Source organism: Python bivittatus, unplaced genomic scaffold (assembly GCF_059951505.1).
Source record: "Python bivittatus isolate LINGU-HERP-01145 unplaced genomic scaffold, Pbiv_v1 ctg000790_np1212, whole genome shotgun sequence".
In the NCBI taxonomy this organism is placed as follows: domain Eukaryota; kingdom Metazoa; phylum Chordata; class Lepidosauria; order Squamata; family Pythonidae; genus Python; species Python bivittatus.
In genome coordinates this window covers 4,617,111-4,761,289 of record NW_028277110.1, presented here as the reverse complement: position 1 = coordinate 4,761,289, position 144,179 = coordinate 4,617,111, and the positions used below count along the sequence as shown (strand labels likewise).

At 42.0% G+C, this 144,179-nt stretch overlaps 3 protein-coding genes across 8 annotated transcripts in view; 2 read left to right on the top strand and 1 right to left on the bottom strand.

The window, feature by feature from the left end:
• The window catches only part of LOC103053074 (ras-like protein family member 11A-like), a 23,927-nt gene extending 19,914 nt beyond the window's left edge, over positions 1 to 4,013 (top strand). The window contains exon 4 of the mRNA XM_088129209.1: positions 2,526 to 4,013. Within this exon, the coding sequence (XP_087985335.1) occupies positions 2,526 to 2,993 (468 nt within the window). The 3' untranslated portion in view covers positions 2,994 to 4,013. The remainder of the gene's footprint in view (positions 1 to 2,525) is intronic.
• A 55,429-nt stretch (positions 4,014 to 59,442) lies between these two features.
• Positions 59,443 to 107,417, top strand: LOC103052616 (ligand of Numb protein X 2-like). Of its 2 annotated transcripts, none has more exons than XM_088129268.1 (10): positions 59,443 to 59,672; positions 82,947 to 83,408; positions 88,741 to 88,967; positions 91,520 to 91,716; positions 92,297 to 92,665; positions 96,388 to 96,564; positions 98,754 to 98,928; positions 99,092 to 99,320; positions 103,741 to 103,899; positions 104,635 to 107,417. In XM_088129268.1, exons 2-10 carry the CDS (start codon positions 83,008 to 83,010, stop codon positions 104,768 to 104,770), a joined length of 2,070 nt encoding a protein of 689 aa, XP_087985394.1. In that variant the 5' UTR covers positions 59,443 to 59,672; positions 82,947 to 83,007; the 3' UTR covers positions 104,771 to 107,417. The 2 variants fall into 2 exon arrangements, with proteins under 2 accessions (XP_087985394.1, XP_087985395.1); XM_088129269.1 differs by lacking the exon at positions 59,443 to 59,672 and adding an exon at positions 61,033 to 61,052.
• A 970-nt stretch (positions 107,418 to 108,387) lies between these two features.
• On the bottom strand, positions 108,388 to 142,475 carry LOC103052848 (pre-mRNA 3'-end-processing factor FIP1-like). 5 transcript variants are annotated; one of them, XM_088129270.1, is made up of 18 exons: positions 142,119 to 142,475; positions 141,122 to 141,465; positions 140,377 to 140,444; positions 135,475 to 135,511; positions 134,862 to 134,943; positions 131,448 to 131,548; positions 130,824 to 130,882; positions 130,283 to 130,393; positions 126,212 to 126,342; positions 125,208 to 125,332; positions 123,832 to 123,937; positions 122,578 to 122,743; positions 119,327 to 119,353; positions 118,087 to 118,144; positions 116,895 to 116,950; positions 111,526 to 111,694; positions 110,542 to 110,700; positions 108,388 to 109,608 (listed from the first exon to the last, which is right to left on the bottom strand). In XM_088129270.1, the coding sequence occupies exons 2-18, from the start codon at positions 141,205 to 141,207 to the stop codon at positions 109,476 to 109,478; spliced, it is 1,674 nt and encodes a 557-aa protein (XP_087985396.1). In that variant the 5' UTR covers positions 141,208 to 141,465; positions 142,119 to 142,475; the 3' UTR covers positions 108,388 to 109,475. The 5 variants fall into 5 exon arrangements, with proteins under 5 accessions (XP_087985396.1, XP_087985397.1, XP_087985400.1 ...); XM_088129271.1 differs by lacking the exon at positions 119,327 to 119,353; XM_088129274.1 differs by lacking the exon at positions 140,377 to 140,444.
• Positions 142,476 to 144,179: the final 1,704 nt, after the last annotated feature.

Genomic DNA, 144,179 nt, shown 5'->3' with positions numbered 1-144,179 from the left:
CCATTTGCAGATGAGACCCTGGTAGGTAAGCTCGCCTGTCATGCTGCTTTCAGTTCTATTCAAAACAATAATTTCCAGGCAAGTGTTTTGTAGGCAGGCAGTTGCATGTCACAGGCAAACCCACTTTCAAGAGTAGCTTGCTGGGAACAGAGATGTGGAAGGGAAACCAATGCCTTAGCACTCTCTCTATCCCACCACTTTAAAAATCTGTAGTCTGGGAAATGGTTTAAGTGGTCCAAAGGGGGTGTAATATGGGCCCAGGCTGAGTTTTCCCTGGCATTGATGAGATCTGAGCAGGGGTGTCTGGGTCACACATAAAAGCCAGGCAGAGCTTTGACCACCCCATTATGGCTACGATCTCAACTTTGTTTACCACACCGTGTGGATACCTCTGGATCCAAGGAATCAAAATGGGCATAATTTTGCCTCAGGTGTTACTCTTTGAAAGAGGAAGGCCAAAGAAAGAACCAGCAAAGTCTGGAGTGGGTGAATTGCTGTCCTAAATATCATCAACAGTTGTTCTAGGCCAGTGTTTTTCAACCTCAGCAACTTTAAGATGTGTGGACTTCAACTCCCAGGATTCCCCAGCCAGCCAGCCAGCTGGGGAATCCTGGGAGTTGAAGTCCACACATCTTAAAGTTGCTGAGGTTGAGAAACACTGGCCTAGGCATGTGTGTGATTAAAATGATTAAAGGGAGATTTCCTTGCTAAAAACCCAAAGAACTTTCCATTCCTTTATCTAACTTTATGCCACATTCCATTTGGATGATTGCGTTCAATCTATTATTGGCTGAAATCAGATACGGTGAAGGAAATTTTCTGATCACTGCAGGGGCCTGTGAACAACATCATTTAGCTTCCTTCTGCATTTTTTAAAACATTGATATTTCACATGATTTCCTTCTTCCACCCCCATCTTCTTAGTGGGTCAAATCTTGTAGTCATGGAGGGAAATCAGATGCTCCTCTGACAGGAGTCTATCAACCACAGAAACTGTTTGAACTGGGGCTGGAGACAGCCCTTGGCCTGGTGATGTTGTGAATCATTGTCAAGCTCATCACATCCCCATTTGAGCTTCCATGTGCCACCATTGATTTAACCTCCTCACCGTAGACTTGTTGATTCAGCAGGAGAACTTTCATAGGACTACAGTTGGCCTGGTTTCATTCTGAAGTCTTTGCGGTGAACTCACACACTGCTTTGGGAGCATGGTGGCCACCACTGTGGGACACCCATAGTCAATACTGTGGCAAAGCTGATGGGTAAATAGATCTGTCAGAAAGGGTGAGCCGAAATCAACACGTTGCATTTGTTGTAGCAACACGACTCCTCTTCCTGATGTCTGACGATTGCAACATGGATAACAAACCCTGGACTAGGCTTGGTTTTTTGGAAGGCCAGTTCTTGGAGCTGGGCTTGCTCTGGGCAGTCAAGACTTCATGCTATGAACACAGAACTTTAGATGTAGCTTGTGTTTTATTTTAGGGCAGGGATGGGCTACCTATAGCACATGGAGCTGAGACATTAGGGCTGCCTCCCAAGAGCTCCACTTGTTTGCCACTGGAATACAGCAGCCAGCTGTGCCCCTGAATTCTAGTAGCAAGACACTTGGAAACCATCTCTAGTAAATCTGTTAGGATTAAGGTTAGAATTAGGTAAAGAGTCCCTCTGGTCGTATGTATGCATGTAATGTTTTTTACAGCCAAAAGACCCAAATGCCCTTAAGTTGAACTTGGTACTGGTGATTCCATGGACATGTCCGTGCTGTTTTATTAATTTATTTGGAAAACTTATATGGCCACCTAAGTTATACATGTTAATCCTTGGTGGCCCACAACAGCAATTCATACCATCAGAATAAATATAACCCACCCAAACCCCACAACAACATCACATATTCCATCACGGGACCACAGCATCCCACCAACTCTACGTTTATATTTGCTGGGTTTACTTCTATCCTATTCCAATGCCTGATTTTCTTGTTTTCCTGGCAACAGTATAGAATGTGCTTAATTACTGCCTTCTTCTGAGAGTGACTGATGTTTTTTACTCCCCAGTCTACAGTCCTAGGATCTCATGGTGTTCCAAGGATTCACCTGATCTGACCCTGCTTAGCTTTTTCAAGATCAACAAAAGTCAACTAGGGGTTGCCATCTGCTGTTGGGTTACAAACATTGACATTTAAAAAAAAAAATCAACGGAAATATGTGGCTACAATGCTGAACTTAATGGGAATACAATAAACTCCCAGGGCAAAGGTGCTCACATCTGTCAGAGGGAACATACTTGGGCTGGTTTCATGCCTTATGCTATGCTACACTGTGATTTGTTTGGTCTGGGCTAAGTTTGTTCTGTGAGTACAGCCATTGTGGTTGTCAACCATAGTTTGTGGCTTATTGTGTGATGCTAACTCAGCAATTGGTGGTTTCTTTAACCAACTCTGGCCTAGCCCAATGTGTGAATCCCACTTTGGTGTTTGGTCAACTGGAACTTAACTCTTTTCTCCTGGGTTTTGATGACAGGACGAGAATGACACCATCTGTTGCCAGGAGCAGATAAATCGGTCCATTTATTGGGCAGACGGCTTCGTGTTTGTCTACTCCATCACGGACTATGACAGTTACCGTGTCATCCGCCCGTTACACCAGCACATCCGGAAGATTCACCCCAATGCCAACATCCCGTTGCTGCTGATGGCCAACAAGGGAGACCTGCTGCGAGCCAGGCAGGTGTCCACGAAGGAAGGCCACCAACTAGCTAACGAGCTGAGTTGCCCTTACTCGGAGGTCTCTGCCCGAGAGAACTGTGAAGGGGTTCATGAGGCTTTTAAGCAGCTGTGCCAAGAGCTGAGTAGGATCATTGGGAATTGCAATGGGGAGAAACGAAGGGGCCTCCATCTTGTCCGGCCCAAATCACCCAACATGCAAGAACTGAAAAGGAGGCTCAAACAAGCCTTGTCTTCAAAAGGCAAAGCCACCACGATGCTCTGATGAGCTTCAGAGTAACTGTGTTGGCTGGGCTGTGGCAGGCAGAGAATAGATATGTATGCCTTTTTATGGTAGGTCCATAAAACGTTTAAGTCTTAACTATCTTTGGGGTGAAAGAATCCCTTTCCAGAAATGAGACTATGATGGCTGGTAAAGTTAAGCCCTTTCATTAGACGATCACCAAGAGCGTCCAAAGCAAAGTCTTAGAGGTGCCTTTATTCTCAGTATTAATTTCAGCTTCTTCACTTGCATGAGACAGACAGGTTGATATCTGCACCTGTTCAATCAAACTTTGCTTCAGCCATAACCTTGGTTCTCCCCCATATTTCAGGCAAGCAGCCTACTTTCTTCCCTAACGTTTAGGTCCCAAATGTATGCTTATTCATTTATGCGGTTGCCCCTGGCCTTTAAAGAAAAAATACACACACATATAAATGTCTTAAACACTGCTATGAAATGGGCAGGAGAGATGGTTGTTGATCTCTCCATCTGGCTACCAGCTCCTGTGAGAGGTGAGCCTTCTCCCTTCCAGTTCCACCACACCAACCACCAGCACAACTTTTTTAGAGTAGAAGAGGAAAATCCTATTCTTTTCTTTTCCTTATTTCTCAATGGGTTATTTCAGAGGAATAATCCATAGTTTATCTGTGGCCATCCAAATGCTTGAAATGAATGATTGCTTTATCATTACAGTTGACCTCATAAATGTTATAAATGATCTGGAACTTTGTAATTCATACATGGAATGGATGAATCCAATGTGGAGTTAATCCGGCTTGAGCCCATGGAAACTATTGGAACTAATGTATGCTTTTCTGAACTGGATTGTGGGCATGAAGTGGGCCCTTAGTCCTAATTTCAGGATTGCTTACCAATAGCCACTACTGTGTGGTAGCTTGGATATCTGAAATAGCTACAATTGAGCCATTATTGTAAGCAGGTTTCTCCAACCTGGTGTCCTTGGACTAAAGCAATATATTCTTTATGTGAGAATAATTAAATAAGACAATATGTCTGAAACCATGAATGAACCAAGATGATGGGAAAGTAGATTCTTGTTACCAGGGAACTGGCTTGTTTTAAAAAGGAGGCTGGGAAATTGAGGCAGAGTAAGTTCATCAGGAGCAGTGATGAAGTCCTGTAGACACAGGAGGAACGAAGTGGTGTGGCTCGAGAGAGCTTAACAGAGACCTAGCCATCCACGTTGAATTTCAATTATTGGAGACTGAGTAGCAGGAGACGTCATTTGGAAGTATGCCTGATTTATAAATTTCAGAGTGATAATTGCTCCTGCCATTACTGGAGACAGAGAACTGAACCAGATCAACTGCCAGCCTGAGCAACTGATCCCTTCTTATTCTGAATCAGCACGCTTACAAAAACAACAGGATTAGAAGTGTCAACAGATCTGAGATGGCATTTCCATGGGTGGAGTTGTTCCTACAATCAAGTAGAAACAGATTGTCTCTGCTTTCTTTCCAGCTGTACAAACGGGGCCCAATAATTCAGAAACACCAAAGTAGCAAGAGCAGAGATGTGGGACTGTAAAATATCTAGAGCTTCAGTATGGAGTCTGCTTTCCTGGAAACAAGTATGATGACAAGGTTGTCAATGTTTTATCTAATCCAGTTTTCTCCTTTCACATGACATACTAACCATAAACCCATTGTTTAGACAATGCAGGACACTAAAAATGGTTGGTTGGTTCAGTGTCCTGTGCAAATGGAGACATGGAACCAGACTCTCACGTGCAATTGCCAAGCCTGACTGTCAAAACAACCCTATGCACATTTATGTGGTCCGCATTTCTGTATTGTAGAGTAACCAACTGCCAAGCCCAGCACAGAGCTAGAGGGAAATGCTTACAAATCTGGAGTCGGTTCCTGACATATTGCACGGATATGATTGGAGCTGCAAGTCAAGTTTTGAAAGTCATGCAAGATGTCTTGGTTAAACAAATGAGATTGCATATTGCTGAGTAAACAACACTTGGCTATCTGGTCTCTAATGGGACAGAGTTAGCAACAATCATCTTCATCAACTCAAGCATTGAATGGGTGGCTTAGTTTTCAACAATCACTCTTTTGTGCCCTTCTCAGAGTGACTCTGACTCTGATGAAGCCTGAGAATGTCAAGTACCTGGAAGTCCAGAATATGAATTCCTCTCTTGACCATGCCAAAACAGAAAGTCTTGTTTCTGTTATATTAGCTTTTCCAATCTGGTGTCCTCCAGATGTATTAGGACTACAAGTTACAGAACTCTTAGCTGTTGTTGCCAGGAATTGTCCTAAATCCTGTAATGATGTCCCAGCCCATCTGGGGCCCACTAGCTTGAAGATGTAGATGTATGTGGCAAAGCAGGTGTCTGTGATGCATAATCCTCACCAAAGTATCCATAGACACCTTCTTTGCAACTTACACACCAGGCCCCCTCTTTTTCTTGATTATTCTTTTAATTAAAAAAAAAATCAACAGAGGAAACCAGCATATTGCAAAGCAAAGCACCAGCCTTTAGTGACATCTTCAATGATAAGAATGCATTTGGGTCCCACTTTGACTCCATCAACATTGGTAAAAAATAAAAAGGGTGGGTGGGTCTTGCCCAGTGCTTTTTTGAGAAACATTTTCACTGGAAGGGTGAGCTTGGAGTGGTAGGAAGCAACTTGGCAGTGGGGAGGCTAGAGGGGATGGGGAGAGAGCAATCTAACTTTCAGACCGATGGATATTTGGTGACTGGTCACGCCCACTATGGATGCCTTTCTGTGAGAAGACCCAAAACATTCTCTCAAACTTCCCATGGGTCTACTTGCTTCCTCTTCCCTGAAAGGTTGCAGAGCTCTGTGTACAGTCTTCTTTCTATCCACAGTCAAGTGGATTTCCAGGCTAGGTCTTTGTCAGACTTCTCTAAGTCACATCTCAAGGGTTTCTGCAAGCCATGGAGAAGTCTACTGGAAACAATACTTTTAAAATTATTTCAGTGCCTTTTTATGCTGGGGAGTCAGGTCAAATGAACACGATCAACCCTGCACTGGAAAATCTTGCGTAAATATATCCCAGTTGCTTCCAAACTGTTTCAGTGAGCTTGGCTACACCACACATTTGCATTTTAAAAATGATACACGCAGTTTTGCCGGGAGCAAGGCAGACCCAAGGCCGCTTCCTGCCCAGACCTGCAGCAGGGGTTAATAATTTGAAGAAAATTGTTATGAGTTTATGCAAGAGCACGAGTGAGTCATCGGCAATTAAGCTTTGCTTATATCAACCTCCTGATTTTAAGGGTCACCCAGCTAAGCAGAAAGGTGCTTGTCTTGCTTTTTTATTGTTTTGTTAAGGATCCTAATGAAACCATAAAAGCCTTGGAAACTTTACCCCACTGTAGCAAGAGATGACTTCACTATGCAAACTGTTGCCTGTAGTTTATCTACTTTGCTGGATGTCTAGAGGTCCACAGGAAGCTCCTTTGCTCAGATTTGGTACATGTGTTTAGAATAAACCTCTTCCACATGTTTACTTTTTAAAAAATTTCAGACTCTTTGCAAAGCTTCTCCTTCAGCTGCTCAGCCAATGTTTGGCTCATGGAGATAATAGAAACTGTGGCATTATGTTCCACAGGCAGAATGAGAAACAACCATGTTGAAGTACCCATGATGTAAGATGTAATTGTTTTTTAGAGATTCGATTTTAAGGAGAAACTATGGTTTGGCAAGTTTCAGCAAAGCAACAGAACAAAGACAGGATTCCACAGAATCACTACACTGTACCAAAGCAGAAGAAGGCCCATTCCTTCAAGTGCAGAGAGAAGTTGTGGAGAAGTTCCTCCATAAAGTCCAGTGAAAAGAAGTTCCCTTCTTCCTTTCTTCCAGATGTACCACAACACAGTCCATCTTCTGCAATGAGGAGTTTCTCCTGCCTAGAACATCTGGCCTTTTTCCTCTAGTTACCCATCAATCAACTCTTGGTAGTCTATGGCCTAATTCACCTAACATGCCAATCCATGGTTTGCTTAACCACAATTTCTTAAATAAATCACAGATAGCTGGGTTTGTAGAACACACCAGACAACAAGCAATGGTTTCCACACAACACTAAGCCATACTGTGCAAACCAGTATGGTTTGGTAGGCTGACTGAACCAGACCCCAGTCAACAGAATAGTTACCTTGGACAAAAGTAGGACCATCTAGCTAAGGACAGCTATACTAGCTTTTCCCAACCTGGTGCCCTCCAGATGTGTTTGGATGACAACTTCCATCATCCCCAAATACTCTGAAGCCCCTGAAGAGCACCAGATTGGGCAAGGCTGCTCTATAACCAACAACAGAAGATCCCCAAAGTATCAGAGAGAGAAATTATTTCCAGATCTAACTCAAAATGCTGGGGCTCCATTGGGGGAGACTTTGCATACAAAACCTCCACTCTGTTACTGAGTTATGGGTCCTCATCAGGAACAGGAGGAGTGTCATAATGTAATTATGCTTCATGAAAAAAATATTTCATGTAGACATTCCAGTCTCAACTGCCAGTCAAACTGTTTTAGAGTAGTCCCAAGTAATTATATTATAACTTTGTTTTGCAACATACTTAGAGTTACTTTCACCATGGTTTACCCAATTAACTCAAATTTCTAACTTCACACTACATCTTGAACCACCCTTATGGACTGGTTCATCCAAAGTGTCAGGCTAAAATGGGATTGGCTAGTTTCTGGCTCAATGTGTTGTGTGAATGTAGCCCAAGAGAGAAAGGTTCATAGCAAAACAAGGCAGGATCCATAAGCAACGTGCGTGGATGGCATATGAGGGGACAGCAATGGGGTCCCAGAGCAGGTTTATGGTTCCAGAACTAGCCTCTAAGGTTCTAAACAAATTACTATCCAAATTACTGCCAAAATACCTTCTCTCTAGATCTAGACAGTGATCAGCAATCACATCCTCTATAATTCCTAAGTTACCACTAGGGGGCAGCAAGATGTTTTCTGTATCTTTCTTCTGCCCCCTAGTGCTCGCCCAGGTTTTTTTCACCCAATTTGGTAGTCCTACTTCAGCTGTTTCTTGTAGCACATTCACTATTCTCTCCTAGTAATTGCGCAATTTGGGAATTATTTGTCAAAGTGAATATATTTTTCCCCATTTAAGGACATCAGCCTCTTTACATATAATTGAATGAGCACAGCAGTGCAGCTGTAGAGAAGAAAAAGGTAATTAGACACTGAGAGGACAAAAGAAAGAGATGAAAATAGGGGAACAATTACATGCCTTTCCAGGCATGGCATATGTTAAACTTTTCAACTGTTGAGCAATTGAGCTATCAAGTTCCTTTTATTTGATGACTGAGGAAGAGACCAATCCATAACAGGACAGAGATGGGCCTTTGGACATGGGCCAAGAGATGCTGTTTGCAGAAAACAACTGAGAGGACCGTTCTTACTTGCAGTGTGCATTCAAGCACAGAGGATGAATCTCTAGGGAGACTGGCAGTCAAAAGAAGTGGAACATGGGAGCAAAGGCAACTCCAACAGTTTTCCCACCCAGTCAGGTCCAACAGTGTTGGGACTGCAACTCCCAGCTGGGAGTGACCCCAGGATTCTTGTACAAGGCAATGGGTGAAACTTCTCCCTCTTATTCTCCTTGTTATAATTTATGGTTAGGCACTTGGAGGTTCCAGGGGGGCTGGTCCTCCTTTCTGGTGGCTCCACAATATCACCATTGATGCAACTGCTGAAAATTGAGTGTGTGATTCTCCACTATTTGGAGGACAGAAGCCAGCCAAAGCTATCATGAGAGGCCTCAGATAGTCAAAATAAGGAAGCAAAATCTCCTCAATTCTTGGTGACTTTAATACAGGGTTTTAAGAACTTGATAAGGGTCCATGAAAGACCAAGGGAGAAGAAAGGTTTACCTGAAACAATCATGGACACATGGAAACATAGCAATTTTTCTAAGGTGGATCAGAAAGGGTGGGGCTTGTGAGGTAATATTCGGAAGCCCCACCACCCTGGGGGTATTTCGGCTCATGAGCAGCGTTTCTCAACCTTGGCAGCTTTAAGATGTGTGGACTTCAACTCCCAAAAGTCCCCAACGAGTTAGGGAATTCTGGGAATTGAAGTCCACATAGCTTGAAGTTGCCAAGGTTGAGAAATGCTGCTCATGATGATTCATTTACTCGATATGGGTCTGAGAGGCTCTGAGTTAGATTCCATGGCCCGAAAAAGTTTGAAAGTTCCTGACTTAATGGACATGCCCATGTTGTTTTCCTAGCAACAAGAGCTATCATTTATGGATTTGTTTATTTATATGGAAATGCTTTGCCATTATGTCTTTCTGCCATGTTTTATGATTTCCCAGTCTTGTTTACAGCCCTCATCCAGTACTAGCGTGGTCTGGACTGAACATCCATTTGAGATCAGCCAGAGTCCATGAAGTGCTGCCACTTGACTGAGCAATAGTCAAATAAATAATTTTTTAAAACCCTCTTTTGTAAAGTCCCCAAAGGATTGATCTCATTCCTGATGCGTAACATTTTCCCACTCGCCTTGCACCCTGGGCCCCAGTTTTAAGTGGAGGGGCGCCCCCATATGAATTGTTTATCCCTGTTTATCCCTGTTTATCTAGTTTGACCCTAAGAAGCCATCCTTCACAATAAAGGAACCAACACTGCAGAGAGATTTCCTCCATAGCCCGGCATCTCTATGCACAGCTTGGAATACCAGCTTCAGAGCAAAAATGAACCTGTTGGACATCTCTTTGGAGTCCTTGGGGTTCTCTGAGCGTGGTTGTTTTCTTGCAAATGTTTTGTTAAGGTCTACAAGAAACCAACCAAGCTCAGAGAACCCCAAGGACTCCACAGTTCAACCCTGAGCTACATATATTCTCTTCTGTTGCAGTGTTCCTCAACCTTGGCAGCTTTCAGATGTGTGGACTCCAACTCCCAGAATTCCCCAGCCAGCAGAATTCTGGGAGTTGGAGTCCACACATCTGAAAGCTGCCAAGGTTGAGGAACACTGCTCTATTGGATATCTCTTTGCCAGTGCAGGTGGCCCTAGATTTTGGCAAATCTCTATCAAGCAAGCATACAATATCAGGACTGCAAAGGTCCAAATAACAACTAGATGGCAGCAAAGAGATACAGAAAATGTTGACCCTTTACTGCCATCTAGAAATTTTCTGGATTTCTTTAGCTCAGCTGTGCCTTACATATAGTACATCAACAGGATGCACCAACTTTTGACAGGAAACTTTAATCTACATGCCCCAAAACTGGAGTCTGGGGGCATGTACAGTATATTAAATGCAACCATCTTTACCGTGGCTCATTTTGATGTCTTTCCAGCAGCTCTCATCAGATTAAGGCTGCAATTTCTCACAGGTGGCTGGGTTTGAACAATGTTGTTGGATAGCCTGAGTTATGGTTGCTATGTTATGGCTAATGGTGCTGTGGGCCCTGGCAGTGCAGTTAGTTTATGGTTCCCTGTGTTGTCCCTTCTTAGTGTGTTGTGAAATGTGGTATTTGAATTCAACGAATTAATTCAGTGGCACAGAGCATGTGAATTTTTTTCAGCCTCTGGAAGTAAAGTTTCTACAAAACTGGGTAAAGCAGGTAATTATATCAATCAAGCCCTTGTCTTCACAGGGTGTCTGAACCAGACTGTCACATAAGTCACCATATGTCTTTCTGGAGTATAGATTTGCTGTTTGGAAAGCATGTTTGGAGAACACAGCAATTCGGTTGTGAAAACCCAGGCAATAAAATATAAGAAGTAGCCCCTAAAAATTATTAGGTTTTGAAAAATGATATTATTCATGAAGGACTGAAGCTCTTGTGGTTGTATTCCTAGAAAACGGAAGTTTGAAAGAACATAGGACCTTCAAGGAGAGAATGGACTTGCTCCGATTCTGATGCTGTCAGCAAAAGTGTGCTCGCTTTGGGTGAGCCAAGTTTTCCAAACTTTTTTCAACCGTATCTCTCTGTAAAAGGCACCACAGATATTGCTAGGAGGTTATGAAAACTTGACGGGAATGACATTTATAGGCCTCCGTGGCAGGGCAGGCTGCCATGACAAACCCTCTGTCTTAAAAGTGTCTTCTTCTTGGTAGTCTGCCAAGGGCAGGGTCAAAGTCATGTAGGCTTCTAGAAAAGTCTGAGCTGGTTTGAAAGAACATCTGCGAGTAGGGCGACCAGGTAGCCAAACAGGCAGAGGAGGACACGGACAATTGGAAAGGAGGACAAATGGAGGGAAAAGACACACCGTGAAAAACTGCCTCCCCCCAAAAGAAAGTTGTTGTTGTTGTTGTTGTTTAGTCGTTAAGTCGTGTCCGACTCTTCGTGACCCCATGAACCATATTGCGCCAGGCCTTCCGGTCCTTCACTGCCTCCCTGAGTTTGCTCAGTTTCATGCTCACAAAAGAAAGTACTTAGGTCTAAATGTATATGAAATTACTTTTTCCAGCATCAGAAAGACTGGTGTTTCAACGGCAATATTTTTCCAACAAATCTTTCTTTTCAAGAACATTTGCAAGTGACAATATAGAATCGATGATGACATGCTTTCGAATTCCACCGTAGAAGCATATGACAACCCATGCGACTTAGGAGCTCCAGCAATCATAAATTTGGAGGGGCTGGATTGAAGCTGATGGCTGGAATCAGGAAATCAATTAAATAAAACATAAATCTAGGCTGTTGAGCCTGTCGATGGACGAGGGAAAGAAAAAGCAGACAATGTGCAATGTCACATTATGCAAATGTTTGAATGACTACAGGTAGTCCTTGACTTGTTAAATACGTGCTGTGTTTTCAACATATTTAATATGTAACCTATGTTAAATGCACGCTGGTTGCCAGGTGCCCAAATTCTGATCACATGACTGCAGGGACACTACGACAGTTGTAAGTGCAAGGACTGGTCATAAGTCACTTTTTCAGCACTTTTGTAACTTTGAACGGTTGTTAAACAAATGGTTGTAAGTCGAGGACTACCTGTACTGTTGTGAAAACATCCAAAAAAAAAAGCCCACAACAACCCAACACTCAAAAATCTGTTGACAATATTTGATTTTAAGGCTATGCCTGAGGGACAGAAGACAGGAGGACAAAAAGGAGGACATGTCCTCCTTTTGCTTGATGTCTGGTAGCCCTACCTGTGAGAAGACAAGTCTGGCTTCTTGTCAATATTTATAAGAGGCAAGGTTTATTGGGTCAGATGTGGAAATTTGGGTGGGAAGCCAAGGAAAGGAGAGATACACTGGGGAATAAGGAGGGCAGTGGGGCCAAACAATCTGTTCCTCCATCCTAATACAAAATCCAAAGAAGAAAGTTTGAGAATGTTGAAATTTGCCTTGGTTTTGAAGTTAGTTTGAACAAGTCTCTGAAGTTTGTTCAGAAGAGTGAAAAGTCCAAAACTGTTTCAGAGGAACATATGTTTGGATCTATGGGGTCTTCCAGTTGAAGGGGCAAACCCAGTATTCCTGTGCTTCTGGTGTAGCATCTACAGAGAGGTAGCAAACACTGCTTGAGACGTGGGATCTATCCCTGCCTTGTGTTTGAAGGAGCCACCAGCCAGGCTTTCATTCAAGAGACTGTGTGGTCTGCTCTGCCTCCTGTCTCCTAGGATCCCATCATAGCATCATGCAGGCAAAATTAGGAAAAAGAGCTTAAGCACTGGTGTTAGGAGTTGGGAGGCAATGGAAGTTCGCAAGAAACGCTGATAATTATTCTCTTTTATTTAGTGAAGAGGAGGAAGAAATCTGTGTTTAGACTTGGAATTTAAGGGGCAGAATGAAGCACTTTGGGGCTGTGAGCAGTGATGCTCAGTTATGGTTGAGAAAGGGTGAGGATGAATTGGCTGGTGGTCCCCCTAAACTCTAAATCTGCAAATGAGTAACTATGCCTGCACTCATCAGGTTCTGATTTCTGAATAGATTTGATAACAGACCAAACCATTTGGATCATTCGGTGCATTGTAAGCAAGATTCAGAAAGCTCGGCAGGCTGAAAGGATGGTTGTGTGGAAGGGGCCTTTTCAGCTCTGAGTGACTCTGCAATCTGGAGCTTGACCATCTTAGAAATCAGTCTGGCTTCTAAGAAGCCTAAAAAGATGTATCTTGCTTGCCAACATCACCAGCCTAGAGGCCAATGCCAGTCAAAAAATTAACTCTTATCTAGCTAAGAGCAACATCTCATTTTTCACTGGCCCACCTAACCTAACAGCTGTCACCACATTATGTGGCTTTTGGTCTAGATGTTCCTTCAAACATGCTGGTCTTATTTACAGAGGTGCTGCCAGACCAAACCTTCCTCTTCAAAAACCATTTAAAAACATTTTCCATTTTAGACAAAATGCTTTTAAGACCCGCTTTCTGGAAAGTGTCTTGGGGAATCTCACTTTATTCTCCTGCAAAGAAATAGTAAAAGAGACCATGGTTCTTTCTCAGTCTGCTGGCTGAAAGATCTACTACCCTGGGGTTGTTATGGTAGAGGATGGCCCCGGGTTTGCTTTTTCAAAGGGCGGCTTGTAAGCTTAGCAAGCTGTCACAGGTCCTTTTGTCAAGTAGGTTTTCTTTGGTTTGCTGAATCGAGGGGACAGACTGTGCTCTCTTATGACTGGCCAGAAACTGCTTCCGAGAGGGGAGTATTGAAAGTTCCACAGCTGTCCAAGGCTGAGAAGCACAATTAAATTGCCTTTATCTTGAATACAACCCAAAGACCTCTTGTTGTTCACAGCAAGCTTCCAGTCCAGTGTTTCTCAGCCTTGGCAACTTTAAGATGTGTGGACTTCAGCTCCCAGAATTCCCCAGCTCAATTCCCTAGACAGTTAAGTGCAGTTAAGTCCCTTCCTTCCTTCCTTCCTTCCTTCCTTCCTTCCTTCCTTCCTTCCTTCCTTCCTTCCTTCCTTCCTTCCTTCCTTCCTTCCTTCCTTCCTTCCTTCCTTCCAGAATGTAGCATTCTTGAAGGCAATGATTAAGAACTGAATGACTTAATGATATGGCTAGAATCATAGTAGGGCTGCCCAATTTTCAGCTGGACTCCCCAACCCTGGATTTAAGAGCAGCAAGGAGGAGTTGTCAACTGCTCATACAGAATGTAGCCTACCCTGCTCCAATGCCTTGAATAGGAATCAGCCAGTGAAATTCTAGAGAGAAGATTCTTCTGATATAACTCTGCTCTGGGAAAAGGCATAGGAGTAGAGCATAGAATAAAGTATTGGTGGCTGTAGTATAAGGTCTTTATTTTCATCCTTCAAAAAGTCCCTCCGGCTAATACAGGTCATCCTCATTTAGCGACCACAGTCAAGACTGGCAACTTGGTTGTTGGTTGCTCAGTAAACTGCACCTCGCTTATGATCTTCCTTCAGTTTCCTTTGCTTTACAGACCTGCGAAGCTTGACAATGAGAGGATTGGTCGCAAAGTTTGTTTGTTGTTTATTTATTTATTTATTTTTAAATTTATATTTATAAAAAGTTCCTTTTTCACCCCTGTTGTAACTTTGAACAGTCGCTAAATGATGCAGTCACTAAGTGAGGACTACCTGCACTTGCATGTCATGCTTCCTTCAATTACTGGTAGGGCTGCAGGAGATGGGTGAAAAGTTGCCAACACGCTCAGCAGCCATCCTGTCTGCTTCTTCCAATAGGATGGAACTTGCAATAGACTCACGCCGGGCTCTAAACTAGAACACAGAACCAGCATCATTTACTATTTCTGGTCATTGGGACAGCTTTTGTGTCTCTGTGATGTGATGGAATACAATTTCCATAATTCCCATCTAACATGGCCAAAGGTTCTGCTGATGGGGGAAAGCTGGAGCTCTGTTCCCTGACATCTTGAAGGATCAGGCTGACAAAAATGGATTACTATTCATATTATCGTTATTGTTCTCTATTGGTTATAAAACTCTCCCACAAATGCCAGATATAAGAGTCATCTACCTCGTAATGTGATGGCAATCTCTGGTGGAATAATAAAGGATTGAAACTTTTTCAGCACAAAGATGGATCTCCTTCCAAAAGCTGGAATGGGAACAGAGTGGCCTTTGATCCACAGATCACACATTACTGGATAGGAAGGGGAGCTAAGTTTCCATAAATAAATCATTCCTCTTATCATTCTGGGGTGTTGCATTAATTCTGCAGCTCAGGCTACTTTCCAATTTTTTGTTTTTTTAAAGAGAGAGAGAGAGAGAGGAGAGTAACCGGATGTAAAAGCCTCGAAATGGGAATTTCAGCCTGTCTCTCAAACGACCTCCTTCTGCAGAGTTCGAAGTCTGGCATCCGAAGAAGACAAACGTCATTGATAATAGACATCTCCGGCCCATGTCCCTCAGATTCTGAGGCTTCATTCAGCTGTGGAAGTCATTCTTATATGAGGTGGTTAGTTCTGTACTCTGAGCTGGGCCCCAAGGGTCTGGCCCCTGTGCTGAAATAGGAAAAAAAATGCGAAAACGCCCTGAAGAGAACTGGAACTTGAATCCTTCTCCTTCTTGCTGAACTGTTGTAACATGACAGCTTGGAGACCAGAGGGGTCCACAGGATACGTTGAAGGAAGTCAAGATGTGATGCACATAAAAAACCACCAGAGCTTCAGTGTCATCACGGCAGCCATCTTAACCCTTTTACCATACTCTTCCAAGGCTCCTGTCTGAGACTGGTCTGTGAAAAGGGAAGACCCAGATCTGAGTCTAGTCCTGCTTTTGGGGAACCTTCTTCCATCTCTGCGGTATGCTGGATAATAATACTGACATAATAACATGCGGGGCTGTTACAAGATCCCCGGATCAAATCTGCTGCCTTTTAGCCAATTCCAATCCTGCCTCTATTCTGACCCACTGCTGATGGTGCTGTCCTGATTATGTGTGCGCAACATGTGATAGGCAAAGTGGTAGGTTGAGTATTCAGGCGTTGCTATCCTCCCTCTTCACCAGCCAGCAGGAGAACCATCTATCAATTGTGGCATGGCTGCAGGAAGATGGTGGGTCTGACCCTCTCATTCTGGCCTCCACCTTCTTCCTTCACATGTCAAAATCCACACAGCCACTAGAGGGCAGCAAAGCAATACAAACTAGATGCTGATATGGTAGCCTGACTCCTGCGCCCCATTTTGTCCTAACCCAATAAAGCTCTTTTTTAAAAAATGGGACCAGCCAGTCAGACTCCCAAAGCAGCTGAGCCACAGGCAATATTTTATTTAACACTTCTCTCCCCTTCCTTCCAATGTCCAGACCAGTGGTTCTTCAACTGGGAGTTATTACCCCAAAGAGGTAATTGGGGCATGTCCTTGGGGAAATGGAACAACTTTTAATGACTTGTTTATGAGTTGAGGATGCAGTTTGGGACTGGCACTGCTGCTGAGACTGGCCTGTAAAACAAGAGAGTCTGGTTTTTTTTGTGGGGATAATAGCATTATTCAAGAATGGGCAAAGGTATAATTGAGTCAAACACTTTAAGAACCACTGGTCCAGATTCTCTGCATTCTTGTTCCTGGAGCAATGTTTTGCTACTTTACCCTTGCATTAAACCAGCAAGGGACATAGAGTTAACATATTTACTATGTGCTGGTCTAGCCATCTGGCACCATTGCACCATTTTGCTCAGCCACCAGCATAGCACTGCTGTGTCCTGTTCTTGAGGAAGAGGGCAGCAGAACAGAGGCAGATGAAGCTAACCAAATTCCTAACAGGAGGGGATGTGTCACAGCAGCGTGAAATGGCCAATAAGTGCACCTCCCCCTAATCCCACCTCATGACTGCAATTGAATAATCTTGGCTTAAGGAAGAACATGCTGCTTTTCAACCAGTACAGTTAAGAACAACTTAAGCCTGTCTCACTCACAGGTTGGGCAAGAGGAAGGCAAGGGGAGAGGGCAGAAAAAGAGATGTTGCCAGGACATGCTTGAGTATGGTTGGGTGCAAGTGGGGACATGGCCCGTGTCTCTAACATGCTTAGAATGCTTGCAAATGCTGCATAAATGTCAAGGAGGAGGAGGAGGAGGAGGAGGAGGAAGAAGAAGAAGAAGAAGAAGAAGAAGAAGAAGAAGAAGAAGAAGAAGAAGAAGAAGAAGAAGAAGAAGAAGAAGAAGAAGGAGCAGGAGCAGGAGCAGGAGCAGGAGCAGGAGCAGGAGCAGGAGCAGGAGCAGGAGCAGGAGCAGGAGCAGGAGCAGGAGCAGAATCCTTTAGGCTCCTTAATCTGGAGCAGCAAAGCATGGAATAAAAAAAAGCTTTAAGGAAAGATGCTGGTAGATCGTCTAAGTGCCAACTGGGGAAGCAGCCAGAAGAAAATCCAAACAAAGGCAGACAGAAGGAAATGTGTACAAAATTAGTAAGGCAGCTTTCCAGAAAACAGTTTTGCTCTTCTGGAAGAGTAAGTCTAACTTTAAGCATTTTCTGCTCAGGCTGGGAGCGTGCCTTTTGCCTGTTAGATGGTTCCCACGCTAGTTTGCAACATGTTCCTTGCTGATCTCTCCCTTCTCCCCCTCCCCACCCACCCCTACTTGAGAGTTATTTCTGTTTCAACACAAACTGATCTTTTGAAGGCATAAAAAGCACGTTCTGCTTTTTCTTGGAAAATAAAGGATAGGCATAATTGAAGAGGAACGTGGTTCCTTGGTAGCTCCAGGCTTCAAGCCTAAAAGGGCTGGGAAGGGAGGGAAGATCTTCTTTTTCTTCCTCTCATCCCTCAGTGAGCCTCTCCCAATCCAGAAGTTGGATTTGGGGGGCAGAAAAATGCTACTTCTCAGCAGCACCTTCTTTTCTCCTCTGAGAAATCCAGTGCCTGTGTTTTTGGGTGGGTATTGTGTATATTGTATGCAGTATACGATCCACCCTTACACAGAGTGTTGCTTCTCTGCTTCTCCCATCCAGTGGTGGCTGCTTTTTGGGTAGGGATGGTAGGAATCCTCAACTGCAAAAATCCCCCTCCCATAAGAATGGTACAACCCTCCTAAACTTATTTAGGAAAAAAAATGAACTCTTGCCCTCAGTGAGTTCATATGTTGTGCTACTCCTTGGTTTGTTCTAACCCCAGTTTGTTGAATAAGTCAAAATGACTAGGTTCCACAGATTGGGCAAAAGACTAATAACCCAAAGATAATAAATTAATGGGTGCTTTCTCCTGCTGAGTTTCTGCATGATGACATCACGTTGAGCCAAGCAAGGTTGTGTATCTGGGTCAAGAAGATGGTGGAAAAAGTCAACATCATCTTTTTCTATTGATACTGAAGAAGTGGATGAAAAGGAATCAACAGCGGTTAAACATTGATGGCCCAGCTTGGCATGTCCTCTGCCTTGATCTTTTTGCCTTGGAAATTAATTCTTGAGGAGAAGTGCCAAGTAAGCCAGCATCTGGCAGGAAACCTCTGCATGAGGTCACTTTGTGACCTGGAGACTGACATCAAAAACTGAACGCTCCCTTTGCTCACACAGGGGCTGAAACAGTTTGTCTCAGCCATCAACTACTTAAAGGATGGTTTATAAGCTTCCCCAACTTCAGGTCCTCTGGAACGAATTGGGGACAGACTCATAATTCCAAACCTTACTTTGGTTAAAAATTCAGAATTATTGTCCATCACCTCTAGAGGACACGAGACTAGATAATTCACTATGAATGGATAATTTTGTTCTATGGTTAAATGAAACCGGACCCATTGTTCAGAAGTAATATTTCTTTGAGTACAAGATAGGAAATAATTAAGGGAGGAGGGTTGTAGACTTCTCTTATGATCTACCCAGAAACTCCTTTTCTGAGTGATACATGATGATGGCGTGCTGGTATTCGAAAGTGCATACATCTCAGTATCAGATGTATTTTCAGTGAGTATCAATCACAAAGCACACACTTGCAACTGTAGAAGAAGCAGGAATTTCTTGAAAACCCTTGTGTTTTCTGGGACCAATAGCATTCATTTGCAGCCTTCAGCTGCTGCTGCATAAGTTCATTGGTTCTTCGGCCAATTTTCTCTCTGCAAATGTGGTTCCTTCATTCATACCAGAATATTAGGTTTGAGATGTATGTATTTTATATTATGTCCTACCAATAGAAGAGAAGATCTGTAGCTCGGGTTTGAACTGTGGAGTCCTTGGTGCTCTCCAAGCTTGATGGATGGCTTGCAGACGTTTCGTTACCTGACTAGGTAACGTCCCAACAAACTAATAAACAGTCCTTCGAGGAGTTAATGCTGAGACAAACCTAGTCGGGTAATGAAATGTCTGCAAGCCAGCCACCAAGCTCAGAGAGCACCAAGGGCTCCACAATGTTATGTCCTGCTCACCAATCCCTTGGGAGTAACAGATCAGAGTTCGTTCTTCTCCTGTTTCCCCTTGGTGTTTTGCCTGCTCTCTAGTAAATTTCACAAGCCAATTTTATCAACCCTCTGATCTTAATCCCACATAGTCAAGTTTCAATCCCTTGCAATCAATTTCACATTAAAGACCCTCTAGAGAAAACTCTGGGCTTCGGTCTGATTTTTTTTGTGGCTCATATAAGTAATATGCTTTTTCCACCCACCATGGTCCACAGATGAAACTCATTGTACTCAGTACAATGACACTTGCTCAAAATCACTGTTATAAGGCAATTAAGGGGAAAAAAAACCCTTCATATTTTAAGCAAAAATAGGTATGTATTATGTGTTTTGCAAGTGAGCCAGCTGACACATTGGTGGGACATAATGCTGGTTAGGGTTAGGGTTAGTATCATCCCAATAACCTGTAATGAAAGCTGCATATTGGCTTGATATTGGGCCCAATCCAGCGACCTCCTCTGATACTCTGTATCACAGCTGGAGCTCCCTTAATAGTTGTTCCTTTGAAAAAAATATGGCCAATTAACATTTCATTTTAAGGTTTTGCTTACATTATTTTAGATGTACACTAAACAATGTAAAATGTGACAGTGACCAAACCAAGTGAAACGGGGATGATTCATGTGGCATGAGTTAATGATCTCTGATTACAGTTCTCTATTAATGTCACACATGGAAAACCTAAGTATTTAATGTGTGAAATGGGTCCAACTTAATAACCTGACAATCAGACCCAAAGCTTTTCAGTCTAGTATTCTGCTCTGACATTGGCCATCTGGATGCTAGTTGGAAGCCCACAAGCGGGATATTAGTACAATAGCTCTCTCATACCTCCATTCTCCAACAGCTGGGGCTGATAGGAATCCTGTTTCTGATCTTAGAGATAATGTTCTTGCTATTTGAAGGGGTAGCCCCCATTTATGGCTTCTTCACTTTGGAATTGCTTCATCTCCTTTTAAACCTAGATTAGTTGGTGTCTCATGGAACACCTGCTCTTTTTCACTTTCAAACTCTCGCCAATCAGCTTTATGGGTTAGAACTATTAGGCATTTATTTATTAAAACTGTAAGGTTGCCTAACTCCATAAGAGAGCCAGTGTGGTGTAGTGGTGAAGGCACCAGGCTTGAAACCGGGAGACCGTGAGTTCTAGTCCCGCCTTAGGCACAAAGCCAGCTGGGTGACTTTGGGTGAGTCTCTCTCTCAGCCCTAGGAAGGAGAAGGCAAGGGCAAACCACTTCCAAAATCTTGCCAAGAAAACTGCAGGGACCAATCCAGGAAGCTGCCAGGAGTCAGCATGGACTCGAAGACGCACACAACTCCCTAATAAATGTGGGCAGTATATAATGTCAAATCAAGTCCAGTCAAACTTTATTACAGGTCACTGACTCAGACTTCATTAAAAAAAAGTATACGATACAAAGTACAATGTGAGATACATGATTAGAAAGGCATGATAAAAAGATTTTGTATAGCCTACTTTGCTGTCAACAATGCGCAAATCCTACAGGCTGCAGATTTCATCTTTGCAACAGCAAGAGCTCTCTTGGGTCTTTACCAGCCCAACAAAGCTGCACAGAGAATTCTACTGTCCCATCGGGACAGGGCCAAGCAGAGGTATCACTACCCCATTGCAGGGGCCTCAGTAGGATATGATTTCATGACCCAGCGCCCCCCTCTTTGCAAGGGCAAAGCCTTTCCGTGTAGGGATTTTGCAGTATTTGTTCTCCAGGGTAGCTGATGGTAAGATATTAAACTGTAATAGTGTAAAAGTCCTCCAAAGTTTGTTATTTGTAGGTTGGGCCAAATATAATGTTGATTTACAAAGAAATTTACCGTGCAACCAATTGAGCTCTAAATGACATCTAGAGAGAGAGAGAGAGAGAGAGAGAGAGAGAGAGAGAGAGAGAGAGATAAATAATTGTAAACCGACCAGAGTCACTTCCTAGTGAGATGGGCGGTGACCACATTTGAAATATAAATAAATAAATAAATAAATATTCTGTTTGTAATTCTATGTCAACAATTCCTTGCTAAAGAGCTACCATTGCCTGATCTTGTCCGAAGCATCTCACGTGAGAACCCAATTTATGTAATTTGTCATTTATTTGGCATGTACGATATTAAAACAAAGATCCATAACAATATACAAGTACAAAGAACAAGAAATGTCTGGAAAGAGCAATAAACCACACAACCTGAACACAAAATATTCCCAAGAGAAAAGGACTGCCACACACCCAAGCCCAGGGCCTTTGAGCAGGAGCTGTGAACCCATGAAAACTCTCAGTTCATGCATCCTTTCCAAGTAGGTCTAAAGACTAGAGAAGGAGAATCCCCTGGACCAGGTGGTCCAAATGCCCACAGCTACTTTGTTTTGCTAGGGTTGAATTTGAGTCTGTTCCTCCCCATCTAGATCCCTCAGAATCTCTACACCCTGGACAAGACCTCAGCAGCATCCCTTGATCAATCCAGGGTTGAGATATATAACTAGTTGATGGATGACCTCACTTAGTGGCCTCATGTAGATGTTAAACAGAGGGGACCATGGCCTTGAGCTCTGCAACATCCCAAATGTCATGGTCTTTAGGTTTAATTTTTCCCCTTCACGACACCAACTGGAACTGGCTACAGGGAAAGGAGGAGAACCACTGCGACTCTGTGCTTCTCACTCCTAACCCCCATTGCCAGTCCAGAAGAATACCATAACTGAAAGCTGCTGAGAGATCAAGGAGAATCGGGATGGTACAGAATACTGGTCCCTGCTCTGTCAGAGGTCATCAATAAGCATGATCAGTGTTGTCTCAGTTCTATGCCCCAGTGTGAAATTTGACTGAAAAGGGTCTAGATCAATGTTTCTCAACCTCAGCAACTTTAAGATGTGTAGACTTCAACTCCCAGAATTCCCCAGCCAGCCTTGCTGGCTGGGGAATTATGAGACTTGAAGTCCATGCATCTTAATGTTGTTGAGGTTGAGAAACATATTCTATTTCCTCCACCTGAAGTCTGGGTGAAAATTGTCTAGGACAGTTGGGTCCAACAGTTGGTTCCTTTCAACTTTCTTGAAAAGGGGACTTACCAATTGTACGTAGAGGAGTATCGAGATGGGTTTGAATAAAATACGTTGCAATTGTTGGAAAAATATGAACTTAGCCCAGGAAAACAGGAAGTCATGGGAAAGAAATTCAAGGTTACCCTGCCCTTACTCTCTTTGGCATAAGATGGAGAGCTGTCAGGCTTTCAAGATTCATCCATTATAGCCTATTTCAATAAAGTACAGTGGTACCTCGGTTCACGAACTTAATTCGTTCTGCGACTCTGGTCACAACCCGAATTGGTCGCGACCCGAATCAAATTTTCCCGTAAGGTTCAATGTAAATACGGTTAATCCGTTCTGACCCCTCCGAATTTGGTCGCCAACCGATTTTGGTTGCAACCCGAATCAAATTTTCCCATAAGGTTCAATGTAATTACGGTTAATCCGTTCTGAACCATATGTGTTTTTTTTTTTTAGACCACAAAAATATGACACAACGTATAGTACGAAGAGAGAGAACGCTAACCTTGCTCAATGCGACTTCTGGCGTGGAGGACAGGAAGGCGGGTGGGGAGGCGGTTATTGCTTGGAGGGAGAGTCTCCCTCCCTACAGGAAGCCACGACCACGTGTCACGGGAGGGAAAATGGCCGCGGATCCTGTTCGTCACCTGATCCGGTGTTCGCGAACGGAAGCAAAATTTTGCGAACGGAGCTGTTTGTGACCTGAATTGGTCGTGAACAGAAGCGTTCGTGACCCGAGGTACCACTGTATGTCCTAGTAGTTCTTGTGGTCTACCTTGATGCGTTGATATCACTGCCTTTGTCAAACTTAGTGGAACCACATGCCCCCTCAAAGAGGTTGACACTATCGCCTGGAACCAATCACATGTCACCTCCTGGATGGCCTTCACCATCCACGAGGGGGATGGATTGGATGGTTGAGTGAGAGATCTTGAGGACCCTCTCCACTTCCTCAGGAATTACAGGGTCAAATTCATCACAGATAACCACTCAAGACACCTTCAGTCACCTTGACAGGACCTGCCCAGAGTTCAGTACCAAATGAATCTGAGCAACTTTATCCACCAGACACCTAGGATATTCTTTGCAGGCACAGAAGTTCTTGCAGCTTATTCCTCCCCAGTAAGGAAAGGTCACCTTAAAGAGGGCTGCTGTACGGCTATCTACAGATGCAATAAGAGTGGAAAAATAATTGCATTTTGCTGCTGTTATCCATGACATAATCCCTAAAATGGGCTCTTACTATTCATTCTTCATCGCTAGCTATCTCTTTCTGATGCTTCATCCCTCGGAGCTCCTTGGAGAATCAGTCCTCAGGACTGACACATAGAGAGGCCACAGAGGAGCAATTCAATCCAAGGCCTTTGTCACATGGTGTGACAAGAGGAGGGAACAAACTTCTACCTACTTTTTCACATTCTGCACAATGTTAAATATTATGATTTCCCATTTAGAAAGTTTAGGGCAGCAAGCAAAACTTCATCAACATTCTCTCTCTTTCTCTCTTACACACACACACACACACACACACACACACTATATGAATCAGGCCAAAATATTAAATGAATTAAACTTTAGATTTTTATTTTGCCCCTTTACCAGCTCAAATAATAAACAAATGTCATAACCTTTGGGGAAAAATAACTTTGCATTTCAGCCTTGTTATGCCAGCGCCCTCAAATGCCACTAAATTTCAACTGTGAAATAGGAAGTAGAGTAAGAAAGCAAATGCTGTTCTCAAATATCCTGAAATTGTTTACAGAATAATTAAACATAAACTTAGCTGAAATCCAGCCTAAGAGAAACATTTTTTAAAAGCTTCCTAGGGTATGCAGCTATATGCAAACCAGCCTAAATTTTAGGTCTGCTTTGCACCTCTGTTTCCAAATATTTCTGCCTCCAGAGGTAAATTTAGTGGTGAATAGGGAGCAAGCCTTTTCAGTGGTGATACCCCAGTTATGGAATAACATCTCAGTAGGTTGGTTAGGGCCTCACTGATAATTTATTGGCACTAACTTTAAGACACTGATTTTGCAGAGCTTGAAACAAATGAGGGACGGCTGCTGCTTTTATTAGTCTATGCTTTTTTTGATACTGGTCAATTCCTCCTATGCTTCTGTTTAAATATGTCTACCTGAATTCAGTGACATCGGTGTCCTCAGGTTAAGTATGTAAGAGCCAAGGTGAACAGAAGAACACAAAAAATTCACTGCTGGATCCGGCCAACTGCCGACTTGGTCCAGCATCCCAGCAGCAGCAAATTCAGGTCACTTGTAGACATGGCCTGGAGGACAGTCACCGATTTCCACTCGTGCTGTCCAACAGCTGGAATTCTCCAGGGATGTGCCTTCCATTGAAAACCTGACTCTTCATGAATTCGCAAGCTGTGCTGGTTGCCAGGTTGCTTCTGGGTGCACTTTAAGGTGCTGGTTATCATCTATAAAGCCCTACATAGCATAGGGACCAGTTATCTAAGGGACCACCTAACTCCTATGGTGTGTCTGCCCAGCTGATATGAGCCGACAAGATTGGTGCACTCTGGGCCCCTTAAATTAAGCAGGGTCTTCTTTGTGGACCCAGGAAGTGTGCCTTCTCTATCACAGCCCCTGCCTACTGGGATGAGGTCCCCCTTGAGATCTGGGTAGCTCCCACCCTAATGGCATTCCAGAGGTCCTTAAAGACCTGGCTGTTCTCCCAGACCTTGAGGTAGGGTGCATCTTCTTGTTAGAGATGATTGATTTTTTTTTTTTAAATTGTGTTGATGCTGTTGTCCAGACTCCTATTGTATTACTTCTCTTCTTGCATTCTTTAATGTATATTATTGTAGGTGTATTCTCTTTTATATCATGAGCTACCCAGAGTCGCTCTGGAGTCAGGTGGCACCAAAATGAATGAATGAATGAATGAATAAATAAATGAAATAAATTTCTCCATTCCCCTTTAAGACTGTGAATGATCATTTCAGCTCATGTTTATTTGTATCCAAATGACAGAGAGTTATTTTACTTGTCCTCCACAACTAAAGATTAAGGATAAAGTCCATGTCCACTTATCTATAGCCACACTTAGGGGCTGTGTTCACACATTGTGTTAGTTGTGTTGTTTGTTGTATGATTTTGGTTGTTTTATGTGTGTGTGTGTTTTAACTTTGTGAGCTGCTCAGAGTCACATATGTGAGATGGGTGGCTATATAAATGAACAAGCAAACAATCTATAGTTTATTTCTTGTGGCTTGGCGCATTTTATGAACTCCAAATAAACAGCCAAATGTTTATTCAATAAACAGGGAATAAACAAATGATGGTTTGGGGCAATGCACGGAACCACTCATATTATTAATGAAGCTCGATTCTAAATTAGAAAAAAATAATGTTAGGGCTGCATTCCCCCACCCAGCATTCTAGATATGACCATAACTCTGAGAAATGTAGGTTTTGCAGTCCAAACCATGGAGTACTCGATTGAGAAGGCCCCTTTCTACTGTAAGTTGAGTTATTGCAACTATTCCTTAAGATCCTGCAAGAGGACTTGACTGTTTCATTGCTCCTCTGATCTTTCCTTCTCTCTGTTAGTCATTCTTTCCCACACCACTTTTCACAATGTTGGCAAGGATTCCTCCATTTTATTTTGCTTTGCTTTGCTCAATTTCGTTTTTGTTTAATGGGTCATGAAGTAAATGTTATCAGTTTTCAAATCACCACTTTGGAGCGACAAATTCCAACTCCCAAAAGATAAAGATATATTAAGGTTTCCGGAGAGCTGGTGAGTTTTTTTGAAGAAAGTGATTTGGGGGAAGAGAAATACAGGCTGACAAAGCCCAGAGATTTAGGTATCCATCTGTTTGGTCTAACCCTAACCCTGTACCTTGTCTTTGGACACTTTTGTCATGGAGCTTTGTGGCTTTGAGGGGTGAAAAGCAAGAGAGTGCTTTTTCTTTGCTTAAAAACCTTCTCCCTCTGCTTTATTGTCCTGACCAAAAAAACTTCCTCCTCCTCCTCCTCCTTTCAAATAGATGCAGTCCAAATTGCATGACCAAGTGCAGAATTTTAACTCAGAATGCCCATTTTGAATCTTGATTGATTTGAATCTCAATCAAGTATTAGCTGTCATAGCTTATTAATGATCAAATCTGGTCCCATCTGAAGTGAGAAACATCATAAGATCAACCATAATAAGAACCACAGAATATTATTCATGTATACAGAAAATATCTGGAGAACATTGACAACCAACATTTACAGAAAGAATCTGAGGAGATCTGCTTTAGCTCTAACTCTGGGTGATTGGATAATAGCAAGATAATCCTTGCTATTATCTGTTAAGAGTGGTGGTGCTGGAAAACTGCCTTAATGTTGTTGAGTCATGGCCATTCCCCTTTTTGCTCTTGCATGATCCAGGATGAGCGCCTAGTGTTAGGAACTGGGTCTGTGGCCTGTTAGAACGTGCTTAAGTTCTAACAGATCAACATGGGCCAGATGCTTTGGCCACCTCAAAGGCACCTGAGATGCTTATTTGATGAAATCCATGACATGAGTAAAATCTATAGCATATCTCTATCAAAAACTCAGGAATATTTTTAAAGTGGGTATTTCTGGGATATTCCAAACATGGAGTAAAGAACTAGAATCTCCAATGCCCCGTCATTCGATTCATGTCCCTAAAAATATTAAAATGGTATCTATGGATCTGAGATTAAAGTTGACTCATCCAAAAATTGCATTTAGGGTATATTGGACTTCCCGAAGAATGTATTTGAAAGGATTATCTACGCTGGAGATGTAACACATTTGAGGGTTCACTGATCCATATGATATGGTCATGTGATCATTTGTTATGTTTTTAGAATAGTGTGTTAATGTATATAAGTAGATTTATGGGAGAATCTCTAAACGTTAAAGATGTTAATGTGATGTTGAATTATATACCGAACTTTGGAATCTGACTGTTTATCAGGAATAAGGTTGTATTGAGCATGGGGGAATCATAAAAAAATCATACTGAGAAATTGGAAAAGTGATATTATTCCAGATGTTATGGAATGGCTGTTGGAAATGTGTGATTTATCTGTTTTGGAAAAGGCAGTATTTTCTACTAATCAAAGAATGCGGCAATACGTGTTACTATGGCAGAGATGTTGTAATCTTTTACAATAATATTTTGTATTATTACTGTATTATATTACAGGTAGTCCTTGGTTAACAATCACTTGCTCAGTGACCATTCAAAGTTACAACGGGGCTGAACGAGTGGTACTTACAATCGGTCCTTGAAGTTCTGGCCATCTCAGCACCAGAGTCATGCAACTGTGATCTGGGCACTTGGCAACTGGCTTGTACTTTCAACGATTGCAGCATACCGGCAGTCACGTGATCACCCTTTGCGACCTTCCCTGCCGGCTTCCCGCAAGCAAAGTCAATAGGGAAGCGTGCAGGGAAAGTTACAAGTTGCTCAGGTAAGTCTCTCCCACCTGAGCACCTCTATGCTTGCTTGTGCCGCGCCACACTTCACTGGCCACCCACACATGTTTGCGTACCCTCCCCCACTGGGTAGCAGCCCCCCCGCCGTGCTTGTGTCATGCCTCCCTGGCCATTCACGCACCCTCCCTGCACCCTTTCTGAGCCTCATGGCCACTTGTGCACCCTCCCCAAGCCCTGCTGCCCTTGCGCTATGCCTCCCTCGCACCCTCACTCACCTTCCCAAGCCTCACCATGCACCCCCTGCACCCCTGCGCACCGTCCACACACCCTTGCTGTGCCTCCTTCACACCCTTGCGTACCCCCACGCACCCTCCCCGAGCCTTGCCACGCCTCCCTTGCACCCACTCATGCCCTCCTCCACCCAGCAGCAGCCGCTTACCTGCCTGCCGGCCTGCTTGCGAGACACCCGGGACTTGCAACTTCCTGCCGGCTTCCCCACTGACTTGGTTGTTCGAAGCTGGCAGGAAGTTGTGAGGAGGTCCTCACTTAATGACCCACAAACCTCTTTTAACGACAGCAACAGGGACTGCCAGGATTGCTGTCATGAAGCGATGTGGTCATGTGACTATGCACTTTATGACTGTATCATTTAGCGACAGAAATTCCGGTCCCAATTACCATCATTAATCAAGGACTACCTGTACAGTGATGCATTTATTAGTAAACCAGTGACAATTGATGAGTACTAATATCTATCTATCTATCTATCTATCTATCTATCTATCTATCTATCTATCTATCTGTCTATCTATCTCTGGGTCTGTAGACTGGTTCACATATGGATGAACCATTTATTTATTTGTTTGTTTGTTTGTTTATTTATTTATTTCAATGTATTGGCTGCCCAACTCCAATGGACTGCAGGATCCCTGTGGTGGCATATTGTGCAAAAGCCAGCCGGTTGGGCTTCATTCGATATGGACCACGGTTAAAGAATCCTGCAAATGCGAACCCAGCCTTTCAGTAAAAGGGACAAGCCAGCACTAGCTGGGAGCTTCAGTTCGTTTTCTCTTTTCATCTGTGCTTCAAAGTGAACTTGAACGGAGGCCAGAATCAATGACGGCCGGGTTTATCCTTCCAGCTGAATCACTTTGCACTCTGAAAATCCACAAGGACACCTGCCGGCAAGCTTGAATAACTGGAAGGAAAGGCATTTCCGTGTCCTAGATAAGGAACAAGTACTAAGGAATTTCCTCTCTCTCTTCAGCTTTAATTTTTGCTACATCAGACTTGGTCCCTTGTACTCCAGTGTTTCTCAACCTGGGCGACTTGAAGACGTGTGGACTTCAACTCCCAGAATTCCCCAGCCACCCAGGCTGGCTGGGGAATTCTGGGAGTTGAAGTCCACACGTCTTCAAGTCGCCCAGGTTGAGAAAGCCGTAATCAGGCCTGGCCATGTCACATATGACAACCTGCAGACTGGAAACTGCACCCAACCCTCTGGCTTGGGAATCCCACATACCCTTGATGTCTGGGTAGATGACTGCAAAAGACCCTCTTCATTGGCACTGCGGTTCTAACCACGGCTAGCAAAGTGGCTGTGACGTTAAGGGGGGGCTGTCGCGCAGAGAGGCTCAACGGCAATCTCTTTCTTGACGTGGTGCCTCTCCCTTCCGAAGAGAAGGCTGAAGTACGTTGGCGTCTACAGCAGAGAGCTCAAAAAAAAGGCAGAGGCGGAGAATACCTCCGTGCACCAATGTGCACATTTGAAAGGGGAAGGTGGGCGTGCTGTCTGCACACTCCTGAATTGTATGAAATTGAGATTCTGTTAAAAGCTTCGGCTACGTTTATTGTATGGCATTTCTCAAGGGTTTCAGGCAAGGGTCCCATCCTGCAGTTAAAGGTGCTATTTCCCAATAAAAGATACCGACAGCATCAAAATGCATGCTGTCTTTCCCCTCTTAATTGGTTTTTCCCCCCTAACGAAAACATCAAAGCGACAGAAGGGGAGGCAATAATCAGATGACAAGATGGGGGAACGTGGACAACATTATCCATGAGTAAGACAGAGAAATTGCACTGTTCAGAGCCTCATATCTAAACACCCTAAACTACAGCAAGTTGGTCTCTGGCTTTCAGAAGCATAGGCTAACCTTTGCGGTGCACACATGCCTGCCCAAGAATGAACATGCAGAGTTTGACTTCTCGCTCTCCCATCCCATCTACAGCTGTTACTTTTTTAGACATGTGGCTTAATTTAGCGTGAGGAGTAATCCTCAAATCCTTCTTTAGAAAAACAAGAGCAACAGCTAGACTGCCCCTGTGGAGGAAACAGTGTGGGGTATGCAAGTCAATTCCATCTTGGAGAATTGTGTGGGTCAGTGATGGCAACTCCTTGCACGTATGATAGACCAGGTACATCTGGATCCCTCGTCTGGGTGCACCACCAATATCGCAATGGTTTCTTTAACCCAGTGTTGTCCAAACTTGGTCACTTTAAGATGAGTGGACTTCTGGCTGGCTGGGGAATTCTGGGAGTTGAAGTCCACTCATATTAAAGTGGCCAAGTTTGGACAACACTGCTTTAACCCATCTGTCTGCCTGTTCAGGCTTCTTTCTACTCGTTAGATTAAATAAAATCCCATCTGGAATGAGAGAAATGGCACTTCTATTTTCTGCCTCTGCTGTTTTTGAGACATTCTGGCCCCACTGTTGTTATCACCAAACATTCATCATATTTTCCATTCAACATTTTTGCCTCCCTCCCCAGATTTTTGTACAGAGCAGCCACAGATTTTAGTAACACATGTGAAGGGCGACTTGGGTCAACTAAACCTCTTTGCAATGGCCATCAGAACACAATATATGCACAGCCAGTGGTAACAAGGCAACAGGGCTCTGGTTGCTCCCCCCCCCCCCCCGTTTGCTTCCAAGGGCGCTGATGGAATGAAAAGGCAGTGGGAGCTTTTGCCAAAGGTCTCCAAGGACTCACAAATCCCAAACTTAGAGAGAAGCATTTCCAGAAGAGCAAAGCTTTTCACAACCAACATGAGCATTTTTCCCCCAGCAGGAAAACTGCATTAAGCTGGATGGAGAAGGCAGAAAGCCCATAAACAGAGTTGCAGTAACAATTATCATTAATTTCACATTTTGTTCTTCAGGATTTTTAGCTATTTAATTTAATTAATGCATTAAACATTTTAAGCATTTCAGTAGACCAAAGTGGGGGTTCTTGGGCAAGGTGTTTTATGGAGGCCCCTAATCTTTATGATGTTGGATGTGCAAATTGAGAATTCTCTTTAGGGTGTACCTACTTGGGCAAAGTGGGGATGGTAGCAATCTTAGGTCATGAGACCCTTGTTGGTCTCAGGGCTTCATTACACACTCTCTGAATTCAGCCTTGAAATATGGGCCTCCAGTCTTGGTGTCATGAACTGGACTTAAGATTTGCTTCTAGTGTTTTTCTCAAATTTTGTAGACAACGGTATGGAACTGGGCTAATTTTTCAACCTGTCATCATCGGATTCTCTGTGCAGGATGACGTGGGGAGCTCTTGTTCTCCATCTCACCGTGCACTTCACTAGCTACTGCTGCTTTCTGCCACTGGTACAGATACTCTGTTCATGAGCAGATAGACCCCATCTGTCTTCTTCCTCAGTTGGAGATTTGTGTTAACAACTCCTGGAAAGATTTGTCTATCATCCACTTTGCCTGAAGGGGAAAAGTGACAAGCAGACAGACCAACTGAAGTGACCTTGCGCTGATGGGAAGGCAACACACAGCAGGCGTAGCTCAGCTCTACTTGCAAATGCGCCAGCTGGAAATCTAGTAAGACCCATGACTTGTACATATTCATCTCAGGGAGAGTCCAGTGCAGCTGGGAAAAAAATGATTCTGGATGTGCTTTTATCTGTTCTGGGACAAACACGGTTCCGTCCAAAAAGTACTGGTGGCAGCAATTTTATGCTTTATTGGACAGAAAGCCAACGTACTATCAACAATCTTATCTTGAAGAAAGCTGTTGTAATTAGAATGTAGGAGATTCTAACTGAATCTAACCAAGAGACTTTCTCGGGTCCAGCATTCTTTTCTCTTGCCCTTGCTGTAATGAAAAATATTCCTACGTTCCTTGCAAAAGGGACGATAATTTCACACATATTTAAAAGGGTAAGAGCCACAAGCTAAGAGCTCCATTTTCAACTAGGCCAGCTTGTAACCACATCACATCAGGTTTCTGTACCTCATGGCAGCCTTCATTTGGCATCCTCAAGATGTAAAACTTTGAATCTCTTCAAGGACAGGCTTAGGGATAGGCTATAGTTGGTGGTATTGGGTCTTATCCTTTCATCCCATCTCCTTCTTTTCTGAACATTAAATACAAATAACTGTTTAAACCTGGAAAAAATGGAGTGGCTTCTCATGCACTTTCCTTCCTCCAATCCGTTTACAAAGCAGCTTCCTGCATCGTATCACTTCTCATATCAGTACCCAAGAGATGTCTATTCACATTTGCCATTTCCATTCTCTGTTTCTGCTTCAACCAGTTGCAAAGCAAAAGGTTCATCTCCTGATCGTGGCACGAAGATACCCTGGTAACCATTTTGGACACGTCTTCACAATGCAGTGTCCATCTCATCCCAAGCCAACTGCATGGGCACATTGATGTATCGCTGTTCTTGCCTAAAGTGGTGATTTCCCTTTTATCCCAATGCAAATCTTGCCGTATAATCATTCTACAATGCCTTGTTGATATTGTTGGCAATGGCAACATGGCCCAGTAACCACTGACCACTTTCAGCTGCTGTAGGCATGCTCTTTCCCCTCTGGTTGCTGGGCATTGCCATTCATGCCCATTTTGGGCTACAGGACCCACTGAAAAGCTCCCTTCGGCACGGGCATGGCGTCACTATCCTCCTGGAAGGCGGACATGTTTTTAGCATGTTTAATGATCATTTGAAAGAATAGCATGCCTATGTTTTTTTAAGGAAAGGACCAGCATCCTGCTCAGAACACACATATTATGTTTATGTAAATGTGCATATATGTATGTTATGTATGTTATGTAATGTATGTTAGGTAAATATGCACATATATTTTTTAAAAACTTATTTTTATTTTTATTTATTTATTTATCTATCAAATGTCTACGCCGCCCATCTCACTATACAAGTGACTCTAGGCGGCTTATGCATACAAATAAAAAAAACAATCAAAAATCTTTACCAAAATATATAAATGCAGAGTTCAAAGAGAAGGGAAGCCACATCAAATCGCCAACTACCCCCAGGGCTGCGAGCCCCCATTGGATCCCCATGCTAGGTGGCAGAGCCGGGTCTTAACGCTCTTCTGGACAGCCAGGAGAGCGGGGGCCAGCCTCACCTCAGGGGGCAAGATGTTCCACGGGATGGGGGCAACAGCAGAGAAGGCTCTCCTCCTGGGCCCCGCCAGTCGGGCTTCTGCGTATTTATTTGTATCGCATAGTATGTGAACGCAGGAATTGAGTTTTGTTCATCAGTATTTAGATCTAACGTATTGTGTGAACCAAGCAATGAATGAAGTTTTGGGAAAGTTCACCCAGGAACTTGTTCTCAAGTGAATTCAGTTCCACTGATTTCCACATTTGCTTGTTTAGAAGTCAGTTGATCTCTGTATTTCGTGGGACTTGCTACAGATGCCATCAACCTCATTAAACGTACCCAATTTCCTATTCACCGATAAAATTCTCAGCAGATTATCTCAGGACTTCAACTGACGATGGCCTCTTCCATCTATCCCCCCTCCCCTTTTTAAAATTAGATCGGCCTCTGCCCAACGGGATTCATTTTCTCAGCTAAAAAAGGATTGCAACCAAAAGACTGGCTGGCATGGCAAACTAAATGACGCTTCTATTACACGGATTTACTAGGTTCTCATTCCAACCAAGGTTGGAACTCTAACAAGAATGACGCAAGGGAATCCCCAAAAGGGAGCATGATATGCATGTCACGTATCGTGGCTTTTAAAAATTTGGGTAAAGTTTATTATTGCAGTACGTGCAATAAGGAACTGGGAACAAGGCACAACCTGAAATTCCTCAAAACAAGTGCTTTTGGAAGGTTACAGAAATAGTGGTTTAATAGTAAAAACTAAATAAAGCAAATGCTTTAGCCCAGAGTTTCTCAGCCTTATGAACTTTAAGATGTGCGGACTTCAACTCCCAGAATTCCCCAGCCAGCATAGCTGGCTGGGGAATTCTGGGAGTTGAAGTCCGCACATCTTAAAGTTCATAAGGCTGAGAAACTCTGCTTTAGCCAGAGAGAGAGAACCTCAGTTTTCACTGCACCTGAAAGTCTGCAGCTTAAATTGTCAGCACTGGTTCATTTCTGTTCTTTATTCCTTAAGGCTGTTTTTCCATCCCAGTGAAATATGTTTATCAGAGAGAGACTATTGAGCAATAATTCTTTTTCTGATGACTGAGGCTGTAATTCCCCAGAAAGGGAAAATGCTCCTTCTCCCTCCCCACAGCCTTGGGCAGATGGTTCTTTCCAAGGTTGGGAAATTCATTTAGCAGAAGCTCTCAACAGGGCAGATGCAGGCTAAAATGCAGCAAAAACTCAAATAACACAAAGCCATCTTCAACACCCTCCGCTTTGAGAATACTTTAGCCTGGCTGTTTAGGTTGCCATGGCAGATGAAATTTAAGTCGTATTTTCTATTGTCTTTTGCACCTGTTCCCATGTGAGCAAGATGTATGGGGAGCGTTGAATATGAGTTGGGGCAGATGGTATAAGCTCCCCTCCATGTCACAGAACATATCTCACAACTCATGTGCACACAGATCTACCAACAGTGGACTCAATTCTACAAGTGGCATATTTGAATGCGCCCGTGAAGACCAAAAACAGCCTGCAAAGTAGGTTTCTCGTTGAGTTTATGCTTAAAAACATTTACTTTTTTCCTGCAAGAAAGAACAAGTGAGGCAACAGAGCAACCCAAAATCCGTTGGGTCTCATGAATGGCCTTAATTACTGACCTTGGCAGAAGGAGGCTTATTTTAAATAACAAATCACAAGACCCATAAGAATTGTACAAAATTCTTACCAGGAAGAAGACTAGGAAGAGGGCCAGAGGGAACTCTTGCTACATTCATGAGTTACTCATAGTCTTCCAAGTGTTGCTTGATAACCACTCCCATTATCCTTGACCATTGGCCATGTGATTAGGGCTGATGGCAACTGGAGTTGCTGCCGTGGTTCCCCTTGTCACTTCTACAGCCCCAAAATCTTAGCACTATTTCTGTCCCGTGGGTGCCGTGCTGGTAAAAGCAAAGAGTTTCTCTCAGGCCAAGTCAGAGATGCCTTAGAAATCCTGAACTGGTGCTTGCTTGCTTGCTCGCTCATTCATTCATTCATTCAATTTGTAGAGCAGCCGATCTCACTTATGTGATTCTGAATGGCTCACAGCAATTAAAAACAACAGCAAGAACAAAAGAAATGTAAATAAAAACAGCAAACATACAACTATATTAAACCACTGTTAAAAACTCAATTAAACAGAAAACATGATCGCAATCAGCAGATAAATACAATCAATATATCGGATTCAGGATAACCATTGAAGAGGCTCCTCACTCCCACCAAACCCCCAAGCAGGGTGGTACAGCCACATCTTCAGACCCTTGCTAAAGGCCAGAAGGATCGGAGCCAATCTAAGCTCTGGAGGAATGATGTTCCAAAGGTGGGTGCCATGGCAGAAAAGGTTCTCTTCCTGGGTCCTGTCAGATGACATTCCTTAGTAGACAGGACCTGTAGCATGCCCCTCCTACTAGATCTGATGGGACGGGTAGATGCAACCGGGGAGAGGCAATCCCTCAAATATCTTGGCCCCATGCCATGTAAGGCTTTATAGGTCATTACCAGCACCTTGAATGCACTCAGAAGCACACTGGTAGCCAACGCAGCTCACAGAGCAGAGGTGTAGCCTATGCTGCTCCAGGACTACATATCACTGGCCGTGCTGCCGCGTTTTCCACCTACTTCAGCTCCAAATGCTTCCATGTGGGAGATGACCAGGGCACGAATGACTGAGAGCAGAGCCTCCTAGTCCAGGGATGGGTGCAACTGGTGCAAACACGAGGCTGCCCAAAGGCCTTCCTGGTCATGGCTGCCACCTGCTGTTTGAGCAGGAGTTGTGAGCCCAGGAAGACCCCCAGATTGCGCACAGGCTCTTTTGGGGGCAGACTTTTGGCTATATCCCTGGAACCAGAAGGCCCCAAAAGCTAAAACAACTCAGTCTTGCAAGGGTTGAACTGAAGCCTCGTGTTTTGCGCCAGTTGCACCCATTCAAGGACTGGGAGGCTCTGCTCTCAGTCATTTGTGCCCTGGTCATCTCCCACATGGAAGCATTTGGAGCTGAAGCAGGTGGAAAACGCGGCAGCATGGCCAGTGATATGTACTCCTGGAGCAGCATCGGCTACACCTCTGCTCCGTGAGCTGTGTTGGCTACCAGTGTGCTTCTGAGTGCAGTTCAGGTCCACCAAAGTAAAAATAAAATGAAAAGGCACGTTCCACAAAGAGGAGAAACAGCATCACTGCTATTCCTTTTGGAAACACATACCTTTCCTCCCAATAAGAAATCAGTTATGGAGTCCTTGATGCTCTCTGAGCCTGGTTGTTTGATTGCAGATGTTTCATTACCTGACTTGGTAACATCATCAGTGCTAGTGAGTGTGGGGTTTGCTCCCTGTTTATATACAGTGGCTTCCCCTGCCAGTGTTGATGGGGGTGTGGTTTTCTCCTTGGTAGTTCCTTGATTAGGGTATTGTTTTCTGCTTGATCGTTTGTCTGGTGTTAATCTCTGCTTATCTGGGTGTTGCTGGACAGGATGTGTTCTGGTCTTTTGTTTCCATTTTATTGTCTCTTTTGAATGGTGTGTAAATGTGGTTTATCTCTATGTGCCTGTTGATGGCTGACTTGTCTGAATGCCAAGCTTCCAGGAATTCTCTAGCATTTTTGGATTTAGCTTGGCCTAGGATGCTCACAGTTACCCAGCTGAAACTATGGTTGAGTTTGTCCATGTGTTGTGAGATTAAAGAGTTTTCATCATGTCCTCTGACTGCTAGTTGGTGTTTGTGGATGCATCCTACCAGCCTTCTGCCTGTCTGTCCTACATAGTGGTTGGTACAGTCCTTACACTGTATGTTGTAGATGACTCCTGTTTTTTCTTCTTGGGCTACTGGGTCTTTTGGTTTACTTAAGACGTTTTGGAGGACTTTAGTTGGTTGGTGTGCTACAGAGATGCCATGTGGTTGTAATAGTTGGTTCTTCTAGCCATTTGTAGGATTTTCTACTTGTTTGTTCTGGTTTAGCTGCTAGCTAACTACAAAAGTCATGTCATCTTGGAGAAAGCCTGGAAACTCCTAATGTCTTGAGCAGAATGTTTTAGTTGGACCATCTACCATGTGAGCAGAAAAAGTCTTCTCCACCTGTGTGAGAACTACAAAGTGGTAAATGACAATCATATATCAAACAGAACTTAGAAGGCTTTCATGGGGTGCAGGAACTTCATTTATCATCACTTTGCCAGTTTTTGAATTTTTTTGCCACAGGATGTCATCTATCACCAATAATCCTAGCAACAATTCAGTAAGTAGAGAATTATTTTGCAAGTGCTTTTTAGTTCTTAAGCAAGAATACTAAATGAAATTACCAAACTGATGGAAAGACATGCAAGATCTCACTGCAATACAGAAAAAAACCACCCTTGTTGTCTTCATGGACAACTATGATCTATTCTTAGTTGTCCATGAAGATCGTGGATCTTACATTTCTAGTAATGTGTAGTTGCCCTTAGTTACAGTAGTTCTTCTGCTTCTTCTTATAGCTCTCTCAAGACTTGTAATAGAAAACATGTGCCATGAAATCATGATTTCCAGAATGCGGTATCTCCATCCCCCATTTAGCTCAGTTCATTGGATGCTGCTTCAATGGAGGCAGAGGTGAGGTGGCATAACTGAATTCAAAACACCTCCTGCGTCTTTCTTTTATGAAATCTTGAGTGCTATTAGACATAGCCTTTAGTTTCCTCTTTGTTGCTTTGAGATAGGCAGAGATCACTTGGGGTTCTTTAATCCCTCCTTTTATTTGCAGATAATGAGACCTCAAGAAATTATTCCACACATTCCTTACAATCATTTTAGAGTTCTTGTGTTTGGTAAAAGCAGTTGGGCTCTCCGTACTTCAGGAACAGCGGACACCTCTAAATGCATTCTTAGCTACTCAGTACCGTTCTCCTTCATCAGGAGCACACTTCTTCTTGGGTGCAACTCAGAAAAGGTCCATGGGAACGTTAGACCATGGTAGTAAAGACAGATAGAGAAATGGAATCCTCTTCATTTGTCTTTTGTAGGAAACAGCAAAAATCAGGAGGGCAACCTTGAAGCATCATCTTCATCATCTGCAACAGCCTGAAGATTCCAAGAGAAAAGCAGTCATCTACTTCCTCAATGGGTTGTTGGAGGTATCGTTTTTGAGCCATAGGATGGTTTGCCCCTCTGCATTTTTTAGACCACCTAACCTCCTTTTTCAACCCAACGTTTCCCTGACACTCTATGACATTCTGAGTTTTTCTTTTCTTTCTTAGGGAACAGGGGCAGGAGATTTTGGAGTTACATTTGATTTGATATGCAGAGAATATATCATTTATTTCAGATTTCCTTTTCTCCCTAAAGTATAGCATTAGATGAGTTTCAAAGTTCTGAATCAATTCTGAACCTGCCCATCTCTTGGGTTGTTACAGGCATGAATATGTTACTCACCCTTCAGAGCCCTGCAGTCAGGAAGATCACCTTCAGAATGAAAGATCTGGTTCAGAAGATCTCCTCTTCTCCTTTTGGGCTGCCACTTCTGTTTCGTGCCTAGTAATGGGCTGTGGACACCAGCAATGCTCCTCAAAGGAGGAAGCTGATGATTGGAAATGGGCAGGAGTTACTGTTTCAGGCATCAAAGTCAGGAGGAACAAGATGAAAAGTGTTTAACACTCCACAGCAGTAACTTCTTTGTATTGGACTAGAAATACTACACCCCATCCTTGCTAGCATCAGAAGGAAGATCGGTGCATTAGCTCCAACGGCTTGGAAATAAGTGTAGAAAGTTATTACATTTACCAACAGAGGGCAGGAGATACCTGAGTATGTTACTCTATAAAAAATGAAATAATGGGGGTAAAACCTCTAGACTGGAAGACTATTTCAATTAAAAGCCTCTTGTTCTAGAATGGATATAACACAGCCATTCTCCAACTAACTATCCTCAGAAAATCTTTTTCTTCATCTGTCTGTGTCTCTGTGCTGCACCTTTTGAATATCGTCCATAGGTTTCGTGAGAGTTGGAGGTACATTTCAGCTGCTATGGCATCATCCTTACAAATCTGGTCTGGACTAGTGTTAGATCTCTCAGGTCCTTGTACTGGCAGAACCGCGCCCTTTAGAGCTTAATATCTTTGGCTTAAAGAGTTTTACTGACACTGGGACAAAATCATTGCCTCAACAAGCTGGCAAACTGAGCTGGACGTCATCTGTGCAGGCGCGCTGATATCAGGTATTTGTTAAGGAAGATTAAAACTCAGTAAAAATATTTAAGAGACTTCACTTGCTCAGGGGTTATATCTTCCAATCGTGAATGCAGCTGCTGTGTCTCTTGTAAAAATGAACGTATAATTGTTGGTGCAATTGATGTTTAACTTTTCATTGCTGCAGCGCGTTGCTAATGCAGATTCCACCTTTGGCCCATCTGAGATAAAACAGAATCACTGCACTGTCAGCATTTGGAAGGATGGACCGAGGCTCATTCGCCAGCACAGGAAGATGGAACTCATTTTTGGGGTGTGTAACAGGGTTAATATAAACATTAAATAACAGGACAAGAATTCATGCCTGCTTGATTCCTTTTCAGTTAGTTACTGAGTTGGACAGGCCTGATGAAGTGCGCCTCAGTGGCATGTAAATATTTTCATGTAGCATAGTAATGAATTGTAATAATTTGCCATCTACTGAAGAGAATATCCATATGGCTTAATGTTTCTCCCTCATTACAGAATCAAAGCCTGCTTCAGATCAACGAAGCATTTGATCTGGGGGCACATGCCGACTCTTGAAAAAAGAGGTAGGGATAGAGTTAGAGTTACAGAAAAGGTTAATCTGAAGAAAACATCCTTTACACACTAAACTTTCCCAAATTACTGTCTTTTGGGTGTACTTTCCAGAATGTGTAGCCATCATTTTCCTCTAGAAAGGCTGGCCGAGAAGTCCAGGAGTTGCAGTTTGACGTTATTTGGAGGTCAGCTGTAAACACGTACTGTGCAGTAAGAATGAACAGCAGACTGGCCCCCACCTCGATACTCTTCCGAAAGGCCCTGAAGACATGGTTTTGCCAGTGGGTTGTATCCCAGGTTGATACGGAGCCCATCAAATGGTTTGTCTGAATGTATTGTTGTCACCAGGAGGGTGGGGGTGCAGTGGGTTTTGTATCTGGGGCGTTATTTCTGTAAGTCACCCAGAATCACCGTGAGTGAGTTGGGTGGCCCTATAAATTGCTTTAGTAAATAAATAAATAAATAAATAAATAAATCTTCCACTTGAATCGAGGGAAAAAAGAGGGCTTACATCTATCAAAAGTTTGGAAAACATTTCCAGATCCAGGAAGTTTCAGGTGTTTTCTTGAAGAAAGACAAGGGGAGAAACAACAGAAGTTGGCAGGGTCAGGATCATCCTGGCTCACAGTATATGGGACAATCTACTTCAGAATATTTTTGGGGGAGGGGGTGTCCTAGAAGGCCAACACTATTCTCTGGATATGATTTTTGAAAAAGGGAATATTTTGAGAAGGAAATGTTTCATGATTCTGTTTACATGTTGCCTAATCCCAGGATATACAGTGAGCATGACACTGCTTTGATCCATCGAAAGGGTCCGTCCCTTGCTTCCATCAAGTCTCCTTCAAGCTTTGACCAAACGGCGCTTCTGTTTTTAAAACAGGAAGTCTCTGGAGGCCTCATCCCCAAACAGACTGGAGCTGCAGAGATACAAGGAGCAGATGCTCTCACCGGTCTCTTCTAACGCACGGGCATGCTCACACACCACTGCATAGGCTTGCTAAGAATGCCAGCTTCCAACGCCCGCTGTTTGAAGATTGGGGTGGCTGGTTAGCAAGCACAGCCCCGGGAAACACAAACAAGCCTCAAAGGTCTACCCCACCCCCTCGTCTGATAGCAACCCTTTGCCACATCAAAAGCCTTCAGACCTGTTTGATATTCACGTCTCCCCCCAGAATTTGGAAACACGTAAACAGAGGGCCTGGAAGGGCAGCCTCGAGCCTCAGGAATGATCTGTCAAAAGAAGGGTGGGAAAAGAGGGTCTCTGCTCACAGCTGGCCCCAGCTGCCCTCCAAGTGGGAGGCCTATCTCAGGTTGGCCACAGGAGATCAAACAGATGGAGCCATTTGAAAATCATCACAGATAAACATTTGGGAACTTCCTGGCGTACCACGGAGAAGTGTGTATATGTGCGGGTTGGGGGTGGGGGTGTATTTGTGTGCACGTGCACACATATGTACGGAGTTCTATGCTTTTCCAAATTGTCTTTATCGTATTGCCAAATTTTATCCCGTTCATTGGAAGTTACGCTTAAGAATTCACTAAGCGGAATCTCCTGAACTAAAAAGGACGAAGATATTAAAGACAAATAGATGCTATTAATACCTTAAAAGCCAGGCTATGCACTTGTTTTTTAACGACTTGGGTTTGCAATAATTTGTGTTTTATTCTAATAAAATGTTGAAATAAGGGAAGTGTTTTATTTGCTCCCGTGAATATATTTTTAAAAGCGTTTTATTTTATTCTTGAGAAATCTTTGATTATGACTAAAACAGATTTTCCAGATGACACCTTAATACTGGCCTTTCTCTAGAACTGGATGGCTGGTGGTAGAAAGGTTGAAAACTGGATGTTTAGTATCATGTTGCTACTATTTCTGGACCAAGCCAACCCAAGGGAGCAAATTAAATACAAATATGAAAATAAAAACAGATTATAAATCACTCGGGAAATCAAAAGCTTTTTGATGCAGTTGATAAAGAATAAACAGTATTCTGTTTGGCTTCAGTTTGGACAAGTGAATTAACCCGCTGCTTGTCTTCTTAGGTTACCTAGAAGTGAAAAACTAAGTGTAATCCTAAATGTAGGTCAATGACCTATTATATACCATCCATTCCTTGGAATACAGTATTTATTTGTTTTTATTGTGTATTTTAATTGGTTTTTATTCTTATTTTTATTGTAAACCTCCCAGAGTCGCTCTGTGAGTGAGATGGGTAGTGACTAAATCTGAAATACAAATAAATAAATAAATAAATAAATAAATAAATAAATAAATAAATAAATAAAGGTATTCTTTAAACAGAAGGCTCACTGATTTTAATGAGAATGATTTGATAATTAAATACCAGTTTGCAAGCCAAGTATTATAATATAGGTTGGAGTCTGAAACAATCATTTCCAATACAAGCCATTGACAAAGTTCTAGTGCACGAACAGTGGGAAGAAAAGAGAATACAAGCTGAGATTAAACCATTCTGGCTTTGTTCAATTAAGAAAGAAAAAGCAAGCAAACGAAAAAGCGTGGTCTATTTCTACCGCCCTTCATTTGAGTGCACCAACGCTCTTTATTTCTCAGTGGCACCATTTTGATCTCCATCTTGTTCCTCATCGACCCCTGAAGTTCATTTCCAGAGCCGAATGTCACTACCGTGCTGGTTGCAAGTCGTGTAATAGATTGATGCTATTCATTGAAAAGGCAGTATGCACAAGGACAAGATCATCTAAATCAGGTTCCTCAACCTTGGCAACTTGAAGGTGTGTGGACTTCAACTCATGCTGGCTGGGGAATTCTGGGAGTTGTAGTCCACACATCTTCAAGTTGCCACGGTTGAGGAACCTTGGTCTAAATGAACACCAGAGGAGATGGTGCTGTGATGACCAGACAGAAAGAGAAAGCTAGGCTTCTATTCATGTCAAACCAGCCAATTCAGCTTTTGGATTAGCTACCAGTTGCAAGATTAAATGTTGTATGTAGCTATTCTAGTGCATGGCTGGAAAAAAAAAAAATGAAATCAGAGCTCAAGCAGTAGGTTGCTAGGTCAGGCCTTAGACCCCTGGGAAGCTTCAACCAGGGGTGCAGTGATAGGCAGCAAATGAACGAGGGATGTCCAGATTCAAGCTGTCCATCAGAACCTGAGTGCCTTTAGGCTAATCATTCTGCCAGCCCAACCTACTTTACAGGGTTGTTGTTGTCATGGTGGGGAAAATTGGAAGAAGGAGGATTACATAGGCTGCCTGGAGCTCCTGGAGGAAAGGCAGGATATCAGTCTATCAAATAAGGAACAGTAGGTCAGGGCTATCCATGAACATTTCAAAGTATGTCAATCTTCCCCAATGAAATAGTACATTCATAACGCAAAACCAACCAACCGACAACTACAAGAAAAATCCAACTACAACTCTTCTTTCGAAAACAGGATCATCATGCATTTTACGGTATAAAGGAGGCACAACACAAGGCTGTCGTGTGCTGTATTACTTTCCAAGGCAAGCTATGAACATTAAGCTGCAGAGGCTGTGATAATCCATCAGAGGGTGTCCCGGCTCTCCGCTTCTGCTCTTCCAAACTCGGAAATTCACTCTGGATTTTCCATCTGGCACAATTAGCAGAGGTGGGAGAAGAGATCCTAGGACATGATCTTTCGAAGCCTAGCATGGTGGCATGCTAGCTCAGAAGAACAAATGTGATCCCTGTTCTTAAAACGACTGGTCATTATACAAGTAAATCTGACTGTTACTTTTTTTGTTTTAAAAATGCTGCTGATTTTTAGATTTTTTTATTTTCTACACCAGAAGGTGTTTAGAGCTAGTGATTTAGAGTATTTCCTCATGACTGATGTGTATGTCTTTTAGTGTCACCCAGGTGTGGTCGGGAGGATAGGTCTGTCCTCATTATTGTAATATTGGTGCGACAGTGGTTGGTTGAATGACATTATTTAATTTATTTATTAATTAAATTTCTCCCCCACCCATCTCCTCCCAATGGGGGACTCTGGGCGACTCACACAAAACATTAAAACCATAAATACATATAAATACATAAACCATCAAAATTTAAAAAACATTACTAAAAAAGAAGAAGGGAGTCCAAGAAGATGAAGGATCTGGGGCTGAAGACAGCAGGCCTCTATTATAAGATGCTCTGGTGTGAAAACAGCCACAGCAGTCCTCAAAGGGTAACGGTCCTCATTTAAAGAGAAACAGTTCTACCCATCTATCAGTGAAATTGTTGTATCCTGTATAAATCAGAGATCCAGAGAGTAGTACCTGTTCTAACACTGGCCAGGCAGATTGTTTTAAGGAAATTGAGGCTCACTGGAAGAAGCGTGTGCTCCCGTCTATTATGTAGAAGCAACTGAGCGACAGGCGATGCTGCAGAGATCGTGAGGACCAAATATAGAACTACTTCAGTGTCATGCTTCGGGGTATAAACTCTTACAATCACTGGCTATGTTCCCACAACCCACTTCACCTAGCAGTTGCATTTGCACATTAGGATTTTTTTGCGGCTTCACCTATCATGTGAATGCATGCCATTTTGGTAATTTACGGTTCAGGGCATTGGGAGAATCCAAAAAGAGCTTAATTTAGTCATCAGGGTGGATATGGTGAGTAAACACAGCTACTAAATAAAAATTTAGTTCAAATCTAGAAAGTTAGTCAATCCCTCCACTTCAGCCTCCCACGTCCCCTTCGTAATCCAGGATAATACTGGCCTATTACATGAGGAGCCTAGGGATGATTTACAATCTGTATACATAAAATGAAAACTCACAGAAGGGAGAAGGCAACAGTTTCAGGAGGGAGCGCATTACAAATCCCTGTCCCAGGAAATCCCAGATTGTCTTGCATGGTGCACCTTCTGTTATGCAGTAGCACCAGGCTGGCCCGAAGCGCACCTGAAGAATGTTCTCCTGTGGCTTCAAATAATATCTAATCTGCAGTTTGTGCTTTCCTATTTGAGAGTTGAGCTATTGCCTGTTGTACTTAACGGTTTTTGAATACATTCTCTACTACAAAGGTTGTTATTCTGCAATCTAATTTATACAGAATGTCAGTAGTCTTTTAATCTTTCTTTAACTTCATTTACCTCTATAGTATTAGATCTTTTCCACGATTGCTCTGGAGGACCCCTGCCTCAACTGCATTTTTTCCTGTAATCCTCTGGTCTTCAAGAACATCCAATTTTCTTTTTCTTGTCCTTTTGCTCTATTTGTTGACAAATGGATATGTCCTTATCCTTTCTTGTTTGATATTTAGAAGCAAGGCAATAAGGTTTATTGTTGACAAATAGATATTTCTTTTATCATTCTTGTCGCACAAGCCTTTTCATCCATTTCTGTCTCTCTTTTGCCATGATAGCTTGTTCCGGAAAATTAGTGTGTAGGATACAGAGTGTGTGCTAGAAGGGAAGTGTTTTGATTTTTTCCCTTGCATATTGCATTATGCACAACTCTTTGGGATACATGTACCCTTGTTTTGATCTTGACATGTTGGCGGGGGCATGTCGTACATAAGGCAGACTGCATATTCAGTCTTCTGTAACACGCCAAAAACTGCACTGAAAAAGTGAGAGGGAAATGGCGTGACAAAGAAGGTGAGTGGAGCCAGAGCAAACTAGGCAGGGTGAACATTAATATTTAATAAATTACAAACATTATTCAATAAAATGAACATTTTGCTTCTGGCAATGGCCATAGACATATTTTGAAGAGGCCCAGAAGGAAAGACACAAAAGTCTTAGGAGACAGAATACTGCATTTTGCCTTTTCATATAAACAATAGTCATTATTGCCCAATATTTCTCTTAAAATTGAAGATAAATTGTATAGAGAGTCATCTTACTGGAGAAAATCTACAAATGGATCAGTGCAAAGTTATAATACAAAGGACTCCAGGTTCTGATGTCTCCAGCAGATGCCAGGAAAGACTTTACTCTGCTGAAGATCTTAATAAGCAGTTATCACGTAATGTAAAGGGACAAATCAAAGGCTAAGATTTTCAGCTAAAGACAGAAATTTAGAAAAAGTAGTAGTAAAAACCAAAATGCTACAAGGTAGAAGTAGAAGAAATTAGTGAATACTCACATAGAGCTATGCACATTTACTGGGAGGCTTACAGTATTTAAAAGGATACATCATTTACAGAAACACGGCCACTCAGACCTAACCACATAAATAAAATTCAGAAAAAAATACAATAGAGGCTTCACAAGCATCCTAATTCCAGACCTGGGAACATAGCGAGGTCTTAAAGAGACTTCAAGGACACTTGAAGAGTGAGAATCAGACATACCTCTGAGGGGCCATGCAAGAGAAGGCACGCTTCCTCAGTCCCACAAGACGACAACATTTAACGGAAGGGGCCCAGGCTGCAATCACTGCAACTGATCATACTGGACAGGGAGAAACAGTTGGAGACAGGCAGTCCCTGAAGAGCTGTATAGGTGACGACCAACCCCTTGAATTGCACCTGGAAGCTGACTGGTAACCGATGCAGCTGACAAAGAATCCACAACTTATGGGCATAATGAGAAGCACACGTCACTGCCCACGCCGGTGCATTCTGGACCAGCTTCTGGATGGTCTTCAGCCCCATGTAGAGCACACTGCAGTAATCCAGTCGTGAGGTGACTAGGACACGAGTGGCAGTCTGAATAGCCTCCTGGTTGAGGAAGAGCTGAAGCTGGCCCACAGGATGAACTTCTTTTCTTCAAGCAGCGTAGTACCACCCGCTCCTAACCCCTGGAATTGGTCCAGAAGGACACTGCAGTTGATGGTATTAAAAGCCTCTGAGACATCAAGGAACACAAGGATGGAGGCACCACTTTCATCCCAGCTCTGCCAAGGTCATCAACGAGTGCACCCAGTGCTATCTCAGTACTGTAGCCTGGCCTGAGACCTGGCTGAGATGGGCCCAGATAATCTGCTTCCTCCAAGACCCTTTGCAACTGCTGTCCAACCACCTCCTCAACCACCTTCCCCACAAAGGTTGTGGGAAACTGGATAATTGTTGTCCAGAACAGAAGGGACCAATGATGGACTCTTGAGAAGGGGGTGCACGATGGTCTCCTTAATGTCAGACAGACTAGCCCCTCTCTCAAAGAGGTTGGCACCATTTCATGGACTCACACGCAAATCACCTCCTGAGCCAGCTTAACAATCCAGGAGGGACCTGGATCTAACAAACGGGGAGCAAACTTACAGTTTAGAAGACCCTGTCCATCGGGAGTCACAGAATCAAACCCAGGTAACATTACAAAACTGTGCCCCAGGCAACTCACTTGGACATGCCCAGAGTTCACCTCCGAGTGAGTCTGAGTGACTTTATCTACCGGATAGCATGAATACTTCTCACTGCAGCCCTGTAGCTGTTCCTGTGACCCATCCTTCCCCTGCAGAGAATAGGTCGCCCTAAAGAGGGCTATAGGGTAGCTATCAGTAGATAGTGCCTAAGATGTCAATTTGGAGTTTTTTCATTTTATCTTTCACTGTGTTGAGTTTCCGTGTGTTCATGCTTCTTAAGTTCCATGTTCCCACTGTAATTCTCTCTTTGCAGCTTCGGATTTTTTTTTTCCTGTGTGGCAACATCAGCCACTAGACATCCTGAAGGCTTTGATCTAGCCATATCATAAACACCATTAGCCCTCCAGAAGATCCTCAGCTCTTTCTCAGTAGTATGTTGAGGGCCATCCAGCCTGAGGGGTCCATCATCTGGAACTATATTGTCACTTGTTTTATACTTTCTATCCATCTGGCTTTCTTGGTTAAAAATACAGGAGTGGTTTACTCCTGCTCAGTAATGCCATGGTTGCTAAAGTGATCATCCACCTCCAGCATCCTCCTGCTGCCCAATAGAGGTGCCTCTTGCTTTAGCTGGGCAACTGGGATGGTCTTCATGCCTTGGGTGATGATGGTCTTCATTTATTCCTCCCAACCCCCCAGTGAGGCAGCATAGCAGGACTCAGGGCAGTGATGGCAAACCTTTTGGGCTCGGCGTGTCAAAAATTCGGAAAATGCCTAACTTGCTGGCATGTCACCCCCCCCCCCGAACAAAAGAGAAACAATTCTTTACATATTCATTTATTTTTTAAAAAAATACAGTCCAATCATGTGTGGTGCTATGTATTATATAAAGAAACGTCAAGTAATTACAAAAGTCAAATACAAATCAAACAAACTCAGTTTCTTTGGTAACTCAAACAGGGAAAATAGTTGTTGTTGGGTGTTGGTGAATGCTGGTGTGTCACCCAAAACATCGTGGCGTGTCACGTTTGACACACGAGTCATAGGTTCACCACCACTGACTTAGGGGGAGGGTCGCTGGAGTAGGATTTTTTTATTATTTATTTTTATTATTGAGAAGAAGGGGAAAAACACACACACAGAAAGTGCTTTATCAAAAAAGTGAAATACAACAAAGAAAAGAACATGTTAATATGTCACGATAACAATAAAAACTGCAATTCTACATATACTTCTCTAATGCAAATATTATTCAAGTACATATATATTTCTAATACATTTATATGACTATCATGATTTTTTTTAAACCTACTGTATTTCGTATAAATGAGTCTCATATTTCATTGTACTTGTCCATACAAAGTCTACGTCTATAGGCAATCAGCTTGTAAGTGGCAAGTGCAGTCAGGTCTTCAAACCATTGAGTGAAATAAAGGATTGATTACTCTTGGAGAACTGCCTTCCAGACGTTGTGCCAGGAATCCAGCTTCTAGAATGACTGGTCAGCCAGGCCCAAAGATCACCCTGGTTGGAATACTGGAAGCTGCAGTTCCAACATATGTGGAGAGCCACAGGTAGAGGAAAGTTGCTACAGGTCCCAAACATAAAAAGCCCACTTCTCTTATTATTCATCAAAGGGCTTAATTCACCCATCTGAAAGACTCCATCCATTTCACCAAGTAATCATTTCTCTTTTTTGTGTGAAACAAGAGCATAACATTGAACTGATACTGATTTCACATTCTGAAGATGAATTTCCCAAGACTAAAACTTTCCGTATGTTTTAAGCCCTTCATAACGAACACATCATAAATTCATTTTCCCCCTCCCAGCAGTACTTTTCAAAACCACAAAGCAATTACCTTTGTCTCTGCCCTACAGATTTTATCAAAGTTAAGAGTAAATGCATTTAGCAGAGACCCTTTGAAGGCTTTAATGATAGGCTTTCTACAGATGTTTGGCAGCAAAGATTATTTCTTCTCTCAATTATACACAGGAAATAGCAGGTCTGCAGCCACAAAAGAGTAGCTATAAACTGCAATATATTTGTGTTTAAGAAACCTTGGATTAGATATTGTATTGCAGTTGTATTTAACAGATTTAGTCTCTCCCATGGAGAGGAAATGATTTATTTAGTTAATAAACAAACATGAGTAAGTACTTGGTTAAAGTTATTTCAAAATAAAAATGAATGTTCAGTATCTTTTTTTTAAAATGCAGATGTCAGTGTGATGTGGCAATCCCCAATGAAAATAAAATATTGCCATACGTTACAGCTTTCCTACCTTCCCTTCTGACAGACTGAACGACAGCTTAAACTCTGAAATTCAGAATGGTATCCTGAGAACGCACCCCAACTTTCATCTCAGAATCTCATATTTAAGAGACTTAAAAATGCTTGCCAAACACCTATTAGAAAGTCGTAGTGTGTATATACTTGCTACTTAGCACTTCTACAGCAAGAGACTTCTACTTCATAGCTTGGCATGGACAATGATAATTATGTAAACTTACCTGAGATCAAGATTGCACAACCTGAGGCTCCAGAAAGGGATGTGGCCTCCAAAAGCTTTGAGCGCAGTTCCCAGAAAAAGTTGCTTTAAATTGTAATTTTAATGTGACAGAAGAAGATAAGTAAAGAGGAGCAGGCATGTTATGTTGAATTACTACTTTTTTGATCTTAGTCTATTCACTTCTTGTCACCTATATTTTAAACTGAGGCCGCCAATAGAGCACTGAAACGTCAGGCGAGTCCCTCTTCCTGAAAATAATATTGCATATGTCTCTTACATTTTTTTCTCTATTGATACCTATCAAAATGTGCCTTAAGTACCTGGTTATAAGTGACCTGAGATACAGAAGAGCATATACGTATCCAGAGTTTCTCATATGCCTCATATCCACACTATTCATGATGCCAACCATACGAATGCAATTCTTATGTGTATCTAGTACAGATGTAATAGCTTATTATTACTTTAAAATGTAAGCAGGAATTGCAGAGGCCCAAAGAGCATACATGAAAATACAGTGGTCATATCCCATTCACTGTAAGGAGAGGATGTCACTGACACCAAAGCTCCAAGTCTTTCTACCGTGTCATAGATAACCTCGAATGGGCAGCTTGCTTCAATGAGAGTTAGAAAGGCGTCTCCAACTTCAGTTAACTTCACTCCTCTATACTCGACTTCCTTTGTGGAAGGATTGTAGACCCTTGAAGAGTCAAGTTTCACCTTTGCAGATGGATCCTCCTCTTTTACTTTGTGTCCTGAAGCTGATCCTGCAGCACTGGACAAGGAATTATTGTTTCTCGGCTATCGTGGAGACATTATCCCTAGAAGAGATATTTTCTCATTTAGGAAAAACATAAGTGCCAACTTTAAGTTAATGTATGGCATTTTCACCTTTGATGATGGAATCGTAGCTACCTATCGGTAGTAAGCCCAATTTATTTTCAAGCTATTATTTGACCAAAAGGTTATTAATTAATTACACTAGATGGGTTGATGATAATCAAATGCTTCTGGGAAGTAGCTTTGGGAGAGCAGGTTTAGTTCAGCCCTTCCCAAGATAATATTTTTATTGTAGTTAGTATCTCTGTGGTAGAAAATAAGAATGTGTGGCCATCAAGAACACCGTTGGACTCTTCCCTTGTAATTTAACTGAATAAACATCATTTTCTTCAATAATACCTGTCCCAATCCTCTGTACCCCATCTTAATAAGCTAGAATAATTTGCAGTCCTGTTTATCGAGTCGTTTGCTTCCTTCCAACTGGCCAGATAAAACACAACAGGCTACTTGTGTTTGTCCAGAGAACACAATTCTTTGTTTGAATACCTGATAAGTACGTACAAACTGAAAATGTCTTAAAATAGTTTGCTGCCACACCTGAATGACTCAGAACAAGGTGTGGCAACAAGCAAGAACTTTAAAACAGTCTCAAAAATGGACTTGTATTTTATAGGCAATGCTTACAAAGTTCATCTGGATTTAGCCCATTTTGAGTATCCACTGTGTTATAACACACACAGTTATTTCACATAAGCATTTGCCCAGCCCAATGCTCTGCCATAACAGTTATCTCTCTTTAGATCTATATTGGCCACAATAGAGGGAAGAATTGAAGTAAAAATCCTCTAATGCTGTCTCCCAGTTTCCAAGTTATTAGTGGGACTGCCTCAACTCTTAAGGGGCATCTCTTAAGATGATGAATTATCTTGACTGTGCAGATTTTTATTTTTATTTTTTATTATTATTATTATTATTATTATTATTAAATTTATATGCTGCCCATCTCCCCCAGAGGGTGACTATGACCTAATACTGAGGCTCATCAAGGATTAGACAGAACACATATAAATACATACAAATCCTGAGTTGATTTCCAACTTCCCTGCCAACTCTAGTTAAAATCAGTCCTGGATAACCAATAATTGTGTGCGTGTGACACACTTGTATATGTACGCATATCTTTGTAGGCATGCTCCATTTCTCATTGCCCCCCACTGGTTGCAATAAAAGGCAGGAGATGACACTGCTATTGGTTCTGTCTTACTGAGGGCTCTTCTGCCAGCAGCCCTGAAGTGTTGTTATTCAGTGGGGGAGTTGACACAAAGGCATGCCAGCTCCAGGAAACAGAGCCCGCACTTTGGACTCTTATTCTGCCTTGACAGTGACGCAAAATTTTCCACAAGAAAAGCTTGGGGAGGAGAGAGTTGGGCTAAAGAACACCTCCTTTGGTGCCAGGTATTGACAGCTGGGAGGATTATTATGAATGCCTCAATATCACTCAATATCTGACAAAGAAGAAACAGTGCAGTTCTGGGTGCAGTGATGGGACAACCCAAAGAAATACAACAAGAATGCGGCTTGGATAAAGGAGGTGGAGAAGAATAAAAAAAGAAGCTGAAATGAAAGAACTTGTAGTAACAGCAGAAACAGTGGAGAAAAGGGCAAGGAAGATCAAGAATCGGTCAGCGCCAGGTGAAGATGAACTGCATGGTCTTTGGTTGAAACATCTGACTGGTCTGCACCCACTCATTGCCAAGCAGCTTAACAACATACTGAAATTGAAGATTGGTTAACATCTGGCAAAACCTACCTGATAATGAAAGATCCAAGAAAAGGGGCAACACCAGACAACTACAGGCCAATTACCTGCTTGCCAACAACTTTCAAATTGCTAACTGGTGTGGTAGCTGATGCAGTCCAACAGCGCCTAGTTGAAAACAAGCTCTTTCCATCTGAGCAGAAAGGAAACTGCCCAAACAGCAGAGGGACAAAAGATCAGCTCCTAATTGACAGGATGATTTTGGAAAACTGTAAGAGAAGGAAGACCAACCTGAATGTAGCTTGGATTGATTACAAGAAGGCATTCGACTCCCTGCAACATGATTGGATAATCAATGGCCTAGAAATAACAGGAGTCAGTAGAAACATCAGAAGCTTTGTGCAAAGATCAATGGCACAATGAAAGTCACAGCTGCTGGTCAATGGCAATAGACTGGGAGAGATTAACATCAAGAGAGGAATCTTTCAAGGAGACTCACTATCATCACTACTGTTTGTCATTGCATTGATTCCTCTGTCAACAATACTGAACAAGTCAGGCCATGGCTATCAAACATCAAAAACATCCGCCAGGCTATCCCACCTCCTTTACATGGACAATCTGAAGCTGTATGGAAAAACACCATCTGAAATAGAATTGCTGCTCAACACTGTCTGAATATACAGCCAAGATATTGCAATGGACTTTGGACTGGACAAATGTGCCACCTTTACCATCAACAGGGGAAAAGTAGTGAAAACTGAAGGAATCAAGATGCCCTATGGAAATAACATCAAGAGCCTGGATGAAGAAGATGACTACAAATACCTGGGCATCCTTCAAGCTGACAACATCAAGCACAGTGATGTCAAGAAGAAGGTTAGGAGTGAATACATCAGAAGAATGAAGAAGACCTTAAAGTCCAAACTCAGTGAAGGAAATAATATCAAGGCAATTAACACCTGGGCAATTCCAGTCATTAGATACACAGCTGGAATAGTGGACTGGACTCAAGCTAACTAAAAGCCCTGGATAGGAAGACCAGAAAAATAATGACAATGAATCATGCCCTTCATCCATGCAGTGATGTTGACATACTCTACTTACTAAGGAGCATAGATGGGTGTGGAATGTTACAAGTACACCAGACAGTTGAAGAATTAAAAAGGGCATTGGAAGAATATCTGAAGGACAGTGAAGAAGATACACTGAAGTTAGGTGAAACCATGAAGGTTTACTGAATACCAAAGAGACCAAACTAGCCTACAAGAAATACCAAATGAAGAATAGAAAACAGACATGGCAAGGTAAAGTATTACATGGCTAGTACACAAAAAAACTAGCAGGCAAAGCAGACAACAACAAGACCTGGCAATGGCTAAGAGCAGGAAAATTGAAAGAGACAGAGGGGCTACTTCTGGCTGCACAAGACCAAGCCTTAAGAACCAATGCATATAAAACCAAAATCAAGAAGACAGCAAAAGACAGCAAATGCCGCCTCTGCAAAGAAGCTGAAGAAACAGTGGACAGTGAAACAGTTGCACAGACTGACTACAAACAACAGCATGACAAAGTAGCCACAATGGTGCATTGGAAGATCTGCAAGAAACACCATTTGCCTGCAAGCAAGAACTGGTGGGACAAAACAGACAAAATAATAGAAAATGAAGAAGCTGACTTGCTCTGGGATTTCAGAATTCAGACAGACTTAACAATTGTTAAGTCTGTTTGAATTCTGTGTTGAATTCAATTCTGTGTTGAATTAAGTGGCACCTGCCACACAACACCCCAGACTTAACCATTGTTGATAAGAAGGACAAAAAAGTCTGGATAGTGGACATTGCAATACCTGGAGATAGCAGAATAGAAAAAAAAGTACTGGAGAAAATCACAAAATACAAAGACCTGCAAATAGAAGTAGAACGACTGTGGCAAAAGAAAGCAAAGATAGTGATAGGTGCCTTGGGTGCAATCCCAAAACATCTGGAGCACCACTTGAACACCATCGGCATGGACAGAATCACCATCAGTCCATTGCAAAAGGCAGCTTTACCTGGAACAGCTTCCATCCCGCAATGATACCTTTAACCCCATCAAACAACAACATCTGCCCATCCCAGGTCCTTGGGAAAGACTCGATCGGTGGACCAAAATGCCAAATCCAGCCTAAACATCTGGTTGACTGTGCGACCAACCATAATAATTTATTAAATTTATATGCCACCTGACTCCCAGTGACTCTGCGTGGTTTACAACTGATAAAAACATTTAAAAAAAAAGAATGATACAAACAACAACAAGAACAAAAACAGCACAAGACAAAAGAACAACAATGGCACAGAAAACAAGCCTGGAGGGGGACAAAAGGAAGAAAGGGGCGTCAGTTGTCCCTGCCAAAGGCTCTGCTGTCAATTCCTCAATTCTAATGTGCAGGCAGCTGGATCTCAGGGGAAGGGTACGGGGAGATGGCTCCCTTGCGGTCAAGGGGTCCTTCTGGGGAGGAGGGGAAGGGGTCTTTTTAGTACCAGGAGAACTGGCACCAAAAACCACATCCCCTCTTTTTCTCCTCCTGCCACTCTTTTACTCATAGGGGATGTGAAGAGAAGAGAAGCAAAACCTTTCCTTGGTTCTTGGCCAGAGTGGAGAACTAACAGCAGAAGTGTCAAGGCCTAGCCCAAGGAACTCCAAGAGACCATGTAAATTCAGTCCAGCTATGTTTATTAGCTACAGCCTCTAGCAAGAATCTTCCCAGACTGAAACCCCAGTTCCCAAAGTCAGCCAGTCACAGCAGTGTGAATTCCTCAGGGAGGTGCCAGTCTCATCCTCTTGTTCTTCCCATGCTGTTCTGGCGAGCTAAGAAAATGTTTATCTCCCTGAGCCTGGCCTTCATAATTCCACTCCATCACAAGAAGATCTGCTTCCCCATTTACTTGCGGGGAACGGATCTTTTTGGTGGTGGGAAAACTGTTACTCAGAGGTCCACTTTCCTCCTTCATTTCCCACTTTCTCTGTCAAGCGTAGGTTGGCAAGAAAAGCAAGAGATTTTTTTGGCGCAGTGGGTGAGCCCCCCTATTGCTGTCAGAAGGTGAAAGCCCCCCAAATCAATGGCAAAGGACTTGGACAGATGGGTGGGAATGTGTCTGTAGCAGCCTCAGGGGGCCAAAGGAGCAGGGCAGGTGGCCATCCTGTTCAGCATGGCTTATGCTGGCAGAGGGGAAGCAAGGGGAGAGGGCTGCTGCTACAAAGCGCCAGGAAGGAGCAGCAGACAATGCCACGCTCAGCAAGAGGCATCTTTGGGCAAGAAGAACCAGTGGATGAGCCCTAAGGGTGAGGAATCTAGAAAAATATGTGGAACCTGTGGATTAAAAAAAGTTATCTATGTTTCCACACGTTTCTAGAAGAGAGCCTCAGATGCTCTCCTGATGGATCCAGCCTGGCTGCTTGCATTCTTTATAATTTCGTGCCCCTGTCCTTCCTTCTGTGCCCTCGCTTTTGATAATGTCTGCATCTGTATAGAATGACTCTTTCCTTTAAAGATAATTCTCTGGGGGAAAACATGGGTTTTCTTCCAAGGTAAACAAGATACGAATGGGAGTTGGCTCACTGGACTGTTTTGAAAGAAAGCTGTTACTGCCACATCTGTGTTCTTGCACTAGCCTGTCCCTTGCACACATCACTTACCAACTGGCTATATAAAAAGGGGAATAGTGTCTATTGAGATCTATAGTCATGGTAGAAATTCAGTGGCAGGTCTGAAGAAAACTGACTTAGGAATTTAGCCCACTGCCATAAGTGAAGGAAAGCACTTAACAACGGATGCATGCAGGCACATGTTCAGAAAATCCCTTTTCCAGGCACAACTGCTCTTTATTGGCTGCAACATGTATTTCTTGCATTGCATTATTACAAGATGAATGTTCAACTCATCTTTTATTGAGGCATAACCCTATTTATTGAATACTTTTATCCCAAGGAAGCTTGGCCATGATTTCTACCGTCTATGATAGATACCGTCTACCATCACTTACTTCTGAAAATGAAAGACCCAACTGCTGCACATAACAATTAATTAAACATTCCCCCCCCCCATCCTTTCACTGCTACGTTGTTCTGTTACAATACAGAATCTTTCCCAAAACATGTCTCTTCACTCAACTAGTGACTGAAAAACATAGTCATCTGGAACCAGCCAAATAAAGATCTGGCCACTTTTGTATTTTGGGTAGGATTTATCTTTTTTGGGGTGGGGGGAGGTTCATTCATTATTTATTATAAATAATTCCCCCAGAAATATGGCAGTCACTTTAAATGCTTACAGTGGTTAAACTGAGGAGTGTATATTCAATTTCCCTTGTTAAATATGAGACATTAAATATTCTAAAGAAAGTGATTATGGAGTAAAACATATTTTTGTTCTGACCTTCTGTGCTTTCAACCAGATGATTTCTAGCACTGCCAGGCAAAAAAGCATTGTACAGCCTTAATGGATTTCTCTGGAAATTAAAAAAAAGTCAGTTGGAGAATTTAGCACTTACAAGTTGAAGTCAATGTCATCTGGACTGCTGTGGGCCCTGCATGATAAAAGGTTCATGTGGGAATATTGAGGACATACCTCTCACAACGTGCTAAACCATAATTTATTTAACCAGGGCTTATTGGACAATTCACAATTGGTTGAGTTAATATGACATGCTAAACCAAACCAGCTATATCATGGATTAGCATGATATATCCAAGTCAGTATCGTGTTGGACAAATAATAAGAAAATGTGTTTCTTGACTTTAAAATCTTTACTAAATAGAGCTACACTTGGCTTTATTAATGCTTATCATTGTACCTACAATATGCTAAATCATTGTGGCTATTGCTAAAAATCCTCAAGAAAAAACATATGTTTAGCATTCATATATTTTAAATCGTTTAAAATGATTCAAGGATATGGCGTTACTTTCCTTATATCAGCTGCGTCAGGTAAATCATCTTTAATAAATTGCCTTGCAGATGGTCTTCTAGCTGAAAAGCCCTTTGGATTGACCATATCCAGATCGGGATATTATATATGTTCCTTCCTTCCTTCTTTGCTGTTGCGATAAAACTAATGCAAAGTCCAGGCTGTATTCTGAGTTGTGGCACAATACAGCTTTGGTTTAGAAAAATCTAAGAGTACTTTTATATATTTCTGGGGTACCTCATATGGACCCCTTTCTAAAAAGGAACATTTTATTTACTCATTCATCAAATTTGTTACCGCCCATCTCGTGAAACTTTGAAATTTTGGTGGTAAAATTCTGGAATTTCTTCTACTGCTGAAAGGCTACTGTTGATTCCTGAATATTCAATACGGTATAGCCATTTGTTTCATTTATAATATTTACAGAGAAATATGACGCCATGGAACAGGAAGCAAGTGAAGGCAAACTTGTTATATGGACTTAAAGGCATTCACATACAACACTAGGATTACGGAATGAGCTGTTTTTCTGAATTTCCACAGGACGTTGAATCGTAACCTAACCGAACAGGCCAAAAGGGAACAAATATGGAAAGATGCAGAGAATTCCAACAGGTGTTAGTAGGACAGTATTTCAGCTAGGAAAGGGGGTCTGTGAGATGCTGAATGGCGTGGAGGTGCCATATAACAAGTGCTTTAAAGAAAATATTTCAGGTGCAGGTATAATGAGGGCTGGATTTCAGTTGTGAAATTCTTCAGGGTGAAGAATATGAATCCATAACTGGTGCTACTCTATTTGGGCTGCAAAAATCGAGAAAGCTGAAGGAGAAAGGCAAAAAGGAAAACGTTTTTGGCACGTCTCCGGAGTTGTCTGGATTTCTGCACCCTAGATATGGTAGCCTTAATATATCCAAAAGGACCAAAAAGCAATTATATATAACTCATTTTGAATCTTTACTTTTGAATAAATTACCAGCAATGAATTACAGTCGAGGGCAGACCAGATTGATTGGAAGGTGAGTTGCCTCAAAGGTCATTTCAATGTCAGTCGATTTTTCAGTCGGATCAATCAGCTTATAAGAATTGAATATGTGGGCCCTTAACTGAGACATGCGCATGAACGGGAAAGGTGCATGTGGATTATTTTACATCTGTTAGCAAATTTCCTTAGGTACCTGACTGGTGCATATGTCTGTTAATATTATTACCTTCAGATTATTTTGCTTCTGGCAAGATATACAAATGTGGTATTTATTACATTTGAACTGACATCTCATGGTAATTTCTGGTAAAGTAAACCACGTGTTTTTCTAACTCCTTTGTTATTTCCTTTGTACTATTTTATAATAGCTCTACTAGAGTTATTATACACTTTAGCTTCTGCCTTTAAATAAAATCTGTCAGGCCTCCTCCTTCTCCTTAATATTCTCAGAGTTTGTGCTATTCTTAATATCCATCTAATGTTCATGCCACTCTGAAGGAGTGAATGGCAGCTCTGAGAGCGTCTGCCTTTTAATTAAGATGTGCCGTGTTCGTCAGCTGTATGGCTAGGGGAACTGAATGCCCTCTACTGCAGACTGTGGCTTTTTAAAAAAATGGTTTTAACACTTTTATTGTTTTTGGTGGGTTTTTTGCAGTTATTTTTTGGTTGTTTCTGCATTTTTTAAATTGTTATTTTTAACTTTGTAAGCCTCCCAGAATCACGGTAATGGGATGGACAGCTATATAAATTTAATAAATTTTAAGAAGAGGAAGAAGGAAGGAGGGAAGGAGGGAAGGAAGAAAGGGGGAAGGAAAAAAAGGAAGGAATGAAGGAGGGAATGGGGAAGGAAGGAAAGGAAGAGAAGGAAGGAAGGAGAAGGAAAAAAACAGAAGGAATGAAAGAAGGAAGAAGGAAAGAGAAGGAAAGAAAGAGAAAGAAGGAAGGAAGGAGAGAAAGGGGAAGGAAGAAAAGGAGAGAAGGAAGGAAGAGAAAGGAGGGAAGAAGGAAGGAGAAGGAAGGGAGGGAGGGGAGAAAGGGGAAGGAAGAAAGGGAGAAAAGGAAGGAGAAGGAAAAAAGAGAAGGAAGGAAAGAAGGAAGGAAGGAGAGAAAGGGGAAGGAAAGAAAGAGAAGGAAAGAAGGAAGGGGAAGGAAAAAGACGTGTGGAAGGAAGGCAGGAAGGAAAGAAAAGCTGGCGAGGGGAGGGCGGGGGAGGCGGCGAGGGGGCGGAGCTCAGGAGGGCGACCGACCCCCCCCCCGGCCAGCAGGGCCTCCCCGGGCGCCGCCGCAGCAGCAGCAGCAGCAGGAGGAGCCCCGCCCCCGCCTCCCTGTCTCCGCCCTCCGCGGGTTTCGACGCGCTCGCGCCGCGGCTCCTTTCCCGCTGCCCGCCCGGAAACTCGCTGGCGGCGGCAGCGGCGGCGGCGGCGGCCACGTTGCCTGGACTGGAGCGACCCGGGCTGGACGGGGCCGGCCGGGCGGGGGGCGGGGGGCGACGAGGCGGCGGCGAAGGCGGCGAAGGCGAAGCATCCCCGCCGGGCCTGAGGCGGCGCCCCTCCCCCTCAGGTGAGGCTTCCCTCAGGTAGCGAGGCGGGGGGGAGAGGGGCGAGCGCGTGCGCGGGGAAGGGAGAGCGGCCGCCAGCCCCGCCCCTTCCCGGCAGGTGGCGGCGCCCCCTCCCCCTCCCCTTATTTTTACGATCCTCGCCTGCTTTCTTGTTTGCTTCCCGGTGAATAACGAGCGGGCGCGGGGGGGGGGGGGACTCTGGCCTCGGGACTCCCCAGCAGAAGCGCTGCTCTCCCCGACTTCCTGTATTTTTGATGTCAGTTTTTTAGCTGATCTTTATTTTACGTGTCTCTGTCAAACAAGGGATGAATCCCAGGTGGGCATGGAGGGAGGGGGGAAATGTTTGGATCAGAGCCCCCCACCCCAGCACAAACGCCGCTTTCCCCAACAGGGTGGCCCCCTGAAGTCTTGGATTCCGACTCCCATCCTCCCCTGCTGGCCAGGTGGGCGCCTCAGGTTGGGCTCAGTATAATTAAGCACGATTGCCGTCTGGGAGGGGCATAAAGGTAACGTCTCCTTTGACCCGAACTCCATCTTTGGGGCTTCAGGTGCACCCCGGGCTATTTCTTCAGCAGATGGATTCCCATTGCCTTCTTCCAGGATCTCCCCCCTCTTTTTCACTTCCCAGGCTCACCTGGTGGTCTCTCATCCAAGTCCTAAGGAGGACTGATCCGGGTGAGTTTCTAAGCCCTGGTTAAGCCTGCTGAGACCGTAGGTGTATCTCCACTGGTTAAACCAGTGCTTCCCAAACCTGGGTAAATTGCCCAAAATTGGGTAAAAGCGTTTTTTCTTTGGATAGCGACCCACGAACCCATTACCCATCACAACAGGGACATTTAAATTGACTTAAAGTGTTTTACCTACATCGGGTAGAAAGGACTTTCTGATAAGCAGTTTTGGGTAATGAAGGAAAAAGTTTGGGAAGCCCTGGGTTAAACCGTGATGGAGGAGAGGCTAATTTATTCATTAGTCTCCCAGTGAGTTTCCATGGCTGAGAAGAGATTGGAATCTGGATCTTCTTTGTTCTAAGTCTAGCATCTTAACTGCTCCACTGTGGTACTTGGGAAAGGAAGATGTCTCAATGCCTGGCTTGATGTGACTGCTTTGGTTTATCTTATAGGGTGTCTTGTTCATCAAGAAACTTAGATCATCCATTGGTAACTTGGGACCAATTACTACAGGTAGTCCTCGTTTAGCGACCACAATTGGGACCGGCAACTCGGTCGTTAAGCGAAGTGGATCCTAACTGAAACTGCAACTCTGCTTATGATCTGACTTCAGCTTTCCTTTGCTTTACAGACCTGCAGAGGTCATCAATGTGAGGCTTGGTCGCAAAGTTCCTTTTTCATCACCATCGTAACTGCGAATGGCCACTGTATGAGGTAGTCACTAAATGAGAACTACCTGTAATTCTTAGCTTTGGTACATTACAGGGTTGCTGGGTGGTGAAAATGTTGTGTGTGTTGCCCTGAACTCCTTGCAGGTAAAACAAATAAAGACACGTATGTACATACTCTGTATGGACTATAGCAGCGTGTTGGATGAAAACATAAATGGGGGTTAAATTTAGTACAGCTCTGCACAGTGCAGAAATTAAACAGTGTGTAATTTCTCAAAGCAGTTTTTTGAGCTACACCAATGCTACATGTAAAATTGCAAGAATGTGGATTAAATACTTTTAAAAACACTTTTTGTCTTTACAATCAGAATGATTAAGGATTCCTTGAGAATTTTTCTTTCACCTACTTCAAAAGCCAGTGTTACTCAGTGCATCCCTGTGGGAAGTTGTAGCAAATGGATAAAGCTGCATGCAGTCCCACCGGCCATTGGGGACCAAATATTAACTATTTTCCCCCATGATGGGGAGAAACCATATGTTTTTTGAGTCGCAGTGTACCTTCGGTGTGACCAGCCTGGCATTTCCCGATTGTGCAGTCTGGCCTGTAGCTACCTCAAGGGCAGTGTCCTTGAATACATTGCCACCCTTGGGTGCTGCGTGAGTAATTGAAGTTCTAGTAGATGTGTTTAGGAGCATCATTCAGGATTGCTTGTAATTCGAATTGCCACATGATCCTGTTATATAGGAATGCTTTTAAGAGACAGTAGCTGGTTCTGGAAATGCAGTAATTATTCCTGAGCCGAACGTATTAATAGGCTGATATAATTGTCCTTCCTTTTGTGATATGTCTGTAACACCTGGTTCCAACACAAAGGCTACTCTTTGAATAACATTGTGATTCACAGTTGCCCTGTCCTCGGTTTAAATTTGGACTCTGCCCTTTCTGATTAGGTAACCATTTCTTTGTTTTCCGTTTCAAAGGGAATTTGAACTGAATTTGCTTAGTGTTAAGGAGAGCTTTGAGGTGAATGGATAACCTGCTGCTTTGCAAGCATCGCTTTTGAATGTTAAATATTCCGTCAGCCCTCTGTGTAAAAAGCAAAAATGTTCTGAAATAGCATCTTTCATTTTGCAAACACTCCAGTGAGAAACGTGCATAATGACACATGAATGAAACATGCATGAAAAATGTATAGGTGAGGAAGACGTATTTCTGATAGTGTTTTCCTTGGGTGAGGCTAATGAAATGCATCCACGTAAACATTTCATGTATGCAAAATATATAGCAATTTTAATGAAAAGTTCCATCTGGCCTATTTTTCTGTGAGATGGAATAGGACATTTCCTATGTTTGAGTATGCAATGAAAAAAAATTCTGCATTTGTAATTTATAACCCAAAGGTTAGAAGCTTGGATAGAAAATGCTGCAATTTCAACATCTGGTGACAGAAAAAAACTATTGTATTCCTTTAACAGGTTCTTTTAAAATTCATGTAAAGATGTTTTTGCTTCTTTAAAGAGCTCACCTTCTAAAATTCCTGGTGTTACACAAGAAATTCCTGGGTAAAGTTCTGGCTTTGCATTTAGAGGCAATGTAATAGTTATATTTTTTTTACTGAAAATAAATTAGGTGGAGTCTTAGATGGTGTGCTGATATATTATATAGCAGCATAAATAAATTGGAGATAGTGGTCAGCACAGAAGACTACATAACTTTTATATAATAATTTGGGAGGTGTATCTTTGGTAACAAAGACAGTTTTATACTATCAATAATATTCTGATTTAAACATTAGCATAAGTCAACTGAAGACCGTAAGGTCATTTCAAGGGGCACAGTGTTGCTGGCTTTTCTTCCATTTTATGCTGTTTACATTTTCTAAAACAAATAGGAAGCATTCAAATAATTGGTCTTTTCAGAGAAATATTGGGTTAGTATCATTACATATTAAGACTGAAATCCCAAATCATGGTTTTTGGCTTGGATGTAACTGTAAAAAGTAATTTGCTCAAAATGAGAATTGAGTTCTGTGGTCTGGTAACAGTTCATAAACTATGTGTTATTAGATGGGGTTGATTCAGACGTTATTAGATTTGCAAGATACACTTTGCTGCTACGTATTAGCCATCTCAGTTCTCTACGTGTATTTTGGAATACGATACTCTCCTAGTAAACGTAAATGTGGCATGGAAAAAGTGAGAAACATCTAATTTCCTGCAATTCAGCTAGCTGATTGCTTATCTTAAATAAATTCCCTAAAATAGGAGGCTGTCTGCTAATTTTTATAAATTCAGTGATTTCTAATATTCTAATATCTGTTAAAACTTAGTGTGGCTGTGGTGAAGTCTGTTAGCTTGTAAGATGGAGATGTGAATGTTGGTAGTCAGATTGCTCTGAATTAAAGAATCATCATGTGTCCAGAATAAATTATGCTAAATAAATATGCGTATTTGGCATATCGTTTTCAGGAATAGATGTGTTTTGGCAGAGTGGGAGAGGAGTGATAGAAAAGGATATTGTTGGCTGTGGCCAGACTTTGAAGTAGCACATGGTTACAGGGAACAGTGATAGGGAAGGGAAGACTGAAGTTGTATAAATAAATTGACATTTCAACTACTCAAAATCCCTTTATTTAAAAAAAAAACTTTGGAATTGGGCCACTCTTAACATATTTTGGGGAGGTAAGAAAATGGTCTAAAAAACAATGGGATACCTCAGGGCAATGACAAAAATAAAATAAATTTTGAGGTGTCCTGTCCCCTCTCCTTAATTCTATGAATGAAGAATGTGGTTTCACAATAAAGGCCTTGTCTAGAATTACTATTAAAATCAAAACAGAAGCTGTTGTTTCTTGTCATTAATCTGTTTCTGGCATGAATGGTTACTGATATGATATGGTAGTGAGCGTCTGACTAGATGTTGAGATTAATATTTCCAAATTATATTAGATAAGAGAGATTTCTTGCAGTGCAGTTTTGAAGGAATGATTGGGTAGGGGAAAGTGCATAACTGTTTGGCTAGACACTCTGATTAACATTTCCAAATTCTGTTGGATAAGGAGTTTTTCTTGCCAAGTAATTTTCAGGGATTATTAATGATAAGGCAGGGCGAAGAGTGTATCTGTGATTAGTATTATATAGATAGTTTGCTATTTCCAGCAATTTCTTGTTGGAAATACATGTCTGAGGCTGCTAAAGACATTGTATGTGGCATGATTCGGCTAGAGTAAAAGGACAAATGAGAAATGTGGCTGTAGGCATTATACTTTGCCAACACTTCTTAAGATAGAATAATTATTTAGGATTAACTCTTGTAAAAGTAACTAAACTGTAATTTTCTGATAAAGATTGAATGATGTGTGTATTGAACTGGGCTTTTAAAAAAAATAATTGGTAGACGCTCAATCTTAACACTGTACTTAAAACTTAACATTTTATTGCCAAATTTTCTCTCTTTTCAATGAATGTGCTAAATCCTATCTTATTTTCTTTTGTTTTGGGATTTTATATTTTAATTGCAGCAGACATCATTTGTTCAGTCTTAATCCTTAAACTTGCCCACCAAGTTCTTCTCTGTCTTCTGTGAAATGAAAAACATTAAGGGCAAAGTGTGATACCTTATGTCAAGACTTCAGTGTTTAAGAGTGAAGGAACGTATTATTTTCATGAAAATAACTTACTCACTTTGAGAGTAGAAAATATTATCTACAGCCACTGAAATTTAATAAAGTCATTTTCTAGGAATTTCATTTCTAGAATAAACAAAGCTAATAGGTCCAATGAGAGGAAGTTAAAAATATGCAGGTATGTTATTCATATTTAAATATTTATTTATTTGATACACTTTCTTTTTTTATATCCTACTTTTTAGTTTGATTACATGGCATGAAGTAGCATAAAATACTAAAACCAGAAATTTGAAAAGCCTGTCTTGGGAAAATAGAGTTTAACCTGCTCAAAAAGATACCGGTGCTAGCTACGTCTCTTTGGAATTGTATTCCATAATTGAATAATCGCAACAAAATTCTGGTAATTAATAAATACTCTTCTCACTTCAGAATATGAGACTACAGAAAATAACTGAGAGGAAATATTTAAAACTCAAGCAGGTTGAGGCAGCTGGAAATAACCTTTCAGGTACCTGGTCTCTAAGCTGACCAGAGACTTAAAAGTAAGATCTGGTATTTTGAATTGTGGCTAAAAATGAACTTTTTCAACACTTGGAAAATGTGGTTTTGAAATCTCGTCCAAGCATAAATTTAACTGCTTTTATGCCAACTAAGATTTTCAAGTTGTCTTGCATGGAGTACATTGTAAGAATTTAAGCAATTAGAGAATCACCTTTAGAAGATAGGTGTTTAATGTCATAAAAGGTACTTAAGCTTTTGTCAGACAGCCATGTCCTTTACTGAACAGGCTTCCCTCACTTTATGCTAAGGCCATGTTCCCCCCAAACCATGTGAGATGTGAAACACCAAACCAGGGGAAAAAAGGGAGTTGGGGGTATGGTGTCAAATTTTGTAACCCAAATGCATTGGCAAATGTGCTCATAAATTTTTAGAGCAGTATTCTTAAGCACTATGTTACTCAGACATATTTTCTTCCTTGTCTCATGTGCTGTTTAGAGTGAAAACATTTTATCCATCTTTTCTACAGCTGGATTATTAATGTGCATAGTTACCACGGTGGTAGAATGCATCACGGCACTACAAATGTTATTAGCATTCTTCTTACATTGCGCACAGTAGATTCACTAGGTCAAAAGCTCATTCTAGGGTTGAAGATCCTTCCCCAGCTTTGGAACACAGTGTAGTATATCCAACTTTGTTTCTAATGTTAGGAGAGATCCTTTCCCTTTTAATTTTGTTAAAAGTGTTGGACAAAATGTTGATTGCCATTTTGACCTCATAGTAACAGTACAGGTAGTCCTCATTCAGTGACCGTTCAAAGTTACAACGCCATTGAATGAGGGGACTTATGACTGTTCTTCATAGTTGCAACCGTTGCAGCATCCCTGCAGTCACATGATAGCAATTTGTTTGCTTGGCAACCGGCTCGCAATTACGACAGTTGCAGCAACTGCCATCGTAAATTGACACAATCACGCTTAGTGACGGAGTTGCAAGTCCCAATTACCATATTAAGCAAGGACTACTTGTAGTAGCTATAGCAGGTACAGAAGTAAGCGGGAGACAGGACAAACAACTAGAACTACTGCATGACGTGGCACAGATTGACAATGCTAGCACAAATTGCATAACAGCAGGTTTTTCTCTGTTTGAATTCTTGGATTAAAATGATCAATTGCATAATAGCACCTTTGCATAAAATGTATTTGAATAAAGCAAGGGAAACCCATACCTACTTTTGTTTTGATTGAACATCACAGTATAAACCAGTGTTTCTCAACCTCAGCAACTTTAAGATGTTTGGACTTCAACTCCCAAAATTCCCCAGCCAGCCATGCTGGCTGGGAAATTCTGGGAGTTGGAGTCCACACATCTTAAAGTTGCCAAGGTTGAGAAACACTAGTATAAACTCTCAGTCTGTCATTTATTCCAGTTTCCTTTTCAGCCCTATCACCACCCCAATTAAATGTTATCAGAATAAAAAGTCAAACTGGATATTTGCATATTGATGACCCTTCATTTCAGGTCTCTAGCCAGCTTGTTTAGTACTTTCATACAGTTCTTAAATTAGATAGGCAAAAAAGTAAGAACTTTGTAAATAGGAAAAAATTAAATTACAAGAAGCATGCTAAGTGGTATTTGTATGAATGTATAATACAGTAATTGGTTTTCTCCCTTCAGGAAATTCTCTCCTTTCTATATTTGTGCGTGGATCCTTTTGCATTTTGGAGCATTCTGGGTGACTTAGAATACACTGACAGTTCATACAAAAAATGTATTTGGGCTTCTTTCATCTCTCCTTTGCTTTTTGTGAACTAAAAAAAACCCAGCTTAGAATACAAGCATTACTCTGCTCTGGCTGCACCAAAAATTGGTAGCTGTAGGCAGGTCCAGGATCACTGATACGTGCACTAAAAAACTCCCCAGACTTCTAGAGGCCAAAGGCTTTAAATTTGCCAACGGTGTGCCATCTTTTAGAAAAAGGGCTGTAACTTCATTGTAGAGAAATTACAAGGATTCTGGTTCTGATTTTTGCCATCTTGAGGTAAAGCTAATAAACACTGCTCTGAGAAAGGTCAAAGAGCTATTTCCAGTTAGTGTCTGAGCACTGAGTTAGGACCAATGCTTTGATTTGGTGTAGAGAATCTTCCTCTGTTTTTACAGTGCTGGCTATCATTCTTGCCCTACATTCTATTTTTTTTTCCTATATAGTCCTCCCACACTATGCCAGGTAAATACAAACTGCACTGTTTGAGTTCTTCCACTTGACCTTTTTCTAAACTTCTGCTGCTGCTGCTTTCCTGTGTAACCTGACTCACAAAATACCTATCAAGATTCTTAAAGCAGATAAATTTAGGTGGATGAACAGAAATGTATAGCTTTAATTTCTAGAAAGGGAGTTATCTACAACTTAGTGCATAGGCTTAATTATTCAGTTGTTGGGAAAAGTAAATAGTATATAGATGTGTGTCAACCTTACCAGGTAGACCAGACAGGAAACATGACCAGATGAGCTAATTCTACTTTATTGTAAAGCTACATTAACAGAATCTTGCAAGTCTGAAAGTACAGTTCTCCCCCCTCATCTCCTTTACAGCCCCAGAACTTAGGGAGGGTCCTTTTTGAGCTCTTGCCCCACCCACTATCCAGCTGTGGGCTGTGTTCCCTCTTATCAGACCGTTCCCTAGGCAGCATCTCTTTGCCCCATCTCCCAAAGTCATTCCCACATACCATTACAATGTGAGACTAGGGAAGTTATTTTCCAGCTATGTAGGTCATGAATGAAAAAGATTAAAGGCAATATTGGCTGCCCTTTTGTCTAGGGACTTCCTATACCTGTACAGCATTTGATGATTCTGACATTTATGTAGCCATCGCTGCATTGTATTGTTGCATTATTATTTCTTTCTAGATGATGCTTTTTTTGTGATAATTGAAATGATGGTGAAACTCCTTATTCTCTCAAAAAGGCTTCTGTAGCCTTGTTAGGTTACAAGAGGTGCAGTTACATTACCTTATGATAATGGAGTTACAAGTGCCTCTTGCGGTAGCAGTCTTTACAACAAACCTGCAAGAGGCTGTTCAGAATATGGGATGGCTGACCGATGTGGCTTGGGAGCTAGATTCACCTGGCAGGCTGCAACTTTGGCTAGCGTTTGGTCAGACATGATGGCACCTTTGAAGCTCAGTGGCAGCAACGTGATAGTGAATCTATGCTGGTATGGATGTAGAAAGTTGGTACAGATGTACAGACAAGAGGCAAGTACCCTGTTTTAGATGGCCTGAGGTTTCCAATCAGTTTACATGTCCCTTGAGACGTAGGCAGTTGCAACGATCAGTCTGTGAGACTGGAATTCATAGAAGGGTTAGCACCCCGCTCAGCAGCGTTAAGCATCAGATTTTTCAAGATCAGATATCCTTAGTCACCAAGTGGTAATTGTATGTGTTCATATGCAATCTATATTGCAAGAAATGTTCATTTGTCATCAACTAATACTTCCTGTTTATCTGTCATTTCTGTTTCTCATCTTTGCCATAATTTCTGTTCCTTCTCACTGTACAGTGGTACCTCGGTTCATGAATTTAATTCGTTCCGTGACTCTGGTCGCGACCTGAATTGGTCGCGACCCGAATCAAATTTTCCCATAAGGTTCAATGTAATTACGGTTAATCCGTTCTGAACCATATGTATTTTTTTTTTTAAACCGCAAAAATATGAAACAAAATACAGTGCGAAGAGAGAGAACGCTAACCTTGCTCGATGCGACTTCTGGCATGGAGGACAGGAAGGCGGGTGGGGAGGCGGTTATTGCTTGGAGGGAGAGTCCCCCTCCCTACAGGAAGCCACGACCACGTGTCACGGGAGGGAAAATGGCCACGGATCCTGTTCGTCACCCGATCCGGCGTTTGCGAAATTTTGCAAACGGAGCTGTTCATGACCCGAATTGGTCGCGAACAGAAACGTTTGTGACCCGAGGTACCACTGTATAGTCGAGTGCTGCAATATCTTTCAAATGGCAACTTTACAGAGATATTTTAGTTTTATTACGATTTTAGATGTTTTCATATCAACTGCAAATATTCAGTGAGGTCAAAATATACTATTGTGGCTTTGCTGCATAACCTTTCAATTTAGTTAAAATTGCTTGGGAATCTTAAAATGATTGTGATTGCAATCCTTCTATAATTAATATTTGTAATTTGAGCAGGCTGCTAACCTATTAAATGCATTATTTTTGTATTATGCTGAATTTTTGGTTTCTAAATGGTGCTTTATGAAACCCTAGTCAATGGTAAAGGTTAAGCTGATTGTATGTTGCTTTCTCCCAATTGTAGCATTAAAAAGGCTTAGTGTGCCCAGTTTGGGCATCAGCAATGACACCAGCACACGTATCCACCAATCACAATGAGAAATAGGCCAACTGTCAATCTTCCTTTAGGCCAGTACGTGAATTAAAACTAAGAGCCAGAGTTTCAAGGTCACTGCTCTTGATAAGCTAGTTTTATTACAGATACTAGAAAAGCCACATCTAGCAACTGCCAACTATTAACCTCAGGTTATATACATTAACAGTTCCAAGCTTCAAAGCTTACATCTGTTCTTCTTATTTATGCATCTTAATGGAATAAGAGCAGGTCCTTTTTCCGTTTGGGCGGGAGGGGGCTTGACATCTGTGCATCATTATTGTAACAGAATAAAACCTCAGGCTCCTTGCTTTTGACTTCAGTCCTTCTAGCCCTTTTATTTATGCCCTATTCTCCCAAGAACAGATTCTGTATCTTAAGGCGTAAAAAGAGAGATGCTGTAAACCAAAATTCTATCCACTGAGAGGCAAAGCAAGGTTTGCCATTGGTAGGAGCAATTTTCCCCTAAGCCCAAACAACAACAATGACAAATAGAGTGAAGCTTTGTTTTACCAAACTTTGCATGTAGTGGGCCAAATTTCACCTGCTATTTACATACTTTTTGTAATGTCATCATGCAAATGTTTTAAAATCCCTGTGATAACCTATTCTCCAGCAGATGTTTGTCAGTGACAGAGACCGACCCCCTGGGCAACTTCATCTTGTGCTTGATCAATCTATGGAACCCAGAGGCAGCCAGAGCTCCAGTGAGGTCATTTCCCAGTCACTTCTCCCACTGGTTTACTGAGGAACTGTGGGATATGAACTGACTGAAAAGATGCATAGCCCACTGGTGGTGAAAAACAGAAGTGGATATGACTGATAAGAGATCAAGTCTGAACCTATGCACTGGTGATAAGAGTGTGGAAACTACAGTTCATGTCTGGGCTTAGTGGATCTGCAGATTCCGCTCCAGCAGCCTTATTCAAAATAACCTGGATCCTGCTGAGGAAAGATGGGTAGGACAAAGCTCTAGCAGGTACGTCAGATAAATTCACATGTTTCTTCATGGGCAGAGTCACTCATATTTGCTCTGAGCTGGAACCATTAGGGCAGAGCCCATGGTGGAGAGCAAAGCAGAATCTTTCAAGATTCTTTCAAGCACATGGAACATGTGGAACATGAGGAAATGGATAGGGTTCTTTATAGTTTGAATCAATCAGGCTTGAGCTATGCATTTTCTGGTTCTAGGTGGTCAGGCAGGGTGTGAGATAATCAATGCTTCCTTGTGGGAGGAGGTAATTCTACCTGCCCTAAGCAGGTAGTTAGTGTATCATCTCTTTAAGAAGTATTTCCTAGATCCGACTGTTCTTGACAACTCTTGTCTCCAACCTTTCTTTTTAAAGGAAAGATTGTTGAAAAGGTGGTGGGAATCAACTACAAAGGGTCCTAGAGAAAACAAATAAACTGAATGACATCTTGATAATTATCTGGAATAATTGTAACATACAGTCAATAAAGTCCATACAAAGCCTTCTATGCAAATGCAAAGATTCAGTATGGAAAAGACAAAACAGGACTTGCACGCAAAATAAGATATTAAAGAAGTGAACACCAGTCCTTAGAGCAAAAGAAGACTAGCAGGATGTATCTGCATGTACATTCTAGCCATCAAAAGACATGATGCTGTATCACTAAATCTCCTTTCATCCATACAATCTAGGATGTAACTTCACCTAGGAAACAGTAGAATTTTTTTAGAACAAGCTAGATAAAAAAATAGGAGTAAATTCTCAGAAGCATAGCACCCTGACCAAACCATGATCAAGAGACATATAAACTTAAATTCTGTCTTTGCTCTGTCAAAATATGTAACCAAATACTTCATTCACATGTAGATTAACTGCCACCAATGGAATTCTCCCACCCAAGCATGCAGATAACTGATATACATATGTACGTTTTCAGCCAACAGACCTCACTTCTCTATGTTTCGTGCACTGATGAAGTTACCTAGTATGGTACCCAAAGAACTAGCTTGGAGAATTCTAACAAATATCCCACTCCTGAGCTACGCATATACTCAGTAATAGTAATCAGATTTCTTTCAGTCAGGATTCAGACCTGCTCATGGGACAGAAACACTGGATCACTCTGGTGGGTAGTTTTCATTGGTCCTTTTGAACCTCTCAGTGGAATTCAGTACCATCAACCATAGTACCTTTGGACTATCTGTAAGAATTAATGATACCAGTTTGCAGTGGTTCCCTCTTGCCTAAGTGGGTGATTCCAGTCAGTAATTGTGTATGTGAAGTTCTGAGACTCTTAGGTGCTCCAGTGCAGGGTGACTCAGGGTTTAATACTCTTGCCTATGTTACTCAATATGAAACCACTGGAAAAGGACATCCCTTGGTTTGGAGTGAAGTGTCATCAGTGTGCTGATGATACTCAGCTATTCATTGCCACCCCAAGATGGAGATGGTGTGGAAGTCCTGAAGCAGTGTCTGGAGGTTGTGAGGATTTGGATGGTGTGCAACAAGCTTAGATTAAATTTCTCCAAGAGGGAGCTGTCAGTAAACAATAGCATTGGTCCCAGTGTTAATTTTGGATTGGATCATGCTCCCCCCAAATATGAGACCCCCTAGGTACAGCAGCACTATGGCAATACTTTGCCGGAATCAAATCTTGTCTGGTGGAATCATTGAAAGGGCTTTTGAAAGTCTCCCCTCCCTGCAAGCTACATGAGCTGTGGACAAGAAGACGGGCCTTTTCAGTAGTAGCTCCCATTTTATGGAACTTTCCCCCCTAGAGGTACAGCTCTCCTTGCTTTTCAGAAGTGTGAGTCCATTGTTGTAGAGAGTAAGGAGGTTGACACTGATGGAGATATGCAAGTGCTGTTGCTTAGGCTAAAAGGGGGCAAAGCATTTTTTAAACTCCAGAATGTCTAGATCATGTTCAGAAGTGGCTCAGACAGACGCCTCCCTAAGAAGGAGGAGGAGGTACAGCACGATCAGACTTGCATGTTTCTGTTCTTATAGCCAATCTCAATAAAAGTAGTTCTAGCCTTCCCATGGAGTTGATTTCATGGTCTGGTCTACTTTACTTCCTTTGGCCTGAGCTAATCGTAGACCCAGAGTATTTGATGGGAATATGTTTGATATTATTGGTTATCTAATTTAAGGTATAGAACCCTGCCCAGAGTTCATTAGGGGTAGAAATGTTTAAGAAATAAATAAATGCAGGGTTTCACTATGCAGTCAGGGAATGAATGAGAGGTAACTACATACCAGTTACCACAAATGGCAAATTTACTGCAGTTGAAGAATGAGAGGAAGTAATTCTGAGCTCATTGCCCTGGCTGTTACGGTGTTGTGTGACCAAAAACAACACAGGATTTGAAACTCTTTATTTTCCTCATTTGTCCTACATTGGAATCCCCCCCAGCCCCATGTTTTACAAAAGTCACATGTTTCTTTTTCTGGGTGGCTTTGTAAATTCCCTCTCCTTTAGAAAATACAAGGAAATGAGTGTAGTTTTACAGTGCTTTTGTCTGTTGGTTCATAGTGCAACAATATGGTTTTGCAAATAAAAACTTTGTTCTGTGTCAGGAAAGTCCTGATCTAGAATAATAACACCAATTTCTTCCCAGCCTTCCTTGGTTAAGAACAAATTTAATCTGTCAGAAGTATTACTAGCTAGAAAAACTTCCTTCTGTCTTTGCCAGTGCAAAGGATAATGCATTGAATCTGGACCAGGAGGACCCAGGGTGAGGTCCCCAACTGACTACAGAGCTCACGGGATGACTTTGGGTCAGTCACTCCTCTTTGGCTCACTAGAGCTTAAAGGATGATTGTGTTTTTCTTAACATTCCTCCTGCTCCTTCTGACTTTCTCTCCCTTCCCTTGTGTGGAGAATAAGGAAGATGACCGTGACAGAGATAGGCCAGATCCATTACAAACTGACAAGGAGAAAAACATAGCTTAAATCCAAAATGTAAGGGTTCTGTTATGTAAGGTGGGTTGTTATACACATCTTTCAAATCAAATAAAACAAGTAGAAAGTATGCGAAAACAGCTCAGATAGATACTTCCCTAATTCACATGGTTATAAAAAGGGGAAGAGCCATAGCAGAGACTTGCAAGATTCTTTTATTACAACCAATCTCAATAAAAGTAGTTTTAACCTTTCTGTGGAGTTGATTTCCTGGTCTGGTCTATCTGGTAGAGCTGGCACCTTGCTTATTTTTCAGGGAAAGAAAGAAGAGGTGCCCTTGCTGCAGGAGCAGCAATCCCAGTCCCATTGACTTTGCTTGTGGGAAGCCGACAGGGAAGGTTGCAGGTGGTGATCATGTGACCACAGGGTGCTGCAACCATCGCGTGAGCTGGTTGCTAAGTGCCTGAATCATGATCACATGACCATGGGGGGAGTGCAATGGCCAGAATTTCGAGGACTGGTCATAAGTATCACTTGCTCAGCACCGTCGCAACTTCGAATGGTTGCTGAGTGAGTGGTTGATAAGTGAGGAATACCTGTATTGGAAGCAGGGACTCATTACTGATTGGAGGATAAGAAGGGCTACAAGCAGTTCTGTATCTTCCTGCAATCTCATTCCTGCCCACCCATCTACCTGGCATCTTCCCCATCAGCAGGTTGTAAATAAAGGCTTCGCTCCATGAGTGTTGCCTCGTGATGTCACCTGCCTATTCCTCTCCCTTCCAATTTATGGGGAGGAAAGAAGTGACGAACCTCACCTTTTTCTCCTGATAGGCAGTTCCTGGGCCATGGTTTCCTTTGCCCTCATGACTGCATTTCCAATTCAAAGAATTGGAATGTGGAGACTTCTCCTTGATCAACTCTGCAGCGGCCAGGCCGGATCAAGATGGTGTATTTTCAAGTGGGTTGATTCTCCCCACAAAGCTATATCCTGGTCAGACTGGATCAGATGGCAGATCTGCATCAGCGCACACAAACTAGAAAGCAAATTGATCTATTTTAGGTTGTGAATTGTGGGATTTTGAATAGGTTACAACAGGATTGGATGCTGGCAGGCTGAGAGATTATTGTTCTTAGTAAATCATATGGTAATGGTGGGAGAACACACAACTTTCTGAGAAAGCTGATTTCTGTTGCATGAGGTGGAAGAAAATGAGGCTGGGGTAGCCTGTGGCTTTTCTTATTTAGGATCTTTCTGCAGGAATATACTCGGAAGACTGACATCCTTGGAAAAACAGACATTTAAGGATGTTTCTTTTACAGGCTACCACAGATATAGTTTAGTGCTTAGTGGACAGATGAGAAAGCTGCTTTGCAGAGCTCTGCAGCTGAAAACCCTTTGGAAGACTTAGAAGAATTGTAGTGTCTCTAGCTGAGCTACCAAATATGAGACAAGTTTGGTTTTTCAACTTCCTGGAAGAAACCTGTATTATAGAAAGAAACTGGACACGACCCTTATTTTGGCTCTTAGGCTTCCTGGAGGCGAGCTTTCCTGCTGAATACTGAAAAATGTTTCACGAAAGAGGACAGAATTGGATATGACTTCAGGGCCAAATTCCCCTCTGGATGGGCTCGAGGATATTGAGGGGTGCATAATTGAGTGATGTCAGCTCCTTCATTCAGCCCCACCTGGGCATGCCAAGAACACAAACTCCCAGACTATCTAAAGCAGTGTTTCTCAAGCTTGGCAGCTTTAAGATGTGTGGACTTCAATCCCCAGAATTCTCCAGCCAGCATGCTGGCTGGGGAATTCTGGGGGTTGAAGTCCACACATCTTAAAGTTGCCAAGCTTGAGAAACACTGATCTAAAGTATAGAAAAAAGGCAAACTGGGAGTTCAGGACCCTTGAATCAGAGCTCTGTTTACTAACACTCCAGATAAATCAGGTTGCTGAAGAGGGAGAGTCACTCAGATGAAGCCCCACATGCCTGCCTGGCAGGTCCAGTTAGGTTGTATGTAGCAGTGTTTCCCCAACTCTGGTTTATGGTAACTACATCGAAAATGGCTAAGGAAAGAACTGAGACTGAATTCAGGAGATAGGGTTGATTCTTCTCAAAATTGATGGCTTAGTTCTATGTGGGTTTTTTTTAAATTTATATAACCTATAAATGCGTATATGTCTCTGTGTAAGTGTGTATGTGTGTGTGTGTGTGTATATATATATATATATATATATATAAAGGCATATATCTGTGTATGTGTATATATGTGTGTGTGCATATATATAAATAATTTATAAATGCATATATCTGTGTGTCTGTATGTGTGCGTATAAATAATTTATAAATGCGTATATTTCTGTGTGTGTGTATATATGTGTGTGTGTATGTGTGTGTGTATAAATAATTTATAAATGTGTATATCTCTGTAAGTGTGTGTATCTGCATGTATTTATATATGTGTGGCTTGCAAAAGTTATTGCTAGAAAGTTATCTGTAAATGATTTCCATAAGATTATTTAATTGCAGCTTTTGTTTCTTCTTTTTGTTATTGTATAAAGTTTTTCTTTCCTTCAGTATTTCTGAAAGGTAAATAGCTCCTTTTTATTTTATTTTACATTATTTTATGTTTCTTCATTTGAAAATGGGCTAATAAAAACTATTAAAAAAGATGATTTGACAGACTTTTGACAGATTAAACATTCTCATTCAAATGAAACTTGAAGAGGCCTTCTCCCCATATGGCTGTAGAAAAGGTGGTTTAGTCGAAAGTAGAAGTGAAGTCACAATCTAATAAAAGATTGTGAAGAGAAAAAAATAGGCTATCAATTGTGCTCAGAGCATATTTATGTCTGAACACCCAAGAAGTATAATTTAATATCTGGTGGCTAAATGAAGTGAGCAGGGAAATGTCATTTGGCTTGTACCAAGATTTGAGTGATTTTTCCATTACTTAACTTGAATTTTCCAAATGGTGTTTTAGTGAAATGTACTACGTTGGAAGGATTTAGTTGACTGGAGTGCTTCTAGGCACTACTGTAATTACATTAGCTGAGGCATACCTGCAAAACTGGATCTCTTGTTGACTGTAAATACTCAGTTACCCAGTTATTTAAAAAAAGGGATTAGATTATTGCCACATCAGGTTTCCTATCAATTTCATTTTAAGAAAAAGAAAGATTTGACAGTATCCTCTAAAGGATGTTTACATGATACGATCTTATTATTACTTACATCCAGTCTGAGAAATAATTGTGGGACTTTTGTGACAGGAACACTGGCATGCGGTCTTGCATCTGTTAAACTGTGATAAAGGTATTGTGTTTTACTGATCATAATGATGCAAGTAGATTTTAACCTGAGTTGGAGAATGTTGTTGTCATCAAAGATATGTTTTATGATTGAGAGATAAAGAAAATTATTTTTAAAAGAGGGAGAAAAATACTGGCCTTTATAGTGCCCAAACAGGAAGAACTTTGAGAAAAGGGAAGCAGTATTCAACCTTTCTTCAGCCCTAGAAATTCAGCCAATTTGGATCTGACTTTGTATGCAAGGTTAGTTCACAGTGATGGTGGCCTTAGTGTGCATGGATCAGAAGTGTGAGGTCATTTTTTATTGCCTGGAGTGCTAATGCTACAAGTTGTGATGATATTGACATTTAAAGTATGTTCACAATCTTTTGAAAGCTAGCTAAATAGCAGGATGGTACCAGAGCACAAGCTGGCCAATCATGGCATCAGCATTCTCAGAGTTTGATTGGCAGGAAGCTATGTAAAATTTCCCCCCATAACTAGAAAAAGCAGCTGCAAAATTTAGGAACTTTACCTTCTCTCCATCTTTTGAGCTAGGCTACACTTTTAATCAGGCGTGAAACACTTTCATCTGTGTAGAGGCCCACACACCTGGTATTGTGTGGCTTTCTGGTTGAATTTGGGTATTTGGGATACCTGCCTGATGTGGAATCTGCTTGCTCACCGACTGTCAGTTCTTCAAGGTAGACCAGACTAGGAAACCAAAATCATGTAGGCTAATACTACTTTTTTTATAAAGTTGTGGTAACAGAATCTTGCAAGTCTGAATGTGCTTTCTCCCACCCTTTATCTTTGTGAGAAATAGGGAGGGACTTGTCTGAGATGCTTTCTCAGGCTACAGTTCTGGCCAGGACTTATATTTCTTTTATTTGACTGTTGCCTTGAGAGCAGCTCTTCTTCCTGTTCCTCAAGGCTATTCCTTCTTCTCATTACACCTACCTGGTAAGATGAAGCTACCTAATTTTAGATATGGTATGTAGCTCAGAAGAATCTGAGCAGATACATTTTTAATAGACATAAAACACAGAAAGTGAAACATCATGTGACCGTGTCTGACTTATGATGTCAGTTCCAGCTGTGGTCGTTATGTGAATCACCATGGTTGTTAAGTGTGACATCAGGTGATCGTGACTTGTGACCTCCTGGCAGCTTCCCCATTGACTTTGCTTGTTGGAATCTGGCTGTGAAGTTTGCATATGATCATGTGACCATGGGATGCTGCAACGTTGTAAATGCACGCCAGTTGCCAAGCACCCAAATTGTGATCACATGACTGTGGGGATGCTGTGATGGCCGCAAGTTCGAGGACTGGTTGTAACTCTCCTTTTTCAGCACTGTTGTAACTTTGAATGGTCATTGAATAAGCAGTTGGTGAGGACTACCTGTACAAATGTTAGATTTTAGTTATTTTAGATTGTTGACTACTTTAGGTGCCTTGTGGGTAAAAAGACGAAGTGTAGATTGAATAAATGGAACTTTCTATTCTGGTTCTCCATCATAAGGGACAGACTGGCACTTCAATATTCTGTGAACAGTATTGTGAAGTTGGGTGTTAGTGAACTCAGTAGGAAAAAATGTTGGAAGAGTTGCGCAAATCATCCTTTTGGGGAAGGTGCCCTGGTTCCATTACCCCTGGTTTTTCTGGTTCCATATAGGACACCTGGTTTGTTGCATATATGTTATTTTTATGCCTAATCTCTGTTGGAATCTTTCAGCAGCCTTGGCTATAAAAACAGAGAATGTATCTCAGCTAGCAGCCCTTGACTTAGGTATATCTTTTTATCTACTATGCACCAAAGCAGTATTGGGGGTGCTACCCTTGTTTGTTTGTTAGACAAGAATCTGGAATGTTGCACATCTTGTCTTATGCATATTTGGTAATATGCTTTTCTGTTATATCATTGAAATAATTGAGGAATTAACTATGTGTAAATCTGCAGAGGTTTAAGAACTGGGTGTTAGTATTTTGAGCAGGTAAACAGCTGTAGAAGCTAATTCTCAAAACCGTGTTAATTAATTACAAAAGTAGAAATTGAGTATTCTAACACATTTCTAAACTATTTCCCTGTCTGCAGACTTTCTTTAGACCATTGTGTTCCATAGTATATTTGTAGATTGAAAATTCAGTCAGAACAAAAACCATATTAAAAGATGCATTGCCTTGCTTTTTAATATGTTGCCTAAGTTACTGGTGAAGTAAATACCCAGAGAGAATGTATGTGATTCAACTAATGGTGAAAAATACTATTATTAGGCATGGTAAAAACAAGAATGAGCAACTTGCTAATATTGTAGTGAATAATTTTAAATTAACAAGAGATCTGTGCTGTTTTTGAAGGGCAAATTTGGTTTGGAGTGTGTGTGGGTGTGCACAGAGCACTTGTCTGGAGTATCTCAAACCAGACATGTCTTTCTCCGAGGTCATGTGACAGTTGCAGAAGGAGCTGTGCAAAGCCAGCTGCTGCTTGAAGATCCCCCTGATGGGTGTGTCCACCTGTGCTCCAATCACATTTGGCCCTCCCTTTTCTTCTGTACAAACTTAATATAAATGTTTCACTTAAGAGTCTTGTGGGTAAATACAATTTGGTCATGTTCTCTAGCTGAAGCATGGAAATTTGATAACACCAGCGAAAATGCTTTTGCAAATTGGCTTCTTCAGTCAAATCTCACTTGGAAAGCTGAGGAGAAGCCCACAGACAGCTGTCAGAGTGAGTTGATGCATGTCCTACCACAGAGGTAGATAACTCATGTGCAGGATGTGACTCCCAGGAGCCCATATGCAGCTGCTCAAGTCTGCCACAGCTGGTGGGCTGACGCTTTCTGAGTTTTTTGTTTTTGGAGGTTAGGGAAACTTAAGCCATTGGGTCCTCCTTCAAAAATTGGGATGATTTTTCTTATTTTAAGGCAGGGTTTCATGGATAACTAGCCTCAGTCTAATGCCTTCTTAAGACCCTTCCCCAGAGGCAAAGAATGGTTTGAGAACTTCAGCTCTGTGCATTCTGGCAAGGCAGGAAGATTCAAGATGCGCCCCCAGGCTGAAAGGGTTGCTATCAACCTTGTAAGTTGCTTTATTTTACACTTCCTTATTTTGAATCTGACCAGTGCTGGATTGGGCCACTGGGGCAAAAGAAGATTGGGAACATTCTGGAAACTGAAATACCTGTTTCCAGGTGGGAAAATTTTGTACAGAATTAAAGTCCGCTTCTGTGAAAGAAGAGAGAAGCTTTTCAATCTGAACAAGACTTCGCTTTTCAGAATTTGGAGGGTATCAAGAGGAAAATAATGAAGTGTTATTAGAAGCAGTAGAAACTAGCAGTGATAACTCAGAAAATGTGACTGAATAGACAACATCTAAATAAAAATTTTATGCAGCAATTCTTGTTTTGTCCTGTGTTTTCTAAAAAACATGAATATGTATAGGAATCTTGTTTTCAGATTTATATTTTGCCATCTTGTTAACTTGACAAAATTAAAAAAATCTAGTTTCTTAAGATCTCCACAGCTTATAGTTCTATTTAAAATATGTTTAATTAAATTGAATCAGTAAATGTAATTACTCTGTTGTCTGGCTAAATTAGAGCTTTATATTTAATATGTATACTAAGTGTAATCATACAAGTAAACTAGAGTATACCAAATCAAGTTTATGTTATTAAAGCAACAAGCTAAACTTAGATCAGTGGAGTATGAAAATGAATATTGCATAAATTTAAGTTTTCCCCAACTTTCCATTTTTCTGGAAAAAAATGGAAAAATACACCTCCTGCCCTGGCCCCATGGTACCAACATTTCTAGAACATTTGCACCTCTAAAAGTGTTCAACATTTATTTCTCTGGAATCTGTCCTAAGTCGATTCCTTTGTCCTTGAATGTCTGCTGTGGATTGCAGAAAAGTTTGGAACAGATTCAGATATGCAGGTGATAGTGACAGAAAAACCTCAGGGCTGTGCAGAGACTAAGAATGTGCTTAGTATAAATGTGGGCTGTTTGCTGCAGCTCTGGGTTGCAAAGAAAAGATTGGTACTTTTCTTGCTGCTCTTCTAATAGAGCGGTTTTTAAAAACTTCCCAGGGAACCAAGTTTTCTTAAGGCATGATTGAAAAAACGGGCCATGCCTAAGGGAGACTCCTCCCTCCCTCCATATCTGAGTAGAAAAGCTGAATAAATATAATCTACAGTAATAAAATGAAGTCTATTTTGTGTGTGTATGTGTGTGTATCCATCCATCCATCCATCACACAACAAAACTAGTTGAAAGCCTCATTAAATAAATGTTTTAGTGTTGTAGACTGAGTGGAGCATCGGCTGTCAGTTTCTGTTGCAGGAGGCACAATCGACCAGTTCCAGCTTGTTGTCTCCAAGAGGGCTGCTCACCTTCCTGTCTCGCAGACAGGTGTGGATTATCTTTTATCTCTAAGGTCAAGTCTAATTTCCAGCAATCTAAAGCAGCTTCCTTTTATGGATCGAAGAGACTATTTTAAGCGATACCCAGCAGTTCCTTGGATGCTAGAAATCTGACAGCTCAGTGATGAAACTAAATACTTTAACAAGGAAGAATGGTGATGTTCAGACAGAAATTGAATGATTAATGCAGAACCAAACAAAAAATGCTCAGAATGTTTATTTTTTAAAAATTAGATTTTTTTTTCTTTTGGCAAGGTCTTCAAAGTGAGGGTGACAAGTTGAAACTGTTTTTATGTTGGCCAACAGTGCTCTTTTATTCTTTCGGCACACAGTAATGAATGATGGGTATACCTCAAAGTCAGTTTTCATAATACCTAATATAGGAAATGAGGCTAAAACTAAATATTTTTGCAGACGAAAAGGTGGCAGCCAAAATAGCTGATTTGTTAAATTCAGAAGTTTTGCTTGGTGGATCACATAACATAGGGCTAGACTGAATAAAGTACTTAGAAATTTCAAGTACTTAGGTTGCTCTTACATTACTACTGATATTTCATTGACATATTCTGTGTTTCATTTTCTTCTCTGTTCTGTTCTTGTACACTCCAGGGCTTTAAAGAAGGAATACTTATACTAAATTTTGGGAAATAGATTTTCAAATTCAGATAGTTTTAATATTCTTTATTGTTATAAAATGGACCATGCTAGAAATGTAAAATGAAGTTGCACAAACCCACCTGCAGTGTTTTTATATTATAGAACAATAAGCTATTTATAAACAACATCTGAATGTGGTTCAGTAAATACCTACTGAAGGCAACTTACAGTTGTGTAACATGTACTGGTTTTTAAGTGAAAGGAGTTCATAGCTGGGAAAACTAATAACTTAATAATGCTTCATAGATGACAAAACGTATTTCTTGTTTTATTAGAGGAAATAAGGAATTAAGGAAATGATCTAGTTTGTATTTTAATCTTAAAGCAATCCCATTGATCTGTTTTCAGCTACTCAATGGCCAGGCTAAAGGTCTTCCCTCTTGGGCAGCTTTGTCAGTGTCATATATTGTATCTATCAGCAGAAGGAAAATAAGTTTTGAATTGTATTACAAAATTATCATAATTGTACCCAATTACTGGGTGGACATAGTAGACTAACTGTATTTTTAAATGGCTTTATAAAAATGATTTCAGAGATGTAAATCTAAGTACAATGCTTATACAGTATATAAATAATATATTTTTGTAGATAGAATGTGTACTTGTTGGAAAGCAACTTGTGGTGATCTTATTTTTAAAAGTGTTAGCAGTTCTTGAAGATCAAGATTAGAAATCCCTTCCTTCCTTTCATGTCATTTCATGTTAGATAAATGGGCCTTAGAAAATGAAAGATACTTTTTTACAAATAGAGTAAGTAAAATCCTTTTCTTTTTAATGTTTACAATAAGTGTGGTGTATTTGTCGGCCATTTGAGGTAGACTAGATCAGGAAGGTGATAACACAAGAAGACCAGAATTGTACATTATTGAGCTAGGCTAGAGTAACAGAATCTTGCAAGTCTGCTTGTGTTATACCCCCCAGAGGAGGAGCCAGCCTGAGCCTCTTCCTAATACTATCTCCTTTCCCAAGGCTTAAGGAATGCTTCTGCCCTTGTTGTTTCTGTAATGGTTTCTGAATATTCCCTTCAGGGTCATCTCTGTGGGTTTCTGCAGAAAAAAACAGTGAAATATGAAGGCTGTTTTCCCCAAAAGATTGGAATTTGATCATTCTACTAATCTAATCTGATGCTTTATCATATTCATTTCCCCTTTTCATTTTAGGAACTTGCTGTTTAACATTGCCACCAAGAGACCTATCTTTCTGCTGATGTAAGCTCATTAGATGTTTGAAGCCATGGCCAATCCTGTAGGAGAAGAACCTGTCTCCAAACCTGGAGACCTTTGCCATGAATGTGGACAATTTCACTTGTTGCCAGACAACCATCTTTATAATTTTCAAGATGAAGTAGATGATGACCTGACTTGCCACATTTGCCTTCAGCCTTTGCTCCAGCCTATGGATACACCTTGTGGACACACATACTGTTTTAAATGCCTTGAAAACTTCATGCAGGAGTACAACTTCTGTCCTATGGATCGGAAGAAGCTGTCCTTCCAGCATTGCCGAAAGTCTAGTCTGTTGGTGCGGAATCTGCTGGATAAGCTCATTGTCCTCTGTCCTTTTCAAGAAGACTGCAAACAGACTATGCAACGCTGTGAGCTTGAAGCTCACTTACAGAACAGGTGTGCATAACTTTTCATTATAGCATCAGCTATGCTTGCATGTTATTCTTTATTCTTGATGTGCTTAGTAACTTATAATTTTATTTCAGTCTTGTGCTGAATATTGTATATAATAATGACAATTCAGAGAGGAATTGGGGAATAGGAGACATTCAGAGATGGTAAAGACTCCCTGATATGTAATTCTGTGTTACCCATAATTTGTAGATTTGAACCAAACTTAGGAAGAGGCCCATTCTTCACAGAGTTATCTCTCCTTCCCCCTGTTTACTTCCTAGTGTTTTAAGCATTGTTTTATGTTAAGTTCCCAGAATCAGTGATTAATTTGAACCATAGTCCCCTTGTAAGGCAAGTAAAGTCACAAGTTTTGAATTTGGGGTAGTCTGGTTGATATAATAATAAAAAATATTAGCCAATAAAACATAAATTGTAATCCTGGTAACAGAGAAGGTAATTCAAGGCTAATTAGTAATCCACAAACCATGTTTATGCCTGCATAAGGCCTGTGTGGCTCGGCTGTATTTGTTAAAACAGCTCCTTTTATCATGCTACCCCAAAATTTTGCATTTTCAAATTAAACATTAAAATATCCATGGATGAGGAAAACTACCTTATGGCATTGGAGGTTTTTAGACAACTCTGCTGTAACCTGGAAAATAAGGTGCTTTAATTGCAAAACACAGGTGCTTTTACATCATCATCAAGTTTATTACAGCTCTAAGGCCAGATAGAGTCAAAATATCTCATATAGGTAGTCCTTGTTATCTGACCACAATAGGGACCAGAATTTAGGTTGCTAAGCGATTTGGTCATTAAGTGAATCGAAGCTGATTTTATGACCTTTTTTACAATGACCATGAAGGGAATAATGGTGGTTGTTAAGCGAATCACGTGGCTGTTAAGTGAATCACATGGTCATTAAGCGAATCCAGCTTCCCCAATGGATGTTTTTTACAAAAATTTGCTTAACAACCACATGATTCGCTTAATGACCGCTGTAAAAAAGGTCACAAATTGCTATCATGTGACTGTGGGGGGTTGTAAAGCACTTTTCCCAAGGCCATCATAACTCTGAACCATCATTAAACAAATGGTTGCTAAGCAAGGACTATCTGTAATATATAGATTCATATATATATATGAATGACAGAAAAACAGTAAATATAATAGTCTAAAATAATTAAGAATAAAATACTAAAGTAAAATAAAATACTATTACAAGAAATTCCAAACCTGGGTAATGGTGTGGTGTATTATACAGATGGTAGCACAAAACTGGGCAACTTGGGTGGACATTTTTAAGTCCTTGTCTGAAAGAAGTAACATTAAATAGAAATCACATTTCCTACCTAGAAATTTCTTCCAGATTGGATATATAAGGGTCTGTCTAGAGTCCTTATATAGGGAGCAATATAGTAGCATGTGGCTTAGAGTTTCTATTGAGCCATCACCGCATGGACACAACTGAAGGGGCATAGGAGTGCCCTTAAAATGTCCAAAAAGGACCGCTGAAGGCAGTGCATCCAGTCTGGCTAAGGTGAAGGCCGTACGAAATTTGAAAATTGTAATGGATGATAAATGGGAGGCTGCAACGAACCCTTTTGGGAGAAAATGAGAAGCATTGGGATGTAGCTCCTTGCCTAAATTTGTTTGGAGATCTGTTGCTTCTTGGCCTTTAGGCTAAGATCAAGTGTAGTATCCGGTGGTTTTACAAGCACCTACTCATGAAGACAGGCTAGCTTGCTCTGACATCAGTGGCACTGTTCTTATATCATCCAATACTTTACTATAATTTCAGCACAAAAACAGATAAAGTCTTACATCTTGTTGACAGAATCCTTTTCAGACTTCTAAGAGTTGTAAGAGGTTTGGAAAGTGTTCAAAGGTAGAACTGTGGCTTGCACCATACTGTGACATCCAGCTGTAAAGCTAGACAGGGAGGATTTCTGTAACTGCCCGAAGTTGCAGCTGATCGAGAGAAAATTACTCGTGATCTTTCCTCTTCTACCCAACCAAAGAAAAATGACTAGGTCAAACACACTTCTGTAAACATGTCATTGATTTGGGGAGTTGCTTGCCCTTTAGTCGCCTATTTAAGGCAGTAAGTTGTGTGGGCTTTGGTGTTCAATTCCTAGGATCTGTGAAGTTTAGTTTAAGCTAATATTAAAAGGCCAGAAGTTAATGTGCCTGTTTCCAAAACAGGGAGTTTGATATAAACCAATAAACAATTTTTTCATGGTGATTTATAAGCACAATGTATAATTTAAGATTTTAATTGGTTTAAAGCAATTCATCCTGGCGTTGCATGTAACAGAATATTTTGCCCAGGGATGTAGCCATTAAAACACATTCATTCTCTCCCGTATTACTGAATACAGATAAAAATAGGTTTTTACCCTGAAGTTAAACAGATTGAAATTATAGAGGTACCAGTGTGATACCAGTACTGCACAAATCTGTTTGGACAAGTTTATAGTATAGGACTTGGGTGTATATTTGCACAGTATTTATAGATACTGTATTCTTGTAACGGAGCAAGTGAATACTGTTCTAAACGACCACTGGCAGCTTTGCTGAGAAGAACGTTAGATTTTGAGTATGATAAACATTATTTTTAGAACCAAAATCATATATAATATGAATCATTCTCAAATTGCATCATTTGTAACAAATGTTTGCATATATTAAGTACTCACGTTATAATATCAAAATCAGTGTTAAAACTGTGTTCTAGAATAGATACAAAAATTCAAAATCTGGATTCTTATTTGACAAATGTATACATTATCTCTAATTAGCTAAGTATTTAATGAGTCATTGTCACTTCTTGACTGATCTAAGAATGATCTTCCTTCAACTGGTATGTAAACTTTTTGCTGTTGCAAAAGATTATATATAGAGTCAGAATATGGAGGATTGGACGCAAAGCATGGATTTGTAGTTTGGTTGCCCTTCAACTACAGTTTCTTTTATTATTCCTATAGTACTTTAAGTTACTTTTACTATTCCTATGTAGCAGTGATGGCGAACATGTTGGGCTCGTTGTGTCAAAAATTTGGAAAACTTGACTCTGCTGGCTGGGGTCACCGCCCCCCCCGAACAAAAGAGAAACAATATTCTTTGTTTTAAAAAATACAGATCAGTCACGGGTGTTGCTATGTATTATATAAAGAAGCATCAAATAATTACAGAAATGAAATACGAGTAAAGCAAACTCAGTTTCTTTGGTAACTCAAACAGGGAGAATAGTTGTTGTCAGGTGCTGTTGACTGCTGGCGTGTCACCCAAAACGTCGTGGGGTATCACCTTTGACACGTGCTCGCCATCACTGCTATATCGTTTAAACAGAAAGAGTGGGAAAGGAGTGAGAGGGAAGCCTGAATGGCTTATTGACTTTTCTGAATGGAATAAATATGATGGAAATGTCTGTGGAAGATTTTAACTCATATTTTAGTTGCAAGCAGGAATGTTGAATTCGGGTCTCAAATGAACCTTTGCGATCCAGATGTTAGTCCCTCTTCTGAAATGAGGCTCTCTTTCAGTAGAGAATGCAATCCAAACTGTTCTTGAGTGTCTTTGCTAGTATTATCTGACAATATTAAGTATATCACTGAGGGATTCTGCACAACATTTTGTATTTAAGAAGCCAAATCCAGATTACTCGTAGGGAAAAAAAAAAAAAAATTCCGACATCACACACTTACTTTATTCAAAGGAAAAAATACTTTGCTTTACAAATCATTTTGTGCTATAGTACAAATTACTGCAAGTCTGTGAAAGACACTGTTGTTGGAAACTAGGTGCTACACTAGATGATCCAACAGGGCTCTTCTCTTTACATCCCAGACAATTAACAATATTTTATAGTCCTGTTAGGTTTCGTATAAACTTAGCAGGAACTGTATGTGCTTGAGTCACTTGTATTCTGTCTGTATTACTCAACTAAAAGTTTTAAGTTTTAGAATGACTATAGTATGACATTCTGTGTAGGTACCTATTAATTTTGGAAAGAAACTGAAACTAATTAAGAAAGGATGGTTGGGGAGGGAAACTTGTATGGAAAAAATTGAATTGAGAAATTTAGGTAGGGAGTTACTGATCAAAAGCTTCTTTTTTAAAAAATATAAGCAATCCATTGCTGCTTTGTCAATTTTTAGTTTAAATGACTACAGAATTGTATAGATCTAGTCAGTTTGTTAAATTTAAATTTTTAATTTAAGCAAAGCCTAAGATACCTTGTTAGTTACCTGTTGCCTTGATTAAACACGTATTTTGTTAAATCCCCCCAAAACAAAAATATCCCTACTATGAAATTGACAACTGGACAACGTAAATGGATTCTCCATGCCCTTACTGTGGCCAAAAGACTGATATTGCAACATTGGAAAGATAAATATATGGCCCCCTTCAGTCAGTGGATTGAAGACCTGATTGCGCTTGCCACTTATGAGTGGATTGCCTATAGATGTAGACTTTGTATGGACAAGTACAAGGAAATATTGACTCATTTATACAAAATACAGTAGGTTAAAAAAAGCATAATAGTTATTAGTGTATTAGAAATACATATATAGGAATTTGAATAATATTTACATTAGAGAAGTATATATAGAACTGTAACTCTCGTAACTATTTATTAGTTTTTGGTTTTTTTCTGTTTTTTTTCTTTATTTTCACTTTGTTTTTAAAAAAGCACTTTTTAAGTGTTGGTTCGGATTTTTTTGAGAACGTATGTATCTGCATTACAATTATCCTTGTCTTTTTTTTTCTTTAGTTGTATTGTTTTTAAATAAATAAATAAATAAATGAAAAATATCTCTACTGATATGAGTGGAAGCTTAGTGACAGTAAAGGTCCTCATCTTGACATTCCATTGACCTGGGACAATTCATTCCAAACTAAGACACTCCTGATGTTTCTGGAAGTATTAATCTGCACTGTTATTTGTCCTTGGAAGTTTTAGAAGGAGTGTGATAGTTTGAAAAAATTATTTGGATCAAGTAAGGTAAAAATATCTCTAACCATTTGTATAGTTCATTTGAAGAAATCTGGCATACAAGAAATATCTATTCAAAAATTGTAAACTACCCATGTGCCTGGTTCGTATCTGTTACCTATCTTCCTTTCTCAGGTTCATGTATTCACTTATATATCAAAGGTAATATATATTTGAAAGACCAGTGTTTCATTAGCAACTCTTTTAATTCCTTTCTCTCTAAACTTTCTTTTGCATTTATTAATCTGATTGCTCTTCTTAATCGAGTTTTCATGGTGGAAAACATCCCTCCACCATCCAAGCTCAGACACAAACTTGTTTTGCTATCTAATGCAGATGCCCTGGCTTCAAGAAGTACAAAGCACATCTGGAAAGGAAGAGGAATCCTCAGTCCAGGATGAAGGGAGATTCTCTTTCCAGGCTGGAAGCAAAGACTGTGAAAGATCCTGAGGTATCAAATGGAGTGTCATCCTTGGTGACTGGAAGCTCAGTAGCTGCTGTCCTGTCCCCAGAGACACCAGATCCTGGGCTGGTTAACCCAGCCTTTGATGGGACTGAAGAAGGTAGGCATCTCTTAGGCTAGAGAAACTAAGGTTGATGTAGGAGTACATTGCAAACAGTGAGCAAGTTTGCAGAAATTACAGTGAGGTCTTCTGCCATCTCGTCTGTGTATAAATATCCACTGATCCGATATCCACTGATCTGAAACTGTAATTTTTATGTACAAAATTGTGTTTATCCCATAATTCCATGAGTTCTCAGAATGTGATACAGGGTTCAGAACTTACCTTTCCAAGGCATTATTTTGGGTTTTCTTCCTTTTCCCTTTTTAAGGCAATTTACTAATTCTTATGGTTGTGACAATTTGCTTGAAATTCCAAGTATATAGATGAAGTTTTTGAAATGTTAAGAATTAGAGCTGCCTGTAAAAGTTTTTATGGATATGGAGTCATTGTATAACCTTTTATTCTTCCACATGAATAGTAAAATCAGAGTAACAGATACTTATTTTAAGTTTTATTTTTAAAGGAAAAGTAAAAAAAAAAAAATCTCCATATGAATGCTGTTGCAGCTTATTTTGAATGAAAAGTAATGCCTCTACCTCCATAACTTTAGTTTAAAGAAGGATATTTTAATAAACAAGAAAATAATCCTTAAAATGAGCTCTTTTGTTACCTGTATTTACTTCTCTATGTAATCACCATTTGCTACATGTGTCTCTCAATGATGGACAGGCTTCTTACAGCTGTCACAAAAGAACTCCAAACTTTATCTCTTCAACCAGGTCCTGGCAGTCCTCTTTGTTTGAGGAAAACAGATACCGACAAAGGTATTCCTTCAATTTTGGGAAAAATGGAAGTTGCATGGTGCCGAGTCTAGACTGTATGGCAGATGGAATAAGATAGTGAGATTCAAATTCTCAGTTGCCTCTTAGGTGGTTCATGAAGTGTATGACTAGTGTTGCCACGTTGCAGCAGAATTTCCTTCTTGTGATTCTGAATTTAATTGTTGTTTCAAAATTTCAAGTGTCGCAGTGTACTGCTCTGAGTTGATAGTGGTTCCAGGTTCAAAGAAATCCATGTGAATAACATCATCTGTATCCCAGAAAATTGTAACCATGAATTTTCCTCCCAAAGCTTAGGATATTTTATTTTTCCACAGATGAAGCTTTGTAATTATATTCTATGGATTGGCACTTCATTTCTGGGTCATAATGATGAGCCCATGTTTTGTCAGCTGTCACAATGCTGTGAAGAAATGCCTTCTCTTCATTCTCATTCCTTCTTTCATTCTCATAGCATGAAAACAATTGCAGGCAATTTTGAACTTTTGAAGCTTTCATCTTGCCCATCAGCATGTCAGGAATCCATCTTGCACAAACCTTCCAATATTGAAGAACATCAGTAATATGACCCACACATTCCTGTGGAATGCCAAGTTTGATGGCAGTTTCCCTTTGAGTGGTCTGTTGATTGTCCTTAATCAGTTCATGAGTCTTTCTCATGTGGAACTTATCAGTTGCTGTCATAGGTCATCTGCTTTGTTCTTGATCACACAAATCAGCTCTTCCCAGTTCACCATCTTTGCATTTTTTAGCCCAGTGATGCACAGTACTCATGTCAGTGAAGTCATCACCATAAACAGCCTGGATGTGGCAGTGAATTTCAATTGGAGGGGCTCCTTTGGCAGTTAAAAATTCAATCACAGTGCTTTGCTTAAAGCATGCTGATGAGTACTCACTGCAGGCTTCCATTTACAATAGCAATACAGCCTTTTCACACAGCAACTTCCTACCAACTGAAGTGAAAGAACAGGTGCTAAAGGACATGTCAGAGCTTTTAACATACACATCCTGCCATCTATTAGCAACATATTACATTTGAGGCATTACTTTTCATTTGATCCCCATAACTTCTATCCACGGGCAGTTGTGGCGGGTGGACTATACTTATACAATTAATACTCACTGATAAAACTAGGAGGCAAAATGCCCTCAGAAACTATAAATATATTTGGCTTCTTTTTCCATTTTATGTTTCTTTTAAGGATTTTAAGAAAAATTCTATATCAGTGGGAAATTTTGATCTGGGTGTAGCTGGGCAGAAGACAGATTAGAATTTATGGTAAATTTCTGGATGTTCTAGTAGATTTCCAAAAAACTAAAAAAAAATGCTGTAATTATTGCATAAATAAATAAATAAATGCCTTCTGTTATGGTTAAACTTGTATTAGTGGAATAGGACTGTGCAATTATGTTATTCAGTATGAAAATTGTGCGTTGTAATTTTCATCTGTAATAACAAAAGCGCATACTTTTACTTGCATATTGTTGGTTCAGAGGTATGGTTGAAAGTAATTTGCTTTACCAAAGCAGATTTCAGAAACCTGAAGTCAAGCTATTCCAGGAGTACTTAATAGCTTCTAGCACAAGGAAGAACAGTTTTTGTCCCTCCAGATACGAAATTCCACCTTCAACAAGTTGGAGATTACAGGACCAATGGTGACAAAGGATGGGATGGTTTCAGGTTGCTCACATTTGCTGCAGAATTTTAAAAATTAAATTAAAAATTAAACTTCATCTTCACTCATGCACTATCTGACTTCTCTCTATCAGATTTACCTCAAAGAGCTAGTCTTTTGGCAGAGACAAATACAATTGAAATCCACCGAGAAGATCCTGAGGAAGAGTTTGGTATGCGTATAGTTGGTGGCAAAGATACGCCTCTTGGTAACATCGTTGTGCAGGAGGTATTTCCGGATTCAGTTGTGGCTGCAGATGGAAAAATAACACCTGGAGACCATATCCTAGAGGTAGGTTTGCTAAAATTACCAGTGGATAATTGGCTGTAGCAAATTTTAGTCAGAGTTAAAAGCTCGTGTGATCATCGGACTTGACCTTTGGAAGATGGTAAAGCAAGGAGAAGTGGTAGAAGTGGAAGACATAAAATAGATATAGAAGTAGGAGGTGTGGAAGCTGTGCAGTGCCTCGCTAAGCCTGGTGAATGAACAACAGGGTATTAACAAGCTGATAGGTTCTGTAACTTTTCTGTTTTACTTTTCCTGATTTTTATGAAAGAAGGCTTTTTTATTTTGATTAGGGCTTTTTGTGACCTTCCCTGATGATGAACTGCTCCTGCCTTCCATGAATGAACATTGCTACAACCAGTATATTTAATATCTCAGAATAATCCTATTTTATTTGCCCTTATTTAAGCAAGTCAGTGCAAATTCCTGAAGAAATCAAATGCTGCTTTGTAGGATTTCCTTCCTACAGTGCTTACATTCTTTCATTTTCTTTTTCCATAGTATAGAAAGAAGGGAAGGGTATTGTGGTAGAAGGACCTTTGGGAAACCATATTCTGATCAGCAATTGTTTCTGTCCTTCTTTAAGGTGAATGGTGTGAACATCAGCAGTGTGACCCACTGCCAAGCTATCGCACTCCTGCGCCAACCCTGTGATGTGCTCCACCTCCTGGTGCTCCAAGAGAAAGGATTTACCAGCAGAACAGGGCAATTTGATTCCAGCCCTGTGGTAAACCAGGAAGTGATCCATGTTATCCTCGTAAAAAGAGACCGATCTGAACCCCTTGGCATTAAACTGATCAGAAAAACAGATGAACCTGGGATCTTTATTCTGGACTTGTTAGATGGAGGGTTGGCAGCCAAAAATGGGAAGTTGCGTCAGAATGATAAAGTCCTTTCTATAAATGGTCAGGATCTTCGTCAAGGAACGCCTGAAGCAGCTGCACAGATAATCCAGGTAACTTTGACATACAGCAATCTGGAGTATGATAGTTCAATCCAGAGAAGCTTTGGTCATCTGAAGCCACTGCAGGTTGAGAGACAGACAGTTGATCCATATCCCGTAGCGTTGTTTATTTTGGATTGCAGCAGCTGTCCAGAGAGAAGTAATCTGAGGTCTTTCTATGGAAAGTACTAGTGACTGAACTTGGCTCCTTCTGCATTCCGAGCTGGTGTGCCAGTGAGGAGACATGGCCTCTCCCCAAAATGAGGAGCCACTGACTGTAATCAAGTCAGATAATTGCCTTGCACGTCTTCATTTTCCTGTCAGTTCAGAAACAGATGGATCAAAGCATGTTGTAGACTGGGGTTGGGCTTTTTTTCATTTTTGTTTTTTGATTTTGGCACAGAATACTTGGAATATGTCCTACTTGTGCACCAAGGTCTCACAGCTTCCAAACATTTTTTTTAAAATGCGGTTAAGCGTTTTTTCAAATGCTGCCTAAATAATAGAGCCTTGACATGATTTAAATTTCAGCCGCAAAATTGGAAGGATGTATGGTAAGAAATAAGAAGAGAAAGGGGTAATCAGTTAAATTTGTAAGATAGATTGGGGAAAATAAGCGTGTTGCTTTGTGAATTCATGGAGATGGTGGGGAGTTTGAGTCATAAGCTTTGTCAGGTAGTCTCTGTGATTCTCTGCCATCGCATTACCTACAGATAAGCAGGCAGCCCATTCAAAAATGACCATTTTGGATTCCTCTTATCTTTAATTCCATTTTTTTGCACTTTAGTACAAAGCACCCCTGAACTGGCATGGTATGGTTTTTACAAAGCTTGGGGTCATATTGCAAGCTAGTTCTTCTTAGGATATGTCCATCCTGGACTGAGGGAGATTCTGATACGTTTCGCTGTTTTTATTCATTGCACATAAATGTTTCTGTGATTGCATGTCTGTGTGTGTGTGGTCTATATGTTATAAATGTCTGCCATTTTCAGCTGATACTCCAAAATCATAGTATGATGCCATTTTTCAGCAACTAGCTCGGAAGGTTGGCTATTTGTCTCCTGCACAGCAGAGAAGATGAAGCCTTCTCTATCTATAATTATATAATAGCTCTTGGTGTTTTTTCTACTCTGACCTTTCCATTCCACACAATTTTGTACCTGTGTGGGCTTCTTTTCCTTTCCTTTTCTCTTCTCAATTCTTTTTGCTGCTGTGATATTTTCTTATGATTTATTTTGACCATGAAGGATTTTCCATCAGGTCTACTAAGGTTTATAGGCATGCAATCTATTAATTTTATAGACTGTTTCACTGTCTTGGATTGAAAAATATAGAGAAGGCATGTTGCTGTCATATGTTGTTCATTTAAACTGATAATAAAATAATTATTGGTAAAATAGGAAAAAATTGGGCCATGCCAGATTTTATGGAGTAAGGATTGTGAGCAAATGTGAAGAAACACACATATAATAGAAACACAAAGCAAAGGGTTAGAGCAAATATTTATGCACTGAGCAGTTTATTTATTTATTAAATTTATATAGCTGCCCATCTCATGCTTGTGACTCTGGGCGGTACACACAGTTAAAAAGAAAAAAACAATTAAAATAATTAAAAGCCATTCAAATGCAATTAAAAACAGTTAAAACTATAATAACTAAAAATATGGGAGAGTGCCATACACCCAATACAACCATTTAACGGGCTCCACACTTCCATGGGATCCCCAAGCCTGATGAGTTTTAAGAGCCTTCTGGAAGGCCAATGAGGTTGGGCCAATTTCATCTCGGGGGGGGGGAATGATGTTCCAAAGGGAGGGTGCCACAGCAGAGAAGGCTCTCCTCCTGGGTCCTGCCCAAAAACGTTCCTTGGCTGATGGGACCCACAACATGCCCCTCCTGATCTGATTGGATGAGTTGATGCAACTGGGGAGAGGCGGTCTTTGAGATAACCGGGCCCCATGCCATGTAGGGCTTTATAGGTCACCACCAGCACCTTGAATTGAACCCAGAAGGAAACTGACAACCAGTGCAGGTTACAGAGCAGAGGTGTAACATGTGCCATTCTAGAAGCACACAAAACTGCCTGCACCTCTGCATTTTGCACCAGCTGAAACTTCTGGATACTCTTCAAGGGCTGCCCCATGTAGAGCGCATGACCTCCATTGCTCCAACCTCCATTTGGGAGGTTACCAGGGCATGAGTGACTGACAGTATCAGTCACCTCAGTATTAAAAATAAAAAAAATAAAAGTATAATAAATATTCTATTAATACTTTTCTGAATTTAAGACTGACTGGAAAGCCTAAGAGCATACTTTGTAAAGCACTTCAGTACAGTATAATATATATATGCAGGAATGCTGTCCAGCAAAATTCCTATTGCAAGATTTCTCTTCATGTGATGACGGAATGAAATAGCTTTGCATCTGAAATTTTAAGCTGAAAATTCTTGCCTGACTTGCACAGAATCCTACTGGAAGACTTTTGTAGATTGTATTAGAAGTTGCCCGCATGACTTAAGTGACCTCTTGAGTTAACAATAGAAAAACACCACATAGCTGTATCTTTTTTATTTTTAAAATTCCAATTCACTGAAGTTTTGAATGAATGTATGATTGCTTATGTGAAACCAGTTGCTTATTTGTTTGGATGCTATTGATAAACAGCATAGGAAGAAAAGATGCATTGTTTCTAAGGAATTGCATTTGGTGATCAAGATAATGGGTAATTAATCCCCTGTCTCTCTAACAATACCAAGAGAAACTCTGTTGACAGTCTGGTATGCAAGTTATGCTGACTCCTATTTTATTGTGTAAACCATAATTGGTGGGATATACAAACACTAAGTCTTATACAGTGGTTTACAAATCATAATGACTGGATTGTATTGATGTAAACAAACAACACTATGCTGCAGTGTGATGTATCAACAGGTTTTAGAATAATTGTATTAGTAAATGAGCATTGAGCGTAGGCCCCAGTTAACTTGAGCTGGGTTAAGAGTCGATCCAAGACTTTGCACTAACATTTCAAGGTTATGCATCATAAAGGTGCAGTTTTCCATTCTGACTGTATTTGGTTTTTCTAGGTGTGTACAGAAATCTTTACCCTTCCTGTTATGAGAGAGGTTTTTTTTTGGGGGGGGGGACAGGAATTCCTTCTTGGCCTTTTTCATGCAGATTGCATGTCCTGTCACTAAATTTTGGATCCAAAGCTTTTGTATGCCACTAAACAGAAACTGCTGCTGTTTTGTAACTTGCGTATGTCGTAATGACCAGACTGTCAACAGTTTCTCTTGGTATTGTTAGAGAGACAGGGGATTAGTTACCTATTATCTTGATCACCAAATGGAATTCCTTAGACACAATGCATCTTTTCTTCCCATGCTATTTATCAATAGCATCCAAAAAAATATACTGATTGTCGTAACAGCTAGTTGTTCACTAAGTTACTACTTTTATTTCAGTTATTTTAGGTCTCTGTGTTTCTATATATATCTGATGCACACATTTGATGTATATTGAATTCTTTGTGTCTAAGGCTGACATAAAGATACTTCAGTTTTAAAAAATGAAATATGCATTTAAAACGAACACTTAATGGAAGCATACATCTAATTTTTCCAGAGACCCAAGAGGCTCCTTGAAAGCCTGTGATTATATGAACTCGGGTGCTAAAGATGTTGGAATATTTCTCTTCTAAGCTTCTCCTTTTTTGTGACTTCTCCTGACAGAGCAGTGAAGCCCGGGTCAGCTTTGTGGTCCTCCGCCAGTCTGGCATGCAACTCTCGGAGGCTGGCGAGGATGGCAGTGCCTCCAACGCCAGCAGCAGCAGCAATGGGGAAAGCCCCGTGCACAATCACAGGAGACCCGAACACAATCACTACCGGCGAAAATCCAACTATCAGAAGGTATTGATTGTTAGTCAGTTTTGGTTTGGACATCGACTTGCTTTCTTCGCTACTGGAGCAAAGATTGTTGTGAAAATAGCATCAAAACGTATCTGAAGAAACTATATGACATAATTGGTTAAAGATCTTTATATGGAAGTATTTTTAACCCACAATGTTAATATGAACACATTACTATCTGCTAAATGTCAAGAGGTCTGGTTAGTTCCAGGATGTAAAAAGTACCTTCAAGGAGGGGGGAAGAATGTAAGCCCCCAGAGCCACACACACCCTTCAAAAACCTTAAGCCCAGAACCTCAGAAACTGTTCCTAGTTTGTAACTTTTAAAATGTGACTGGAGTGGGATTATTAAATACATTGTGCGAGAGTAATTATATTAGCTATATTTAATGTAAACAGAAATGAAATGAGATGAAATTTAATGTTCATCTTGGCTCTGCTTTCTCTTTTCGGAGTGCAGCCTTTGATCATGGGCCACTCTCAGCCTGGCAAAGGGGTGTGCCATTCTGGGGAACAGCTAGGAACTTAGGAGTTGCCCAGTGTAGGAAACTGATAACAGTAGGTAAGAGAAGAACACATGATGGGGAGCTAGTAATAGTGACTTGATGGCTCTAATTTTGTTTTAAATTGACTTCACAACATTTCTCCCTTGCCACTTACAAGGGCCCACATGGAGGCTTCTGGGTAAAAACACAAGAATGCAGTGAAAATGGTATAAAGTGCCCAGTCATTAAAATAGCAGAGAAGATTAAAAGTAAGTAAAGGCAGAGTAGAATGAGGGGGAAAAAAAGAGGAGGAGGGTGTTAACTGAACCTGTGTGGGTTTGGGGAAAAGAATTCAACAGTAGAAGTGCTGTTTGTGGAAAGGCCTGTTCTGGTGTCATCATCAAGGTCTGCTTCAGGTTGAGGAACTCTGATTTCACAGGATGGAATTAGGTAAAGGCGGGCTGACACGGAGCAAGCAAGAGTCCAAAATCCATTGCAGCTGCCTCCTGGAAAAGAATCACATGACTAATGAACTTTCCATACTCTGTTATTCCCATACAGATGATCCTGTAGGGACATTTTCCATCTTACCTTTATTGAGAGTTTATCTTAAATCTGCATTGAGTAGTTATTAATACGTGCCTGCTTGAAGTGTGAATAAAAATGTTTCACTGCAAACATGGTGTACATTACAGAAATAGTTTAGGCAACCGGTGCTCCGTACAAAAGCATAGATGTACTTTTTGAAATCATTTTCAACAGCTGCACTTAATTATATTCAGGAACATTCTGCAAGCAAGCTTGTTTTCTGCAAAAATGAGCCGACATGTTTTCTACCAGGGATGCCTTTCTGACTCACTTCCTGTTCACCTTCAAGTTCAGGAAAGAAGCTGACTCTTTAGCCCTTTAATGAAAATTAGGCATGTAGTTAAGACATGAGAGAGAATACACAAGAATTGAGAGGGTGTCAGGTGTAACATTTGCACATGATAAATGTGTTTTGAATACGTAGTTTTTCTCATTCATGATAACTGAAGTTAAGGGGGAGATGGTATTTGCAGAAGAGAATCAGAGGTGGGTACCCTTTTACCTGAATGTTTTTGGAGAGACGTTTGGAAAAACAGACTCATGGGGTGGTGGTGGAGGAGGTTGAACAGGAACCACCCAGAATGGACATTTAGCCTACTACCTAGGAATTCAAACCTGAAAAATGGTTTTTCGACTCTGTCACAGATTAAATAATTCTGTGTTTCATTTAAATGTGCCTCTTTTTTCCTTTCTCCAAAACAAACATTTTAGAATTTCTCATGAGAAATGTCTTCTAATGTTTTTAATCCCTGTGTATCTCCTCTGGATGTTTCCATGGATTCATCCAGTGTTTCTCACCCTTGGCCACTCGAAGATGGGTGGACTTCAACTCCCAGAATTCCCCAGCCAGCATGGCTGGCTGGGGAATTCTGGGAGTTGAAGTCCATCCATCTTCAAGCAGCCAAGGGTGAGAAATGCTGGTATCATCCATTCTTTTGCAAAAAAGGAATGCCACCTTGGAAATGAAAATGTGAAAGTGAGCTGTTTCAGTCTGATGTAATGATTCTTAGGCTAGCTTGGGATATACATCTAAACAACTTAGCATAATTAATTCATTATTGTACATTTAATATAGGGGTCATTTTCTTTCTTCTCTCTCCTCCTCTGAACTTTTAGGTACTCCCTCAAGGATACTTCAGCCAGGAGAAGGTAGTTACCATAAAAAAGGACCCCAAGGAGTCTCTGGGAATAACCATAGGAGGTGGAAGAGATATTAAAGCAAAACTCCCTATTTATGTAACCAGTGTCCAGCCTGTTGGATGCCTCTTCAGGGATGGGAGAATTAAGAAAGGTAGGATAGTCTTTTTTTAAAAAAAATTTGGCGATTCAGCTACCACTGAGATAGGGAATGATGCCTTCATGAATTTGCAAAGATTATAAGGAATCCAGCTAGGAAGCTACATTTTGTACCAAAGTGTTAGTGACAATCCATCTCCTTCCGATTCCTGTAACAGGAGATATTCTTTTGAGCATCAACAATATCGATTTGACTCACCTGAATTACAACGAAGCTGTCTCTGCTCTGAAATCCAACGCGGCGCTGCAGACGGTGGTACTGAAAGTGCTTGAGGTGGTAATCCCAGAGAAGGCATCTGAAGGCGCTGAGATGCTTGACAGCAGGGAAAACGGGCTCAGCTGGGCAAGCTGGTCTCCTCTCTGGATCACGTGGCTTGGATTGCCGAGGTAAGTCTGCCTGTTTGGTGTTGGCAACGGGAACGTTCCCGGTAATTGCTTCCTGCTTCTGTTAGCCTGATTGACAGAACTGTGTAATGCTTTAGGGCAGGGCTCCTCAACCGCAGCAACTTTAAGATGGGTGGGCTTCAACTCCCAGAATTCCCCAGCCTCCTAAGCGTTCCTAGAATGCCGCTGGAGTTAAACACACGTGTTATGCTTGAATCAAAAACCTGTCCTTTAGAGCCTTCTCCTTAGAATGAAGTTCTAAAATTGAGAAGATTGAAAAGACAGACATGCAGCTCTACCGGCCTTTCCCCACGGTTGTGCTTAAGCCCTGCTCACCCTTCCTTGAATCCACACAAAACACTGTCTTCATTAACCCCCTTCCTTTTCTTGTTCCCTTTTGTTCCAAGTCTCTGCTATAGTCCATGAACCTGATTTGTGAGTGTGCTGGTTGTACAGGCAAGGCAACTGAGTTTCTCCTGTGGCTTTTCTTGCGCCCTTTCTTAGCAGGCCATGAGGCAGGAAGGAAAACAGCCCCCAATCAGGCCATTGCAGTAGAATTGGGGAGGATTCTGCCTGGGCTTCTCTAGGCTGGCTTGTATGTCCCTCCTTCCAAACCCCGCTTAGGCATCTTCCAAGTTGACCTAATGTGCAATAATGAAACACGGGAAGTCATCAGGGCAGACCTTGCCTTGAAGGAAGGAGATGAACCTTGGCGTGATGGTGAGCAGGTAAAGCCCGTGGAATGGAATAACTGAGGCTCACTGTCTGCTAGACAACCATCTCTTTATGGCGAGGTGGGTGTTTGCGTGATAGTGATTGAAGCCAGCAAACACAGGGAAACTGGAAAATAAGCTACAGAAGCCTGGTTTGACAGCCCTTACTATTTTCTGCAGTGAATGTTACCTGGGATATCTGCAGAACCGTCTGTTTCAAAGGGATTCTACCCACCAGGTGCACTTGTCCTAGTTGGGTACAGTGCAGGTTCCTCTCCCACAGGAGGATCAGGGGACAGCGAGACACACGTGTCTTTCTGTGGTAGCGCCATCCTAGAAATCTGGATGGCACGTTTGCTCCCGAACTTCAGGAGGCCCTTGAAAGTGAAGCTACTCAGGAGGGTGTTTGAGGGTTGACTTCGGGTCAGTGGATGCCTATTTATACGAATTTTAACTGTAATGTTGATGTTGCGATTCTGTTGGTCAGTGATTTATTTTGTTGGTTGTTGATCTGTTGTGTTTTGTTTTTAATTGTGCACTGCCTTGAGTCCTCGTGGAGTGTGATGGCATAAAAATATAGATAGATAAATAAAGCAGAGGTGCTGCATCTGCATCAAGGTCTTCAGAAACACTATTTCAGAGTACTGTTAATGCAGAATTGTGCAGATATATCTATAAAAAAGGTGGGATAAATAACAACAACAACATTGGCATTGACAAAATCACCCTCAGTCCATTGCCAAAGGCAGATTTACTTGGAACAGCTTCCATCCTGCGACAAGACCTTTAACCCCATCAGACAACCGCAACTGCCTATCCCAGGTCCTTGGGAAGGACTCAGTAGGAGGATAAAGATGCCAAATCCAGTCTAAACATCTGGCTGACTGTGCAACCAACCATAGTAATAATAATCTCATTCTCCAAGTAAAACAGTGGCACTCTGATACTGTTCAGAACTGGTATCAATTGGAGGGCATAGAAGCCTAGTAAAATACAGCAAAGGAACTGTTAATACACATATTTCTCCCCCAAATAAAACAGCAAAGGTTTCTTCTATTTCGTTAGAAGGATGCAAAGAAGTTTATTTCTATATTAGGGAGGGGATGAGGTGATAAATCTGAAAGGATTTTAGGAAATGTGTTAGCAAAAAATCCAAAGGAATCCGCTTAACAGTTTTTTGGACTAACACATTTTTATTAAAAAGGCATATGCTTTTGTGAGCTGTTAGCTCACTGTATCAGATGCAGGTCACCAAAGCTTATGCCCTTTAATAAAATTTGTTACCAAAAGAGGTGCTGCCACACTCCTGATTTTTTGCTACCATAGACTAACACAGCTTTCTTCCTATAATGTAGGAAACTTAGTGCTAACTGAGAAGGCCTGTTTTGTGGAAAAGGCTGAACGGTTAGGAAGGGGCATGCCAGGGCCTCCCAGCATTTCCAGAATATATCACTGATCACAACTACAACAAATCACCCATCTTCACTTCCAAGATAATGGATGATAAAGCATTATAAATTTTAGACAACTTGAAGCTATAGCGGGATACTGTCGCCTGAGCAGAGAGAATCCTGGTTTAATAGTGGTATACCTAATGACAGCTTAAGGCTGTTTCATTCATGGGCTGGGGGTATGTTGTGTGAGTAAGGAAGAAGACTGGTGTCAGGTCAGGATGGCGCGAGAGTAAACTGCAAGTGGAAGTGGGCACAAGTCTTGGTTTTCTCCCTGTTGTCCATTTTGAGTGACCAGGTAAGGTTTGAGTTCTGTATGAAGATTAAAGCATGAGTAGAATTGCACTGATCCATTTTGTCTTAGCAGCAGAAACTGTTTGGAGAGTGGGGCAGTTTTTGTGGTTTAAACAGACCACAAAAATATTCCCTAAAAAAACTACAGAAATTCAGGTTCCTTTTGGGTATAATGACAAATTTGGCTTTGTAGCTATTCTTTCTTCTCTATCCATAATGACCATAATGACCACTATTAAACCAGGATTCTCTCCATAATGAGCAGTGATCTATGATACTACCCTATTGCGTGGAATGAGGCTTGGATACAACGAATATAGTGATAAAATATCAAATATCTGTCTAATTACACATCAGAAGGCCGAGGCTGGCATTTTAAGCCCAAACCTTTATGTGATGTTGCATCTACTGAATTTCGAATATAGAAAAGTACCAGTGCTGGATTCTGAAGACAGTGGTGATGTTCTTTTCTGAAAGCTGATCCTGTACAGCTAGTTAATTTCACTTGAGCTATTAACACACCAGTTGAGTTTCGGCAAGCCACCGTTCCAAGTTTCAGCTCTTAACTGCAGTGTTACTGGTTATCCAAAGGACTACTTAGGTTAAAGAAAAAAAAAATGCTTTACACCACCTGGCATGGCATAAGCTACGGTTTGAAAAAAACAGAGTGGCTGGCTTCATACAATACGTTTAGTCAAAACCAGTCAACCCACATTAAGGCTTAGCATGAGATGTGAAGCAGCTCAAGGGTGTGAAATGTTTTGAGCACTTATGCTATTAAACCCCCTTGAATTTAGATCTAAAAATTAATCGAAAATGGACGTTGGCAACCAAAATAATCAACTCTTCTTATATTTGCCTTGTAGTATCTCAGTTTAAAAGACCACTAATTTTTCTCCATGGGAGGATTATTGACTATAAGTAATCCAAGAGATGAGCAAAAAAGGTCACATTGTGGGGCTGTGGGATTCCTTTCATTTAGTCTGTGTTGTGTTACTGCTCTGTTCTCCTAGATCAGAAGTTCTTAACCATTTTGTGCCGTGGACCTCTTTGCAAGTCATCCAAGTTCATGGGCCTCCTGAAATCCATCCCCAGTTAAGGACTTCTGTCCTGGCTTGTGTTATCTGATGGCTCTTCCATTTCTTCCTTCCCCGTGCCTGCTTGAGTATGAACTCAGGCAGTAATTTTGGAGGCACGCAGAGAGAAGAAGCCTCTGCTTTATTACAGCAGGAGCTATGATCTGATCCTGTTTCTCTCTCCCTCCACCCCTCCCATCTACACCCTGCTTGTTGATCTACACTGCTACCCTGTGGGGCTTTATGCAATCAGTCTGTCTAACGTTAAAAAAGCAGCACTGATTCTTGGAATATAGTCTTGCTTGTTCCTTTTTAATTTATCGGCTTTCTGTTTCACTTTAAAATGATTGTCACCAGTGTGGCTGCTGTGTGCCATGTTGGAACCAGTGCAGCCTCTGAGTTGGCAGTTGGCCACAGTACAAGGGCATGGTGTGTGGGAAATGATGTTGGCTCATTTTCAGAGAAGGGCTTTACGGAAAAAGGGTTTCCCCCAGTTGTTTGTATCAGCTCCCAGAATCAGGTGGGAGCAATAATCATGGGGAATTTTGAGGAACTGAAGTCTGGAGGTTGGGGGATCCTGGCTTTGTGCAATATAGGAACTCAGCCACAGGGTTTAGGTGAGCATTGTATTTGTATTAGTCATAGCTGTGGTTGTTTCTAAAGACGCAATCCCTTAGAAAGCCGAGATTTGATTCTCAGGCAAGAGCACTAATGGTAGCAGTTGTATTTATTCCAAGAGCTGAAATTGTAATACAGACCTGGCATTCCTATTTAGGTTATGCTGTCCCTGTAATGCTTCTTCCTTCTCGCTGCTGGAAGGTAAAAGATAACTCCATGGGACTGTTCTATCCAGAAAAGCGAAAAGCTTTTCTTTTGTTTTCTCTTTCAGTCACCTCCACTGCTGTCAAGATATCGTCTTGCATAAAAGCAACTCTGAGACCTGGGGATTCAGCATCGTGGGTGGATTTGAAGAAAGCAAAGGGAACCAGCCATTCTTCATTAAAACCATTGTGCCTGGAACGCCTGCCTTCTGGGATAGACGGCTGAAGTACGTGCTTTCTTGCTTCTGCTGATTGGGTTTTCCGTTTGAGAGTCAGTTTGGTGTAGTGGTTAAAGACACCAGGCTGGAAACTGAGAGACTGTGAGTTCTAGTCCTGCCTTAGGCACAAAGCCAACTGGGTGACTTGGGACCAGTCATCTCTCTCAGCCCTAGGAAAGAGAGGGGAAGGGCAGGCCACTGTCACATTCTAAAAAATGTTGCTGAGAAAACTACAGGGGCTAGTCTAGGCGGTCGCCAGAAATCAAGATTGATGTGGAAAAAAGAAAAGTTTGCTGTTGCTTGAAGATTTCCCCAGAACATGCAAAAATTTAGGCTGCCTCTGCCTCTAAGAGCAGGGCTTGGAGGTGTGGCTTATACATGCGACTCAGCTGCCTTTTCATGACTTTGCAGCAATGCCTGGAAAGGAAGTGCAGTTTCCCCTCTCTCTTTCCTAAAAAGATGCAGAAAGGGCGACTTGCTGTGCAGCATGTAAGAAACAAGGCTGCAATTTATCGAGAGGTACAGCCATCTTTAGAAGCTGTACTACTCGCCCGTAGTAAACCCATTTGCGATGCGGAGTTAGTGTGCCAGTTGGCCTGAAAACCTTCGAGCTGGATTTTTGTTTTGATGTTTGTTTTGGGACACGTAGTGAACATTAGGCAGGTTTCAGCTGCTGTTCAAGTCCCAGTGAGTGACACATTGAGACTGTCATTGTAACAGTGGCGTTTCCTCTTCCCTCACTAGGTGTGGGGACGAAATTGTGGCCGTAAACGGCGTGTCTGCCATGGGAATGAGCAACAGCGAACTGATTCCAATGCTGAAGGAACAACGGAATAAAGTGACTCTCACTGTGGTCTCTTGGCCCGGCAGCCTCGTGTAAGGTGCCAACTGTAATAGGATGCTTAATTGGGAATGCCTTCAGTGGTGCCTTTCATTGTTTGGAGTGGACCAACCAAGAAAGGCTGAGCTGGTCTCAGATAGGCTTCCTCCAAGGGGCCGGTTTCCTGTGGAAAAGGCAAATGTAGCTTGTTGTTAGAGTCTGATTTTTAGATCCGTCCACCTGGTAAGTTAAAAGCTGTACTCGGATAAGCAGTTGGAAGTGTCTCATTTTATGGTTATTTTTGTTCTGTCATGACATGTGTTGAACAGGGAAACTCTGAGCCACAGCCTGCTTCTCCAGAATTCCTCTTCTAAGCCTGCTGAGCTAAATGACAGCAAGCTGAAACTGTAAAGTGATTTATGGCCTTCAATACAGCTACTGGCTATTGGCTATTAGTTAACTGAAGTAGCAACGTTCAAGATATTGACTAATAATTACAGTGAGTGAATCATTTAGATCTGTCTCACTGTAGTTACTGGTGCCTTGTGAAGTAGGAGGCATGGGAATGTTAATCCCATTGTTTAGGTATATTTGTGCCTCTTGCTCAGTTTGACTTTTCAGCCTTGATTCAATCTCAGAGTTATTTCCAGTGTAGAGCTCATAGCTGGACACTTAGCAGCCTTGTTTGACTTCAGGACTTGCTTTCGAGAAGGAGATCTGGAAGTCCAGAAGAAGGAGGTTCCTCCTCAGCTAAGCACCTTTCCAGGGTTTCTCTCCTGTCACTTATTTCCCACGTGAGAGAGGATAGGAATGACCTGTGGAAGAGCTATTCTGGAAGAACACTACTAAAAGGGAGGCGCTGGTCACTTGATATAAATTAAATAAGTGGCTACTTGTCTCTGCAGACAATGAAGGCTTTTAGAACAGGGCCAGTTGCCCAATTCCCCCCACAGTGGCTTGGCAAAGAATTCTCTTCCTGCTCATTCCCATCCCAACAAACCCATTATGATCTGGTTAATCCTGGCTAAGCTGGCAAATTAATCCTGGCAAGTTAATCCTGGCTGGGGTAACTTCTGATCCTAGCATCTCATTAAAACAGCCAAAGAAGATGGTTTGGAGGAAATAAAACCATCTGTCCGTGCTGTCCTTTAAAAGGCATTCTCCCCCTGCACAGAGGAGTTGGCAGACCTCCAGCTGCCACTGTCTTTTCTAGTTGCGGCCTTACTGGAAAGAGAGAAGGGAGGGGAACAGGTGTTCGGCATACCAACCTTACCCAGCTCAGAAGAAAACAATCAGAAGCCACCTCCCTCTGTTGCCTTCCTTTTATCTGACCCCTGTAATGGTTTGGTTTTTTTTCAGATCGGTCATATCCTTTAACGAATTGAGCATCCTTGCGATTGCTTGCCAAGTGTGTTTGTCCTTTTTTCCCCCCAAGGCAGGGACTTTGTCCTGTGAACAGTTGTATGGCAGATGAGAATAAGTAAATAAGCAGCCCAGCTTATTTAAATAAGAAAGGTAGCAAAAACTCTGCCTAAGGAAGCATTTGCTAGATCTGTTTTCTTGCATATGTGTATGCACACACATGCTGATATTTGAAGATAGAAATTTTCTTTTTGTAAAAGTAATCTCTTCTTCCTTAAACAGCCATAACAGCTATTTTCTAAGCATAGGGGACAGTACGTTTATGTCACTCGTTCAAAAACCTGCTTCTGTTGTTCCACGACCTACGAAGTGATTCTAGTAGCCTGTTTGCAAATGTTGTGTGGTTGTGAAATAAGTTACAGAACTTATGAGTTTGTCTTAATTAGGAAAATAATATGGCCTGCTACCTCCAATTAAAAGGGATTTTTAAGACCTTGATTTGCACAGAAATTTTAGGCTGCTGAAACACTGCAACCCTCTACAATATGCTTCTCTCACTTGCTCTAAAATAGCATGCAGGTGGGAAATTAAGTGCACACATCTCAGGAAACAACTTGCAGGCGGATACTGCTTTCCCCAGGAACATGGGACTTCCACTTTCTGGAAGTTCTGGTGTGCCTTTCAGTTGGAGCCTTATTTCAACTGAACATACAGCAAGTCGGACTGACAAAAATACAGGGCTTAACATTCACATAGGCTATGTGAAATAGCAAATAAACAAAAGGACTTGTAAAACTGACTTTTGTTTAAATCTGATTCATGCTTGGACTTTGTCGTCTCATTTTAATCTGGCAAGTAGGTACTAGTGCTGCATTTAAGGATGTTGATTCAGTGGTGCAAATGTCAATTTCATGAGATTATCCGTATGTGTGCTACACTTAAATAGTACTTGTCAAAGTATATGTCTGAAAGTTAACGTCTGCATTCAGATGTGCTTTTAAAGGATATTGGTATTACACTACACTTGATCTTAGCCAAAATTAGTAAATATTGCTATTTACATCTGCCTAATTTACTGATAATAATGACTTCTGTCTTCAAGTTTGAGTCCTGTGTGACCTCCATAATGTGTGTCTCTTGGAATAGTTACAAAAAGGGCATCAAACCTTTTTTCAAATGAAGGGGATGTGCATTTTCATTTCATTGTATTCTCATATTTCAATGTGCCTTCAGCAATCAGCAGGAAATCTAGTAGCTACTGTATTACTTTGCACCAAAGAATTTGTTGAAACTTGTAGAGACATTTGTCACTGCTCTGATACATTTATAAATTATTCTGAAGTTACTGAGGATATTTGGGTTTTCTGTTCTGACCAGATCAACTTCCACAGGCTTTCACCTTACCTGGTAGGCCATTCTTCCATTATGCAAGGAAGACTGACCTCCTGCAGTGCATATTCTTGTATCAATTGTGGCACCTGGAAGAGGCGTCCCTTCCTGGAAGTGTCCATCTCCCAGCATCTGACTTATTCCACAAATATAAAGCATCATGGCTTGTCCTCTTAAATGCCTGCTTAAAAAAATATTTCAGGTAGCTATTTTGTTTGGAGGGAGAAGGCAGAGTTAGGCCTTCAGTGTGATCAGATGTGATCAGATGTGGGGCTTTTAATCTTACAAGATTTTTGAACTGACAAATACAGATTGGGTCCATAGCAACTTTCATATTTCATATCTGTACTAAATGGCATCTTTACCAGCCACAATACTTAGTCATCTTCGATGGCAGCAAAGTCGCAACAAAGTTTTTGAGACAACCAAGTTGCTGAAGGGTTTTGTGTTTGTTTTTTTTAAGCAAAATCCTTGTTAAAAAACCACCTCGTTTCAAGAGCCTATAATCTGTTTCAGCTACTCTGCGGTATCATTTCCATGACTACACAGCATGATCTCAGGGTCTAGACCAGGGTTTCTCAACCTCAGCAACTTAAAGATGTATGGATTTTAACTCCCATAATTCTCCAGCTGGCGTGGCCATAGCGAAGGATCCTAGGAGTTGTAGTGCAGTTGTATGCATAAACAATGGTCTGGAAAGTGGAATGTGAACTTGTGGGGCATATTTTGTCATTCCTGAAGAAGCTGTTGGTCTGTGTCATCTGACACACTTAAGAACACACCACTTCCATATAAGAAAACAGTAAGCAAGCTTCTACAAATTAAGTCTGCAGTGTAAAATTTAGTATTAAGTTGTGCTTTGACTGTGTTCTAGTCTTCGTGACCACACAGACACCAGTCACGTTTTCCAAAAAAAAAAAAAAAAAAGTTTTATTTCCTACGTGTTTTCTGTTATTGACCCATTCACTGCACCATCATAGCATACAAATCAAAATACAATGGGTATACTGGCTCAAGTGTCCAAGGTTGTTAGTTTCATATAAACACTCAAACTTGCATAACTACAATACAAAAAAAAAAAGTATAAATTTGAAATGATTTTTAGGAAGTGTTTTTAAACATTTCCCACAGGTGGAAGATGATGTAAGGATGGATGTACACAAAAGAGTGATGACCTTTGGGGATCTGGTGTTTTCCAAAGGAAACAACAAATTGTATGTCTACATTTAGTGTTTTAAGAGTTGTGAAAAGTGAGTCAGTGACTTACAGATAAACTGTCAACTTTTAACTTTGTCTGGTTACAAAAAGAGAGACTCTTGAAAGCCACAGTAAGTAGTTTGTGTCAAACCACTTAAGGCAGACTTAAGGGTGGCCCTATTTATTTCATGACGAAGCCCACTCAACTTCGTTGTAATGAAACTCTTTGATCTGGAAGGCTCCAGCTGCCTAGATAGAAAGAGACTTCTCAGAGAAAAACAGATATTCCATGGGGCATATCTGTTGAGCTTTCCGCTGGCTGATCTGTGACTTCCCACCAAGCTTTCGTTGAATGAAGTTCAATGTTCATAGCTATAAGTAATGGGCAAAGGAGAAATGGGACTAGTTTATAGAAGCCAGATTACCTGGCTATGAGGACGACCTAACACTTTTTTCTTCTTTTAACAAAACAGTTCCTTGTTGCTGCTGCTGCTGTCCTACTTCTTAAAAAAGGAAACAATAAATTGCCAAGTATTGTCCTAGTCTCTAAATGCATTAGTTTCTGCTGGAGTGGTCTCCCATCAGAAGCCATAGGATCTGACACGATGGAGTTTGCCTGCATGTAGAATAACTCAGTGCCAGACTTGCTGGATTCGGTCCTCTTCACACAATCCTGCAGTTTGGCTTTTCATGTTGGCAACCCATGTTCATGTTTGGGCTCCTGACATCTCAGCCGTTCCCCCAGGAAAGAGAAAGTCACCAAAAATGGAAAAGCTGGCTGTAGAGGCACCACTCTTGTTTGCAGAGCGCAGATTAGCTACTCCTTGGTATCCTGTCCATTTCCTTCTGGAACCCCATCCTCACTTGCCTCCTTCTCCTCTTTATTGCGCTTGTTCTTCTTGTGCTTGTGTCGCCGGTGGCCTTCCCCTTCTTCACTCTCATGCTGCTTGCTGATGGGGGATCAGGAAAAAAAAAACAGTTTAAGCTCCTTATGACACAAATACAACAGGGTCGTTGATGTTGAGCTTTTAAAGCTCTAAAGTGGAAGATACACTCCTGAAGAGAGTCCTCCCCATCCTAGAATTCAGCAGCTCAGTGTGATAGACAAGAAAGAGTATTACAGTCTATGAAAGGAACAGAAAGCAGTATGCTATTAAATAGGCACATTAAATAGACGCTATTACATAATAAGAGAGCAAGTTTGGGGTGGCGGTGAAGGCATCAGGCTAAAAACTGGGAGAGTGTGAGTTCTAGTCCCGCCTAGGCACAAAACCAGCTGGGTGACCTTGGGCCAGTCTCTCTCTCTCAGCCCTAGGGAGGAGGCAATGGCAAACCACTTCTGAAAAAGCCTGCCAAGAAAACTGCAGGGACTTGTTCAGGCAGTGTCCAAGAATCGGACATGATTGAATGAATTAAAAAAAAAATAACAACATTTTTTATCACCTGCTGAATAACTCTTAACCCATCTTTCCTGCATGCTTCCAGTATTCAGTTAAGCTTAAAGAAAATACTTGAGTAAGATCAATTCTGATCATCCCAAATGAGGCTGAGGTAATAGCAACCAGCAGATTTTCACTGTGAGGGTCACCGATTCATTACCTGCTATAGCACGGACATTCTGTCAGCCCTACAAGATAGACCAGACTAAGAAACCCAAACCAGATACTGTATATCAGGACTATCTTTCAATTAATAGCCACAATATGGGAACTATATTTAAATGACTAGAAGTTTTAGCTAGTGCAGGTAAGGTAGAGATCTGTTTTCATTAACTCAGACTCAGTTTGGAACATAATTCACCACTATACCACTATCACTGAATTAAAGCACTTTTGGCCTGAACTCAGCTTGAGGAGCTAGCCTGGGAACAGGGAATGACTTACCGCCGGGATGATTTATGTTTGCTGCCCTCTTCTTTTTCTCTGTGCCTCCTCTCCCGGTGACGATCTTCTCGCTCACGACTGCGATCTCTACTCCTGCGATAGTCGCGCTCAAAATCGTAATTGCGTTCCCGGCTATAATAACGGTACCTCTCATCGTCACTAAGAGAGAAGAATGAAGTATAGAAGAGGAATGGGAATGTTATTTGGTATTCAAACTGATTTCTGATTTAGGGTAGGCAACACATGGGGTCAGAATCTCAATCTTCTGGAGGGGCACAGCAATCTGGTGACATGCCCATATGGTGCAGGAATTGGCTGGGGGAGACAAGAATTTCAGGTTCTGAATTTAAGAATCAAACGGTAGGCATTCCCATTTTTAAAATGCTAACCCAAGCAAACCATCTGGGAGGTCTAAGGATGGGGAGGGAGCAGTCTGTCTTCCAGAGGCTTCCTCTTCCCATTTCTACTCTTAAACCCAAATAAATTCTTTTAAACCTGAAAACAAACCAAAAGTCTTGTCATTTCAAAAGAGGGTTTAAAAGCAATTGTTCAAGGGGGCTTTTGACATCTGAATGAGGCTATCTGGTTACTTATTCCTTGTCGCTGTTCTTAGAATTTCTATTTTTGGTATTTTGTGGATTTAACATTACACTGTGTCAAAATAACTTCTGCTTCACTGCCAAGAAAAGCTGAGTTCTGTATATACAATTATACTAAGTTTATCTCTTAACAGCTACGAAATCTAACTTCCTAGCTCCTTCTACATATAGTTCATATTTTGTCTTATAATGCTGAAGTTTTTATTTGAAATACAAGTCAAGATCTTGAGCATGCTGCCTTGCTTGTTAACCAGAAAGAAAGATGGGGTATAAAGTGAATAATGAATACATTATTGTGGTTAATGAGCTTTGACTCCAGCATCAATGTCATACTTGAATTATGTAGCTGTACAATGACTAGTATTGTGTCACAAGCCACACTCACTTGTTATATTCACTTGTGGTAGGTGTCCGGTCACGGTCTCTTTCCCTCTCCCTTCTTGAGCCAGAATATTCCCAGTGGCTGCTGTCGGAAGCACTGGAGGCCTTATCCACTGTGGTCACCCAGGGAGTGTGAGACGTAGAAATGGGTGGGTAGGTGATGAAACCTGAATCTATGGAGAAGCAGGAGAGCTTTTCATCAGCTGATTCAGACATTCATATGGTAGTGGATATGTGCTGCGTCATCACCAACATGATGGAGCTAATGACATGAACTCCACAGGAGACACATAGAGATAAACCACATTTACACACCATACAAAAGAGATAATAAAAAAAGCTAAGGAGGGAACAAAAAGACCAGAACACATCCTCTCCAGCAGCCTACACTCAGATAAGCAGGGATTAACACCAGACAAACAAGGAGAAAACAATACCCTAATGAAGGAACTACCAAGGAGAAAACCATACCCCTACCAACACTGGCAGGGCAAGCTACTGTATATAAACAGGGAGCAAACCCCACACTCCCTTGCACTGATGATGTTACCTAGTTGGGTAATGAAACGCCTGCAAGCCAACAGCCAAGCTCAGAGAGCACCAAAGACTCCACAGTTCAACCCTGAATTACATATATTCTCTTCTATTGCAATTTTTTCCTATTGGATTTACAGAAGAGGCTTGTTAAAGCCTTGAAGAACTCTGTGCAATGGGACAAAGAAAAAATGAGAAATTAAATCCTACTATAATATTTGAATGAACTAAAGATTAAGACTTTCAGAAGTAAAAGGAAGGAATATAAAGTTGGTTTATCTGGTCAAAGTTAAACAAGATTTGTTGTTACTTCTGGCAACCCTTTATGGACTTTCTGCTGACACCGGGACTGAAAAGTGATGGGATACAGGATGAAGACATAATTGTTTGTAACCTTAGAGGGAGTGAAGAGTCACAAAATTTGTTTATACTTGTGATGAAGGTTGGAAGTCACTTCTTTATTTCTTTTCTCTTTATTACAGTCTTACTTTTTTCTTCTCTTTTTTCTTGCACTTTTTATCCTTTCTTTCTCTTCTCTAAGTTTAGTTTGTATTAGATTTTACTATTGTAATCAAAATTCTTAATAAGATTATATTGAAAGAAACAATATGCAAGTTGGTATTGAATTGCTTCCCCATTCAGGAACTTAAAGAAACCCCAAGCCCTAGTTTCAAGATTACATCCAAGCTTCCAGTAGTTCCCAACAAATAACTATCCAATTTTAAACAATAATGGCTATAACATGAGAGAGAGAGAAATAATACCACTATAGGCTTGCTAGAAAAGGCAGATTTTATAAGTGTACTAAAATATTACAAACACCATTCAGTTTGAACTCTATCAGGGAAGCTGTTCTGTTCATATAGGGAGGAGATAATCCTGTTTCTTATTTTAGAAAACACTCTTCCACAAGATACAGGTACAGGAAGTTGAATATGATCAATGGCGAGCTAATATTTAGAACACAAAGGGAAATACACTGTCTGCATCTTGAATTAGTCCCAAAGCTAAATCAGCAATAACCATATGATTACTGTCAAGTATGTTGAATGTACCCTCCCTCCGTTTGTATCAGGTGACTTGTCAACAGCAACAGCCTGCACAACTGTAGCATCAGGCAGTCTCCAAGGATAATCCTGTTGGAAAACATCATAGATACCCAATTCGGTTTTCTCAAGAGAGCGAGCCTATCTAAGGTGAAAGATGACCAAATGGGATATCATAGGGGTTACTTCTTTATTTAAAGCTCCTGACCCACCTGATCAGGTTGGGAGAGAGCCATCGATATTGCTGAAATGATCACTGTATCCACACTGCTAGGATTCAGTATAGTTTTCCTCAACACATCTGTTTAAACACAGCCTCTAGGGATTTGAGTCAAAGGCTAATAAAAATAAACTTTATAAAGTTTATGTAAAGATGAGCATTGCTGGTGTGCATGGATGGTACCTAGTTCCAAAGTCAGAACTCTTCATGCAGCTTGCGTATAGACAATTGTTATTGTCAAGCTCCTGCAGCTGGGCTCCCGGTGTGATTTAACTCTATTAGCCTTCTGGAGGGACATGAAGGCCCAGCTCTTTACACGGGCATTGGGCTAGGATGGAAGTGAGCCCAGCAAACATAAATGTAGGGTTGGTGGGATGCTATAGTGCTGTGATGATGTTGTTGTGGGGTTCCGGGGGGTTATATTTATTCTGGTTTTATGGAATGTTGTGGTGAGCTGCCTAGGATTATCATGTGATAGGTGGCCATAAAAGCTTTCTAAATAAACAAACAAACAAACCCTTCCAATCAACGTGTACTCTTAAGCACAGAACTGCCCTGAGGCTAATCTAACACCTCTGCTGTTTTCAGCAAGCTTAGCAGAAGGGCATCATTGAAGAGGTACAGAAGCATCAAGAGGGAAGAATCTTTTTGCCCATTTCCAGACACAAGAGTTGACTAGAAGCATGAAGGACACGGAACCCTCATTAGCAAGTTAATCACCAGCTGAAGGAGCTTGTTTATCCAAAGGCTCCTCTTGCTTGTCTGTTATCCCTCATTAAGCTGTATACAAATCACAGAGTTGGAAGGAGATAGCCAGACCCTCCCTGGTCAGGCAGAAATTCAAATTAAAGCATTCCTGACAGATGGTTGTCCAGGCTATGCCTGAAAACATTCAGCACAGGGGAACCCATCACTTTAGAATTTATTGATCAGAAGTTTTTCATAACATCTAACCACAAACTGCCTTCCTGTAACTTTATGCCATTATTCTGGGTCCAGAGCTCTAGCATAATGGAGAAGAATACTATATATCCCCTATTCTTTTCCTGATAAACATGCCTAGGCCCCTCAATCTCTTCTCATGAGACCTAACTTTTCAGCCCCCTGATTGTTCCTCAGGTCCTTCTCTGCATCTGTTCCAGTTTGACTGAATCCTTCTTAAACGATGGTGTTGAGAACCAGGCATAGCGATCGAGTGGGGTCAGATATATCTAAAAGATGTTTTCAGGCGATTAGGCCATCCATTAATCAAATTTCTTCAAACGTAGGCAGAACAAAAGAGGAATAGAGGAATGCATCTTTTACTTTATCCCACAGCCCTTGTCCCTAGTTTTAAATGAAGGGGATGTTTACAATCCCAAGCATGAAAATATTTGGCATCCTCAAAGTTGAAAACCAAGTAGGATAAGGAGCTCTGACCCTGTCCCAGACCGTTACAACTGTCATGAGTGAATCAGCTGTGCGTCTTCCTTAAGCCAAAGAGGGAGGACAACCATACAGCTGTAGAAGCTTCACCATCTTGATGCGGAAAGAAGTCCTCTTACCATGCAGAACATTCTATCATTGCAGTGGTCAACAAAGCATTATACACTTCCACTGACCCTTAAACAGATGGTTTGCCAATTTCAACTGTCACTTGAGTGTAAAGAACGTCTCAGTGTCTCCTATTGCCATAAATCCTGTTTAATGATAAATCCAGCTATGGCAAATGTTAAGCAACTTTCTTTCCTGGAGCCTTTCTCATTCTATCCAGAACAAGAGCTCAGCTATACAATATGGAGCCCACTGGACCCTGCAACACTTTTGTTGTCAAGGGGGTCACTATACCGCTATACCATTGATTCCCACTAAGTCCCTCAAGATGAAGGCCAAGGAGATCTCAATATGATTTCAGGATACCTCCTTGGGAAATTACAGGCTTACAGGTGATGACATGGTTATCTATCTCATGTGTACATCAGTTAGCATAATTAATGGATCATATAGGATACTACTTGACAACATATGGAATCCCTGTGGCAACTTTTCCCATATGCCTACTTGCCTGTTTATGTAACAGCCATAGGTTCTGATTTTAGAGATACTTAAGCCAAGATGGAGGTTTTGCTATGTTAACACATCTTGCTAGTAACAGATCCAATATCGAAAAGTTCTATTCAACAGAACTCAACTAAATTCAAGCTGACAGAAATGTTTGTGAGTAAATGGAATGTCTAATTTTATTTAAGAATGAATTTGGATTTTTTAAATTCTAGAATAGACAAGAAACAGGAAATGGGAACTGACAAGCTGAGTTAGTAACATTACTTTGTGGAGGTTGCAAAGCAGAGCTTGAGCAGCAGACATCCGTAGGAATCCTTACTAATAAAATCCAGGGCTGAAAGTTATGTCCCCACATTTCCCAGGCTACATGCTAGCTGGGGGACCGTGAGAGCTTCAGTCCCACACATCTGGATGGCACGAGATCTGAGAAACTGGTCCACATGCTTCTCTGCTTAAAATGGGGTTTTTTTTTTCTCCAGAGACTTCCCAGCCCTTCTAGAGGCTGTTTCCTCTTTAAGAGACTGTCATCCTGTCTGTAAACCTGGAGATGGCAACCTTTTCAGCTTCAACTGGACAGTCTTGTGTAATAACACAGGAGCCTTATTTAAAAAAAAAAAGTTTTTTCATGCAATTGCAACAGTCCCACTCTCCCAAGCTCTTGTGAGATTTCAATAGATTTAAATAATTAGGGGATTTCATGGACACCTTCTAGGAGTGCTGCATTGCTGACTCCAGATATAACATCAAGGATTCAAGTAAGAGGCTGCTTTAGATGACATCAATAATGTCACTGAGGTGTGACGATTAAGAATCTGCACTCTGCCTTGCAAAAAGACCCCAGCTGAAAGCAGGTGTGGGTGCTAGGGGGCCACAGAAGAGCGAGATCAGAAAATTAATAATATACAAGTGCACAGAATTATTAACAACTTGCAATTGCTTTGCATGGATGTTCCCCTCTTTCTGCTCCCTAAGAAAGGGAAGAAACATTAATGTTTCTTTCCATAACAGAAACATTATGGTTTTAGCCTGAATGAAGGGGTGTGTGTATTTCCACACGTTCCTGATACAGGCCGGTGACGACAGCTGTCTATAACAATAACAGTCGGGGACAGTGAAAAGTAAATGATCCATTGGAATACAATTTTGGGAGTCTTTTTCAGGTGATGAAAAAGGGTGGGAATACTTGCAAATGAATTCAGCGACATGTTGAAGGAAGAGAGAATTGCTAAAGGTAAAGCACAGATATAAATATCATTACAAAACTCCAGTTTAAGAATGGTACCCGAGTGATGCCCAGAGTGAAGAAACAGGCGGGAAATGCTAGAATTCTGCAGCATTTCAGGATGCTCTACTAACTCTGGTTTGCAGAGAGCAGGGTTTTGTGGCAAATTACTTCCAAGACCAGCTCATGATCTGACCATCACAGAAGAGTCCAGAGCTGTCCCTCAAGAGCAGAACTGGCCCATCCAGGTGACCCACCATGGGCTGTGCAAGACAATAATCCACTCCACCCATCTCTGAAGGGCTCACCTGTGGAGTTGTAGCCAAAGGGAGGTGGCTGCCGGTTGCTGTAGCTGGCAGGCTGGCTTTGAAGAGAGAGGGAGAGAGAACACACGAGAAGAGTTAGCAACAACTAATCCCCATCATTAACTTAGGCTGAAAAAAAAATCACAGAGGAAAATGATAGCCTCACTTCCTCACTGGATTATCTCTATTAACAACACTCTCATAGCTGTATTTTTTACCCAATTCCTAGCCAACCATTTCTCAGTTGACCTTCTACCCACTGGGATCAGCCCAGCAGTAAGAAGCACTAAACAATTCAAATACCAAAGAACAGGCAGAACCCCTGCCGGATCAAACCAGAGGAGAAATCTCATTATCAGCATCCTAGTATTCACAACACCAAATCAGCTACCTGTGTGAAGTTCACAGGCATAGCACAATCCCAGGCACTGGAAGTGCCAAACATCTTCTCTGCAGACAAAAAGGCCATTTCACTTACGAGTGTACTGAACACTAGACATTTCCTCACGAATTCATGTAATTTCCTTATAAAGCCATCTAAGCCAGTGATCACTACATTTTGCACTAACATATTCCGTAGATTCAGAATGTCATGACTCTTAGTCTCCTTACATTCTCTACATATCAGTGATGGAGGGCAGGAATCAGGCCAATGATTGTGCAGTATAGACTGATCTGGTGAACTGGAGAATATGGAGATTCTACCTCATCACTGTTCAGCTGTAATCAGAGGAGGAAAATACAGGAACACTGGCCTATCAGATATGACAAACTTCTAATTTTGCTTCTTGGTCAGGCTTGCTCATTAGTTACAATCCTACAAGGCATGGAATAGCTCTCCCCCTTCTGCATCCTTTTGCCCTCAACTGCAGAGGGAGGGAGGTCTACAGACTGAGACTTTAAATTCCTTTAAATGGAATGGAGATCAGTGGACCTCAAGCCCTGGGTCTGCAGTGCAGAAGCTTGTGAAAGAAAGGCAGGAGACAATAGAAATGCAGTAGAGATACAAGCTGGCAAAGATAACTAATATTAATCTTGGGATCAAGGAAATACATGCTTTTTTCTGTGTCCTTCAAACCCAAATACTGTATCACCCCAAAGACAAGAAGGCTTGTCTCATGCTTAGGAGGGATAATATTAGAGTGAATTCACAAGCTGAGCGAATGCCGTGAGTACCCATCTAATTCTCACTTACCCATCAAGTGTTGGAATCAAGAGGGCGGGTGGTGGAGCGAGAGGAGGAGGAAACAGCCCTGTTAATAAAAAAATCAGTAATAATCATTAAAAGATATGATGGCTACAGCAAAACTGCCATTATATGGTAATCCCTTTCTCTTTGGGTACCATTGAAAAAAATCCCCTTGTATCTTATTCCAGTAATCGAATCACTCAGCACACCCGTGTCCAGATATCGCTATGTTGCACATTCCTCCAGTTCCACCACCTGATACTACTAGATGGGATAAACATGAGATAAGCAGGACACACGGACAATATTAAGGCATTGGGTGGATCTGGTGCCTTCATGGATGTCACGAGCAGCATTTGATCGATCCACATAAAATAAATCAGAATGATCTAATCATGCTAAGTCAGGAGCATTCGAGGCAAGCCACCAGCTTCATGAACAACGTCGATAAGGGCTTGGCTGGCTCAGAGGGGGAAAAGATGGCAAAAGACCATGCCTTAAAAAGGCAGGAATAGCTTGATCTGTCACTGACTCTACCCCAGTGAATATCAGTATTGCTGATTCAGCAGCCTTCAGACCCTGTGCCCTCCGGCTGGCAAGGCAGGGAAAGAAATGGCAAAGGTTCATCTCGGGGTAGACCATAACCTGCCTGAATCCCAGCCCTCCTTGGAGTGATGCTGGGCCTCAGAAACGTGACACGTGAGAACAGGCTGGCATTTTCCTCATTGCATGCACAACCATGTATCTGGGAAAGCCACACAGGCCCAGATCTGTTGATTTCACCTCTGGAATTTACAACAGATATCTTCACTTCCTCTGGGCTTGCAACGCTCCAATATGACTTCATTACTATTCCCCTTAACATAAGAAAATGTTATGGAAATTTGTGATATCTATATTACATGCTATTGACTCACAGAGGCTCATCCAAATTTTATAATATCCTTAAGCCCCAATCTACTCTGTATCTTTTCCCATATTGTTTACCTTACTTGCTTAATTCTTCAATGGAAGCCAATTCTTGAGCCATACTACAAGCACTGGGTACATCTTATGCTCATTTGAACCTCTGGTATGTTTCACACTGAATGTGAATTGCCCAACAACATTTGATTGTAATACTGATGTTGATCATAGAATTTGCCATTTTGGTAAATGGTTTGAGGAATAGTGAAATGTAGCCCACAAAATGGCCTAACTGACTGGCTATGGAAATTTGGTCTTCAAGGAAAATAGAAGCACATACCTGGAATAGGGCCTGGGGGTGGTAAACCTACACAAAACAAGAGTCTAGTTAGGACAGCCAAAGATCTACAGAGCCTCTGTCTGAGGAGGCTGACAAATATGGCTCAGAGTCCTTTGGGTCAAGCCCTTCACTTGGTTGAGAACAGAAGCTACCATCTACACAATCAGAACATTGTTTCGCCCAGCCCAGAGTTCCTTACACTGACAGGCAGCCTCTTTCAGAGGACTCCAACTAATCTCCTTCCACTACAAACTGGGGAGACTTTTTAATTTGCTTGCAAGATGCTTAGGGATGTTGTTCTGCCGTATTTATCTGGAAGGCTTTTTCTACCCCATGTTTTAGTTGGAAAATGCTCTGAGAGATTCACAGAGATCAATAATAAGACAACCCCTGCCCACAGGCTCACAATCTACAACACAATACAAGAGGGAGGAAGGAGATACAAAATGCTGACTTGAACTCCAGCTCTTAGTTACAAGTTATAATGATAACCAGAACGGACACTTTTCAAGGAGAGGTGGGCAGGCCCTGGTCGCTCAACTAAGTTCATGCTCGCCTTGCTTTCCTTTCCCCCCTGACTGTGGACGGTGGAACAGTGACTGCTCAGGGGACACTTGAAGAGCAAAGACATTGGAGAGACTTCTGTGCTGGTGGATCTCCTAGTTCTATTGCCCACAGAAGACCATCCCACTGGCTTTAGGTACTCACACGTCCAAATGAGCGTACCCAAGTCTGCAGAACTAAATGTAAGAACTTGGAAGCGGATTTCATTGATTTTAGTGGCTTTGACTTCCAAGAATTATCATGAGCTTGAATGTGCCGAAATGCAAAAAAGCAGTTTCAGACAAGCTTGGCAAACTCATGCCCATCCAGTTGTAAAGAGTCAGAAGTGAATGACTAACTGAGCGGCAACAATAACTTCAAGTATGTATGCTGAGGACTAAGACAACAGAGGTCAATGCTATCAAAAGTTTATTGTATTATATGAGGGATGGCCTAGTGATGGATAATGTGACTGAGACAGCTCTGACACAGACATACACACACACACATTCACAACTTGTAAGCTGGCTTTACCAAATACATTAAAAACTAAACTGTGTAGGTTTAGGGTGGGCAACGTCACCATAGTTTCAGCTTCTGAATGCCTCAGAACATTCTGGAGAACATGAATTTTTGGCCATTTGGGAGGTTATGCAAAATAGGTACACCAGTTTTATTACTTTGATTTTAAAAGGAAAAAAAGTGCTGATAAAAAAAAAATCACCATTTAGCCACAAAACTAAGGTTGGGACCACAGTCATCAAACCTACAGTCTACCTTTACTGAAAAGGTCTTCAGGCCTTAGGTACAGACATTCCATACTGCAGTGTTACTTCGATTTTTAATACTCTTCCTAATGAAACAGACCTCTGTAAAGCTTGCCTACTTGTATCTAGCACAGTGTTTCCCAACCTTGGTAACTTTAAGATATGTGGCTTCAACTCCCAGAATTCCCCAGAATTCCCCAGACACAGATGTTATATTATGTCATGCTTCTCTATATAGGGGGAATTTATTTTTACACAGTGTAAACCACATAGGATAAAATAGTGAAATCCCCCCCACTTGGAGGGGGGAAGGTGGAAGACCCCATACATGGAGGTCTGTATTGCTCTACCCTGAGAACTTAAGGGAAAGTGGACTCTATATGCCATCCTGATAGTTCCTTGAATAAGGCTGTGGATATCCTAAAAGCAAATTCATGGACAGTCACCCTGCTGAAAAACCACAGTCTAGGAAGGCTAACGTTTTGGTGAGGAGGGGATGGTTTCTGAATAGAGGCCTTGGAAAGAAGTATATGCTAGATCAATCTTTCTCAACCTTAGCAGCTTTAAGATATGTTCTATTAGCTTTTAGATATCCCTTCTTACAACTACTGAGTGCCAGGACCTATACTGCTCCTGAGGCTAACACCCTGTACATAATCATCTCAAATGCAAAGGTCTGTGAGTTCAATTTCTGGTAGAGGGTTTGAATGGAACAACATCTGCCTATGTGCATATGAAGAGTCCCAATAAGAGCAAAACTGGTCTCATAGTGGTCAATATAATTGGCACATTCAGTACCTAAAGAGCCTTCCAACCACACAATTCACTCATCCCATGTTGGGATGATCTCAGTCTGAAGGGTCTATGTTAAAGTGGAGTTGGTGTCATCACAATGCTGCAGGAAGTTTCTTAAGAGTAAGAAAAAATAGTTGGCTGCTGAGAGAAGTGGTGGAGCCTTCCTTGACGGAGATCATCAAGCAGAACCCAGCAGCTGGAGCCCTTCTGCGTCTCCATCTCCTGCAGTGAACCAGGGATTGGAGTACATGGCTTGTGAGTCCTGCTAGATGTTCTACCGCAGCCTTCCCCAACCTCTGAGGAAGACATGGGGACGTCAACTCCCAGTGACATCCATACTGAGGAGTGGCTCAGACTGGGAGAAATTGTTCTCCCAATGCTTTCCTAAGGAGGAGCCTTTACTTCCAATGAAATTCATGTTGGTTATAACACCATTGTGCGTGTACATATGCATGCACACAGACACAAGAACTGCAAATGTCACATTTACAGCCTAGTTTAAAATTAACTAAGATAAAGATTGCAAAGTGTGCATGCATCTAAACCAAAACTGGAACATTTTGAAAAAGTAGTTCTGATGTTATATGCTGAGGCACCTTACTGTGTAAAGAGAAGTAAGTTCCTGCATGCCCACTTAGATGGCAGCACGAAGCTGATCTTAATCTCAGAAAGGCTAAGAAGGATCTGGTCTGGTTAGTCTTTGGATGGGAGACCACCAGGGAATACTAGGGGTGTGGGCTAGCCAGGGAAATACAGACAACAAGAAATGGAAGGAGACAACATCAAACCACTTCTGTGTTGATGCCAGGCCTGTCCATGAAGACATCAGGAGCTGAGCTTGCCCTGATGGAGAAGTTCTCTTTTAAGCCCATTATAAGCAATCCATTGACAAAGTTGCCTACTGCACGATACTCTGTTCTGGACCTGCCTCTTTCCAAACTTCTCTGCAGCAACAGAGGGATGAGCTCTCCTAAGGGTAAATAATTCTTGTCCTTACGCAATTTAAAAGCAAGAACATCTCCAATTTTAACTCCAATGCAATTTCCCTGCAAATGTCTGCCAGAACAAATTTCTGGTTAAACTCATAGTATTTAAAGACTAAGTTGGTTTTTAACAAAAGCGTTTCTGCACCAGCAGGGCATCTACCTGGAGGATGGAGAGGTGGTGGGACAGAAGCAACTGGCGGAGGAGGAGGATGGAGAAAGTGGGGTGGAGGTCCACTTAATGCTGGAGGTGGGCCTGTCGGGGGCACAAATGGCTGCTGCTGAGGGGGCTGAGCGGGCTGAGTTTTGCTCCCGTGATCTCCAAGTACCTTTTAAAAGAGAGCATAGAAGAATAATCAGGTTAGGTTTGAAGAAAAAAACTAACTGTAGTCAAAGCAACTCTCAAAGGAGGCAATGCTACTATGCACACATCTGCATAATGTTGCAATACCATGGGAATGCAGGAGAATGGAAGAATGAAATCCTGGATGTGGAATTCAGCTTAACTTGGAAAGTAAACCCAACCAAATCAAACCCAACCCTGAAGGGCACTTGCAATGTCTAATGCCAGTGGTGACTGAAGAACACTTCCAAGTTTCAGATCTCCTGTGAGGGTCCTTATCCTTAACTCCTGTGTAGGTCCTTATTCATTTGCCTAATTTATTTCAATCACAGAGCTCAGATTTCCTGGCTGTAGAATGAATATTTTTGAAGCAGGGAATACATACAGCCCGTGGATGAAGACTGCCTCTTTCTACCAGATCATCTCAATAGTAACATTCCAGGACTGAAATAAGAATTAGGCCTGTCACAGCACTAAAGAGCTCAAATCAGGTGTCATTAAAAATATCCAAGCCGGCTAAGTTCAGATCAAGTGCACTTGATTTAAAGATATGTTTTCATGAAACTATCCTGACAGGATGTTTTTAATTTGTAATCTGGGATATGTGCTGGTGAAGTTCTGCATCATCAGTTGATTTATATCACTTATTTTGGACATGTCCAATCAATATGGGAGAGAAGTTATTAGAAATTATAGATTACGCTTTACACATTGATCCCAGCATGATTATTTGGATTTTATTAACAGAAGATATGCAGAAGTAGAATTTGGAGGGTGGGTGGGAAGCAATCTCCTCTAAATGTGAAACAGTACTTAAAGAGCAAGTTGTAGCAATGGTTAATTTATTATTTGAGGAAACCAAAAGGGAAGTTGCCCAGAGACTTACAGAAAAGTAGATTTTGTTTGTAACATATTGAGAGAGATCTTCGGATGCCACTGAACATAGTTTTAAAGAGGAGGAACATTTTAAAATGGAGGAAAATGGAGGAAAATCCAACACTGCACAAAAAGATTAGGAAATGTCCAATCCGGATTGAAAGTTAAGAGTATGCAAGACCATTTTTCAGTTCTTACCTGAATGGGATTTTCTTCAGAAGCGTGTTTGTCGCGCCGCCTTCCTTCTACCCTCCTGATGGTGCCAGCCTGTCCACCAATCACATCGATTGTCCCACCCAGCTTCCTGTTTCAAAAAGAAGACAAGCACTTTCTCACAGTCCCAGCCACTGATCTTGGTCACACTGTCCTTCCTGTGGCACAGACCACCGACTGGAGTAATGTATGCTATAACACACTGAGCTCCAGTGTTCTAACGACCAGGCCATTGCCCACCGTACACCAGCAGACCATCGATCCTTTGATAATGCCCTAAATTCCAGTGCACCAAGAACCGAATTCCAAATTCTTTTTGCAGAATGTTGTGGGCGTTTGCTTCCCAATTGCCTGGGACAAAGCAGAACTGAGCCAAAGGGCTATCAAAAAGCAAAACGAAACAAAACAAAAAACTCAAAAGCTGACTTGCAACTTGCTCCTTGGTGCATTATTACACGCTGTGCTAGAGACAGGAAGGTCACAATACTTTATCTGGGAGTAAACAGCTTGGGGTAGAGCTCACAGGTTCATCGTGTTCAGAAGATTTAGTACAGAGGTGTGCAACATGGTATCTTGGATTTGTACCCAATGCCCCCCCCCCCCAAAAGCTTTCTTGGTGTTCACCAGCCTCCTTCTCCTTCCTGACTTAATTTTTAAAAATAAAAATAAATCTCACATCATATTTATTTATTTCAATACCTCTGGGCATCCTAAAGGTCTGAGTTGAGTTTCCTATGGAACTAGTTCCTCTTCTGACTAATGGTGTTCTGGGACCAGCCATGCCTACTGTGACAGCCATCTGGGGACTAGGTATGTCTCCTCTGGTAGCCATTTCCCCCTGCACCCATTACATGCATTCAAATTTCCAAATGGTCACCACCTCTGAAGCTGCCTATCTTCTGAATCTTCTGCAAGGCTCCAGGGAATGAACAATATTTGGGGGGCAGAACTGAGGGGAAGATGACTTACCCCTTTGCTCTGAAGCATTTGTTATTGATATCATGTAGACAAAATGGGGTAAGCGCTGAGATTAGCGGAAACCAGATGGATCTGCCTCCAATTCAGCCCATGGCTGCCTCCCTGTCCACAGCGCTGGCCCTGGGTGGCCATCTAGATCAGCCTTCCCTCCATGGATTGGGCCTGCCCTTCCCAGAATTCCAGCTTCCATGGGAGCTCAGAAGCTTAAGATCACCTCATCTGGAGGAGTCCAGCGTCCTGAGACGATCCGTGGGGTAATTTAAGCTGCTGAAAATCTTGGAAAGGAGGAAGCCAAGATACAGAAGCTCCAAACCCCTCAAGAAGCAGAGATACCCCCCAAAACAGCCCCACAAGAGACCAAAAAGTTGATGTCCATTCGGTACCTGTTTGGAGGAGGCCCAGCTTTTATCCTTCCACCAACAAGGGCAACGAAATCGGTTTTAAAGTCCATTTTGATGATATTATTCTCGGGTTCTTTCTCTGCGTTGCCTGTTCTTCCTTGCTGAACCTTGTGATTTTTTTTTTTAAAAAAGACAACATGGCAGTGCTTCAATAACCTTCTAAACTCAAGATATTTTTCCCCACCCTCCAACTGAAATAATCAATTCTTCACTAACAGAACTAAAGAGGTCTGCTCAAAAGGCACAGAGCAACCATTCTTAACTTGCTGATTTCCAGGAGACAGAATTCTTTTCTACAGCCATCGCCCCACCATTATAAAGCATCTCAAAGTGGAGAGGGGTGAGGTTCCATTGCAGAAGGGACATGAAGGGGTCTAATTTTTAATTTGTAATTCCTCAACTTTCTGTGTTCACGTACTAGCTATTTTTATCGGCCTGAAAAGCCTTCTACTTCTTTTACACCCACCCATTTGCCAACTGTTCTTCAGAAAGCAAAAGAGATCCCTACTCAATTTTTAAAACTGTACACTGTAGTGCCGAAGAGGCAGTAGTCTAGCCCCGTGTTTCACAACCTCGTCAACTTTAAGATGTGTGGACTTCAACTCCCAGAATTCTCCAGCCAGCATGTTTTGAGATGTGTAGACTTCAACTCCCAGAAATTGGCTGGGGAATTCTGGGAGTCGGTCCACACATCTTAAGGCTGAGAAACACTGATTTAGCCCACAGGCTGGAGGCAACTCGTTCCCTTTTGGGAATCCATCTGCTCGAGCAGGATTAAAATGTTGAGATCAGAAACCGACTTGCTTTTCATCTTCATCCTCATTGCGCTTCTGTTACATTATTATAGGCTTCTGGTGGCCTCTGGATTTTGGATTATATCTTCCCAACCATTTCAAAATCATGCATGTTGATAAATTCAACGTGAAATAGAACAATTAAACAGATCAGGTTGGTCTCTGGGGGAGTTTCCAAACTCTGCATTTTACCGTGATCTTATTTTCCGTACTGATGGGGACTGAAGGCTCCAAGCCGAGTTGAAGCCGGCGCTGTTTTTCACAATATGCTTTCCATGTTTCTTCATTGAATCCGTAGTTGAAATAGTCGGAAAGGTCAGCACCTGGAAAGGAATGAAAAATGTTAATGAAAAGGGCCCTCCAGGGAAAGTCAACTCTTCTGGCAGAAAGAAATGGGAAATCCTGAAGTAGAGAAGTGGATTGTACCAACTTCATTTTGCAGCAGAGAATCTTCTTTCGGAATTCTTCCACTAAAAATCAAACAAGTGTTAACTGCAGGAAGAAAAGTAGAACAGCAAGAAGATGCTCACCTAATAGATTTCTAGTTAAGGTGAATTATAAAGGATGATCTTGGAAACAATCAGGAGGAGTTGTATCATACAATTTCTACCTTGTACTCCCACCTATGTAGACTCTCTCTCTTGACGATTTACAGGGAATTTAAAAGATCTTTAAAAATTAACTCTGCTGTCATACTTCACCAAAGCACAACTGCAGGGTTTTTCAGGAGTGGAAATTTTTAGCACTCCAGATCTTGCTGAAGGATAACTTCCACCATCTGTTACTACCAGACATATTCATTCGGGGCCATGGAAACTGAAGATGACAGGTGCATGACTCATGATGCAAGCCCAGCACGCTTGTTTGGGCCCCCAGACCAGAGGACCCCAAGAGTGGGTGCCATCATTTTGGCACCGTTTTTTGTTTTGGTTGTGAGTTGTGAGATGAAAGGGGTCTTCTAGGCTTGCAGAGGCTTAAAGCAAGTGTTTCATCTCTTACAAATTCTTAAGCTCCTCCAAAAATTGGTCCAAATTTCTCCATGCTTGCAGGAATTTTAAGGGGAAAAACGATACGTAAAGCACTGTCTCCAAAACAGACTGAAATTGTTGATCCTCCTGAGGCTATCATCATATCACTGGTCACATCATTTTAACACTCATTGTCGTCATCATCATCATCACTTCTTCTCTCCCTCCTCCTCCTCCCTCCTTAAAGACGTAGTTGAACAGTATCTGAAATGCTCTCTACCTTAAACAACTGAAATTGGAGAACGTTTGTGATGAAATATATTTAGACTATGAAGACACACACCCATACTAACGGCAATAATCCCGAAGAAAATTGATGAACATCTGAATGGCATCCATGTTCAGTGTAACTAGGATTTAACACAGGTTCACATATCATGGTTAGAAATTGTTCTTAGTTGACCCAAACTAAAATAGTAATGGGAGAGAAAGAGTTTGCCATTCTTTGGTCCACTAACCAGAGCTGTATTGGTATCAGACTCTAAGACATATTGCTGGAGGTTGATAGTGATTTGAGATACTACAAGTTCTAAAGTTGACGATGGCAAGATCCACTTGCATTCATTAATTATCATTGATCACGAATCTTTGTATATCCCTTCTCAATATAAAGATCCTGAAGCTGTTCACAATTGGAATAACAATATTACCAAATGAATAAAATAGATTAAAATAATTCATTTGATCTTCAATGGGGAACACCAGGGAGGGGAGAGTATCCCAGGTCACTTCAGCCTTTATCACAAAAACTCTGGACCAAATAATTCTGTTCCTGCAGTTAGGTAGGCTCTCTTTAGTGCATCATATCACAAGAATGGAAATAATCTCTATTCTGAAAGAAAGAATTCATCTATTACTGCTGGAATTACATTTATGGAAGAAAGGTATAAAATGAAAAAAAGACGGCTTAAACCATAGAACTGTTGATGGACTGAAGAGCGGCTCATAGATTTAGTGGCCTGTTTATTAACTAAACGTATTTAAATATTTCCATATTCTCATACCTTTAAAGGTCTTCTAGTTGGTGAAAGATAAAATAAACACACTATTAAAAGAAAAAGCTATTTCTAAATACTTCTCTCATCATCTATGACAGACGGCAGACACATGGAAAGAACTGGAAGGGAGAACTCTAAAGGGTGACCTGACTTATCCTATCTTATCCACATTATTTACAACATCTACAGCAATTTACGTTGTGTCAGTTTATCTATTGATGGAAACCATGCCTGATTTTATTTTATTTGGCAAATGACATCATTGGACAAATGAAGTAAAGAGATACAAGTTATGCACTTCTGGGTTTTTTAATAAGGCTTGAGAATAACAAACCATCTTCCACACAATACGTCTATGAAGCTGAGGCTCCGCTGTGTTAGAGGGGGCAGATAGTGTTATTGTGGGGTTCCTTCCTTACCTCGTTCTTGCCTCTGAAGCCTCCCTGGCTGCCCACCTTCCTCATCTGAAAAAGGCTCCAGGGAGGAGCCTCCCTTGGGAGTGAATGGGGTAGAGGAAGCCAGGGAGGCTGCAGACTCCAGAGAAGATTGTGCAACAGGAGACAGGCCATTCACACAAGTTTGGGGTCTTTTGTACTAGATAAGTGCCAGAACCCCACACTCCATACAGGATGTTTTCTCTGAAATTCCCTTCTTCCCCTTTGAAAAAAAAAATCTCGCAAACCAGTTCTGTTTCTGTAATAGGCTGTGGGAATAACATTAAGAGGAGGAAGAGCTGCAGGTCAGGTTGAGGGTTCTCTGCTTTCCAAGGACTGGTTCACACCACAGTGTAGCAAATCTGTACACAATGCTTTATTAGAGCACACACCTTTCCCTACCACAGACTATTGCTCTCCACCCTTGCAAGGAGATGTTGCCATCTACATACATCTTAATACTCAGTCCTTTAATACTTAGTTCCAGCAAAAGTCTCAAAGTCTGCCAAGTGGCATACAGCCTTTGCCTCCTTCCAAACGTTCTTACACTAGTTGGGTTGAGGTGCTACCTCAGCGTGGCCGTTCCTCTTCTAGTTGCTCCTGAGCTCCCGGCAAAGCTCCAAGCAGGACTCCCACCAGGATACGCTGCTCGCTGTTGCTCTTGGCGGTTGGCTGATAGTCCTCTTGCCTGCTTATAAGGGCTGCCGGTCTGCAGATGTCACCTCCGCTTCCCTGTCCGCACGCCGTTTGCTCATCTCCTTTCCTCCTACACACCTACCCACACTCTGTCTCAGCATCTGCTTTTATAAACTGAAGGCCTGGGTGGGGCAGAGCTGCCTCTGGACATCAACACGTCCTTGAAAACACCAGGGTGGGGCTCAATTATCACAGGCAGCCGGAATGCCGCGTGGATGCTTGTGAGTAAAGATGTCGGTGAATGAATGCATGAGGGAAATGGAGCGGGAAGTGTTTCTGCCCGGCTGCAGCTACTTTTCCCAGGTGCAGACAGCAGTCCCAGCTTCACTCCCTCGGAGTCAGATAAGAGAAATCGGAGTCCAGCGCGGGACTGTAACTTGAGAAAGTGCCTCCGACTGGACCCTCCCTAGTTCTCATTAGGATAAAGGCAGGGAGTGGGGAGGGGCGTTCAGAGTTGCGAGATTCTGTTACTGTAACCCTATAATAAAAGTAGCTTTAGCATTCATGACTTCAGTGTTCAAGTCTGGTCTACCCTGAAGGGCTGACATCAATCTGGCAACTTTGAATGTGTCTCCCCACTCCATGCATTTATGTTCAAGAGAACCCGGGAAGGTCCAGTCTGAGACGCTTTCTCCAATTCCATTCCTGCTTTGGACTCCGGTTTCTCTTCTCTGACCTCCTCCTCCTCCTCAAAGTTATTCTCACAGCCCATTACAGTTTCTGAATGGGGAGCAATAGGGAAAAAGCCAGGAGAAATTTTCTGCATGGCATTACCTGAAAATAAGTAGGCAACAGCCACTGAAATCTCAGAAGCTGAGTTGGGATGACTAAGACGCCCGGCCCGATTGATCGGAGCCACCTAACCCCAAGTAAACAGATCAGATGGTCCTATCAAAAAGATCTTTCAATTTTCAAAATGACCGTGCTATTAAATTTCATCACACCACATTATGGGGGGGCATGCCCATAAATTTCAGTCTGCTCCATCTCTCCTCATCTAGGACCAGCAATGCCATGTAAAACCAAACCAAATAAAAGGGAAAAAAGAAAAAAGAAAAGAAAGAAAGCTATTGATCATATTTACCACAAGAAACTTTGAGGCCCCACCTGGTTTCCTCCACGGTTTGTCTTCGAACGATTCTAAATCCACCTCGATTACCGGCAAGCCGTTAATATTCCCCGAAGCCTCTAAATCAATACCTTTAGGCTGCGATTTGACTTTGAGGAAAGGAAAACAGATGGTTAGTGCTTAAGGCTGGGTTGGGGAGCTGTTTGCAGGGCGAGGAAATTGTTCAGCCCAAAAAAAGATAAATCTCTTCCCGGATAAATTTAGCTTCAGCTCCTGAGTTCTGCCCATTTGCACGTAAAACTGCTCTGTGCATGTGTGTGTGTGTGTTTCTCAACACAATTCATTGTTCTGATCTTTGGAAAGGACAATGGAGGGCAGAGGGAGAAAAGGAAGGAAGGAAAGGACAGTGACCGTTTGCTAATTAAATAAGCATAATTATTTAATAGCATATCTTACAAGGCCCGATCTGATCTGAGATAGCCCTACAAGCCACTTGGATAGCACTGAAAGTTAATTCAGAACAAAACATTAGTTTGCCCAAGGAAAAAAGGGTAAAAGAAAATAATGCTTCATTCGTACCTGATGCTGGTGCCCCATAGCCTCGACCCGTTTTTAGATTCAGGTTCATTGGAGTCCCCCTAGAAAAAGAATGAAAACCTTAACTGCAATTTCTGGGCAATCTCACACGGTTCAGTTCCAATCATCTTTATGAGGGTCTTCAACCAGTACAAGTTGAACAACAAAAGCAATTTAAAAAATGGGTCCCATTGGCTCGGCGGGTAGTTCCAATAATCTTCTGAACAGACAAGCTGACCCAGAAGAAGGGGTCAAGTAGAGTCTTCTTTGCAGAGATAACATTAGAAGAGAATATATGTAGCTTAGGGTTGAACTGTGGCGTCCTTGGGGCTTTCTGAGCTCAGAGAGCCCCAAGGACTCCACAGAGACAACACTGCTTGGGCTGGTCAACTTCCTTACAGTTGGGCTTCAACCCCTGCCCACAAGTCTTAGCTTGTTGGGAATTATGGGAGTTGGTCTTGCCCATCTGGATGGTGCCAGATTGAGGCATTCTGGTTTAACTGAAAGCTGTTTCACTGACTTTTGGGATCCAGCAGGAAGAGAATTAAAGCACAGTAGGTCCCCCAAAGCTGGCATGATTATGGCATGAAGCAAAGAATAGGATTTGGGAGAGGATGTAACACATACATGTAAGATGGGGCTCCAGTCTTGATGTTGCCAATCGTGACTCGAATGTCATCATCGTCACTGTCACTCTCCTCCTCCTCCTCTTCCCCACTAGGGATGGTCTACAGCAAAGACAATAACACATCAAGCATGAGAAACTAAATTAGCCTCTAGAACTAGGGACACGTTGCATTCTCTCTTCTTCTCAGCTTCATCTCAGTTAAGCCATGAACCATGAAGAGTTCTGGGGGCAGCAATCTTTTTCAGCCTTTTATTTTAGGACTGTCTCTACTTGATGCAACAATAATTGGGGCAAGGGGGGAGGAGGATTGGTCGGTTGGTTGATAGGAATGGCGACTGCTGATAGAAGTATTTATATGGTGCTTAAGAGCAGTGTCTCCCTTCAAAAGAGTGTCCTCCAGACCACCTTGGAAAGTAGCTATGGAAATGACTTCCCAGTTATTTCAGTTTGCCCAGTGGAAGCCACACATCTCTTTAATTGAAGAAAAAGCAAAGACGTCTAAGATGAACTAGTCAAATGCTACTTTGGGGGGATACAGCAACTGAACCCACTTGACTGACGAGGGGCACTGGCCCACCTTCCCCCACAAAGGCAGTATCTGGTTAGTTCAGCTGCCTGCCATTCATATTCTTGTCCCCTTCAAATGGTGCGCTACTGTGCAGGCTTAAATGGTTGACGTGAGAGATTGTGGGGAGGCTGGGAAAGAAATCTAAGGAAGGTTAGACATAAACAATCAAGGTACAGAAGGCAAGTCCACTGGCAGCTTATTTCATAACACCACCACCCACGTGGCAAGGAATGTGGGAAGAAGCATTTCAAAATATTCAAAGCAACTCTGCCTTAATGAATTCACTACAAAGAAGGCTAGGAAAGTCCTCTTGTAGGTCCCAAGATTTTCTGTTTTTCCTAAACTAACCTCCTAAACCATGTAGTTCTTGCTTCTTTGATTTTGCCCAGCTGCATGGGGCTTAACAGTTGGCTTATACACCAACCCACAACTGTTGTTGGCTTGTGTGTGTCAGCTGGCACCCTGGATCAGCACTATCTGCCTGTGCCAATGGGTGGAAGAGCTGTATGACAGCTGTCAATTGTGCCTGATGGCTTACCACAATGCATGAAGAAATAGAAATATACAGAAATATACAGCTCCTGGAGGAGCCCTCTAGTTTGAAAATGATTTGCATTTTCAGTGCCTGTTTCCATCTTCAATGTCTTTACAGATGATGCTGTAATACTGCTTCTTGTCTCTTCTAACAGCTCTCTGGAACTCTTAATTTCCTTTCAGAGGCCTTTGTCTTTCTTAGCTTTGGCTCCTGTTCTCTTCTCTTCTCGGGAATTTCCATGGTTTGTTCTGTCATCCAGTTTGCTTTCTTCTATTTCTTCATCTTTGGCAGTGTCTTTTCACGTTTGTTACTTTAAATCCATTCCACAGTTCCTCTGGTTCTCTATCAATGAAGTTCAGGATTTCAAAACAACTCCTGATGTTCTCCTTGAAAATGGTGGGTATGTGTTCAAGATCCTATAATGGAAACCAGTTGGGTTTCTTTTTCCACTTTAGCTCGACACACGAGCAGTTCTGGCCATATCTTTGCTATTATAACTGAGCTCTTCTACTTCCTTGTACCAATAATATAGTCAGTTTGATTGCTGTGTTTTCCATCTAGTGATGCCCATGTATACAGGCATGGTTTTGTTCGGAGACTGTTAGTAATGAAGAAATCATTGGGTTGGCAGAAGCTGATAAGTCATTCTCCTATTTTATTTGTGTTTCCTAGGCCATACAGTTCAATTGTATTCTCCTCCTCACATTTCTGACTTGGCATTCCAGTCTCCAACCACAAGCAACACATCTTATTCGCAAGGTCTATCAATTTCAAATTGAACCTTCGCCATAAATTTTATCAACTACCTCTTCTTCTGCATCAGTGGTTGAAACATAAGTGTGATTAATCCTCATATTAAAGGTTTGTCCATGAAGTCTAATTGATGTTATTCAGTTGTTGGTTGCGCTCTACCTAAATATTGTCTTTGCCACATTGTTCTTGATTATGAAAGCAATGATGCTCTTTCTGTGTTCTTTGTACCCTGAAGAGTAAATTGTATGATGCCTGAGATGTCAATATGTAGTTGATTCATGTCAACTTTCATTGGGCTGAGCTTTCCCATGTTCATCCTTCTTACATTCCATGATCCCACTGTAATTCTGTCTTTGCTGCTTTGTATTTTCTTTTCCTGTGTGGCAACATCAGCAAAAAGATGCCCTGAAGGCTTTAATTTAGCCATGTTATAAACACCATTAGTACTATAAAAGGTTCTCAGCTCTTCCTCAGTAGCATGTTGAGTGTCATCTGACCTGAAGGAGCCATCACCTGGCACTATATCCTCAATTATTTTATGCTGACTATCCATGTGGTTTTCTTTTTTCTTTTTTTCAGTTATTTATTTAAAAAAAATTAAGGAATAAAATGAATGTCTACATAAATGAAAAAAGAAGAAAGTGAGAAAAGACAGTGGATGGCAAATAAACTATCAGTAAATAAACAGATAATTTACAATGGTCATAAAATTTAAAATTCATTATTTCATTGATTAAATAATTAATTGAATATGTAAAACTAGACTCATTATATCATGTTGAGAAATAGTTGTAAACCACTTCAGATATCCACATGATTTTCTACTGCCTTCTCCAACACAGCATGAAATGATGTCTTTGCCGTTTTCACTAAAGTGATCATCTACCTCCAGCATCTTCCTTTATTGCTTCTGCTCAGTATAGGTGCCTGCGTCAGGCCCAGCCCAAGAACAACGGTGAAACAGTCGAGTTCAGTTCCTTTATTCGCTTACACCTTCTAGACAGAATCTTGCCAGATTAAATCTACGCTACTGCAACAAGTGGATATACCCTGAGAGATTCTAGGGAGTGGCTATCCTGAACCTCTTTTGCTTCCCATGCTTCTCCTGTGGACTGTATTGCACCCTCTCCTTCCTGATAGCCTTGCTCTCTCACATCACTCTCCTCTTTGTAGATACATTCCATCACAGCCTGCTTGTTTTAGCTGGGCAGCTGGGGTGATCTTCGCACCGTGGGTGACTCTGCATGAATTTTATATTTTTGGCATACACTCCCGGTGGTCTCTGCTCATCTCTCCCAGGATCACCCCACCCCTGCCACAATGAAGCAGCAGAGCCGGACTTGAGGGCTTAGGTCCCAACTATTGCTAATTTAAGCTCTGCTCATCATTGACATACAGCCCCCCATGGATTTCTCTTGTGAATCCAGCCAGCCCTTAACAGAAAAAACAAAACAAAACAGTTATTGTCCATGCTGGACAAGACTAGCCCAACACATTTGGCAGATATGTGATTGGGAAAGGCTGTACTAGACTTTCTACTTGAGGAGCATCACTTACTTGGTGCAAGAGTTCTTGGTCTTCACTGATAACAATCCTGGTCTCCTTAGGAATGTCTTGTAATGGATGAGATTCTGTGTGTCTGATAAATGTAAACACAAAAATAAGGACAACCCATATTTCTTAGGGCTGTGTCCCAAAGTTTCCCATTTGCAACTTCTAATGATTTTCCAGCCAATAAGATACAGATTACATTGACCAATCAGTAAGACAATTGATCCTCCACCTGCAGATGTCAACATCTAGTGTCATGCTTGGCACACTCAAGTCACTTTGTTTTATATATATAACAAAGAAATGTGACTAAAAGCAGAGTTTAGAACCCCAAATGAGAAGAATAAAATGCAAATAAAACAGTAAAGCAATGGCTTTGATCCTGGGAATAATCAAAAGTGGCAAAGCTATACATTTAATGCAGACTTCCGTAACTTGATGTGCTCCAGAAATGTTGAACTACCCTCCTATAGTTTTCAACTATCTCCAGAAAGCTTGGCAAAAGCTTGCTAAGTGTTATGGAGACTGAAGTCCAGCAGATCCAAAGTGCGTCATGTTACAGAAGGCTGCCACCTGCTCTAAACATGTTTGGCTCTGAATGAAAAACTTGAAGATTTACCCAGATATTGGTCCATCTTCTGGCTTCCCATTGTCATCTGAAAATACAAAGAAAATAGGGAGAAAGACAAACACTAATTAAAGGCAAAGATAAACCATTCCACATCTGTAAAAAGAACTCTGTGTAGCCTTAAGACATGCGTTCCTATTGACCAAATATGATAGAATATGAGGAGGAGTTTGGGATGTGGACAGAGAAGTAAGAAGGAGAATTGCTTTCCCAGACCGTCACTGTACTCTGCCTCTTCCTGGTTTATGTCTCTTTATTTCTAACCACTGTGGCCCCCAAGCACCAATTCTTCTTTAAGTCTCCTTTGAGCTGACCCAACCCTTGATGACTTTGTGGACATTTCCATGGAGCTTTCTTGACAGGCACATGGAAGTGCTTTGCTACTACGTTCTTCCAAGATATTTTGCTGTATTTACTTCCCAGTTACCCCAGGATTTCCTAATGATCTTTTGCTTAGTTTTTCAAGATCAGCTTGGTGGGATTCTCCCCCACTTCCCTTCTTTCCAGCTCATATGGGTTCCCATGTTAGGATGGTTTCAACCCCCCACAACACATTCAGTGAAGAAACCCTGGCTTTTGTTGAGGCACCACATAGTTGTGCATCTCTTCCTGAGTTGATATGATATAGGTCTATCTTATCGTCTATCTATCATCTATCTCTATCAATCTCTTCCTAGTGAGATGGGTGGTGACCAAATTTGAAATCCATCCATCCATCCATCCATCCATCCATCCATCCATCATACAAATCTTAATAATGTAAAGCAGCCTACCATCACACAACAGCCCCTAGGGACAGATCTTCAACTCCCAGAATGCATTAACCAGTATGACCCTTGAAAAGGATTCTAGGAATTGAACTCCACACTCCTGGAGATGCCCAGGATGGACATGGCTGGTTTAAAGATGCTTTGATTCTTAAAATCTACACAACATACCTATAATAGGCTGCAAGCAATTTTTGTATGTCTTAACACATTGTTAAGGCAGCACATTAAGGCAGATATCTAACTGTATTGTGGAACAGCAACCGTCTTCACTTGGTTCTTCCCAAACGAAATATGTCCACAGACCCAAAGGATTCTTTCTGGTGATTCTTTAGTGGTTTGTTTATTTGCTAGATTTTTAGGTCACCCCCTTTTATGACTGTCAACAATTTACAGAAATAAAGCATCCATAATACAACAATATAAACTAAAATACTAGAACCATAAAAATGATCATTAATTTAAAATTAAAAGAGGACCCTAATAACAATTAGCACTGTGTTAATGAATTAATTTGTTTTAAAATCCCTCTGGGAAAGCTCCATTTTGACCAATTTCCAGAAAATCAGCAGGGATGACTTATGTGCAGGCAAGAGAAGCTCTCCTTGTTCACACAACACACCAAAACAATAAAATCAATTGCATTTAGAGTTATTGTGTTGTGCAAATCCAGCTTATGTGCTTCATTTGTGGTTCAGTGTGTCATGCCAATGCAGAAAATTGAGTTAATTCCATAAATCATGGCTAAGTTAATCCTGAGTAACTATATTTAGCATCCAGGCTTGATTAGCACAGGGGTGGACAAGCTTCAAATCCAGACTCTCCAGCACCAACATTTTGCAGTCCTTGGATGGCGCGGCTGAAATTTGACAATGCAACTGCCAAATGTCCACCAAGAGTTTGCTTGTCAGTTTGAAATGGGAAGCAAAAGAAAAGGGAGAAGCTTAAAGAGATGTCCTCAACAAGTTTTTATTATTTAACTTTTTTATTATTTAAATTTGTTATTTAAATTTGTTATAGCTGCCTGACTCTGACGGACTCTGGGTGACAAACAAAACAAAAAACAGTAAAAACAGAAGAATTCGAAACAAACAGCTTTGCCGGAAAATCCAGACCCAGCTACGTCCCTGGGACATCTATTTTGCATGACATCCACCTACTGCACTCTCGGCCTCCCTAAACATCAACTGAGCCTTGGGGTCACCAAAGGAATATCCAACCTGGCTGAAAAGCCTTGTTGGCCAGGGGAACTACGTGAGAATGACCCAGCAGAGTATTGCTCGGTCAGGATGAAGTTCTAAAGAATTCAGCCATTACCTCAGAACACAACTTCCGGGAGAGATGAAGCAATTCCTGACCAGGATGAAGTCCAAAAGGAAATGCCACAAAAATGCAAAGGACAGTGGACATAAGGACATGAGAGCATTCTCATGAGAGGAGACCACTGCATCCTTGGCTTGTCTCTGCTGTTTAGCTGGTGTGACTGGAAAGCAAAAAGCCTCTTGGAAAGAAGGAGGAGGATGATGATCAAGCCCCAGCCACCAAGTCCTAGGAAGGGAGGTGGAAAGAGTTGGGTACATTTGGCCTTCAGAAAAGACAACTGGAGAAGCGATGATAGCATTCAAACACCGTAAGCAAGATGACCAAGGCTCTTCTCTCGTGTCTCAGATCAGGAGACAGAATAATACTTGCAATAATTTGCAAGAAAGCAAATTCCAGTTGAATATTGGAAAAGCATTCCAATAAGAAGGGAGAAGAGCGGTTTGGGTGCAGAACCAAGCAATGAGCAAGCGAAGCGGCAGGCTCCCTTTTGCTGGATGTGTTTGGACAGAGCCTGGACAGCCTTCTGGGGGAGAGGCTTTTTAGGATTCCTGCATCAAGCAGAGAGATGGACTGAGGCTTTTCCAACTGCAGATTTCCAGGTGGACAGTCAGGGAAGTTTTCTGCAGCAGCAAATGCAACAGAGCCCAGCGGTCATCATCCTTGTGAACCTGTCCCTGGACTATGTTGACTCTGAGGTGCAAGGACAGACAAACCGCAGACAGCTCACCCATAAAGGGTTATTGTGCTTAGACGAGAAATCAGGGAGGAAGCCAAGCTCAAATGTGCTTCACACATCACATTTCCTGGGCAAAAAGGATGCGCATGAATTCCGATCTGTGGCCTATTTTGATACACCCATTAGCAGGCTGACTGTATAGTTTATGGGTCTGCAAATGGATCAGCACACCTCCCTTGCGTAGGATCGGTAATCGCTCTCTGTATGCAATGCCAACTCCTTTAAACTTTTGCAAAGTAAAACTCACACTACCGTACAGGGACAAGAGTAACCGTTCCAATCAAGCAGAAGGCAAGGAAATGGCATTTCCTTTAGTGCTGATCTGATGAATGGCCTACGAAAGCAAAAGATCAACTCTTGGTGGTGATGGCGTGTATGAGAGTTCATTTCCTCTACCCAATATGTTCCTCTCTCCTTAAGTGCTGTGCCTGTCTAAATAGTTCGCCTGAGAGATTTGCTCTTATTGTACTATTAATTCATTTTGGGTGCAGTTACCTATCTTTGTTTATTTCAAGCATGTATGCCTCAAAAGGAAGGTAACCGCGTTGATGGCATATATACAGAACCAAGGGTTCAGTTGCATCTTCTCAAGAGTAGCTTATGGCCTGATGACTCAATCCTTAAAATCCTTTAACACAGACCTGGAACCAAAATGCTTCAACACGCTGTTCCACCATAATAATCTAAACACATTGAGGAAGAGGAAGAGGAAGTTGTTCCCTAGCCTGAGTTATTTTTGATACCATCTAAGACAGGGTTCCTCAACCTCAGCAACTTTAAGATGGGTGGACTTCAACTCCCAGAATTCCCCCGGCCAGCATGGAGTTGAAGTCCACCCATCTTAAAGTTGCTGAGGTTGAGGAACCTTGATCTAAGAGTTCTGTTATGGCTTACGCTACCCAAGGAAACAAACCGGGATACTTTTTTCTTGGTATGTGTCTACAAACCCCTGGCTAACTACTTTTAACTAAGGACTATCCCATCAATAATTTTAAAGTCTGAAATAACGTTGCTAAGAAACAGAGCATAAAAAGCAACCCTTGATGAATGTCAGGCAACCCACAATATTGACTGATGAAGATTTTAGGTCTCACGGAGGTCCTACTATTTAGGCACTTCCGGTAGGTAAGGAGTTAGCAGTTTGTAACCTAATAAAGCCAACTTTTCTGAAAGGGACAGAGCAGCCTTACTAGTTTCATTCTTATTCTTTGTCACAGTAACATCTGGGAACTAAACAGCTTAAAAATCAGTCAAGCACACTTGTAATTCACAGCCTCAGGAAACTCTAATTTGATCTTCCACATTAATTTGTCCTCCATGTTCTTAGATGACTCGCCTACTGATTAAACATGGCCACTGCAGATACTTATTTGGAAACAAACAAACAAACAAACAAACAGTAGTATCCTGGAACATGTCCCTTAGCCTACAATCCTTGCGTAGCTTGATCCCATGATCCAATTTTATCCATGTTGGTTTAGCCCTGCAACTCTAACTCAGCTAGATCCGCAGAGATGGCTCAACAAGGCTACTTCTGAACCATTTATTCACACGCAGAACAAAACACCAGCATGCTAGGACTGGAATTTGCTACACTAATTTTACAAACCCTGCAATGGCCAAGAAAGACTGGGATTCCTGCATGTTTCCACCAAGAATCGAAAGCCGCCTATCCTCACAACAATCTTATGGGACTGATAAGGCTCATGGACTGAATAGTCCAAGAAGAGGAAATGCCTTGCAATCAAACAAGGATTACCTTTTTGTTCCCTGTTCTTAATCTAATATTCCAGCTGCTGAATTAATGCACTGAATGACAACTGGCTTGCTGATTAGGGCTAAATATAATCTCTGCCTGTATTCAGGCATGATGCTAAAGCAGAGTTTAGTTTTAAGGGCAAAAAAGGAAATTATAGGAAAACCATTCAGTTGCAAGGTGGTTATATGCAAGCCAGGAAATCTGGCTTGATAGAAACTCCAGCTAGTTTTAACAAGGCAGCCAAACAATACAAGGTTTGCAGATAGCTGGATTAACAACTGGCAAGTGTTACCTTTTAAAACACAAACCTTGGTTTGTACTGAACAACCAGCAAACAGCCAGGAGAAATGAAATGCAACTATTTCTTCTCCTGTACCTGCAAGAAGAAGAGAACTAAAGTCTTGCTCATTATTATTATTTTTGCTTGTGCACAGAACTTTAAATCATGGTGTAGTGTTGTGTTCCAAGGCACTGTATCAAAAAACCACCCACTGGCCTCCAGTTGCTAATCCAATGCGAAAATGGAGGAATACCAATTTTTGCCCGCTCTCCCTGAATCTCAGTACTGGAGAAATGACAATGAAAATGAGCATTCTTTTAATGACACTCATGAAAGTCCACAATCTGGTTTCATCTCAAACGCTGTCCCTTCTACAACCCCATTCTGGGCAAGCGCAAGTCTGCCTCTTCCAAGCAACGCTCTGAAATACCTAGTTCTACCACGGGTTTTCTTTGAATTACTTACTTGGAAGAGGGATCTTCCTCTTTTTTCAGGCATCTCAATTTTACAAGCAGTTGGGCAGAAGGATCCAACCAGGACCCTCACCTGAACTTCTCCTGTTCCCTGTGACGGTACCATCCACTAGGCCTCGCTTCCCCTTATTCCTAGAACTGCCTCCATGACAAGCCACCTCTCCAAATTCCTCCTTATAACCTCCCCCAAGCTTTTGGAAGTCTCTCCTCAAGCCTCCTTGTCTGCTGTGATTAACCCTGGGTAGGTGTCAACCCACCTGAACGCAGGTTCCCCGCCCACCCCTTCGAGTTGAAGCTCACCTTCCATTGGCGGTCTTCCCTGTGCTTGCTTTCCTATCATATTTATACTGTAACCTCCGTGGGGCAGGACCCGGTTCCCTCTTCATTCCTCTACAACCGACAGATGTTGTAATCAACCTCAGTCGGTTCCTGGACGGTGCCAGTGGTTTGGGGAGAATCTTTCTTAACTCCAGGTGAGTTTTTCTTTGCCTCCTTTAGCACACTGACTCAGAGTCCCCTGAAACATGGTTTCATCAAGCACGAGACCCAGGCCAGGATCACCCAGCACCCCGGCTGAAAAGGCAGTCCGGCCCACTGTGCGAACCCAACCCGGGTGGGTGTCGTGCGAGCCACCATCGCTTCTTCTGGAAGGCAAGACGGAAAGTCGCCAAGTGATCAAAGAAAGGGGAAATGCTACGGTCTGCTCCTGCCCCCTTCCCACCTTCCGGAGCCTGGAGCCCCGCAGCCGGCGCAGCCCTCCCCACCCGCCCACCTTCCCATCGTTTCGACCTTGCAGGGCTGCCCTACAGTTTCCCAGCCCTCCCCGGTGCTTTGGGGTCTCCGCGGCCGCAGCGTCTGCGTGAACCTTTGCCCCGCGGCTGGCGCCCGCCTTGCTCGGAGGGCCCCGGCCGAGTCGGAGGGTGGCTGACCCACGCGCTCCTGCACATCTGGCGGCGCCGCTCTGCGCGGGGGAAGGAGGGGGCTGAGGCCCCCGCCCGCCCTTCCTGCGAACGCCCACAGAGGGGGCTGCGGCGGGCGCGTGGGGGGGCGGCCGGCCGCGCGCGCCCAGTCCGGTCCTCGCGGCAGCCGGGGCAGAGCGGGCGCCGCAGCCGGAACGCGAGCCGCACAGGGCGCAGCACGCGCTCGCGGCGCCCAGCCGGGCTCCGTCCCCCGGCCGGCCGACTCTCCGGGGCGCGCCCCCGGCCCGAAGGAGCCGGGGGCGGCGGGCGCCTGCCAGCGGGCGAGCCGGGCGCCGCCGCAGCCTCGCCGCCTCCGCGGGCGGCCGGGCGGCACCCACCTCCGTACAGCCACTGCTCCTCGTCCTCGGCCGCCTCCAGCTGCACGGCCGCGGGCTCCAGCTCGGTGGCCATGGCGGGCCGCGGATGCGCGCGAGGCCGCTCCCTGCCGGCCCCGGCTCAGAGCCGCCGCGGCTGCATCCCGCCCGCGGAGCGCTCGGTGCGGCGGCTCCGGCCGGGCTAAAGCGCCGCCGCCGCCATCCTGCCCTGCCCTGCCCTGCCCTGCCGGGGCTGCTCCCGAGGCGCGGGAGCCGCGGGGCGCGCGCTCGCCGCAGAAAGAGCCGAGCTCCGGCGGGGGAGCCGCAGCCGGCGGCGCCCAGGCCGGGAGAAGGAGGAGGAGGTGGCGGCGGCGGCGGCCGCGGCGGCGGCTCCTGCAGCGAGAGCAGCGGCCAGGTCCTAGCGCCCCGCGGACACCAGGCGGGCGGAGCGCGCCGCCAGCCCGGCCCCAGCCCCAGCCCCGGCCCCGGCCCCGGCGGAGGCGCCCCGAGACGGAGGAGAGCCGGCCTCGGCGAAAGCGCCCCGGCCCCGGCCCCGCGGCGGGCTCGCAGGCGGCTTGGGGGCGGGAGGGCGCGGCAGGGACGCCCCTCGGGCTCCCGCGGGCCAGGTGGGTCAATCGGGGTCTCCGCCGCGCCCGCGGCAGGGTGGAGGGGGCGGGCTGCAAGGCTGGGGTCGCCTGCCCAGCTCGCGCCGTGGAGCCGGGTTTCTGGGTTCCCACGGCGTGCCCACGCGTCAACTCATTTCGTGGGTCCGTTCGCGCCCCTCGCTCGTGTCAAATGTGGCCTTGCGTCGTGCGAACCCGGCCAGGGAGGGCGGACGGAGAGCTGCAGGCCTGCTCCTCCGCTGATCCCGCGTAACGGGGTCCGCGGGAACTGGGGTGCGCAGCGTTTATGTTAGATCACATCTTTGCATGTTCCCCCGTGCAGAGAGCTCGGCAGGAAGAAAGCTAGCACTAGAAACCTCCCCCATGATGGGTCCAGATTTCCACTTGCAGGATGAGTTTGGGGTACCTTTGAGCCAGGGGGAAGTGGAAAGCGCCCCCTCCAAACCTTCAGGCTGCTAGCCAGTCTTGGCTGCTCAGGAGAAAAAAGCAGGGGTGGACCTCGGTAGGGCTGGAATGGGGGACCACTAGGAAACCGCAGGGCCCTAGGCAAGGCCAAAAAGTCAAAACGCAATCAATTTCCGTACAGAAAACCATCCAGGATTCCAAAGAACTTGGCAGGCAGAGCTTAGAACTCAATTTAAGGCAAACCTGAACTGTTTTTTAAATTGTAAAACCCTCTGCCTAATCCTACAACAGATGTAAATGGCTTCCTTGAAGAGGCCAAACTTTTAAAAAACAAAATAGGTGCCAGATCTGCGTCTTTGGGATGAAAAAGCCCAAGCCCCTAGTTTCTAATCAAAGGCACACCTTGGTTGGGCCTGCCGAACCAAGTCCAGCATCCAAAGTTCCTGGGTCAAAACTCAGGAGGGAACCAGCACTAAGATTTGGGGAATTATGGGATGCCTGCCCTTGGCTTGGGACACAAGAAGACCCACAGTGAAGCCCCAGGCCCTGCACTTCAGAGTCTGCTGCAAAGGAAAGATGCTGTGGAAAAACCCTGGTTTGCACTGGCTGCGTTCTTGTGAACAACTGAGCCACAAATTAGTTAATTATGTTGTAGCATTGCATGTTAGATTGGCCTAGGCTGTTTGGTTAATTAATCCATATACCATATTCACACTCCCCCATAAAGAAATTTCTACAGTCAAGAAATCAGTAATATTACAGGTACCGTGCCATGTCTAAATGCTAATGCAATTAAATGGTCAAGAGCCTGGCTGTCTCTCCAGCTGGGGGCTAAACCTAGATCTTCTTCCGCCAGACCCCACCCCCTCGTTTGCCAGCAGGATCCCTAGCAGGCCTACAGCTTGCATGGTGGTCGCGCATCATGGGAATTTCATAGGGCATGTGGTTGGGGAAAGAGCTTGTTAGAGCATCAGGCTAACTCTGGGAGAGCCCAGGCTCAGATCTAGCTTGAGCATGAAACAGGTGCTGATCTTCTGCGAGCCACACACGTGCCACC

Coding starts and splice junctions, on each gene's coding strand:
- LOC103052616 (XM_088129268.1), top strand. CDS start 83,008: ATGTTTGAAGCCATGGCCAATCCTGTAGGAGAAGAACCTGTCTCCAAA. Junction 91,717..92,296: donor CTGGAGACCATATCCTAGAG/GTAGGTTTGCTA, acceptor TCCTTCTTTAAG/GTGAATGGTGTGAACATCAG. Junction 98,929..99,091: donor GGATGGGAGAATTAAGAAAG/GTAGGATAGTCT, acceptor TTCCTGTAACAG/GAGATATTCTTTTGAGCATC.
- LOC103052848 (XM_088129270.1), bottom strand. CDS start 141,207: ATGAAGAGGGAACCGGGTCCTGCCCCACGGAGGTTACAGTATAAATAT. Junction 130,883..131,447: donor ACTGGAGCCCCATCTTACAT/GTATGTGTTACA, acceptor TTCTTTTTCTAG/GGGGACTCCAATGAACCTGA. Junction 119,354..122,577: donor ACCACCTCTCCATCCTCCAG/GTAGATGCCCTG, acceptor TGTTTTGTGTAG/GTTTACCACCCCCAGGCCCT.